Raw genomic sequence first — 144,179 nt, 5'->3', positions numbered from 1 at the left:
ACATCTGTCTTCATGCCTGTCCATCAAAAAGTAGCTTTCAAATCTTTATACATCTTAGTCATACCTGGGTGTATGCTAAGACGACTCTTATGCCCCTCATCTAGGAGCATCTTCCTCAAGAATCTACTACTGGGAACACACACTCTCTCCCTGAACCGTAGGATACCGTCTCTGCCCATCCGAAAATCCTTCCTCTTCTCAGTGCCCAACTCACCAATGATCTATTGCAGCTCCTGATCCTTACCTTGTTCTACTCGAACTTCATCTAGGAACTCATTTGTGATCCTTAACATGCTGCATCGTATCTGTCCTGCCCCCATGTCCAGCCCCAGATTCATGTCCCACAATTGTTCTATCAGCTCCAACTCTCTAATCATCATAGTTGACACATGAATTCTCTTCCTACTCAAGGCATTGACAACGACATTAGCCTTACCAGGATGGTACAAAAGCTCAAAGTCATAATCTTTCAAATATTCCATCCAGCGCCTCTACCTCATATTTAGCTCCTGATCAAATAAGTATTTTAAGCTTTTATGGTCGCTGAATACCTGAAACTGCGCCCCATACAAATAATGCCTCCATGTCTTGAGGGCAAACATAACTGCCGCTAACTCCAAGTCGTGTGTCGAGTAATTTTTCTCATGCACCTTCAACTATCTCGATGCATAGGCCACAGTTCGTTTATCTTGCATCAGCACACAACCCAACCCCTGATACGAGGCATCACAGTATACCTCAAATATTTTAGTCGTGTCAGGGATTGCTAGTACTGGTGCGGTAGTCAATCTCCTCTTCATATCTTCAAAGCAAGCTTCACACTCATCTATCCATGAGAAGGGCTGGTCCTTTCTAGTGAGCTGTGTTAGGGGACTCACCATCTTGGAGAAACCCTCCATAAATCGTCGATAATACCGTGCCAAACCCAGGAAACTCCGCACCTCTGTAACTGTTTGTGGCCTCTCCCAGTTCATCATTGTCTCGATCTTAGCCGGATCAACTGCTATTCCTTGGGCTGAGATCACATGGCCTAGGAATTGTACTTCCTCTTACCAGAATTCACATTTCGATAACTTCCCATACAATTGATGTTCTCTGAGAATCCCAACACCACCCTCAGATGCTCTGCGTGTTCTTCTCTGCTCTCAGAATATATCGGAATATCATCGATAAACACTACCACAAACTGATCCAGATATGGCCGGAAAATCCTATTCATATAGTCCATGAATATGGCCAGCGCATTGGTCACCCCGAATGGCATCACCACATACTCGTAGTGACCATAACGTGACCTAAAAGCAGTCTTTTGTACGTCCTCCGACCTGACTAGGATTTGATGGTATCCAGACCTCAAGTCTATTTTTGAGAACACCGCAGCTCCCCTCAGCTGATCCAACAGGTCATCAATCCTTGGCAGTGGGTACTTATTCTTTATCGTTAACTTGTTCAGCTGCCGGTAATCAACACATAACCTGGAGCTACTATCCTTCTTTTTCACTAACAAAACCGGCGCCACCCACGGTGATGCACTCGGTCAGATGAACTTCTTCTCAAATAGATCCTCAATCTATTTCTTTAATTCGGCTAACTCAGCTGGTGCCATCCTGTACGGTGCCATAGAAACTGGCCCACTGCCAGGGATGAGATCAATGGAGAAATTCACATCCCTGTTAGACAACAACTCTGGAATCTCATCCGGAAAGACATCTGCGTATTCATCCACTACTGGAATCTTGCTGATATTCTCGACCGTACTCATCTTCTCCGCATGAGCCACTATCATATAACATGTAGCCCCACCCTCAATCTCCTTCACAGCCTGATTAGACGAGATATGCTCCAACCCGACTGTATATGAAAACACTATCTTGCATTGTCCGCAATCAATGACAACATGGTTGCTCGACAACCAGTCCATGCCCAGAATCACGTCCAAACCCTCCATCGGCAGGCAAATAAGATTCAGCTTGAACCTACGGCCTGCCACCTCCATAGGGCACCCAACACACAGAAGTGGTGGATACCTCACCAGATGCTAGCGTCGTAACTATCAGTTCGCACCCCAGCTCTCGCATCGCAAGCCTGAGCCTCCTCACACATTCATTAGACACGAATGAATGGGTGGCTCCTGAGTCAAAAACACTACAACCTCATGGTTACACAACGAACACAAAAACTGCAATAGGTTACTTGACTGTGTTGCCTCTGTGGTCTTCAAGGCGAACACACGCCCCGATGCTCTGGGCCGGTCTCCGACAGGTTTCTTGGCTGGTGTACCCCTAGTTGGTTTTCTATTAAGACACTGACGTGCAAAGTGTCCAGTCTGCTCACACACGTAGCACTTACCAGTGCTACTGCCTCCACCTGTATTGCTAGCGGGTCTAGTACAATCACTCCTCAAATGCTTCCCGCCACAGTTATAGCACTGTAGCATCCTGAAGGTAGTCGGTGGCCTACTATAAGGCTTCTTCTATTGACGGGTGTCTGTCGTAGTCTTCTATGATCGTGCTGCTCGACTGGGCCCCATCTCCAGCTGCTCAACTGTCTTGGCCTGCTCGACCAAAACTGGGAATTCTCTGATCCTGAGGGGCACCAAAAATCTGCGCAACTCATGTTTGAGTCCACCCTCAAACTTCCTGCACTTCCACTCCTCTATGACCTCTAGAGAGTAAAAACGTGCAAGGTACTCAAACCTCTCGATGTAAGCATCCACGGTCATGGTTCCATGCTGTAGTATCAGGAACTCCGCCTCCCACTCATGCCTCGCATTGTCCGGAAAATATTTCCCCAGGAATTTCGTCCTAAAGGTAGTACAGGTCACCTCCTCACCACGAGTCTGCATCAGTCATTGCATCCCTTGCCACCAATACTCTGCATCTGCCACCAACAGAAAAGTGACAAATAATAGCCTATGGGCATCTATGCACTCCAGCACCCCGCAAATCTTCTCGCACTCCCGCATCCAGGCGTCTGCCTCATCAGGAGTAGCCTTGCCAGAGAACTTGGTAGGCCTATGTTTCATGAAATCCTCCATAGTTACCAGCCTGGTAGGTGCAACTACGGCTCTGAGTGGCGCTGCTATGGGCTGCATCATGTTCACCATGCGATGAATCGCCTGAGCTATGTCATCAACTCTAGTAGTGTTCCTTCTCCTCCTATTAGCCATAGTTTGCGCACGCCACATATTATAGCTGTTCACACACACAGCTCAAATTAGGATTCCACATCCAAAATTAGTACAACAATACAAGCAATTAGTCACGCAAGCGTAACACGATAAGCTCACTCCCCATAGATCCCAAAAATCATTTTGAAAACCATTGCTCTGATACCAATTGTAACATCTCGTTAGGATATTACAATTTTATAAATAAATAAAAGCAACAATTTAAATATACGCGGCAATTAGTAATACCTCGTTTTCCCAAAACGCGGGAAAATTCAAAATTTATTAAATATGTAAATAATGTTCATAACCATCAGTCAACAAAATCGAAAATCAAATGTTATAATATCACCCATCAGGGTTTACAACTGATCCCAAAACCAGAGAAAATAAAACATAAGATTTACCCGAGTCTATCCCATCTCCGCGACTAAGCTTCACCTGAGCCACCTCCATCAACAACATTTGCTCCCGTGTACCGTGTACACGATCATTGCCAAACACACGCAGATAGGGTGAGCTTAACAAATAAAACATATATAATGTTGCAGATATATATATATATATATATATATATATATATATATATATATATATATATATATATATATATATATATATATATATATATATATATATATATACACATGTCACTATACATAACTTAAACATCCCACATTGTTCCTTCTTTTAGTTCCTACCATCTGATTTCCAATCAGATTATTCGTGTTCTACATCGTCTAATGATTACTTCAAGGTGACATGCTGCCATACCTATCGGCCACAACCGATAGAGCACGTGCGAGAAACAATGCTACGGATCATACACCGTAACGCCAGGTAGAGTTCTCATATACGAACATAGTTCGTATCGTCCCAAGACTACCAAACTCGTCAGCCAACAACTGAGGAGGGCAATCTATCTGGACCCATTCATACTGGCCACAACCAGCACACTCACACCGGCAACACTCGCCAACCCGAGCCACAACTCAAGAGATGTTATTCTGAGCCACAACTCAAGGAATACCACGTGCTTAACCCCTATCCCGAGCCACAACTCAAGGGATACGTTCCGAGCCACAACTCAAGGAACACCAGCAATCCCACATTTAAAGCTTCACTAGACGCCTTGTAGATCACAAACACGAAATCACAATTCCAAGCTACAGCAGTACAATTCGCTTGGCGGGGGACACGTGCCGCCAAGCGTTGCCAGCTCCCAGACCGTGTGGCGGGTGTCGTGTACCGCCAGGCGCATAGCGCCTAAAAAATTCATCTCGCCGCAGGTACCTCCTAGCGGAAAGTCCCTCACCGCCAGGCGCCCGCGAATCAGGTGCCCCTCTGTTTGGTCGCTCTCGCCTAACGATCTCCAGCTCACCGCCGGGCGACATATCAGTAATCTCACTTAACTGATTTTCCCCCTTTCTGGTTTGACTCTGTGACAGTTTGCACTCTAAGTTAGTATAACTAATAGTGAACCTTCCCAACTAATCAACTTCACTTACAAGCAAGTTATCTAATACCACAAGTCTCAATACCATATAAGATCTCCAAACCGAAATTTCAACTAAATATAATGTCTTAAGTACAATATTACTAATCCAATAAACCATTGATAGTCTCACACACCTGTTCTAATTTCATCATCCCGTCATATAGGTAAGCTTATATCAGATTTTCCTTTGTTTACCAATCTTTGTTTAGTACTAATATATTACAATCTATCCGCTTTGGCTCATCTCAATTAACCATACTATTATGCGTTTTCTCCTATCACCATAATTGTCTCCACACGAGTTGTACATCACCCCACTGTCGCTCTAGCTGCAACCCTTACTGTACCTGACACGTATGTCCTCTCTACTTCAACTCCTCAAAGTTCATACTCCAACTACCACATATCATCACCAAATTCTCATATCCCATTACCGCACCCAACTTTGTCCTCCTCACGAATCTAATCCTCCCCAAAATCACGACCCTGCAAAACCCCTCCAGTACACCTCACAACCACACAATTTCCCTTCTCTACGCTTGCGCCTGGCGGCTAGACCATTACCACCAGGCGGTGCTTAGGATTCTAGGAAAACTCCAGAACTTCCAGCGCTGTACAACCCACCTTGGACACTCCTCCATACTGTTATATGCCCATGTTCATCTTTCCGATCGTATACATGCTAGCAAGGGTACTAATTCTTAGCTTTGACCATATCTAATACAATTCCAGTGCAAATCAACACCCATTACCCAAAATTTGTTCAAAAAGATCACTTTGCCAACCCTACGGTTCATATTCACTGTTCCATCTAAAAATGCTCCATGATGGCCCAAGTGAAAAGGAGTTTAGCTTCACCTTGAGTAGATGTTGCTAACTCTTCTTGAATTTGCTTGGCCATGCCTCCTTTGATTAGACCCTTGGCTAAGGTTGTGTAATCACTTTTGGATTTTGAGGTAAGGGAGTCTAATTCTTTCCCATTTTCATTGGACTTAACTTTGCACTTCTTATAAGTTGCTAGAGAAATCCCTAAGACAGGATTATAGGGGAAACGAAGATTAGGGGCTCTGGTGAAGAAACCTGTCACCAAGATCAAAAGAGGACATAGAGGAAACCTATCCTTTCAACGGCCAATGTGATGATGACACATTAACAAAAAAGTCAGATGCATTTAATGTGACAGAACACTTCACACACCTAGAGCAATAATCATTCAAAAACCCTCATTTATATAGAACAAAAATGCCATTCATAAACTAAAATCCTAAAAGGTAAGACGACCATCCAAAACATGCTCAAGGGCTCATCTACCTGTATATCGAATTCGAATTCAACTCGACCATTGATGAAATGGTTATTCACCATAATTTCTAAGATGTTCAAGCACAATGACTATATCCCCCTAACTTTATATAAGGAGCTTGACCAGGGAGTACAACACAATGAATCATTTTTCATACTTACATTATAAATAGGTCCATAAACTCTTACTTACTTAAGCATCAAAGATTCTTTTGCAAGTGGATCTTCTTTTGTCAGGATAGACCTACCTTGCAAAGGCTTTCCCAAGATTTCGTCACGTGTCTTGCAAATTCATAATCCAAACCCCGATAAGAACAAAACGTAAGTATTTTTATTTGAACTATGAAGCTCAGACACGTCTCACAAATTGTGTGTCTAATGGCTAATATGTATCGGAGATATCAAAAAAATGTTCTCTAATATAATTTTAACACGGCTCCAATATATGTTAATAAAGATAAATACAATTATTTTTTAAAAAATTATATAGTTGTAAATTTATTACATAAGTTTATTTTATGATTATAAAAAAGAAACAAATATTATATAATCACTATTTTTCGTCTTTTAGATATTAGATATATTTAGACTTTTTGTATTAGATGACAATATATTTAGATTGTTTTATTTGACTAACTTTGTTTATAGATAATTTTGAATATATAAATATTAGTTGTTAAACAAAATAATTTATAATGATATAATATATAGATTCTTTATCTCATCCTACATTTTGGAGATTACTCATATTAAAGTTTTAGTATCCATGTCATGTTAAAGTATTTGTGTTAGTATTCGTGCTATATAGTTTGAAAGAAACCAAAAGGAGAAAATATTACAAAAGTACTTTTATCACTTCTCTCTTCAAATATATGCATACTAATCTTTGAAGCTCTGACATGACGACTAGCCGCACTTCCCCGCTACACCGCTCCAAAAGCCTTTCTGACACAGACACACATTCGACACATTCACGATACAGTGTCCAGCGAATGGGGTTGGACACGATTCTGATCTTAAACATGACAACAATGACACGATCCACTCCTCGAACACACATGTCACACCCAATGTGGTAGGAAAGAAAAGTCATGGATATTCTATAAAGAGCATATCTGATTCTCAAAAGAATCTTACATAAAGAGGATCTAATTTAGGATAAACCAAAAAGACACAAATGAACAAGATTCAAAATTTTGGACCCATGAAAGAAAAAAAAATGGAAGAGAAAGAAGAGGAAAGAAGAAAAGATATAAAAAGAGGAAAAATGCACAAAATCTAAAATATATGAAAACAATCACCTCTGAAAATTATCCAAATACCCCAACTTTATTTGTTGACACCTATCCATTTCACAGGTTTTCTGTAAAAGCACATTTGGATATTACTAAAATAACCCAACTTTATTCGTTGACACATTCCATTTTAGAGGTTTTTTGGTCAATTACTGTGTACAGAAGAAGCTTTTTGTGTACCCTTCATTAATTACTTGTCTATTTGACTATTTGACCCTTCCTGTTCAGCTTCCTTTTCATTTTCCTGCCCAACTTCATTGACACTTTTCTTAAATAAAGGGCTTTTGGTCTTTATGCTATTCTTTGAAGTTTCCCGCTACAAGGCTGATAAAATTTGAATGTGATTGTGCATTTAATGCGTGATTGACGTTGGTCAAGAGAAGATTACCAGTCTTCTTCTACAGGAAGCCAAGCTATTTCCATTCTTCATTCTTCCACCAAAGGGCATTTTAAAGAGCATAAGAAAAGCCTTCCTGTTGAAGGTTAGTTATGCTTCTTCTTCATGAAAGTTTGTATTTTTTGTACTTCTAATGTGTTGAATAGGGTATCGTCATGGGTTAGTAGTATTTGAAAGTTAGAAGGTTAAGTTTTTTTAAGTTTTGTTTGTTCTTCTTGGTGGTGTTCTTTATTTATTTTTTATTTGTGTGTTTGGATTTTTGTCCTCTTGGGTGCTTAAGTTTCATTTTTTTTCTTTATTTTTTGTGCTTATTTTTCCATTATCCTGTTTCAGAAATCGTTTCATCGGTCGCGACACGGGTTTGCTGCGTTTGCATGTTTCAACGAAAAGGAAAACGACGACAATGAGCAGTGGTGGTTCCTTTCGTGAGCGATGATGGTGGAGAGATCGTGGTTCTGTGGCAGCAGTGGTCTGAAGGGGAAGAGAAGAAAACTCTTTCTGATTAAAATAAGGTTTGGGTTGGTTGTTATGAAAACCCTTTATGAAAAACCCTTTATATTTCGTATTTGTGTTTTCTTAGTTTTGGACGTTGGTGTTTGGTGCTTAGTGTTATGTTTTTAACATTTGTATGTGTTCTTTAGTTAAAGGTTTGTGTTGGTCAAAGGTTTGTGCTTTATATATATTTCGCAAGGGATATGGTGTTTAGGTGTTAAAATAGCATGTAAAGATACATTTTACAATTTATTGTTTGATTTGATGAATGTTTTTTTTTCTGTGTTAAAGTTCTTAACTTTTTAGTTGTTTCTTGGTTCTTTTTCTTTTTATTTTTCTTCCTGTTTGATGGCTTTCATGTACTTGAAGAGTAAAACTTTTTGGGAGATAGTTTTTGAATGTTTCTATTATGTGTTTAGATTATTAAATTTTAAAGTTCTTAACTTTTTTTTTGTTGTTTCTTTGTTATTCTTCTTCTTGTTTGATAGCTTTCATGCACTCGAAGTTTTAGGAAGACAATGGATGTCGTTATCGATTTGATGCCATTGTTATGGACGAGAGTTACGGAGTTCTTGATTCTTGATAAGAATCTGAAAATGGAGGTTTATATATATATATATATATATATATATATATATAGGCTTAAAGATACATTTGGTCCCTATTTTTGTTGATTTTATTCAATTTGGTCCTTATTTTCGTTTTATGTTCAATTAGGTCCTCATTTTCGTCAAATTGTGGTCAATTTGGTCCTTTTCACTAACGGTGTTTAAATAGTTAACGTTTTTGAACAGTACATGCTACGTGTCAGCTTTTGGTTTTTATTATTATTTTTTTTTTTTTAATTTTTTTTAATTTCAAAAAAAAGTGGCCACGTGTCAAGTCATAATTGTGCCACGTGTGAATGCTAGTGCCACGTGTCAGTTTGTAGTTGTATTATTTATTTTTGTTCAATTTAGTCCCGATATTCGTTATTTTTGTTCAATTCAGTCTCTATATTCGTTATTTTTGTTTAATTTAGTCTCAAAATTTGTTAAAATAAAACCATTTAATTTTTTAAATTGACATTATTATAAGTTATTTTTTAAATTTAATTATAAATTATAATATTTAATTATTAATTGAATATAATTCTTAGAATCAATTGTTAAATAGAATATAATTATTTAAATATTATTAAAATATAATTATTAAAATTTTAAAAATATATATTAACATCTGTAAAATTTACATTTAAATTTAAAATATTTAATATTTTTATTGCATTTTAGATATTAAAATCTAAAATATTTTATATGTAAATGTTATTTTTACAAATATTAGTTTATTTTTCTAAAATATTTTGAATATTTAAAATATTTGTATATATCAATTTTAAAAATATTTTAGAATACAAATATTAGAAAAAAAAATAATTATATTCTTATAATATTTTAAATAATTATATTCTATTTAGCAGTTAAATATAAGAATTTATATAATTTATAATTAAATTTAAAAAATAATAAATTCAAATGTCAATTTTAGAAAAGATATTAATATAATTTGTATAAAAGATATTAAATTTAGTGTCAATTTTAAAGGGACAAAAATGATTTATTTGAACAAAAATTGGAAATAAATTGAACAAAAATAACGAATATAGGGACTAAATTGAACAAAAAAAATAATACTACCACAAGCTGACACGTGGCACTAGCATTGACACGTGGCACAATTGTGACTTGACACGTGGACCATTTTTTTGAAATTAAAAAAATTTTAAAAATTTTAAAAATTTAAAAAAAAATTTAAAAAAAATCAAAAAAACCAAGAGCTGACACGTGGCATGTACTGTTCAAAAACGTTAACTATTTAAACACCGTTAGTGAAAATGACCAAATTGACCACAATATGACGAAAATGAGGACCTAATTGAACATAAAACGAAAATAAGGACCAAATTGAATAAAATCAACAAAAATAGGGACCAAATGTATATTTAAGCCATATATATATCATTGTTGTATGCTGATGTTGGATTAGTCTAGAGTTATTTACTGATATCATTGTTGTTTTCAAGGTGGAAGGGAATCTTATGTGGCTAAAACTAATGAATTGTACAAGTTTGTCATAGTTATTGGTTTCAATTTGCTTATATGTGTTTGAATGTACATATTAATTTGGAAGTGTTGCAAGTTGGGTGTGTAATCTGTCATTTCTTATGAAGTTAAAGAAATATGGCTAAATAGTGAGGATACTGGAGCATATGGTAATTTTAATTGTTGGCTAGAATCCTTAAATATCTTTCAATAATTTAAGATATTTGTAGCTTTGATCTTAACGAAGTTTCATATTAATTTCAAATATATTAATTTTAAAATATATTAATTTCAAATATATTAATTTAAGATATATTAATTTAAGATAATATATAAATTGTTCTAGATTTGATAGGTTTCTTTGTCATGATTAGCCACCTCACGAGTTCCATATCGTGCCATTTATATTGTTGTTCGAGGTATTTCTCATAATAGGTTTGCTTCCATTAGAGGGAATAATAAAGGCTAAGTTATTTACGCGTGTGTTCTTACATTGAAGGTTTTCTAATAATCTCATTTAGTATGATAAAATTTATTGTATGAATTTCAATTGATCTGAGTTCTCATTTCCTTTTCAAAACACGATGTGGAGTTGGGTGTATATACAGAGAGAGTGAGGGGTTGGGAAAGGCGAGAAAAGAAGAAAGGGGAGGATTGTGGTTTGGCTATCTCATCATGCCAATTCCAGCGCATGAAAAATTTTAATGTTTAACAATTCTATTTTACTTTTGTTAGTTGGTATATTGGGATTCTACTTCCTTAAAGGTGTTGACCATGGAATATGTACCAATTTTTCATCTTCACTGATGCATGTTTATTAGGTCTCCTTTTTATGACACTGATATTACTAGTACATTTAAGAGTTTTTACCTCGCAGTATATGCCTCAGTTCCTGCACACCCGCTACATATAAACACACGGTGGCATTTTTGTAATTAAAGTCACATTTTATGCCTCGGTTCTTTTATAACCGAGGCAGTAGGGACCTTATGCTTCGGTCCTCTTGCCAACCGAGGCATATAAGAAGCATATGCCTCGGTTTCAAATTAACCGAGGCAATATCGCATTGTAGGGTTAACAAAAACCCCAAATCTTTTCACTGCAGCAGCAACACTTGCGATTTTCTTCTTCTTCGAGCAACCCACACGCAACTTCCACTCTTCCATTGCACGCCAGCCGTTCGTTTCGACTTCACCACCGCTGCAGCGCCGCTACACTGCCGCTACACCGCCACGGGAGGTTGTTTCGGGGCCGCCGTTGCATCTTCTTCTTCGAGCAACCATCACCACTCTTCAAGTGCGCCGTTCGTTCCGCCTGCACCGCCGCTGCACTGCCACTTCACCATTGACGAGATTGTTCCGGCGCCGCTGCATCTTCGTCTTCTCCGAGCATGAAGTTCATCGTCATCAGATCTGGTGTTTTATGGGCTGCTTTACAAGAATCAACTACTGGTTGGGTCTTTTAATTGCTTTTATTTATTGATGGAAGTAAATGAAATTGCCATTATTATGGTTTGTGATATTGATTGATGTTGATAATTTGAGGTCAGATTTAAGAATGAATGTTTATGCCATTTTGTCATTGTTGATGCCATTCCATGTTCTGGGCTTATGTTTGTGTTAAAAATTATGTTATTGGCAGTGATTGAATCACAAAGATGCCATTTTTTCTTTTCATTCCAGCAATAGAATTATTGTTTTACCTCCATAAAAATCCGTGGTATTTTCTCTAAGTTTAATCTTTCAATGCTTCGCAACTGTTTCTTTTTTTCTCAGTGTGATTGAAGCACCCACAGGTAATGAGGAAAGTGAAGACCCGAGTTTTTTTTTTTAATTTCTGGTACACAATTAGGCCTCGGTTGGTGGAAACCGAGGCAATAACTATACAATATGCCTTAGGTTGATAACCGAGGCATAAAGAAGTATCTTTTTACCTCGGCAGTATATGCCTCGGGTGCGAACCCGAAGTTAAAAATTAAAAATAACCGCTGTCGTTTTTCTTCCTTGCACAAGTGTATATGAGAGTTATGTCTGAGAAATTTTTTACAACTGCTCCTAACTCTTATTTTACTCCTGGCACAAGTATTATTACAACTGCTCCTAACTCTTACCCCACAATTTATTATTCAATGCTCCTAACTCTACCTTGGCCTTTATTCTCAGGGCTTTTTAAACATTTGAAGGTGTGCATCTTCCCAATTGGCAAATTATCCAACCATCCCTCTCTCTTCTCTAGGGGTAATTCCTAAAAAAAAAAATATGAACTTTATAGTTATGTTTAAATTGAGGATTGAGATGTTGTAACTAATTTTTGAGTAAAACTATACTTAAGATTATAGTTATGTTTAAAATTCACTCTTTTATATTTCTCTCATGTAATATAAATAATATAACGATATAAATAAACTTCTACCGATTCTTTGTTCGTTGCTTCTATTTTTTTTTTTAAGATTCAATTATCCAATTCATCAAAATTAAGTAGATTAATTTTATTATTAGAATTTGCAAATAGGACTCTAAAATAATTTGATAAACATGTTTCCCTACGCAAATAGCCTTCCAAAATTCCTTTTCAGAAATGCAAAATCATAATAAGAACCATTTACAGTTTTGCAAGATTTATATCTGGACATTATGCTCTTTACGTTTTTTCTTTTCTTTTCGTACCCTTAGTATTAATGGATTTATTTCACGTATTTTTACATGGTCCATTCATGGTTATTTTATATTTTGTACGTTCTATCATTTTGTATTTTTTTAGAGAGCTTACTTTTTAAATTTTGTAAATATATATTAATTTTTTAAATTTATAAATTATTTTAAAGTTAATTCTATTTGAAATTTAACTACAAGTTAGGGATGACAAATAAACATGTCCCGTGAGTAGGGATGGCAAATAAACCCGTCCCTGTGGGTATTTTCTGAATCCGTCCCCGTTTTGACGGGAAATTTCCGCATTGACTGGGTATGGGTATGGGGAATCCCCGAATTTTTCAGTTGAGTATGGGGATGGGGATGGAGATGTAGATATCCCCACCATAATACTCGTCCCGCCATATCTTCATCCTCGTTTAAATTATTAAAATATTCACAATTAATTAAGTAAATATATATATATACTTTCTATTTTTTATTTCTTTTAATTATTTGGTTTGTCATGAAACTCATTCGCATCTCTAATATATTTTTTTATCTTATCATAACCTTTATGTAATTATGTTAAAATGATGTATGTCAATTAAAAAAATTTTATGTCTAACATTTGAATATTTCTATTATTTTTTAATATTTTTATTTATTGTATATTTTCCTTTCACATGAGAATGTTTAATACTCTCAATTTAAGTGTTTAATAGCATAAACCTTTTATTTACTAGGTAATATAAAAAACAACAATTCTTTACTTATTATTATTAATTTTTGTTTAATTTGAAGAACTTTTTTGTTTTGCTAAAACAATTTTTGTTATTTCTCAACCATTGAGTACATATGTTGATATTTGAAAAGTTTTCTTAGATCTCTAAGATATTTTTCATCTTATCATACCCTTAATCATACATTTGTTTTTCTTTGTACGATTCTTTTTAATAGTCTCCAAATTATTTTTTATTTCTTCTAATTATTTGGTTTGTCATGAAACACATTCGCATCTTTAATATATTTTTTTATATTATCATAACATTTATGTAATTATGTTAAAATGATGTATGTTAATTAAAAAAAATTATGTCTAACATTTGAATATTTCTACTATTTTTTAATATTTTTATTTATTGTATATTTTCCTTTCACATGAGAATGTTTAATACTCTCAATTTAAGTGTTTAATAGCATAAACATTTCATTTACTAGGTAATATAAAAAAATTACTTATTATTATTAATTTTTGCTTACTTTGAAGAACTTTTTTGTTTCGCTAAAACAATTGAAGTAAACAAACATTTAAAATATTTTTTAATTTGAATATTTTTTTCTTTTATATTTTTTTAAAAATATTTTTAAATTTTATCAACTAGGTTTCACCAATGTTTGCAAATTTAATAAATGTTTTGGTTCTCATTAAATTTTATTTGGTATTCTAATCTATAATGTAAACAATTACAATTTATTTTTTATTTTAAAGTATTTGATATCGAAGAAATAATCATCCTCATAATATTAAATATTTGATAATTTTATGTTTCTTTTACCGTAATTTTTTATTATTTTATAAAAATTAATTAAAATTAATATAAAGTAGTAAGAAAATGGGTACGGGTATGGGTACGAGATTATACTCGTTACCCGATGGGGATGGGGATGAGATAAAAGTTTGATACCCATTGGGTTTGGGTATGGGGATGTGGATGAATTTTTTTGATGGGGATGGGTATGGGATAGCAAAACTCATCCCTTATCCGTGGGTATTGCTTGAACCTGTCTCCATTTTGACGGAGAATTCCGCATTGACTGGGTATGAGTATGGAGAATCTCCGACATTTTCAATTAGTTATGGCAATGGTGATGAGGATGTACATATATGTCCCGTCCTAACCAAAACCAACTAAAATTATAAAAATATATCATTTATACAAACCAATTAAAATCAATCAAGCTCTATATACACGTTAACATTATTATTATTATTATTATTATTATTATTATTATTATTATTATTATTATTATTATTATTATTATTATTATTATTAGTTTAAGTTAAGTATTTTTATAAGTCGCTACTCTGAATTGAGATGAGAATTAAACTTTTAAGTTAAACTTTGTATTTGACAGCTACTTTCTTAATGTCAATTTGTTGATGTACTTATTATGTAGGGACTATATTACACAATATACATACATTCTAATTTAACAACAATGCATACACATTTAATTTTAATATAATATACATCTATTTATTTCTACATGTATTTTTATTTTAAAATTTTAACAAATATCATGTTGTACTTATTTTTTACAGGACCATATTACATAATCTACCTACATTTTATTTTAACAACAACTTTGCATGTACATTTTATTTTAATATAATATATAACTCAAAACTACAATTATCAATTTTAACAATGTAACAATATTATTTTATTATACATTACTAATCAATTAGTGATTTTTATGATTTAAAACAAATAAATTCATATTTGATTATTATTTTTTAATCTTATCATTATTATTAATATTATTATTAGCATAATCTATTATTAATATTAATATAACAATAATTATATTAATTATATAATAATAAATTATAATTATATAAACAAATAATTTATTTAAATATATCAATAATTATTAAAAGAAATTAATCCAAATAAAAAAAACAAAGGCACGGGTCTCATATTAGTTAAACATATAAAAACAACATTTTTCTTATTATATTATTGGCTTAATTAGACTTTTGGTCCCCTACTTTTTCTCCGAGATTCATTTTGGTCCTCTCTTTTTTTCTGGGTTCAATTTAGTCCCCCAATTTGTTAAAACAGTTTAAAATGGTCTCTCCCGTTAGTTTTAGTTAAACGACGTCAGAATAGTGTCATTGTGTCTGTTTGGAACAGGGACGTGGTAAGTCCTGAGTACCTTGTCATCAATGTGGTGTAATGAGGTGGCAATGAAGGTTATTTATGGAGATAGAAGTGTTCATTTGCCCTAATTTCAGTCGTCTTCTTCGTCCTGCTGGAGTTCATCTTCATTTGGCAAGCTTTCTTAATTTTGAGTGATGTCTAGGGGCCATTCTTCTTCATCTTGCTCCTGTAACTCGTGGGGTACGCAAAATCCAAGGTTATCTAATCATGGTGGTGGTGTTTTGTCTCACGGTGGAGCGCCCATTTGCAACTGTGGAGAAGTTGCTGTGTTAATAACAGCTCGAACTACTAAAAATGGTGGGAAGCAATTTTGGGGTTGTCCTAATTACAGGGTTAGATCCATCACCCTTTTTCTGTGATTCGTTGATCAATAATTGTTTGCAACTAACATGAAGGTTGTTTTGTGTTGTGGATGTTGTCAATAACAGAGGGGAAGTGAAGCTTTCATTGGTTGTAATTACTTTAAATGGTGTTCGGAAGATGCTGCTGATGAAAGGGATAACACTATTATAAGGCAAAGAAGGAAGATATTTATTCTGGAGAAAGAACTTAAGGGATCCAGAATGTTTGTTAATGTTTTACTAGGGATAATGGGTTTATTAGTTGTAATGAACATCATTGTGTTGTCACGATTGATGAAAAGTGTGTGATTAAATCTGTATTCGGTGGTGTTGAAATTTGTATTGGGTGTATCAGTTTGTGTATTGGGGGTATCAGTTTGTGTTTTTCGTTTTATTGTCTTGAAATATGTAATTGGAAAGCTCAATTGTTATATGACTTAGTTAATTAATGAAAAATTGGTGTTAAAGAAATTTGTGTTTGGTATCCTACTTACAAGCATTACAAACATTCAATAACGACAATTTTTCAATCATAAGCCAATATTATAGAAACACATCATTGTACTTGTTGTTACAGCACAAAAGACATCAAATAGTGTTTTGGATTTTTGAACTTACAATGTAAAACATGCAAATTAAAAGTGGACAAAACATTCTTGACTTAGAAATCTAAAAGCTGCATAATACATCAAAGCTCCAAAATAAATTGTGCAGCATCAAAAAAAGCATAAGTCATCCTCATGGCTTCCACACACGTCCTCTCCTATGCTGTAGTTTCTGCCTTCTATTGGGTATGGTTGGACGAGGAATTGGAAGGTGGCATGGGTGTGGCTGCTGTGATGACTAAGGTGGCTGTTGTGATGACTGAGTTGGTTGAGTCATAGGTGTTGGTGGTGGCTGCTGTGATGACTGAGTTGGTTGAGTCATAGGTGTTGGTGGTGGTGGCTGAGTTGGTGGTGCTGGTTCAGTTGGTGGTGTTGGCTGACTTCCTGCTGCTGTTGCAGTTGGTGGTGCTGTTTCAGTTGATGGTGTTGGCTGAGTTGATGGTGTTGGCTGAGTTGGTGGTGTTGGTTCAGGTTGTTGGGGACAACTTTTTTGATTATGACCAACTTCTTTGCATATGCTACATTTTTTAGTCATGCCATGTTTTGTAATCTGCTTCCCATTCTTGTTCATCTCCCAAACTTCAAGTCTTCTTTTCTTTTTGGGTCTTCCAGGTAGAATTCGTTTAGGAGGGGGCAATACATCTGGAAATTCTGTTTCAATCCACATTTGCTGCCCGTTACAAGGGTATATGATGGAATTGGGTTGTCTCTTAATGTGTTTTCCAACCTACTACTTAACCACTTAGCATTAAGCATTTTCACATTGAATTCTCTGCTGCACTTGTGCTTGTCATTAATTCTCCTTAACTGCCATATGTGTGTTTCAGCCATATAAGCACAATATGCAAACCAAGAACACTTCCCTTTCCCACCCAAACATATCACTCTACATCTACGTTTATCATTTTTTTGAAGTTTAAGCCTTCTTCCAGATTGCACTCCATATGTCCTTATTGCCTCTATAAATGCCTCTTTATCTGGAAAATATGTTCCAACTTCCCACTGGTATTGGGCCATACTTTTGGGCATTTTAAAGGTCCCAAAGTTTGCCTTACATTGGTTGCGACTGGCCAATGAGTCATCACTGTACATGTCATCTGATTCCCACCCATCATCAGATAACCCCCTATCTCGCATATCAACATGGTCACTGCCATCAAATTCTAAATCGTCATCCTCACTATCTTCTTCCCCATTTCCTTCCCATAAATTGTCCTCATAATGGACACTTACATCAACTAGATCAAAATCAGTTTCATCTTCATTTCTCTCCTCCCGACCTACTGCCTCATGTGCCTCAGCTCCAGTTTCATCACCTTCACCTACTGCATCAGCTCCAGTTTCCTTATCTATAGCTACTCCATCAGCTCCAGCTTCATCACCTTCTGCACGAACTCCAGTTTCCTTATCTACAACTACTCCATCAGCTCCAACTTCATCACCTTCTGCACGAACTCCAGTTTCCTTATCTACAGCTACTCCATCAGCTCCAACTTCATCACCTTCAACTTCTGCATGAATTCCAGTTTCCTTACCTACACCTACTCCATCAGCTCCAGTTTCATCACCTTCAACTACTGCATCAGCTCTAGTTTCCTTACCTACACCTACTACATCACCTCCAGTTTCCTCAAATTCAGTTTGTGGCTCCACCCTAATGTTATGGTGACTATCTGCGTCATCTTCCAATTCATATTCCATATCAAAAACGTTTTTATCCTGTTGCATTTCAGCTTCATGAACAACATTATTATCCTGCACAGGATTAATGTGATCTCCATCGCCACAACCACTGTGACCATCCATCTCAGCCTGGACCTCAACATTTGTAGTTCCTATTTCTGCAACCACCTCTTCCGGGAAGTATTCCAAAACATTGTCCACAACCTCAGCTTCACAAATTGAGTGATTAACATACATATGAACCTGCCCATTCCTTCTAGCAATTCTAACCATTTGCATTACACCCATGTCATCAGTCAAATTTTTCAAGTTGTTCTCCAATACCTCTGACCTACTAACATTATACCACAAATCTTTAATGTTTACATAACCTATTTCCCTAAGTATTCCCATTATTTCAAAATAGCTCCACCTATCTGGGTCACACGCCAACGTGGGCGTTAACCCATTACTATAACTCCACCTAGCTTCATTCCTTTCAAAGTATCCTCCATGGTGGACCACCACCTCAAATCTATCATCACACATCCCAACCTATAAAAATACATATTCCAAGTTACTCGACGCACAACCAATGCCCACATATACAATACATATTACATCCCATGCCCCAAAAAAGTCAAAACGTGACCACAACCCACTAACCACAAACAAACGGGACCACCACAAAGCAACGGGACCACAACCCACACACCATTACAAACACACACAGACAGAATAACACATAGAAAATAATACCAACACCGACAAAGACAATACTATATAAGTAAAACGCGACATTCAATCCATAGAAAAACCAGAAAACTTACCTTCGATTTCGTCCCACTATGAACATAGCGATGAACCTTTGCCGCACCGAAGGAGACCGCGAACCCTAATATATTGATTGATTGATTTTCGCTTCTTCCTCGAACCCTAATTTGTTCAATCGTTATCCCCAAATTCTTCCTCGCACCCAAATTTCTTTCTTCCACGAACCCTAATTTCTTTCTTCCAAGAACCCTAATTTCGCTTCTTCCAATTACCGCTGCTTTTAATTTCTCGTTTTGTATTGTCCACATAATCTGATGTCCCTACTTGACACGTCATGTAAAATTGCCACAGTATCACATCAAATCACTCTGCCGTTAATTTTTTTAACGTTGTTAACACACAGGACTGAATTGAACCTCCTACATAAACTAGGGGACTAAATTGAACCCCGAAAAAATAAGAGGACCAAAATGAACCTCGCATATAAAGTAGAGGACCAAAAGTCTAATTAAGCCTATATTATTTTATTCAACAATTCTGTTATTTTATTCCTATACTATTGTTTTATTTAAATATTTTATTCTTCTCACTTAAGAAGTGCTATTCATATTCTGCTTGTAATTTTTTAGACATGTTTTATTTCTCATCCTAACTCTTAGCCTCCTTATAAAAGGAAGAATGCATAAAACTATTTACTTTTTTGAAAATAAATTTCTTTTTAGACATTGGTATTTATTTCTTTTTATAGAAATTAAAATGAATCAAATTATGAAATCCAAAACAAAAATCTTTTTGGAGATAAAAATTAAGACTTTTAAGAGTGAAAAATATGATCAAATACATAAATGTGTGTGTATATGTATATTTTTTTTATTTAGCATACCAATTAAACAGGATAAGAGCAGAGCTGTTTACAAACACTTTTTTCTTGGGGGTGTACTCATACTGAACATAGGTTACAGAACACAGTAACATTTAACTGTCCTGATAAATGACTCAAATGATGGGGACAAAGAAATTAAATATACATTTTATATCACAAATAAGAATCAATAGTAACAGAGAGATACTGGGGAGGCTCTGAAAGTCATTCTGACAGCTGAATGATCTCTTGTCCATAGTACTTTCATGAACCACCTATGATCCCCTCAGCAGCACAAATTGTGAGTACATACATACATGAGTGGAATACGACAAATACACAAATGTAGTAGGTAAAACAGTTTTCACCCCCAAATCAATACAAAAATGATAAGATGAAGATACACATGATAAATAAACAAATAAATAAATAAAGGGACAATTGAAATGAACTTTTGTCTTATTCTTGCCATCATATTTCAACTGATTGTTTTTGCATCCTTTTTCCTGTGGCTATGTAATCAACCAGACACACCATTTCCCACAGTGATTTCAGCATTGAAGCTGCTTTCAACCTTTGGTGGACCTGAATGCCTTCTTGGTCTAGCAGGTGAAGCAGGGAAACTGAGACGCTTCTTTGCAGTCCCAGCAGGGGACCCTGACCCTTTATCTGGGGTCACATTTTCTGCAGCTAGTGGACTTTGCATTCTGGACTTGGCTTTGGCAGATTTAGTTGGCACCATGTAACTTGGGATTGCTGGGGAGCTTGCAAGGCTTTCATCATCTCCTACAGTTGATCCACCAATGGAGTGCCTCCTTGGCCGCTCTGACTGCACACTCAACACACTTTTAGTGTCATCATCTATGGCCAACATGTCCTTTGGACTCACTTTCTTCACCTTCTTAGCAGCTGCTGGAGGAGCTGACTTGGGAGGATTTGAATGCGATTGCTGGGATTGTGACTCAAAGTTAGGTGAGCCTGGATTTTGGCTCGCTGTTGGAGAATGCTTCTCAGAATTCAGCTGAAATTTAGCAAATGATTTGCTGATTTCAGCACTGGTAATGCCACGCCCAGAACTTCTAATAGATTTATTGTCATTCTTTTCTTTCTCCCCCAAGCTATGGCTCTCCCCGGGCCGGGCTGCCGTCCATCGTTCCAACCAACTCCAACCCCAGGTTGGATTGGTTGGATCCATGAACATTGGGTTTATGGATCTTGATGAACTCTTCCAGTTTTGCTGTAAAGAATGAAGTAGCATTTGTTTAAGAGTAGTATTATTTTGACACCCAACAAACTTTTACACACTTTTCATCCACTATTTTATTTTTCAATCTCTAGAAGTTAACTTTTTCAATGACCAAAATACTCCTAAAAGTGGGTTGTGGAGTGGCGCATCCAGTTTCAAAAAAACATTTTCCTTTGTTAAAAGTCAAACCCGGGAGTTAAATGTATTCAAAACCTCATGGAAATCACACCAGTAGCCATATTCTTATTATAGTCCATTATATATTATGTATTATTTTCTGACATAACAAAATAGTTTGGACAAATTTCCCAGTATGCATAAGCTAAATTTTAATTTTATGGAAGAAGTTTAAAGCATTTTACCTTTCTTATTTTCTTCTCTTTTGAGTGTTAATTGAAAAATTTATCCAAACAAGAGTAAAGTCAATTGTTCTCTGAATTCACCAAAAAATTTGCTTCATATATCCTTTCTCATTTCAGTTTCACTATCCTAACAAATGTAAATTCACAGGAGAAATAGAAAACCTGGTGAGAGAATGAATAAGCCATTGCTCTTTCTCTTCTCATAGCAGCTTCATACTTGCTCAGTAACTTGGCTTCAACCTGTTCTTTCGATTGTACACTGTCATCCCATTCCTCACCAAGCTATTATAGGAATTTGAAAAAAGTTAAAATCATTCAAAATCCATCTAAAAGTCAAGTAAATATTATCTTTATGTCAACAGGATCAAAAACAGAAAATAAGTCAAGGGAAATGAAACACAGACCTTCATGCTCTCTAGCTCTTTTGCATGTTTCTGTAAGAGCTGTTTCTGCAGAGCTTGATTCTCCTCCAACATCCTGAGCCTCCTAGAACGAATCTGAGTTTGCAAATGTGCAAAAGTCTGCATGGAACGGAGGGTACTAATGGCTTGTCGTTTCACCACTGGCCCTTCCATGAGGGATCTCAACCTCACCAGTCCCCTCAGAGCCCGCAGTGCCCTTCGTGCCTAAATGATTATAGAGAAATAACTCAGCTTGCAGGCCGTTTATCATGAATCAAGAAGCTTTCTTTTGCAGCAATTATTGATTACTTATGACCTCTTAACTTAGTGTTTGGTACTTAAAAACACATAGTTAACCCATTTGGTCCTTAAACGATATAGCAATTTTGATTTTTATCTTTATTTCAAACTTTGATCCTGTTAGGTCCTATACTTAAGAAATGCAATTGTCATTTGTTAACACCATTGGACGAAGAGAACTACATCCATGTATTTCTTAAGTATGGAAACCTAATAGGATCAAAGTTGAAGATAGGGACAAAAACCAAAATTGCGTGACCAAAAACAAGGTTAACCCTTTAATAAATATATACGTTTTGGCACTGATTCGTATTTTAAGAGTTCGAACTGACCAACTGTTAGTATACAGTGAACAAGAAAGTGTTATATCATTATTGTAACTGAGGTTTTCTCACTAGTAGTTGTAAGCAAAAGTACAAACATTCAACAGATAATGGAAAGAGGGAAGCTGAATGGAATAAGTTACATCGGTTTAAATGAAAAATAGCAAAATATACCAAGTATCCCCGAAAAGCTTTCTGAATCCTTATTGCTGCCACTCCCTCTGTTGGTTTACTGTGTAACTGAACAATTGTAGTGGCTTGGACCTCCACAGGTTCTGTCTGAACAGCAGGAACAGGTTCTGTATGAACAGCAGGAACCGGTTCCTCCACAACCACTGCAGTTGCAACTTTGACGCGATCATGACTTGTTTCAATCTCAGAGTGAGGTAAAATAACCTCAGGTGGAGGAAGAGGAGGTGCTGCTTTATCCGTTTCAGATTGAGATGCTGAAGTCTGCAACTTTTGTTTTCCAAACCATTTCTTCTTTGGTCTGCTTGTTTTCTGCAAAAGCAGTTGCTAACACTATAAGGAAAATGTTGGATACCTGAGAAATGTTAACTATAAATTTCATCTGAACCTGATCGTTCCTCTCCTTTGATTCAGGGCTTAGAGCTTTCTTCACAGTAGAAAACCAACTTCCCTTCCTCCCCATTCTCTTCGCATTCCTCGCTTAGACCCTTAACACAGGAAATATGTAAATTTCATGATATCATCTCTCACAAGCCAAAATAATTCAAGAATTCAGCTTGCCTTTGAATAGGAAATCCAATATCACCAACTTATATCAGTAAATGCTGCTAGAGCTATGAAATTTGATGCTGAAAAATTAATTACGTAAGCCTTTTAGCTTTTGAAAACAAGAAGAAAAGGTATGAAAAGGAAACCAGAAACCAGCTTCTGGCTTCTGGTAGAGAAATTCATCATCAAGACTGAACTATTGAGCAATTCAAATACTTATCCCTAAAGGAATCCAAATGGCATGTGAAAAATACAGAGAGTTATTTGAAATCCTCATTCGCTGAATCATACTGAATCCAACAGTATGAAGAACCGGATTATCTTCCTTTTTGCATTTCACTGCAAAGAACCACATAGAATGCAGATTTATCTAATAAAATCAGCATTTCCAGTGAAATTATGCAACACCCTTGTGCTGAAACTACCAGAATTTTCACCAATTCAAAACAAGGAAAGAAATCGAAGAACTTTAAACATTAAACGGGTCCAAAAACATGTCGAGGAAATGGGAAAGTGCAAAAATAGCAATTTTAAATGAATTTGAAAAAAAGGGGGTCAAAATTTAGATGGAAAATGATGGTACCTGAAGTGAAACCAAAGAGACAGATCTGAATGAAAGAGCTTGCAAGTTGTTCTGGGCCTATGTGTCTCTGAACAAAAAGTAACAAAAAGATGAAAGAACTTGGAGATTACGCTTGCACTATCTCCCCTGTAAAGCAGGGAAATGCAATCAGATCTTGGGAAGGGACAAAGGGTTTCAATGATACGAGAGCATGAGAGAGAGAACAGCTGGTTCAGCAAATACTGTGACCCCACTACTTGTTTTAGGGAAAGTGGGACCCACTTAGTTATCATGGTTCAGGAAAAACCTTGTGTCCAAGGTCCCGTTTTTGCTGGTTTAGTTACCTTGTTAACCGTGTGTCCCATGATGAATGATGACCCTTTCCATGGATGCTGATGTTGGTCCCACTCATGGCAGTGATTGCCCATTACCACTGCCACTGGCATTCATGTTCTACATTTTTTTTCATCTCTCTCTCTCCTTGCTGTTTTTTTTTTTTGTCTTCAACACTTCCTCAATAAATTATCATTTAACTGCTTTCCTTGTCTTAACTGTTGCCTGCATAGATTTTTCATTACTCTGTAAGTTATTAATGTCAATAGTTATTCATACAATAATGAACCATTAATATTAGATAAAAATCCTCAATTGGATCGACCGTATTTATAAAAAAAAAAAAGTGTTTGGATAAATTACTATGAGAAGTTACTTACTTTACCGTACTAAGTTTTTATATTTGTGTATATATGTAAAAAAAAAGGAAAATTTAAGAAATTAATTTGCATTGAATTATTTTTTTGAAGGCTAATGGTATAGAAGACAAAGATAGATTTTGTGAATTATTATCATTATATGGCACCTTGATATTTATATTGTTTTTTTCGAAAATAATACCTTATGTACTAGATAAAAGCTAGATTCTTTTCTTCCGTTCTTTCTTTCCTTGTATACTTTTGCATTTTCGTGTTTTTTCTCTTGCTGACGTGAGAAAGTAATTTTGAGGAACTTTGCTTTTGCTTATCAATATAGAAAGTACCTATTAGTGGTAAGTTGCCAACACCCTATTATGCAAACGTGTAACTCATAAACTACTCAATAAGATACATTAGCAACGATTAATGAACCACGTTTGGGATCGGATAATTACATCTTCACACGTTAACACCTTGATATAGCACAAACAATTTAAGGTATGAATTATCATAATGGTATCCATGTAGCGTTTTGTTGTTTGGAAGAAAATAATTTAAGCTTGTTAGAAGAAAATGACTCAACAATTTTGTCGGTGATCATAATATTCTATTCTTGATTCGTTTATTTTGTTGGTGATGTTTAAGAAGCCAAATTACCAAATACTACACAGAAGTGGACAAGAAAAGGACGAAATTACCCTATGATTATTTATGAAAACCGTCGGCGAAGGGGTATCGTTGACCTGGTGTTTTAAAGCATTAATCGAACGTTGTTGCCTTCAACATTTGACACTTGTCATCTGATTAAATTCTTTTGTCAATTTAGTTTCACAAATGTGTCATTTTAGATATTATAAAATTTTAATTATAGAATTAGTCTTTTAGTGTTTTAAAATTAAGTAACTTTCATCCGTTAATAATATGTCATCAAATTGCTGGCAAGAAATACTACATGTGTGTATGTAACTTATTACTCATTTATGCTATTACTAGTTTGTGTGGCAACTAATGGGAGGAAGAAAATAATGTAAATAAATTCAGGAGGCATCGTAACAATTTAAGAAAAGTTTCAAAAACATGTTTTAAGAAAATGGTGTTGGTACATATTCGATCCAAATCTCAAGATCCAAAATCAATTTATACGAAGTCCTCAATTCTTCCAAAAAAAAGCATATCCTAAGATATTAGGCAGATTTTTAAGTTTATACTCACTTACAACTGCCTTTTATATGTTAATATTTTATTGACATGTTGGGTTCAATAACCTATTTCCTATATGTATCACACGACAATAATAAGTATTCACTCCTTAGCCTCATTTGTTATTATATGGGTTAAATATGCTTTTGTCCTTTAAGTTTGTGTGAAATTTGGAATTAGTCCCTTTTCGAAATTTTAGACCAATTTAGTTATTCATCTTTAGAAATGTGTGGATTTACTCATTTTAACCAAATTTTGTTAAGTTTATATGATGTTTCAAGTGCATTCCATGTTAGTATTTGAAATGTTTACACCTTTTGACACATTTTCTCTTTAATATTAGCTCAAATATTATTGTAAATCGCGTTTGAAATGTCACATAAACTTGATAAATTTTGGTTAAAAGAACTAAATTCACGTATTTTTAAAAATGAAGAACTAAATTGGTTTAGAGTTTCGAAGATGAACTAATTACAAATTTCACTGAAATTTGAGAGACCAAAAACATATTTAACTGTTATTATATTAATATATACTTTCTTACTAACTTAAGTATTAATTTTATATAGTCAGATCATCTCTCTAGTCTCTCTAGGAGTTTGATATAGAACAATGTCGTCCTGAAGATTCCTTGACGATTTCAGATAAAAACAATTGGCAACTATGAGGCTTTGGTAAAACATTCACCATACCACTAAACATATGATATTAATAAAAAGTCAAGCTCAATCATCCACATCCTCCACACTAGAGATGGATCCCAATGTCATCAATATCATCAAGAGTCGTATGGAGACTATTGTCCAATAGAATGAACAACTTTGAACTCAACACCACGAGGACGTGGAGTTGTTTCGGGGTGTCAAACCAGAAGCTCAACAATCTCGAGGAAGAATAAACTTTTCAAAGAACATTCTCAAGAAGACACTCCTCGAATCCAATGAGTAATAAAGCCTCATAATAACGATACTTGACAGACTCAACCTTTAAACAGGAAAAATGCCTACCATACAACTCAAGAGAAATGGGAGTCTCCCTCTCCCAAACATTAGTAAAGCACATGGAATCTAGATGACAGCCCAACATCAAGAAACCTCACCCAGAAGGCAAGAAAGAAGGACAACGAAAGTTTACCCTAACATCAAATTTAAATACCCACTAAGTCTTGCAAATGAAGCACGAGATTAGATTAAGAACAATCTAGTCATAGGCAATACAATCAATGAGAACTCCAGGGATCACACCCAGATTAGGCCTTTGGCACCTTAAGAGTCTCGAGTATATGATCAATCGTATCATTTTGAGCTATATCCCAACCACAATTAGACAAAGCCATGCAAGCATACTTTGAGGGCCTAAAAAAACATGAAGGGATGACGAATGTCAAAGCTTATATGAAAGCATATTTGACACAGGCCAAGATTCATACCCACGAATTAAGGTCCATTTTTGGCTCTTTCCTACCACACTCAATGGATAGGTCGTGGAGTGGTACTACGCCCTCTGACTTAACTCTATCAATTCGTTCAACACTCTCTATGTCATATTTACAAAACGGTTCGCCAACCACAAACTAGTGGTAGCATCATCAGTCTTCCTTAAACACATTGATTTATCTAAACATAGCCAAAATGTTAAACAAAAAAATCAAGGATGTCGAACCAAACAAAGGAAACAAAATGAGGAGGATTGCGGAAATCTTGCAAGGAGCATTTTGATGAGGCAGTCAGCAGTCAATGTACAATTTGTGTCATAATTGAAGAGGCAAGACATGCATTACGAGGAGAGAGATAAAAATACCAATTTAGAAACATGGGGAGACAGAGCTCTGATTTCTTCAATGTAAGCAAGTTAGTGTGTCTATGAAAAGAACATTGGCCCTAACATCAACAAATGCGCTACACATGATGAGTGTTTCATCAAAGGACACAACTTGTTGAGAATTGTTGCATGCTACAATCACAATATTGGAGTCGCTCTCTGGTCAAGCATCCACGACAACTCCAATTGTCATCACTGCCTCTTCCCTGGGCCACACATTCTTGTTGTGCATGTGCTCACACACTTTTGGCACAACCTCTCCAATTCGATTTGGGAAATGAGCTTTGCCCCAAAATCAATACAAAAACACATATCAGTGATTTAAATTAGGGTTTATTAGAAGTTAACACTTCAAAATAAAACCAAATTTGAAGAGGAAAATAAATGGAAGAGAAAATGAACTCACAAAAAAGGAAAAAAAAATACTTAGGAAAAGGGAGAAGATGGCTTACAAGAATGGCTTCCATGAGGAGAGAAAATGGCTTCCAAGAAAAAGAGAAGATATGTACTTTGTAGTGGAAGTGAAGATGGCTTAAAGAAAAAAATGGAATCAACACTAAATAAAAAACATGAGCGAAGGAGTTGAGCTACGTGAAAAATACCACTTCCTATAAAAATGACAATAGTCTAAAATATATGCTCCAATATCCCATCGATTTAAAATCGACTACAAATATTATAGAACTTTTTAATTTTTTTAATATAGTATCATCTTAGTAAAACCGTCATCACACTAAATATTATTTCTCTTATAGTGATTAAGCTAAATTTTTCTTGTATATTGAAGAAATTATTGTTTCACAATACATCAAGAAAGAAAGATGTGATTTATTCACTTTAATTGAGAAAGATGTCGAAGAAGATACAAAAAGTTTAAACTGTTTAGTAAATATATTATTTTCTTATTTACTACAAATAAGTTTTCAACAAACATAATATGAACACCTTGTTTTATTTAAAGTACTGAATAGTCCTTTCATGTAATATATCGTGCAGTAATCACACAATTTAGCAAATTATACATAATCCTTTACAAACCCTAACTATAGTGGTCGTATGATCTTGTGGAACCAAACACCACCATTTAGATTTTCATCTTGGTAACCAAATGGTTGGATTGGCCCAAACCAAGATTACCTAATTAAGTAAGCAAATTATATTAATTAAGACAATAAACATGATTAGGAGAGGTTGAGTCGTTATTAGGATGGCCCTAATCAAAGCCATTAAAGATATTATAAATAGAGGTCAAATGTATGATTGTTGGTACATTTAATACGCATTTAAGACTTCCTTAACTCACTTCATCATTTGATACTAAATTAACTTGAGCTCGGAGTATCTTTAGTAGGTACCATCGACCGGTTTGGACGAACATGATGCCTTAGCTAGGAGAAGAATATTATGAGGTGAAGGCAAACAAATTGTGTAGGAGAACATTCGTCCCTATTACCTGAAACAACTACATTATAAATTTATATTTTTGTATAGATAATTTTGTTCCTAATCACTTTCTTCCATTGCATAATTTTCTTAAAGTTTCAAGGAGTTCTCTTTATTTTATGATTTTTTTATGCCCTTTTTAGATGATATCAAAATTTGTTGTTGAAATATACTCAAAAGTACTTTATATGAAAGATGCTCAAATGGGTTTGAGGAGCCCTCTTTATATAGCAATTGTTAGCGCCTCTTGACATGCCATCGCTTTGATCCCAACCATTAGATCTCCCTATAACAGTCAAAGGTCACAACTCTTACACTTCCCCATGTCACATCGACCTCTAACACCTTAATGATTATCCATTAAGCTTTTTGCATCGCTTCACTTCTCGAGGCTGGGGGCTACTGTACATGTAGAATGACATGACCAAAAAAATATAAATTTTCTTTCAATTTATATCATATTGGCAACATTGGCACTGACATCATTTCAACATCCTAAAGACTCTCATTGGTATTATCTCAAGTTTGGTGGCTAGTGTATTATGCAAGCCCGAGATCATCTCGGCTACCTGGCCTAATATGATCTAGGCTACCTAACCTGAGGTTAATCAAGGTAATCATTCATGTGGGTCAGGTCCAACTAGGTAAAAATCCATAAACACAATATAAATAAAATAATTCACTAGGCAAATTTATTACATTCATTATTATAACATTTATTGTTCATTGATACACACCGCTTAACTTTAACGTGAGTGTTATAATGTCTTTTGCAGATACACCTCCTCAGTTTGGAGCAGACACCTGAATCTTGGATATTTCAACGTTTGCAAAATACAAAATATTATATATATATATATATATATATATATATATATATATATATATATATTCATTAATAAAATATATGAGTATTACATTAATAATTATTTTAAAGATCAAGCAAGATCTATAAAGTATTCATAAAAATATTTAACACCAAAGTTGATCATAAAATTTGGATTTTTTTAATACTTTAATACATTTAGATTGATATATTTTTTACAGATTGTTTGCATAAATAAATAAAAAAATCCGTAAAAAATGTATTAATTTTAGTTGAAGTGACATTTTTACTATCCAAATTTACTTAAAAAAGTATTATTATATTGAAAACATTTATCATGTTAACTACTGTTTACTTTTGATAATTAAAATTAACAATAATCGTTAAGACGAAATATAAATTTTAAATATAGATCGATTACAATAGTATATCTGAGTTATGTCAAAAGAGAGAGAAACAATTATTTGACAATTTAAATAATAAAAAAATAAGCCATGCATCATAAAGAAGTGCTGGAAAGAGTAAAAAACAACCGCATACAATAAATTTAATGGTCGGGGAATATGCTTCCATATTTTATTTGTTGGTTTTACTTAGGACAATTCTTGGTTGTTAGCAAGCCAAAAAAAAACTTAAGTCTTTGATAATGGGTGCCAGATCAGATCAGGGGAAACAAGATAAAAGAAAATTGTTTATTTTTGTTAGGTCAACAACTTAAATTATGAAATGTTTACATGTATTGAAAAAACCCATATACATCCATAACATTTGGATTTTTCTCCCTAATTAATCGGACTATTACACCGATTATAACATTTAAACTACTCAAATAAGGATATAAATATGACTAAGACCCTATCTTAATGAATTCCAACCATTCTCAAAGACCATAAATATGATTAACACCTTATCTTAATCAAATCCAATAAATTTAAATATATATATATATATATATATATATATATATATACGGTCTCTTACTTTTTTTTGTTTTATTATTTTTAAAATCAGGTAGTATGTATTTCTTTAAGATAATAACTAACTTTATGCAGAATATATAGTTAATTGATAACATAAGTATTCTATTTTTAGATATATCACTATGAAAAAAACTATGAATAGTAACAAACAAATACAAATCACTAAATGATTTAAATGATTAAAATTGGTCTTAGTAACGGATTTGTTGAGACTTTAGAGGGTTTGGTACGTGTTAAGCGATATACTATGAGCAATTTAGTAAATTAGACCTCATGATATAGTATGATAAGACTATATGTGAGTTATGAATTTTGATGATAACAAACACTCTTAATGATTTATAATTTTAAATTTTTAAAAGCAAAAATAGTGTCTAAACTTTCTAATGAGTATTTTTTTGCGGTCGCATATAAACAAAATTTCAATAGTAAGTAATGTATTTGACAATTTGACAAGAAAGTCTATAATAAGTACTAACAAGACGATCTATTGAATAGATTGACGACTCTTAAGATCTACTTATGTTTTGATGATTCAAATTCAGTTTAAATAAGTTGTAACAATAAAATAGTTTCTTGATATACTTAAAATGAATTCACAAATGTATAGTGGACCTATGAATTGAATATCTTTAATGATCAATAGTTTATTATTTTTGAAAAAAGGAAGCATGTGTTATTCATATATGGAAAGAATGTGCTTAAGTTTATTTGTGATTTTTAATTGAATCTACAATATCATTTGAATTGTTTTCTTTAGTAGTAACAAAGGCGAAAACATTTTGATAAACACTTTGGAGATCTAATCAGAACTTTTTTTATCGAGCATCTAAGGATAATTCTTTTCAGTTGTTATACCTCCTTTATTAAGGATGTACTCAACAAAAAATAAAGGTAGCCCACTTCTACATCCTTGGTTAATTCTTCTATCACAATCCAGCAGTTGTTGTACGGACAATTGATATTGTTCATTTTTTGAATAAAATATTAAATAAATTACAATATAATATTTTATACAAAATTATAATTTTAATTTAAAATTATAGATTTTTACACAAAATTATAATTTTATTTTGTAAGAAAAATTATACCTTCAAATTGGTTAAAATTAGGTTGTAGAGAAAGACAAAATTGCTTAGGTACATTTCTTTTCCATTTACAAATAACCATTTCCTCTCATTCTTCTCCAAAAGAATTCTTACATGTCCAGTACTCAATTCCTTCTCATCATCTATTGAAAACAATGATAGTTCCATCTATTTCTTTTCCGTTTCTCCTTTCTCATCATCTGTTGCATTCCATGTAAGCAAGGTTAAATATACAAGTTAGAACTTAATACATATCATTTCCTTGGATTTGATACCCAAGTAAGCGTTCCAAGTGCACTCAATTACACTTTTGTTTCTTCTTGTCATTTGAGAAAGATGTTTCGTGTTGCAATAAGTGTCCTCTACCGCACAAAGCCTCCTTCAAAGTGGTGTCCCGCCAGCACGCGTGTATTGCAAAAATGTGGTAAGCTACTCCTTATGCATCCAAACTGATTTGACATGTGTGAACTTGTTTGAAACTCTATAAAGTGTTTTTGGCATATTTGAGAAATCTCAGTTACAACATTGTAGTGAATTTGCATGGTTCATTTTAGTTTTATCAGTTTTCTCTTTCCTGTCTTTGAATTCTTACCCTAGAGGGCAAGTGTTCTATGGTGGGGATGTGTTAGCACTCCAATTTTTCGTCCATATTTTCTTCAATTCATTGTTTGATTGATTTAGTATCAATTTTTGTTCTGATTTTAGGATTAGTCTAGTATTTTCTTCAATTCATTGTTTGATTAATTTAATGCCATTTTTTTTCTGAATTAGGATTAGTCTAGTCTAGTTGTTTAGGTTTCTAGTAGTGTATTTTTGAATTCTAGAATATGTTTCTACACTCTTGCATCTACTTTACTTTTTCATACAATAAATAGAATTGCAGATAATTTTCATTTTCATTCATGTTGTAAATTTCTACTTTTGCATATGCATTAAATTCACAATGGTAAATTCCTACTATTGCATCACTCTAAGTTCAATTTCATGCATAACCATTGATACCTAATTAGGGATTTAAATTCCTTGCATCATTGCATGCAAAGTGTCTTCTTTTACTAATCAGATTTAAGTGTAGCATATCATGTTCATATAGATTGTATATACATGAATTATAGGTCTAAGTGCATATTGCAATATCCTTTGGCATTATCTAGTCTTTATCATCATTCACAATTAGTGAAAAACATTTCAAGTTGTATTCACGTCTCATTGATCCAAGTATTGTTACAGTTTTGTTATTAAATAGGTTTCAACTAGGACTTTTAGTCTACACTAGTTTTCTTCAACTAACCATTATATTTCATGCATCATAATTATTATGAACTTGCCTAGGCAGTAACAAAGGTAATTCTGCATCAACATTTCAGAAGTTGCATTAAGCTACATTATTACTATAAGTAAAATTTGTTCATGTAGGTTCTCATGCATGTTTTGCATCCCTTGCATTAGCTACTGCTTATTAGTGTATTTTACAACATCCAATCTTACATTTAATGCATTTAGATAGTTTCTTTAATTCTATATTTTGATTTCCCATTGCATTCCATTTAAGTAAACTTAAAATATAAGCTACAACTTGATACACACCATTCCATCTGCATAAATTGCATTCTCGATTAATAAAGTACACAAGCATTCTCATATTTGCATCAGAATTAGAAAATTTGTCGAGCCAACGATGATTTTTAAGTCATGCATCCATTTCTCTTGATTATGTAGTATATCCATCCATAATTCTAACTTGGCTTAAATCATTACTAAAGTAGGTTTTGCATTAGCATGGTAGGAAAATCAGAAATTGCATTAAGCACTTTTTCTGGTGTAGTGAAATCTGCTTGATTTATTTTTTACACATGATTTTAATGTCTTGGATCAAATTTAAATGTGAATTTCCAACTATAGCAAAAGCAAAAAACTTTAACTTTCATGAGAAGGATTTGGCATCCAATGAAAACTTGTGGGACTTGTACAATCGGGTTGGCGAAGCGACATGCAAACAATATATAAGCTTAGAGAATAATCATGACGTTAAGTCACATGAGAAACAAACCTTCATGTATGATAAGGTGTCACATGGAAAACTGCCATTATAATTTTAGAATTTTGCCATTACATTCAGTTAACATTCCTAACTTTTCTGCATGTAGAGTGATTTGTATGTTCTTTTTTATAGTTTGTTGTTGGGCATTTGCAACTATTGCAATTGTTGATGGCATCAACAAAATTCAGACAAGTAGATTGGTTGAGTTGTTCATACAACAATTGTCAAACTGTGAGAGAAGAATTAACCAAGGATGCAAAGGTGGACTACTTTTATTTGCTTTTGAGTAGATATCAATAATGGAGGCATAACAAATGAAAAGAATTATCCTTACATATGAATAAAAAAAACATGTAAAAAATGCAAGGTGCACAACCAAACATTTTAATAAACTTTTCTTCAAATGAACCATTATAATTAGAGATGTCAAAATGGGTTTCAACTCGTGAGTCAACCCGGCTCACCACGGGTTCGAGTCGGGTTGGGTTGAAAAAAATTCAATTTTTTTAAAAGTGGGTTGAACTCAACCCAGCTCACTTAACCCACGGGTTAAACGGGTTCGAGCCAGGTTGAATGTGGGTTGGCCAACTTAACCCACCAACATTTTTGTTACATTTTTTTTTATTTTCTTTAATTTTTTTAAATTCTTTTAATAATTATTTACTAATCCTATTATATATGTTCATAATTTTATATTTTTAAATGCTAGAATGTTGCTTAATAATATTTCAATAGTTTGAATGTTTAATTAATTTGATTGTGAAGTTATATATATTGATACTTTAATCTTTAACTATAATCTTTATAGTAAATTACTCAAGTAACCGTCTTATAAACAATTTTTTCTAAATTAGCATGACAAAAATGTATAGTTTTTTTATTTATATTTTGTTGAATAGCATGACAGAAAATTTGTAATATTAGCCATGCTTTCTTAGACTATATGGATACTTTCTTGGAAACAATTCTTCATATATTGGTGGTGAGCATGATCAAGATATTGGTTCTTGATTTTACTATGATTGTCATCTCATGGGTTACTTAAAAATTTATTTAAATATTTGAATACTAAAATATTTTAATATGATTGTCAGCTCACTTAACCCACCAACTCGTGGTGGGTTGAGCCGGGTCACAAAATTTCTAGCTCACCATAAAGTGAGTCGGGTTGAGTTCAATCATTTTCAACCCGACTCACACGGGTTGGCTCACTTTGACATGTCTAATTATAATAACTTCAGAAACGTAAAATAAAATAAAATAAAATAAAATTGTGTAGGCGAAAGAAATAGTCGTGTCTATTAATGGCTTTGAGACCATCCCTCCCTTTAATGAGAATGTTAAGGTTGTCGCCAACAAACATAATGAAAATGCATTACTTAAGATTGTCGCCAACCAGCCTAATTGTGCATCACTGATTCATATGAGTTCATGAATTACAATGAGATAAATATCTAACTTGATTTTTTTTTCACAATTTGTTAACATTGAATTCAAATATCATAATTTTATTTAAAACAATTTCACTTCAGGTGTCATAAGTACAAATTATTTCAAGTATCTAAATCATTCAATAACAATTGTCGGTTATGTACAGAACAATGACATATGGAATTGACTATTGGACATGTAAGAGATATTTTGGAGAAGAATGGGGAGAAAATGATTATTGTAGAGTGAAAAGAGACGTATCTAAGCAATTTTATCTTTCTTTGTGTACAAATATATAATTTTAAATTAAAGTTATAATTTTGTACAAAATATTATATAGTGAATTCTATAATATTTTTTTCAAAAAATAAACAACAATATCAATCGTCCATACAATAGTTGTTAGACTCTAACAGAAGAATAAACCGAGGATGCAAAGGTGGACTACCTTTATTTACTTTTGAGTACATGCTCACTAATGGAGGCATAAAAAATGAAAAGAATTATCCTTACACAAGAATAAAAAGAACATGTAATAATTGCAAGTACATATTTGACCAAACGTTTTTCAAACTTTTTCCTAATGGAGGTTATATGGGGAAAAACCAAAATTTAATAAAACAATGTGTAGGCCAAAGAAACATTCATGTCTATTGATGGCTTTGAGACATTCCTGCCTCTAATAAAAAGTCATTTCTTATGGTTGTCACTAACCTGATTATTTATACATCCATAAATGTTGATTCATATGAGTTCATGAATTATGATGGATTAAATATCTAATTTGATTTTTTTAAAATTGCTAATATTGATTCCAAATATCCTAATTTTATTTCATAAAAGAAAAATTAGGGGTGATTAGTACAAATTCTTTCAAATATCTAAATCATTCAATAATAATTATCGATTACGGACAAAACAATGATAAATGGAATTGACTACTGGACATGTACGAAATATTTTGGAGAAAATGGTTATTGTAGATTGAAAAGAGATGTTCTAAGCAATTTTATCTTTCTTTACTGTAATTTTAAGGAATAATTTTGTGTACAAAACAAAATTATAATTTTGTGTACAAATATATAATTTTAAATAAAAATTATAATTTTGTACAAAATATTGTATAGTAATTTCTTTAATATTTTATTAAAATAAGTAAACAACAATATCAATTGTTCCTACAATAGCTACTGGGCTATAACAGAAGAATTAATTGAGGATGTAATGGTGGGAATAAAAAGAACCTGTAATAAATGCAAGTACATATTTGGCCAAACTTTTTTTCAAACTTTTCTTCTACTGAACCATTATAATAACTTAAGAAACGTAAATTTTAATAAAAAAAAATTGTAGGCAAAAGAAATAGTCGTGTCTATTGATGGCTTTGAGACAATCCCTCCCTTTAATGAAAATGCATTGCTAAAGGTTGTCGCCAACTAGCAGATTGTTTATGCATCCATAAATGTTTATTCATATGAGTTCATGACGGGGTAAATATCTAATTTGATTTTTTTTTTCAAAATTTGTTAACACCAACTCCAAATATCCTAATTTTATTTAAAAACAAATCAGGGGGTGAAAGTATGAATTCCTTTAAATATCTAAAGGTTAAATCATTCCAGAGGTTCCCATTTTTGTAGCAAAATCTCAAGTAGGTCCCCCCATTTTTATTTGACTCAATTGAGTCTCTATTTTGGAAAATTCATTGCAATTAGTTCCTTTCCATTAGTTGTACAGTAACGGTGTTAATTATGTGCCACATGTGAGCACATGTTTTTTTTTTTTGTTTTTTTTAATTTTTTTTTTAATTTTTAACTTTTTTATAATTTAAAAAAAAAGTAAAATTGACACGTGTCAATCTTCCATTGTGCCACGTGGTAGAGATAATGTGACATGGCAATGGCAGTGTCACATGTCACTATTGGATGTGAAAAATCTCAATGTAGTCCTTGTATTTGTTATTTTGTCTCAATTTGGTCTCAATTTTTTTAAAACTGAATCAATTTCATCCCTGTATAAAATTTAATTTTTATATAACTTTTGCAATGGTATTTTTATTATAGTTGATATTTTTAACAAAATTAAGTTTATTTAAATGTATATTTTGCTCTGATATTTATTTAAATTTTGTTTTAAATATTTATATATTTATATTTATAAATGTTAGAATTGTTAGTAAATTGTGAAGGGAAGGTGTTAGGATGCCTAGTGATCAAGGAAGGATTTCCAACACTCTGCATTTGTCTGAGCAAGGGAAAATTCCAATTTAGGGGAGCTGAACCTGTAAATTGTATGTTTGGTTAATTTTGCATGATTGTGATGATGTTATGCCATGAATTTTCGTGCTCCCTATGAGGTGAATTAGGGGTTTGGGTATTTGGGTACTGTTTTATTGGCAATTTTACCTAATTGCATGATTATGATGGATTTATGCACTAAATATGCAACTATTGTGCCAATTTGGGTGTTGGGATGTTGTGTGATGCCTAAATGGTGATCGTATGTCTGATCCAATTGATGCAAACTACTTTGGTATGAGTGGAGTGTGAATTGGTCATGGTTACTGGTGTTTGTGTGCGTGAAACAGTGCCAGAGTCTACATGTCTCGCTCAAGCGAGCCAGGCTCACCTAGGCGAGATATGCAGGGACTCGTACCCATTATCTGCTCGAGGCTATCGCTTAGGCGGATGATTTTTGGTTTGGGCGAAAGGCCATCTCGCTTAGGCGAGTGACTCTCGCCTAAGCAAGAATTTGAGAGGGTGGGGTGTTATGGCTTTTCATCCCGCTCAGGCGGGGATCCCATTTTGAGTGAAGGAGTGTCTCGCTCAGGCGAGAGTCTCTCGCCTCAGCGCAAATTCGAAGAATGTTCTGGTGTTGGCTTTACTCGCAGCCCAGGCAAGAGATGTGATTCTTGGGCGATACGTGGTCTCGCCTAGGCGAGTGTAACTCGCCTAAGTGAGTGTTCAAGGCTGGTTTTGTGCGTGGTGCTCGCTCAGGCGAGGTAACCTAGCCTAAGCGAGATGAACGGAAGTGCTTTGGCGAGAACTGGAAGTTTAAACCAAGGATGGATGGATGATGAGTTTACAGGCAATAAATGTTGCGGTGTTGGATTGATTGAAGTTGCATGGTGAAGCGTGGTCTATAAGGCTTCTAAGATATCTCGATGGTGGGCTTGCTGGTGTTCCATGGGTTGTGGCCTGGAACGTATCCTTGAGTTGTGGCTCGGGATAGCTGATGAACACGAGGAACCTTTGAGTTGTGGCTCGGGTTGGCGAGTGTTGCCGATGTGAGTGTGCTGGTTGTGGCCAGTACGGATAGGTCCAAATAGATTGCCCTCCTCAGTGATTCACTGACGAGTTAGGTAGTCCTGAGACGTTACGGACTATGTTTGTATTTGGGAACTCCACCTGGCGTTACGGTGTGTGATCCGTAGCATGGTCCCTGCACGTGCTCTATCGATTGTGGCCGATAGGTGTGGCAGCAAGGCGCCTTGAGATACTTAATAGAAGATGTAGAACACTGCTAGCATGGTTGTGGCCATGTGGAAGAGCGGGAATGAGTCTCCTTGATGTACACCAATATAAATGGTTGTGGCCATGTGTAAGGAAGGTAACGAGTCTTCCGCGAGGTGCATTGCTATACATGGTTGTGGCCATGTGATAGAAAATGAGGAGGTTCTTTGGAAATGAAATGATATCATATATGGTTGGGAGCCATGGGGGATAAAAGAAGAGTTTGTGTTATTGATGTATTTTGTTATTTATACATATACATATGTGTTTGGTGTACATTTATGCTTTATCTTTTAGCTTACACTATCTGCTTGTGTTTGGCGATGATCGTGTACGTGGTACACGTGAGCAGATGATGTTGCAGGTGGAGCTGGTAAGGCTTAGCCGTAGAGTGGGGAAAAAGCCTGGGAGTTTTATATTACTTTGTTTTGAAATATCTTGTAAACTCCTTTGAGACATTGTTGGATTATTCCACTTTTGTATTTATAGATTTTGGTTTGATCTTTTGCATTTATAAAAGTTTAAATTTCCCACGTTTTGGGAAATGAGGTATTATTAAATGCGGTGTAATTATTTACTTTTCTTCATTTTATTAAAATTCGTAATATCCTGACAGGATGTTACACATCTTCATTCAATATAAAAAATGTGCTTCTAGTTAAAGGATTGAAGCATAACTTGATAAGTATAAGCTAACTTTGTGATAAGGGATTTAAAATTATTTTTGAACCTAGTCATTGTCTCATCTTTGATGCATGTGGTAGTATAGTGTTAGTAGGGAAAAGAGTTAATAACATTTACTTGCTTAATTTGCCTCATGCATCAAATAGCATACAATGTCTTCTTAAAAAAGATGACGATAAATGATTGTGGCATAAAGGGATTTGTCACATTCATATGCATCATTTCAATCGATTGAATAGAAAACAACAGGTTGAAGGTTTATCAAAACTCAAGTTTGAGAAAGATAAAGTATATGAAGCATCCTAAAAGGGAAAACAAACTAAGGTTTCTTTCAAACCTAAAAACTATGTTTCAACTGAAAGGTCTTTGGAATTACTTCACATGGATCTATTTGGACTTTCAAGAACCATAAGTCTTGGTGGAAACTTCACATGGACATTATTTTTAGCTGCCAAGAATGATACATTTCTTTCTTTTGAGAGGCTTGCCAAGGTTTTGGGAAATGAAATGTTTTCTAAAAAAATTTCCTTAAGAAGTGATCATGGTGAAAGAGTTTCAAAATGAAAAGTTTGAACATTTTTGTGAACAACAGGACATTAAACACAACTTTTCAGCTCCTAGAACTCCACAACAAAATGTAGTTGAAAAAAAAAATAGATCACTTGAGGAACTTGCTAGGACCATTTTAAATGAAACTTCATTGCCAAAATACGTTTGGGCTAATGCAGTCAACACAGCTAGCTATGTTTTAAATTTTGTGTTGATTAAGCCTATTTTAAAGAAATCCCCTTATGAGCTTTTCAAAGATAGAAGGTCTGTTTTGACTCACCTAAAAGTTTTTGGTTGTAAATTCATTTTAAATAATGGCAAAGAAAAACTTGGCAAGTTTGACGCTAAAGCAAATGAAGGTATGCAACAAATAGTCATGCTTATAGGGTATATAATAAAAGGTTAATGAATGTTGAAGAGTCTATGCATGTGGTATTTGATGAAACTAACCCTAAACTGCAAGATCAAATGTTAAAGAATGCAGATGATGAAGATATACCCTTTGACGCGTTCAAATTAATACTACTTATCTATAACAACTTCAGTATTGTTAAGAAAGTAGTCAACAAAATAGTAAGGGTAAAGTAACCCAAAGTCGTCTCCCAACGAACACGGACTTGATTTTTAACAAATTAGTTCTTATAAAACTATACAAGAGTTAGTCAAATAAAATTATAAAAAAATATAGGGGATTAAGATAAACAAAGATAGAAATAAAATTTAAAAGATAAAAAAAAAATAAAAATAATAGTAAAGAAAATAGATTGATTCCATTGCTTTTTCAAAATAGATTCATCATCGGTTATCTAAAGATTATTGCTCAATTAATTATTGTTGTAGATTTACAAATTAATCAATGTAAAGTCTCAATTAATTTGTTGGCGTTCTCACTTTTAACCAAAGTACAGTCTCAATTAAAAGTGAGAACTTTTAGATTATCCATAGTAAATTCAATCAAAGTACAGTCTCAATCAAATTTTACTATGCCTAATCATGTCTATTCTTTTATCTCCTCACCAAATAAAAAGCTTAATTAATCAAAGTAAAGTCTCAATTAATTTTCGTTAGAGTAAATACCTTTAATCAAAGTAAAGTCTCAATTATTGGTAAAAACTCATTTAATCATATGAAAGTTTCTAAATAAAATCAAAGTAAAGTCTCAATTAAATTTAAAAACCCTTGACTCATATGATCAATATGCATATAGATTTAAAATCATTACTTTTTATGTGATTCAAAGATAAAAGACATAGATAAATTAAAACCTCAACAATAATAAAAGGAACAAAGAAATTAATTCATTCTAACCTCAAAATCCATAATGAAATTACAATGGAATCAACCCAAGAAGTTTAGCAATCCATGAAATACAAAAGAAGAATAGAGAGAAGAAAAGAGAGAGAAAGAAATTAGGCCCCCCTAAGGGTTCCTAAATTCCGAAGTCCCGAGCTTGTCTTTTTTTCTGCTTCTCCCTTGGTCTCTTTATATAGGAATTGGACTGGGCTTTTCTGTTGCTAAAATCTCTCAAATATCTTTTGAAATAAAGATAAATATAAATATTTAAAAATACTTGGAGAGATATAGACTATTTGACAAATATAATTGGTTGATAATATCAAAATCTAATATAATTAAATTAATTAATTACTTAAAGATATATGATAAATTATCACCAATTAATATTTGTATTAATTTTCCAAATCAACCCTTTGCAATCTCCTTAAATTATCTTCTAAATAATCCAATATCTTCAAGATATATTTGTTTGTTGTGGAACTAAAAAGATTCAAGAAGATCTTGTCATATTTAAAAAGATTTGGTAGTTATTATCTTTTAATATTTTATGATATAATTAAATAATATAATTATTTAAAAATATCAAATAAAATATCTAAAGATATATTTTCCCAAATTATCTTCTATCATAAAGATAAAGAAAACCGCAAGGTCCAATTTTTCTTTCCTCTCTTCTTGGTTTAGCCAAACTTCTTCACTTTTTCAAGCTTTTCTTGCCGTCTTCATGTAATGCTTGGCCTGAATTTTTGTGCTTTTGATAATTTCTTATTCTTTGATTTATCTTTAAGGTGTCATGAAGCTTTAATCAATTTATTTCCACACCTCTAAATGAGCTTAAAACTTAACTTCAGCTGCATCAACAAACGTTAAAATATCCAAAAATAATTTATGCAGCTAAAAATCACTTTTTAAGACATTTTTATCACATAAGCTCAAACAACCTAATTATCAAAATTATCAATTAAATCACTCTTTAGGCACTCAAATTCAATTAAATACCCAGAATTAAACATTAAATGAGGGCAAAAATACGTACTCATCACCCTTACAAGAGCAATCTGGTGTAGTAAATGAATCAACTGAAAAGGAAAAATAGTCGACTGAAAAAGTAGTTCATAACAACTTACCCAAGGAATGGATTGAACCTAAAGTGCTATCAAAGGACAACATCACTAGTAATATTAATCAGGGAGTATCCACTAGATGTAAACTTACTTACTGTGAACATGTTGCATTTGTTTTACAAATTGAACCTAAGAACGTGAATGATGCTTTAAATGATAGTAATTGGGTTACTGTTATGTAAGATGAATTAAATCAATTCACTTGAAATGAAGTATGGTCTCTAGTTCCTAGAAATGATGAAGTGAATGTACTTCGTACAAATGGGTGTTCAAAAATAAAATGGATGAAGACAAAATATAGTTAGAAATAAAGCTAGGCTAGTAGCTAAAGGGTATAATCAAGAGGAAGGCATTGATTTTGATGAAACATATGCACTTGTTGCTAGGCTAGAAGTTGTGAGATTACTATTAGCATATGCTTGCATGTGTAATATTAAAATTTCTCAAATGGATGTGAAGAAGTATATGTATCACAAGCTCTTGGCTTTGAAGATCACCTTTATCCTAATCATGTTTCAAATTGAAAAAGGCCTTCTATGGTTTGAAATAAGCACCATGACAGTGGTATAAAGGGCTAAACAATTTTCTTTTTGTCAAAAGGATATGCTAGAGGTTCTGTTGATAAAACACTCTTCATTAGAAAACATGAAAGACATGTCATACTTGTTCAGGTATATGTTGATGATATTATCTTTGGTTCAAATAATGACTCCATGTGTAACGAATTTGTTGCAGCTATGCAGGGTGAATTTAAAATGTCTATGATGGGTGAGATAACCTACTTTCTAGGGTTGCAAGTCAAACAACTTAAGCAAGGAACATTTATAAGCCAATCAAAATACTATTTTAATCTACTGAAAAAGTTTGAATTGGAGAATTGCAAAGAAGTTGTCACTCCAACTACCACAAACTATCTTATGGATTTAGATGAGGTTGGGCAACAAGTTGATTCAACCAAGCATAAAGGGTTGACTGGTTCTTTGCTCGATCTAATAACAAGTAGGCCAACCATTCAATTTAGTGTTTGCTTGTATGCAAGATTTCAATCCAATCTAAAGGAGTCACATTATAAAGATGCAAAAGGGATTCTTAAGTATTTGAAAGGGACAATTAATGTTGGATTATGGTATCCAAGTAACTCTAAGATAACTCTTAGTGGATTTTCAAATTTTGACTATGCAAGCTGCAAATTGGATCGGAAAATCATAAGTGGAACATGTCACCTACTTGGCTCAAGCTTGATATCATGGAATAGAAAAAAAGCAAGCTTGTATGGCACTCTCCACAGCTGAGGCAGAATATATAGCAGATGGTCATGGTTGTGCTAAAATCATATGGCTAAAACATTAACTCTTAGACTATTGTGTGAAGTTGGGAAAGGTACCCTTGTATTGTGATAACACTAGTGCAATTAGTCTAACTAAGAATCCAATACAACACTCTAAAACCAAACATATTGAGATAAGACATCATTTCATTAGAGATCATGTACGAAAAGGTGATTGTGAAATAAAATTTGTCAAAACAAAAAACCAACTAGCTGATTTGTTTACTAAACCACTTGTTCGTGACAGGTTTAACAAGCTTAGAAAAAAATTAAATATTCTCGATCTGAAGAATGTGATTTGATACTTTTCTGGTTTGTTAATTTTGTTGAATCATGTGCTAGTTTCATTTAAAGAGTTAAAATCTACATAAAATGTGATATGTCAATATTTTAATCTGTTAAATCTACAAAAAAAAACACACAGATTTCATTTAAACTGTCAAATTTTGCATAAAGTGATATGTGTCATTGTTTTAATTTGTTAATTTTACAAAATAACACATAGAATTCACTTAAACTGACACTGCATGAATCACATGCGATATGGGAAACTTTTAATCTGTTGATTCTACAAAACAACACATAGATTTCAGTTAAAATTGTCATTGCACTTATTTTGTGTGACTTGGAATGGTTTTAATTTGTTGATCCTATATTTTTATGTGTTGATTTCATTTACACTTATCTGTAACTGCATGAGTTAAATTCAATTGATTGACCCAGTCAAATAACTCATCATGTGATAGTGTATGCATTATGGTAATAGTAGATAACAATTATTGCATCAACTAAAATTGCATTTTTAGATCATATTGACCATAAAGCACTTTTATTACATGATTCCAAATATGCATGTATTTGTTGTCATCTGAATTAAGTAGATAGCATATAAAATGCATAGGAAACATTGTGCTTTATGATCATACATAAATTACAATACATTTAATTAGCTTTGATTGCTTATGCTGCACCGAATACAAAATTATTATGCAAATCGATTGATTAATTATAATATTCAACACGTTTATTATGTAAATACTTGCTTTGGCATCATGTATGTACATTCATATCTGCTAGTAAGAGCCAAACCACAATAAAAAATGCCTCGTAGATAGAGAAATATCCAATATGACAAGGAGATTTCAACTCCTCCTACACTATCCTCTCCCACTACTAAATATCATGGAAGGCTTGAAGCATGGTTTGAGGGTCATGAAGATAGAATTCAAGTGTTTCTCATTAAGATCACTCGCAAACAGATAGTCATCCCTAAAGTGTTGTGTTTCTCATAGCTAAAGGTTGAGAACTTTGAAGCATTGCATCAACATCTTTGAATTCAAAAGCTTAAGTCATTCCCTGAACTTTCAGGCAAAATTTATCTAGATTTGGTGAAGGTGTTTTATGCCAACCTTAAGTTCCATGGTGGTGTGCTGAAATCTAGTGTGAAAGGTGTCAAAATGGAGATCATTAGGCAAACTTAGAAGGATGTGGCTAGTCTTAGACAAAGAGGTGCGAAAGTTAGAGAGGGAGAAACTACAGTTGTTGAGGAATTCAACAAGGTTCAATTCTTTAACCAATGTGTGAGAAATCTAGGGGAGGAAATTTGAAATTTCTATGTTGGTAGACTTCGTGTTGATTAGAGGTTGTTGGCCATGAATGTGACAAAGATTAATATGGCTAAGGGGAGCAATCATTCAACTTTAAATAAAGGTGACTTAGTGGTGATGTACTGCATCAAAAGTGATGTGGTTATTGATTGGACCTACACAATCCATGATCACATGATGAAGGCAAAGAGGCTCACAAATTTCAAGTTTCCCTATGTTCTACAAAAGGCTGAAGTGGATTATGGTGAAGTGTGTAAGACTTTGGGAAAATTAAATAAATAAATATTTATTTATTTAATATAAATGTGAGTAATTGGATCTTTAAATTAATTAATGCAGGGAGTTATGATAAGGAACAATACTAGCTTAAGTAGTTGAGAGTACCTTATGTGTGAGAGGACTTGTGTTCAAGTCTTGTGTATGTCATTAGTGTGATGTTTTAATTATTTAATTTACTTTGGTGTGTATGGTCACGTGGCATGTGTTGACACAAGCAAGCTTTAAGTAGAGAATTGATAAAGCCATGTTCATGAAGATCATATGTGTTTTATGAAGATTGATGAAGATCCACTTGAAAATTGTGTTTTTAGTGTATTAAATATGAAAATAATATGTTAAATGTAATGTTTTGGTGTTATATCATATTGGTAGGCTATATGACATAGGTTAGATGTCTTGTTAAGCCTTAATGTATCTCTTTTAATCTATTAAATGGGGTTTTAACAGGTTAAAAGACTTGCAGTATATAGTTTCTGGTATGAATGTATTCAGTCAGTTGAATTATTTTTCAATCGACTGATTTCACTTAAGTCAAGTGAAATCAACTGATTGTATAGAAAATTCAATTAACTGATTTCACTTAAACCAGACTATATATGCTTGTTTTCGAGATCAAAGCTAAGTTTATGAGTTTTTGAGCATGAAACCTTGTCATTCTTCTATGGAAAACTCTCTCTCTCTCTCTCTATAATACACAGCTACAATGTGAAGTTTGAAGATCTTGGTTGATCTTGGAGACATTTTGGCTTGTGAGTAGCTTGAAGAACACATGTATGGTTGTCTAGGGAGAGCCACCATTAGGTTTGGATGTTCTTATGCCTCTGATTGATTTGCCTGATGTGATTTCAGGTCTGTAAGTGTGATTCTTGCAGTGTAGTTGTCTAGATTTTTGTGTGAGTCAAAAATATTGTAAGGTTCTTTGTTGAAAAGTCTAATCTATGCGTTTGATTTGCAAAACTTTTGAATATAGTAGAAACCAAGCTCAGGTTGTCCTGGTAAACTGGATGTAGCTCTATGATTTAATGAACCATTATAAAAACAATTGTGCAATTCTCTTTCCCTCATCCCACTCATTTTGAATCACTTTATAAAAACCATTATGAATCATTATAAAAACCACTCTTTGTTGTGTTTTAATGCGTTTTTGTATAATTTGAGGTTGTATAACAATTAGAAATATTGACTGGAACAAGTCTTATATGTAAAAGATTGTTGTTTGAGTTAAATATGTGAATTCTGCATTGAGCATAAATTCCCAGTATTTCAGCCGACTAATTTATCATTTTAATCGATTCTTTCATAGCTTAAGAACAAATTAGTCTGCTGTTTTATTTTTTGTCCGATTGAAAGTGTAATGGTTTGTAGCTTTTACATTCTAACTTTCTAGTCTATTTGATTCATGTAAGACATGAAAAATTTAATTAATTAATAAATGCGTGTAGTGAGAGCATTTATGACATTAAATTTTAATTGATATGACGTGGAAAAGTACTAGTTTAAATGATTGAGAGTATTTGGTTGTGTTGAGAGGACTTGGTTTTGAGTCCTACGTATGCCAATTGTGTGTTATTGAATTGATTATTATTTTAATAATGTGCTTGAGCATGATGAGTGATAAAATAATACTAGATTTATAGGAATTATCACGAAACATGAATTTGTTGAATTGGTTGTGCACTTGCTTTGGAACTGGGAGGTTATGTCTAGAGATGGCAAATAAACTCGTCCCCGTTTTGACGGGGAATCCCCGCATTGACTAGGTATGAGTATGGGTATGGGGAATCTCCGATTTTTTCAATTGGGTATGGGGATGGGGATGGGGATATACATATCCCCGCCATAATACCCGTCCCCGCCATATCTCTATTCTCGTTTAAATTATTAAAATATTCATAATTAATTAAGTAACCATATATATATATATATATATATATACTTTCCATTTTTTATTTCTTTTAATTATTTCGTTTGTTATAAAACTTATTCGCATCTCCAATATATGTTTTATCTTATCATAACCTTTATGTAATTATGTTAAAATGATGTATGTCAATAAAAAAAATTGTATTTCTAACATTTGAATATTTCTATTATTTTTTAATATTTTTATTTATTGTATATTTTTCTTTCACATGAGAATGTTTAATACTCTCAATTTAAGTGTTTAATATCATAAACATTTCATTTACTAGGTAATATAAAAAAAATTACTTATTATTATTATTATTATTATTATTAATTTTTGTTTCATTTGAAGAACTTTTTTGTTTCGCTAAAACAATTTTTGTTATTTCTCAACCATTGAGTATATATGTTGATATTTGAAAATTTTTCTTAGATCTCTAAGATATTTTTCATCATATCATACCCTTAATTATACATTTGTTTTTCTTTGTGCAATTCCTTTCAATAGTCTCCAAATTGTTTATAAGACACACATTTGTTAATTTTTTAATATTTTTATTTTTTGTTTATTTTCATCATGTAGAATACTATTTTGATTTATTTTATCTAATTATTTTTTAGGTTTAATTATACCTTTGGTCCCCGCTTTCGTAGCAAAATCTCAATTTGGTCCCTTTATTTGTTTTTGTCTCAATTTGGTCCCTTCCATTAGTGGTACAGTAACACCGTTCAAGGGGGTGCCACGTGTCAGTTTCTGGATTTTTGAAATTTTTTTTGAAATTTTTTTATTCTTTATTTCTTTTTTTGATTTTTTTAAAAAATAAAAAATTTGCCACGTGTCAAGCTGTCGTGTAGTCGTGTCACGTGGTAGTGACAAAGTGATGTGACAGTGACAATGACACATGTCACTTATATGACAGGTGTCATTTCCACTTTCTCAATTTGGTCTCTTTATTTTAATTTTTGTCTCAATTTAGTTTCATTTTTGTAAAATTTGAGCAACTTTGTCCGTCTCCAAATTGAAATCAAATTTAATTTCTATATAAATGTACACAAATATTTCTATCAAAATTGATATTTCAAGTAAATATTTTTAACAAAATTAAGATTATTTAATTAATATTTTACATTGAACTTTACTTAAAATTGTTTTAAAGTTGTTAATATATAATAATGTTAATAAAAAATTCATAAATTATATTGATATTTTATTACATCATACTTTAATAATGTTTTTTCATTTGAAATTATATTTCAAATAATTGTATATTTTTAAAATGTGTAAAGTTCAATAATTTGTACACAAATGTTTGAATTGATGTAAAAATAACAATTATAAAAATTTTAAAAATAATTTTAACTAATTCATGTAACAATAAAAAAACATATAAATTTAAAATTTGAAAACAATTTTAAGTAAAGTTGAATGTGAAACACAAATTTAAATAAACTTAGTTATGTTAAAAATATATAATAAAAATATCAAATTTAATAAAATTATTTGTATAAAATTTATATAAAAATTAATTTTTGTTTCAATGTGGAGAGAGAAAAAATTGGACTATTTTTACAAAAATAAGACTAAATTCAGACAAAAATTAGAATACAAAAACCAAATTGAGAATGGGGAAATGACACCTAGCATAATATTGCCATGTGGCATTACCACTATCACATCACTTTGTCACTGCCACATGGCACGACGACCATTTGACACGTGGCAATTTTTTTTTAAATTCAAAAAATAAATAAATTCAAAAAAATTCAAAAAATAAAAATAAAAAAAAATTCAAAAAATCCAAGAACTGACACGTGCACCTCAATTAACGCTGTTACTATACCAGTAACGGAAAGGACTAAATTGAGATCAAATTTCCTAAAACAGGAACCAAAATGAGATAAAAAAAATAGAGGGACCAAAGGGAGATTTTGTTATAAAAATGGGGACCAAAGGCATAATTAAACCTATTTTTTATTTTCTAACTCATTACAATTATACTTTAAGTCTTTCACTATAATTGTATAAATAATTTTTATTTACTACAATATAAAAATTTAATGTAATTGCTATGAATATTTTTTTTATCACCATCTAACATATATTGGAGTTCAAAAGATACAAGATTTATGTTAAAATTTTATTATGTTTATTAATGTTTATTATTTATTCTTTGCGTCATTTTGATCAAGTGATGTATTATAACTTTTATTAGTGTATAAAAAAGAGATTCATTATAATTTAAGAAATTGAAGTAAACAAACATTTAAAATAAAATATATTTTAATTTGAATATTTTTTTTCTTTTTATATATTTTTTTAAAAACTATTTTTAAATTTTATCAACTAGGTTTCATTAATGTTTGCAAATTTAATCAATGTTTTGGTTCTCATGAAAATTTTATTTGGTATTCTAATATAAAATATAAACAATTATAATTTATTTCAAAGTATTTGATATCGAAGAAACAACTATCCTCCTAATATTGAATATTTGATAATATTATGTTTCTTTTACCGTAATTTTTTATTATTTTATAAAAATTATTCAAAATTAATATTAAAGTAGTAAGAAAACAGGTACGGGTATGGGTACAAGATTACACCCGTTACCCGGTGGGGATGGGGATGGGACAAAAGTTTGATACCCGTTGGATTTGGGTATGGGGATGGGGATGAATTTTTTTTACGGGGATGGGTATGGAATAGCGAAACTCGTCCCCGCCCCGCCCCGTTGCCATCCCTAGTTATGTGTTCAATTGCTAAACATAAATTAAAAAAAAAGTTTGCCAAAATTTCTTTTGGCATGAATGGGAAAGGACAGAAACCCTAGCTGTCAGAGGGCAGCTAGGAGGACTGGGAAAATGACCATGAAACAACCATTGAATGACCATTAAGTTAAGTTTAATGCCAATTTTCGTTTTTAGTCATTAAGCTTGATTAAGGTAGAGTTAAGAGAACCATTGAAGAGGAAAAAAGAGGGTTTTTGAGACTACCAATAGTGAGCGTTGTGAGGAAAGGTTTCTGAACATGTAAAACTTGAATTGGGGAGAAGTTGCAGCAAGTGGTGAGAGTGATAACATAGGAGACCATAGTTGATCAAAAGGAGACTTCAAATTACCAAGGTTGAGCAAGGAATCCAGGTTATTGGAGCTGGACTCCATGGTTTTATTCGTGTTATTATTTTTTGAATGATGATTGATTTATTTGAAGCCTAAACTGTGATAAAATTGTGTGATTTCATGTTTTTAGAAATTTTCCAGAAACTGTCTGGCGGGTCTTCAAAGTTGTCAGGTGACTCATAACATTTTCTCAGTAAATCTGGGTTCCTATGAGGAACCGCTTGGCGGTGAGCGATGTGCCATCAGGCGATGCAAGCTGATTAACCCATTTTTCTAGGTTTTTGATGAATGGTCTGGCGGTGATGAACACCCGCCAAGCGACGCGAGCAACAATGGCTCAATTCAGGTGTCTTGGGATTTTTGGGATGTTTCTGATCAATGAAGAATGTGGCTTTAATAATGGATTGATTGAGGAAGGGGAATTATTGTGAAATTGTAGTGTGGCGAAGGAATTGAATGGAAGTCGGCAAATGTGAATTTTTGGGTGTGGGGATTTGGATGTTAGATTCTGGATTAAATTAATGGGGGAATTTAATAGGATTTCGTGTGTTAGAAGTTTAATGAATGAACTATGAACTTAACCATGGGAATGTAACCTATTAAGTTGAAAAATTGAGAGAAGCAGGAATTCGAAACTAGTTAGGGTTCGTAGAGGCAGCGAAAATTCTGGGTTTTACATAACTACATGAACCGCCTGGCGACAGCATAACTATCGCCAGGCGCCAGACCAGAACAGAGGGGCAATGTGTGCTTGGACATGCAGTGCGGGTTGGGGAGTTTAATCTGGGTTTATTGGAATATTATAAAGAGATTGAAAAATGCTAAATATTGTGTTAAAAAGGATAAGTAATTCATAAGATGGGTCTATGAGAGGATGTTAGGCTATGACTTGGTGTTAACAGATTTGGATATTATAATAATGTCTCACAAGTTAATTACACCAGGATTTTGGATGATGATGGGGCAAAAGATAATTTTTAGGAGTTGGTGATATTATTGGGATTCGCTTAAGTTGAAAGTGCGGGGTAAATATTGGTTAAGGTATAATGGTTATGTTATTTGAAATGGAGTGGAGAATGAGGTAGTATTGCGGGTATAAGAGGTATGAAGTTAACAATGGCTTACTATACTTTAGCAATGTTGAACTTAAGCAAGTCTAATTATTGGTAAACTTAGGTTGGTGAACCGCTAGGCGATAACTTATATTGCAATGGCTCTGAAAGCGCGTGGCGCCTGGGAGTGAGGGTTGTCTCGCCAGGTGACACTTGCAGACAATGGCATCAGAGACGCTTGGCACTTGGCGGCATGTGTCCCCCGCCAGGCGAAACTTGCTTCCAGACCGCCGCCTGGCGGGGGACACATGCCGCCAACTGCCAAGCGTCTTTGATGCCATTGTCTGCAAGTGTCACCTGGCGGGACAACCCTCACTGCCAGGTGCCACGCGCTTTCAGAGCCATTGCAATAGCGAGTTTCGCCTGACGGCTCTAGAGTCGTGTCAGGCGATAACACAGTGGCAGAACATTGGTTATTTTGGATGTGTGTGGTCTACAGTGCTTTGGTGATACCTTAAAGGTCGATTTGCTGGATGTTCCTTGAGTTGTGGCTCGGAACGTATCCCTTGAGTTGTGGCTCAGAACGTATCCCTTGAGTTGTGGCTCGGGATAGGGATTAAACATGTGGCATTCCTTGAGTTGTGGCTTAGAATGGCATCTCTTGAGTTGTGGCTCGGGATGGCGGATGAACATGAGGAACTCTTGAGTTGTGGCTCGAGTTGGCGAGTGTTGCCGGTGTGAGTGTGTGAGTCTTTGCTCGTACGGATGGGTCCAGATAGATTACCCTTCTTAATATTTGGCTGACGAGTTTGGTAGTCTTGGGACGTTACGAACTAGGTTCGTATTGGGAACTCCACCTGGCGTTACAGAGTGTGGTCTGTAGATGGTTCTTGCACGTGTTCTACCAGTTGTGGCTTGTAGATATGGCAGAAAGACATCTTAAGGTATTCATCTAAAGACGTAAAACATGGATAACATGGTGCGGGCCATGTGGTTTGGAATCAAAGGATGGAGTTCCTTTGATGTTTGTGTGTTTATATATCTGAATTGTATATGTTTTATATGTTGTTAGCTCACTGTATCTATTTGTGTTTAGCGATGATCGTGTACGCGGTACACAGGAGCATATGATATTGCAGGTGCATCTGGTGATGCATAGAGCTGGAGCATGGGCTATCATGAGGATTTCTACATAGTTTTATTAATTTATGGTTTTTAAAGACTTTGTAATCACTGATGTTATCAGATTTGACTTTTACATACAATTTGATATTTTGGCGAATTTTTGAATAATTGTCGATGTAATAAAGTTTTAAACTTTCCTGCGTTTTAGGAAAGGCAATATAATAAATGATATTGATATATTATTTCTATTTTATTTTATTGAAAATTCGCAATATCCGGACGGGATGTTACAATTCAATTGAAAAAAGTTTTAAGCTTTTGAAAAAGTTTTAAATAGCCAATTCAACGCCCCTTCTTGGCTTAAATAACCATTTAAAACCTACAATTGGTATCTAGAGCAAGGTTCTTGAAAGATATTCAAGTTTGATAAAAAATCTTTTGCAATGGTTGAAAATAAACTCCTTTTTATTGAAGGTGCCTCTATTTATAAACCACCTATGTTGTGTGGCCTAAACTATCAGTTTTGGAAAATAAGGATGCAAATTTTCATTGAATCTATAGACAAAGGGATTTGGGATGCAATAGTTAATGGACCATATACTCCTAAATGTCTTATTAAAATAAGCAAGTGGACAAGCCTTAGGCTGAATGGACGGATGAAGAAAGGAGAAGAGCTTAATATGATTGCAATGCCAAGAATATCATCAATTCATCTTTGAGTATGGAAGAATTGTTAGAGTCTCCCAATGTACGAGTGCAAAGGAAATGTGGGATGTCCTAGAAGTTACACATGAGGGGACGAATAAAGTGAAAAGAGCAAGGAAGTATGCCTTGATTCAAGAGTATGAGCTTTTCAAGATGCAAAAAGGAGAGTCCATAGCTGAAGTTCAAAAGAGGTTCACTCACATAGTCAACCATCTCACACTTGAGGTTGTTATGAGTGGGGAGGTTCATAGTAGGTGTTTATGCGTGTTGGACTACAAGCAAGGAGGTTTGAAGAGTTAGACCTCAAATGAGTCATTATTTTCCCTTATCCCATTGCCCTTTTGTGTCATTCTTGATGCTTGTTTAGTGTTTAATTATCTTTTGTTAGTGCATTTTCCTCAATTGGGCTTCATTGGGTCATTATTCCAAATTTTGAGTAATTTGGCATTAATTGGTCTCATTATTATCTCTAAAAATTTTTAGGTACTTTGTGAAGCAAATATTGGAGCTTGGATGTTAATCATAAGGTTAAGAGAGAGTTGTCACATGATTTCCACATCATTGCCACGTCTGCCCCATGTCAATCAGCCTATCCACGTCATTGGGCCAACATTTTTAGCCCATAGTGGCATTTTTGTAATTCTGAGTGGCAGAATGACAGTTTTGTATATACTTTGATCTGTACTGATGTGACCACGTTTTTAGGTCATTTTTCTCAAGGGCAACTCTTTTTCTTCTTCCCCAATCTGTTTTCACATTCTTAGGAGAGCACCCACTTAGGGTTTTTCGATTTTGGTGATTTGAGACCATTGGAGCACCCCCACAACTTAGGGTTTTCCTCCCATTCAATAAAATTTGTGTTTGTTCACTCTTTCCCTACTCTTCTAATGCAATTTCGTTTTTGTTTGAATTATTTTTAGAATTCCATGTCTAGCAAAGTTTTTGGTATTGATTCCTTGAAGAAATTGAAATGAAACCATGACGTTGGTGTTCGTTTTGAATTTATGTTCTAGTTTGCCCTTCTTCAAGTTGCGTTTTCATGGTAAAACATGAAATCGATGGATGCTAAATCTTAATTTCGTGTTTCTGCACCTAAAGCGACTTATAATCATGCTTAATGAGTGTAGGTCGTTCATAGTATGCTTAATCTATGGGTGTCAATTGCTTGAAGTATGCCTGGCTTAATGACATATTTAACTCGCGTTAATTATCGCTTAGTTGATTAATTTCAAGTTTCATGGAAGCAAATTGGATAGAACAATTAATTGTGTAATCTATGATTGGGGAAATTTCAGTTGAATTAAGGAATCAATATGTTTTGAAATCTGTATAATTAAGTTTTGCAATAACATTTTTGTTAATTTTGTGTTTAAAACTAAATCTGCCAAATTAACCCCCCATCCTTATTGAATCTGGAACCTTTGAGTGAAAACAATGGTCATTGTAAGACAACCTTAGGTTAATTATTGAGTACTCCATTTACATGTTTTATTTGGTCGTGTACGACCTCGATCAAGCGGGCAGGCTCGTGGAAGCATATGAAATCCCTAAGGCCAAGGTGAGGTTGTGCTAATCTCATATGGGTTATGAAACTAGTGTTTTTTGGTACTGAGATATGTAATAATGGGAAATTGGCTAAGTGAAGTTGGGTAAGGGTATTTATCATTTATTATGCATGTTTGCTTCTTTATAAGCTCACCCTTTCTGGTTGTGTTTGGCAATGATCGTATGACTTGTCACACGAGAGTAGATGATTTTGCAGGTGATGTTGTTAACGCATAGGATCAGAGTGAGGGCTAGCTAGGGGGATTGATTTAATGAAAAGTACTTCTTTTATTATATAATTGTTTAAATTATGAATTTTGGATTTAAACACGTTTAATAAATTTTTTAATTTCCCACACTATTGGGAACTTTATCATCAATTGAACTGATTTTAAATTGTAAATTATTTAATTAAGTAGTATCCGCCTAGGATGTTACAAGGTGTATGCACCCATGGCTATGATGGAAACCGTGAGACTTGTAGTAGCTTTAGCAACTTAGTTTGGTTGGACTTTACATCAATTAGATGTGAAGTCCACATTCCTCAATGAAAGGCTAAAAGAAGAGGTTTATGTGGTGCAACCCCCATATTTTGAAGTTAGAATGTAGTAGGGTATGATGTATAGGCTGAGGAAAGCTCTATATGGGATAAAACAAGACCCGAGAGCCTGGAACCAGAGAATTGATCAATTCATGAGTAACATTGGCTTTGAGAAATGTGCTTCAAAACATGGTGTGTATGTTTAGTGCAGTCAAAGAGAAGGAAGAACTGAAAAGTTTATAATATGTTTGTATGTAGATGACTTGTTGGTTACTGGAAGTAGTGAAGCATTGCTTCATGAGTTCAAGGAGCACATGTTGAATGAGCTTGAGATGAATGACATAGGCAAGCTGATTTACTTTTTTGGCATAAAGTTTACTGAAACTAAGGAAGGTATATTAATGCATCCGTCACGATATGCAAAAGAGATGTTGAGAAGACATAAATGAACAAGTGCAATGTAGCAAATACTCTAGCAAAGGTGGGTCTAAGATTGGAGACAGATCTAGAGGAAGAAGTAGTTGATGCTACAACCTATCGTAGTATGGTAGGAAGTTTGAGGTATTTGTGTAACACACAACCAGATGTTAGTTATAGTGTTTGCATTGTTAGTAGGTATATGCAGAATCCAAGAGTTTCCCATATGAATGTTGCAAAAGCATTCTTAGGTATGTGTAAGGAACATACGACTATTGTATTCTATTTCAACGAAGAAAGGGAGGAATGGAGTTGAGAATCATTACATACTCTACTGTAGATTGGTCTGGAGACAAGTGTGACAAAAGAGTACAATAAGGTATCTGTTTTTCTTTGCAGATTCACCAATCTCATGGAGCTCAATAGAAGAATTAGTTGTTGCTCTGAGTTCCTATGAAGTTGAGTATGTAGCAGCGTATGAAGCAACCTGTTAGGTTGCATGGTTGAATTCTATCATGGAAGGCTTAAAGGTTGTGTTGGCAGGGAAGATACAACTTCTTGTTGACAACAAGTCTACGATTGACCTTGCTAAACATCTTGTTTCTCATGGGAGGAATAAGCACATTGAGACAAAGTTTCACTACATTCGTGCCCAACTAAATAACGAAAAGTTGGAGATTGTCACTACAATTAGAACTGTAGCTTAGGTGATGAAGTTTGAAAAATTTAAAAACCTGAGAAAGCTTATTGTAGTTACTGATGTAAAAGAAATTTTAACTTAAGGAGGTGTGTTATTGTTTTGTTGTTAAGATAATAGTAGAAATTGCCTATATGACAGTTATAGGTTTTGTTTCTTTCCGTTTTATGGTTTAGGTTTTCTGACCCTTATATAAAGGGATGTGTTGCTATCATAAGTAATAAGAGGAATCATCATTTTATTGGCTCTGCTTTATCTCTCTCAAAACCCTTTACCAGCTTGTTTATGCATCCATAGATGCATATTCATGAGTTCACGAATTACGAATAGGGTAAATATCTAATTTGATTTTTTTTTCAAAATTTTTTAACACGAAATCCAAATACTCAAATATTGTACTTTTATTTTAAAAAAATTTCTTGAGGTTATAAGTACAAATTCTTTCAAATTATCTAAATCATCCAAGAACAATTATTGGTTACAGAACACTAAACGATGGAATTGACTACTAAACATGTAAGAACTCCTTTGGGGAAGACTAAGGAGGAAATGATTATTGTAGATTGAAAAGAAATGTACTTAAGCAATTTTTTCTTTCTTTGCAACCTAATGTCAAGGAATAATTTTTCATACAAAATAAAATTATAATTTTGCGTACAAATATATAATTTTAAATTATAATTATAATTTTGTACAAAATATTATATAGTAATTTTTTTAATATTTTATTTAAGAAATAAACAACTAGACCAGACTAATCCTAATGCAGAACAAAATTTGGTACTAAATCAATCAAACAATGAATTGAAAAAAGTACAAAAAGTTGGAGTGTTAACACATCCCCTACATAGATCATTCTCTCAAGGTTAGGGACAAACTAAAACTCAAAAGAAAAAAAAGAGAAGACTCATTTATAAAACTAAAATGAACTACACAATTTCACTAGATCGATGTAATCATAGATTACCCAAATCAACCAGAAACTCTTTTTACAGTTTTAAACGTCTAAACATGTCAAATCTGTTTGGATGGATAAGGAGTAGCTTACCACATTTTGTGATGGTAGACGTGCTTACGAGATACCGCTTCGGAGGAGGCTTTGTATGGTGGAGGATACTTATTGCGACACAAAGTATCTTTTTCAAGCAGCAAGAAGAAACGAAAGTGTAATTGAGTGCCCTTGAAATGTTTACTTGAGTATCAAATCCAAAGAAATGGTACGTATTAAGTTCTAACTTGTATATTTAACCTTGCTTACATGGATGCAATAGATGATGAGGCTAGAACAAATGATGAGGAGGAAGAAATGAAACATAAATAAATGGAATTGTTATTGTTTTCAACAGGAGGATTGACTTAGACTAATACTATGAAACTGCAAGACTGGGTGAATAGGAAGAGAGTTCTTATATTGATCAACATTGGGGCTAGCCATAACTTTGTGTCAATAGATTTGGATGTTGAATTGGGATTAAAAGTGGATGCAACACCACCTTATAATGTTTGCTTGGGAGATGGCCATAAGAAGATTACTAGTGGATGTTGTCGCACTATAATGGTCCAGTTGGAAGAGCATGTGGTAGAGAAAATGTTTTATCTGTTTGAAGTAGGAGGAGTCGGCTTAATTTTAGGAGTTACATGGTTGGCCTCTTTAAGAGATGTTAAGGTGAATTGGAATACCTTAACTATGAGTTTCAATGTAAATGGCCAGTTGGTGCAGATTAAGGGAGATTGGTGAGTACAAATTTTTTCCTTCATTTAATGTATAATTTTGGTTATTCATTGAAACTTTTGTACTTAAGATTAATTGAAATAAAATTTGTGATAATTGAACTTATTGAATTCCTGATAGACTAATGGTTTAAAAAGTGTTTTTTAGTTGTATAAATTATTATTGGATATTCTAAATGTTTGTTCATGCAACTCAAGTTAAAATTAAGCTCATTTAAGGTATGAAAATAAATTGATAAAAGTTACAAAATACCTTCAAAAAAGGAAAGTTCTGGAAATTATGTTTTACACCCCTTATATTACTTATACACTCCCCTTTTTTAGATAGGTCACCCAAAAATCTATTTTGCACCCCTAATACATCTATTTTCACCCCTATTTCCACTTATAGAATCAGATCCATTCAGATACTGCCATGTGGCAATCCTCACTCTCATAATCTCTCAAATTAGAGACTACCACGTGTCACTATCCTTGCACTTATAAGCTAACCAATAAGAACATGCCATGTCATCATCTTCTTCAACCTTTCATCTCAACTAGAAACCCTAAAAATCCTAGGCAATCGTCCGCTTGAAAATGTTCTTCTTTTGACTCTTCTTTTTTCTCTTCTTGTTCTTGCTTTGGAGAAAGATTTCAAGAAATAAATAAGTTAAGATGTTGTTGGGTTCACTCCTAGGAAAAAGAGGTGTGTCATAATGGACAACTTAAATACCAAGTCTTTCCTAGCAATAGTTTTCCTAACTAGTGTAAAAAACAATTTCTCAAAAGAAATTATTAATCAAAACAAAAGTTACTTGTGGATTTTTAGTGCTAACCTCATTCAATTAGAATTAGAATTGAATCTTAGAAATTATTACAATAGAAGTTTGCATAATATATCAACATACATTAACAGAATGAAACTTCAGTTTTGATTGACCTAAGAAACTTTCAACATAGATCATAGGTATAAAATTCAGAGAAGAAAATAAGAGAAAACTAAAGACAAACGGTGTGAACATAAATAAAAATAGAAAAAGAAACAAAAATATCTGCAAAAGTAAATGCATATGTGAAATTAAAGTAGTGTGGCATTGGGAGTGATGTGCTACCACTGGTGGAGTTCACTTATAATAACAACTACCATTCCAGCATTGGGATGGCACCTTACGAGGCCTTGTATGGCAGGAGGTGTCGAACACCTTTGTGTTGGCAGCAGGATGGGGAGGCTGTGGTACTTGGTCCAGAGTTCTTACAACAGACCACTGAGAAGGTAAGGGTAATACAGGAACGGATGCGTGCAACTCAGAGTCGACAGAAATCCTACGCAGATAAGAGGAGGAGGCCACTCGAGTTTGAGGCTGGTGACCACGTATTCCTTAGAGTTACACCTACAGTAGGTATTGGGAGAGCATTGAAGTCGAGGAAGTTGACCCCTCGATTCATCGGTCCATATCAGATTACGAGGCGAATTGGACCGGTGGCGTACGAGATTGCATTGCCACCCCACTTGAGAAACCTGCACAATGTTTTTCACGTATCTCGGTTGAGGAAGTACGTGGCGGATCCTACTCATGTGCTAGAGCAGGATGATGTTCAGGTGCGTGAGAACCTAACTCTTGGAGTTGGACCGGTAAGGATTCTAGATTCTCAAGTTAAACAACTCAGAGGGAAGGAGATTCAGACTGTGAAGGTTCTCTGGGACGAGGCACCCAGGAGATGACGTGGGAGTTGGAGGACCTCATGACGAAGTCCTATCCTCACCTTCTTGCTGGTAAGTCTTATTTTCGTGGACGAAAACTTTAAAAGTGAGGGTAATGTAAGACCCGGAAAAATTATTAATTAATTAATTAATTAATTAATAAATGTGAGTAGAAAGAGCCTTTATGACATTAATTGTTGGTTGATGTGACGTGGAAAAGTACTAGCTCAAGTGGTTGAGAGTACTTGATTTGTGTGAGAGGACTTGGGTTTGAGTCCTAAGTATACCAGTTATGTGTTGTTGTTTTATTATTAATTTTAATAATATGTATGAATATAGAATTGAGGATGTGAACTATTTTTGATTGGAGGGTATAACCAAATGTGAATTGGCAGAGTGGTTGTGCTTTGACCTTATGTGTGGGAGGTCACGGGTTTAAACCTTGGTGGGCAAAGAATAAGCTTTATTTTTGCTAACTATTAGTTGTGGTATGAATGTGAAGGGGTAAAGAAAACCTAGCAGAATGATAACCATTAGGTGCTGAAAAATCTTTCCACTAACTAACTTGAATAGCTATTAAGCCCACACTTAAGTCCAATTCGTTCTTTTTTTGCATTAACCTACCTTGAGCCACTTATAAAAGGCGAAATTGAAGAGAGAATAGGGTTTCTACAATTTGGTTATTTTGTCTATAGAGAGGAGAACGAAATTTTAGAGAGTGAGAGGGGAAATTGGGTGTTTGAGAGGCTGATTTGGGAGAGGTCTGAAGCAAAACTGTGGTGAGCAAAGGAACATCAAGTTTCTTCCCAACTTTAATCCAATAATCCAGGTTAGGGGTGCTGAGTTTGTTGTACGAATATTGTATGTGTATTTGCGTTTTCTGCCAATTGATTGAAGTGTTGAATGAATTTTGGTAAAAGGTGCAATGTGTGAGATAATTGGTTGGTTTTGATAATGCGCATGAATTCTTTTAGTGTTTTGTGTAATTTATGAGGGTTTTGGTACTGTATATGGTTGTGTATGGTCAAACCCTCTCGTTTTGATGAATCAATGGGGAGATATACCATGTTCATATTATGTGCTATTGATTATTGGGTCCTGTTGTTGTTGTGAATGGGCGTATTTTGGCTGTTTTCGCGTGTGATCAGAGGAGAGTTTTCTGCAATTTTTGCCCAAGCGAGCCTATCTCGCCTAGGCGAGAGATGCAGGGTCTCATGTCTGGGTATTGGTTCGCCTTTCTCGCCTAGGCGACCTAGTATCGGTGTTGAGCGAATTGTCTCTCGCTCAGGCGAGAGGCGCTCGCCTAAGCGAGATCGCGACGTGAATTGAGGGTTCTGAGCACGACTTCTCGTCTAGGAGAGGGTTTGTGGGTTTTGAGCGAACCAGGATCTCGCCCAAGCGAGATGGCCTCGCCTAAGCGAGACATCGCGATCATGTGTGAGGCTTTGTTTGCATTTGTAGCTCAAGCGAGTTGGAGATGGGTGTTTGGGCAAGAGATGATCTCGCATAGGCGAGATAACATGGTGTGGTCACTGTTTTAAGCTCGCTCAAGCGAGTTGGATTAGCCTAGGCGAGGCTGAGAGCTTAGTTTGGGCGAGAGGTCCCTAGCTTAAGCAAGTTTATGCGAGTTATTATGTTCTATGTGCTTGTGTGTGATGGTTTGGCTGTTTTATCTTAAGGATAGGTTGTATATGCATGTGGTGTGGTGTTTGGGCTTGAAGGACTAAGTCCAATAGGGGTCCGGGATGTGCTTGGTGGATGGACACATGATGGGCATGGAACTGGTGACGTTCCCGTCGGCTACTAATGGGCGAGGAGTCCTTAGTATGGTGATTGCATGCGTGCCAGGGTCCAAGTATGAGACTTGGATGTTTTACTACAGACGAGGAGTCTGTAGGGCAGGACTATGAGCGGGATAGACTCGTAGGGTTGGACCACGAATGAGTTAGTTTCGTGGGAGCATAGGGAAGTCCCAAGACCTAGTTCATGCATATGACTCATGAAGGACTATGAGGTCATGGTTGGGTGATTTGGAAATTATGAATTTATTTATTTTATTTTGGGTTGGGAAACATATTTATATTCATATTTTGTTTATATATGTTGTGCATAGCTCACCCTTTCTGTGTGTGTGTGGCGATGATCGGATAACTTGTTATCCGGGAGCAGATGATGTGACTGGTGGGCCAGGAGATGCTTAGACTCGGAGCGAGGGCTAGCATGGGATATTTTGTAGATACATATGTTATATGTTTATTATTTTATCTTTGAGAATATTATGTAAACCTGGCAGGAGCCATTGACTTTTATTTCAGTTTTATGAATTATGGACTCCTGGTTTTATGGCTTTATATATGAAAGTTTTAAATTTCCCGTGTTTTGGGAAATAGCTCATATTAAATGTGACACTTATTGTATTTCGAATTTTATTTATTAAATATCAGTAATATTCCTTAGGGATGTTACATATTGCTCACATAGTTCAAGGGGTACAAGATGTGAAGGACTTGAAGAATAATCTATTGTCTATTGGGCAATTAGATGACCTCGAGTGTAAGAACCACATTGAAGGTGGAATCTTAAAGTTGCTGAGAGAGAATCTAGTACTGATGAAAGCAGATAAAATCATAATGAATTTGTATGTGCTTATGGGAGATATGTTGCAAAAAGTTAATGTAACAGTTGCATTAACATGTCAAGAAGAAGTAGTGATGACGTGGCATCATAGACTTAGTCATATGTCAGAGTAAGGTTTGCAAATCCTTGTAGAATGTAATCTCTTAACCGAGCTCAAAGAGGTTGATTTACCTTTTTATGAGCACTATGTAATAAGCAAGCGACATAGATTGAAGTTTGCTAGAGTGGTTGTTATAACACAAATTTAACTTGGTTCATTTTGATGTGTGGGAATCACCAGAGTTATCCCTAAGAGGGGCCAAGTATTTTTATTTTGATTGATGATCATTTTGTGCCAAATGCATGTCACGTGCATGTGAGCGAAGGTCAATGGTTGCATGATGAATGCTATTTGATCATTGTTAAAACAACGTTGGCATTGTTTGAGATATTTTTGGCCATACATGAGGTGACAACGTTTGGGATGTGATTGGAATGGAGAAGAAAACTCCACACATCTTGGAATAAGAGGAAAGTAAGAATATTTGAAACACTAACAAAGTGAAGCACAAAGAATGAAAGTCGAACTCGTGCAAGAGAAAAGAGATGAAGGAAACTCGTTCAACGAATTAAAATTTCCAAAATTAATTATTTTATCTATTATTATTAACAAATGTGCGTCCTTATAACCACTTTATAATAATTTGTAGTGCACTTTTACTTGTATCAATATGATTAATTTTTTATTTTCATTTTTAAATTTTATAATTATTTTTTAAATTTAATTAAGTATTTATAATAAAAAATACTACTTATAATTTAATAAGAAAAATTATTTATATATATATATATATATATTCATAATAATAATATTTTTATTCTAATAATTATAACTAGTGAAAATATAAGATCTATCACGTTTATATGTACACATCTTTTAAATATCTATGATATATTATATTGTGAATTAATAATTTTAGTAATTTTATGAAAATATGAAATTTAAAGAAATTTAAGTAATTTTTTAAATATGAAAGGTACACACTACAAATAAAAGCAAAAAAAATCATATAATGAATGAAGAATAAAGGAAAAAATAACTACCGATCAATGAAAAAAAATAACTGTCGAAACAGTTTTATAAAACAATACATCAAAATAACTATTAATATTTAAAAATAATAACTATGTTATAAAATATAAAATAAAAATAATGATTGTTTAAAGAAAATCTGATTACATATGTGTTTAAGGTTAACTATGTTTTTTTTTTTAACTATAATAAGATTTTGATTTTAGTTCCTATTTCAAAGTTTCATTTCATTAAGTTCATATCCTTATAATATTGAACGACCATAACGATTTTTATGACATGACAAATAATGTGTACATCCACCATTTATTTTTTGACGCGTGCTCTCTTTAAAATTATACTTGTAAATTAATTTTCTTTTACCATCTTATTTTCTTTATTTTTGTTTTTTTTTTCCTTTTCCCTCTTCTCCAATCATCTTCTTCTCCCTTCTAACCTCCAATCTTCATCTTCATTTCTCTCTCCACCATCTCCATCTTTTTCCTCCCTCACCTTCACCTAGTCATCATCTTCTTCCTTCCTTTATATTCAATCAATAGAGTTAATCTATGATTCATTGTTTTCCATTTTCATCTTCTCCATCGAGTCTTCTCTTTTTCCCCTTCTTTATCACACTGATCCTCTCATACCCATCCAACTTTTTTTTCCAATAACTCATTCAACTCTCTCTCTAGAATGCAAATCCTTCAAAATACATAACAAAATTCTGGGACTAATTTTATTTTTTGGAAGGATGACAATGTTTCTACTGTATGTACAAAAGAATATATAAAATAGATAAACAACCAATAATATAGATATTAATTATGTTTTATTTTTAATACAATAAAAAAACTTAATATCTGTATGTTTAATAAAAAATAATATTAATATATAATTAATTTTTAAAGAGTTATAGAGAATATTAAATTTATAAACAAAAGGTAAAAGGTAATTTTTTTTCTAAATTAATTATATATTAACATTATTGCTTTTAACAAATAAATATGACAACAATTATTAAATATCAAACGCATATTCAATTCTTCAAAATTAATCAAACTAAAATTTTGTATTAAAATTATATTTTTTTTAATATATATAAATAATGAACCTACTGTTTACCTAAAAAATTACTTCAACAAGCTTATTAAAAAACTAATGAAAATAGAGCATGAAGATATTAAGAAAAAGTTAAAACACACTTATTCATTTTCAATTTTAATAATTATGAATTTATTTTTAAAAAAATTATTTAGTTTAAGATCTCCAAAAGAACATATTTAATAATTTAAAGTTTCTAAAACTGTTGTTTTGTTTTCTCTGTAGAAATAAAAGAAAGAGTTATTATTTCAATGTGAATGAGTCAAAATTTAAACAACACATTGATAAGATAGGTGACGCACCATTGAATAGGTGTTTGTGCAGGTTAATACCTAGAGTTGACATTTTCAATATTTTTACATGCGTATTCTGACTTTTTTTTGAAATTGGAGAAAAGAAGAAAATTGATGATGGAGATGGTGGAGCGGGAAAGAGGATGAAGGTGAGAATGGAAAAGAAGGTGCTTGGAGGAGAGAAGAAAATTTATGCACGTGTATATGTGATGTGTTGAAATTGATGAAGGGAAGGAGAAGAGAAGATTGAGTGGGTGAAGGTAGAAGAACGGAAGAATGTAGATGGTGGAAAGAGAAAAAAAAAGATGAAGATGAAAGGTTATAAGGGAGAAGGTTGCCAGAGAAGAGAAAAAAGAAAAAAAATAAAAGAAAAAAACAATAGGTTTAATTAATCGTAAGGTATCCAGTTTAGTACTAGAGTGTCAAATTGGTACTCGCTTTTAAAAAAATGTCAATTGCATCCCAACTTTAGAAAATTGCTTCAATTAGGTCCCTTTCAGACAAAGTTGACTAACGCCGTTAGTCAACGTGCCACGTGTCAATTTGTGGTTTTTTTGATTTTTAAAAAAAAAATTTAATTTTTTTTTAATTTTTTAATTTTTTTTTTAAATTTTTTTTAAAAAAAATTAAAAATGCCACGTGTCAAGTCCCTGTGTGTGACACGTGGCATTGTCAGTGCCACGTGGCATTGTAATGCCACGTGTCAGTGTCACTATCAGATGCCATTGTGATGATTTCGATTTAGTCCCCATTTATGTTTTTTCGTTTCAATTTAGTACCTACTTATGTGTATTTGATTCAATTTTGACCTAATAATTTTTAATAATTAAAATATTTTTTAATAAAATTAAAAGTAATTAAGTATAAAAGTTTAAAAAAAATTAAGTATTTGATATTTATATTAAAATTTAGTGGTAAAAGTCATTTTAGTACTTATAAATAGCATAACATTCATACAAATAATAAATTTGATCTGAAATTGAGAGAAACATTATAAATATTAGTACTTAATTTTGTAAAAATATTTATACTTAATTATTTTTAATCTTATAAAAAATGGATTACAAAAATATTTTAATTATTAAAAAAAAAATTGGGACAAAATTGAATCAGATACACATACTTAGGTACTAAATTGAAACAAAAAGACATATGTGGGGACCAAATCGAAATCAACACAATGACATCTAATAGTGACACTGACACGTGGCATTACAATGCCACGTGGCACTGACAATGCCACGTGTCACACACAGGGACTTGACACGTGGCATTTTTATTTTTTTTTAAAAAAAATTTAAAAAAAAATTTAAAATTAAAAAAAAATTAAATTTTTTTTTTAAAAAAAATCAAAAAAACCACAGATTGACACGTGGCACGTTGACTAACGACGTTAGTCAACTCTGTCTGAAAGGGACCTAATTGAAGCAATTTTCAAAAGTTGGGATGCAATTGACACTTTTTTAAAAGCGGGTACCAATTTGATACTCTAGTACCAAACTGGGTACCTTACGATTAATTAAACCAAAACAATAGTAAAAAAATCTAAAAAAAATGTAATTTAAAAAAAAAAATAGGTGTCAAAAATGAATGGTGGACGTGACGCAGTATTTACCATGTCATAGCAATTGTTAACACCGTTTAATATTGAGGACCAAACCAAATCCACATTTTACTATTAAGGACCAAACCAAATTCATATATTTTATAAAGACATGAATGTAATAAGATCAAACTTTGAAAGATAAACTAAATTCAAAATTGTGTTATATAGTTTAAGAAAAAAAAAATTAACCCATGTACTTATATATTGTATATAGGTTAAAATATTTTCTTGTTCCATGTTTTTGTTGAAATATCTTAAACAAGTCTTAAAATTTTTTTTAGTTTCAATTAGTCCATATTTTTTAAAATGTGTAACAAGGCCCATTCCATTAATATAGTGTTAACGGTGGTAAGGATGTTCCACGTGTTAGCTCCACATTTTTTTGAATTTTTTTTATTTTTTTTAAATTTTTTATTTTTTTTTAATTTTAATTTTTTTTGAAAATTATTTATGCCACGTGTCACGTCAGTATTGTACCACATGTCAAGTCAGTAAAGTGACACATGTCAAATTATTGTCTGAATCTCAATTTGTTTTATATATTTGTTATTTTTATTACATTTCAGTCCATTTTTTTAAATTTTTTAAATATATTTATTTTAACTTTTTACAAAATTGTTTTAATATTTTATATTTAAATTTATAAATTTTTTATTTTTAAACCAACTCTAACATTTGTATATAAATTATTTAAAATAATTTTGTAACAAGTTAAAATAAATATTTTAAAATTTTAAAACAAAATATAAAAAACTTAATATTATTAAAATGTTTAATAAAAATATCATTATAAAATTTATATAAGTTAAATTTGATCATAATTTGGAAAGGATGAAATTAAAAATTAAAAAAAAAATAGACTGAAATATAATTAAAATAACAAATATATGGACCAAATTGAAATTTCAAACAATGACTTGACATGTGTCACCTTACTGACTTGACACGTGGCACAATATTAATGTGACATGTGACATGAATAATTTTCAAAAAGAAATTAAAAAAATTAAAAAATTTTTAAAAAAATTTAAAAAATTCAAAAAAATGTTAAGCAGACACGTGACATATCGTTAACACCGTACTAACGGAATGAGCCTAATTATTACATATTTTTAAAAATATAAACTTAATTGAGATTAAAAAAAATCTTAGAACTTATTTGAGATTTTTTAACAAATACATGAATCAAAGGAATATTTTAACGTTGTATATATAACAAACCTTTTTTTATATTCGTAATTATAAGAGAAAAATAGTCGAACACTGATGTCTTTACACTTGTACTATTAAAAGAAACCAAAAACTGCAAAGATGCCTTGTATCAGTGATTGACTAGAAATTACGAGAGGAATCCAACGTGCGGAGCAAGGCAATTAAATTAAAAACAGAAAAACAAAATATAAATATAAAATTAAAAAGCCAAGTTTCGTAGTGTTCTTTAGCTCAGCCCTCTTTCCGTTTGCCGGCAAAAACAAAACCCTATTCGAATTCTGCATTAATTTATCGAAGATTTTATCATAATGGTAACTTCTTCATCGTTTTTCTTCAAATTTCGTTCTTTTTATTTCAATTTCCCACAGGGAACCATCCTCAACCTCTAAAAAAATTTCGCTTATTCAATTTTGGATTCAGAAGAGCTTATTTTTCTACAGATATGATCATGCTTTTTCTTTTTATGTTCTCCTTGTTACTTGATTTGAAGCCCCTCTTTCCCCTTTATCTCTTTGCCCACCTTTTTATATCTTAGCTATCGGTTTGCCCAATTTCTTACACAACGTTGATAAGTTGTTTATTTTATTGGATATTTTTGTGGTCTTCAAATTTTGTTTGGGGCTTTGGAATTGGATGGGGTTGGGGGATAGGATCTTATTGTTGATGTTCTTAAAACAGACCCTGGATTATTATCCTTGTTTTGTGTACAGGTTTGTATCCTTGTTGTGTAGATTAGCATAGTTTGGACATTTTATTTTCTGGCTATACTGTGATCAGCAGAGATTAGGGCATAGAGGGTTATTTTTTTATTTTTTTTTCTTTTTTGAAGTTTGTTGAGTTTTGTATTGCTTTTGGGTTGTGAATCTGAAAATGAATTTTTTGAACAGACTACACCATTGGTGGCTGGGCTTGCTGTGGCAGCTGCGGCTTATGCAGGTAGATATGGTATCGTGGCTTGGCAGGCATTCAAGGCTAGACCACCTAGGATGCGTAGATTTTATGAAGGTGGTTTTCAGGCCACCATGAGTAGGAGGGAAGCAGCTCTTATACTGGGTGTTAGGTAACTTCCGTTTCTGTTTGAAGATTCTAATGTGTTGATTGACAATGGTTTTAACGGTGTATGACCTTTTCCTTTTGGGGCTTGTTTGCTCGGTTGAGAAACTGTTTATGGTATTACTTGACTTGGGATAATGATATTTCTTGGGATGTCTTTACAATCCTGTACTTATGTATACCCAACATGTAATAAAGGTTAAGTCTCTTCATGGTAAAATCATGTGACACAGGTCCTGTCCTAATCAGTGTTCGAGTTTTGGTTGATATCTCAAAGTATGTTATAAACATCAATAGAAGATCCCAGACAACAGTCCCACCATCTTATTATGTCAAATATTGGCTATGCTTGCATCTTCAAGCATGTGCGTAGAGTGTAGTTTTTGATTAATTTGTTATGGACTCTAGGCAATTCATATAACTTATTATGTGATTAGTTAGAATATTAGAAATATATATAAAGTGTTGAAGATCCTAGGTGGACTAGAGATAAAATAATTTATAGTATATATGTGGGACAAACCACACCAAACAAAGTTAGATTTAAACTCACTTCTTAATATTGCATCAAAGTCTATTATGGTGATTTTTGTTGAATCTATTGTGTTCGTGCTATTGGACCGTTGTTGAGTCACCCATGCATCTGTAGTGCCACACACGAGATGTCCATGGCTATGGGTGAGGAGGGTGTTGGGGATTCTATGTTGGCTAAAGATAAGTATAATTTCCATATAGAAGTGCAAGCACACGTAACTTTACAAGTTGGTTTTAGAATGATGAGTTAGGCTTAAACTCACTTTTTAATGGGCTTTGATACCAACATGATCTCTATTTGTAATAACTGAAATCTTTACAAAATTGAAATAAACATATTCTGAAATAAATAGGAAGACTCCGGTTATATAATTTCCTAATATGGAGAATATTTTTTATGCTAATAATGTGCTATTTACCACATAAAGCAACTAACCAACAACTGCTCATAAGTCTAGTATTCAGGCTGTATTTCTGTTCACTATGGACACGAGATTGCAGGATAAATCCTCCTTTTTCTTATGTGCAATTTGAGTATTGTAGATGGCTGAGAGATAAGGCACAGTATTGTGTAGATTGATATATGCATTGTAATGTAGTTATTTGGGTTAAAAAGATCTTCAAAATTGCATGTCCATTGTCTGATTTGAAGGTGGTCAGGAGTGCAGTATTGTGTCATTGTAATCACAAACACATCCACCAGATTGCTTTTCTGCACATCCTATTGAAGTAAAATGCAGTCATTCTGGTTTTTGTTCATATATGAAGTTATTGAAACCACTAATTTAGAAATCTTAACGATTTTTGCCACTTTTCACATTTGAAATATTTATGGCCTTTGACCTTCTGTACAATACCAAGGTTACCTCTGTTTAGATAGTAAAACATAAATTGTGACCTCTATTTTCTTTCAGCCACTAACCCCACTGCTTAGTGGTATTATTAGTGGTCATCTGCCATATTTTTATATAACCATTGCTTTCCTGCAAGGGTACAACTCGGTTTTTCCCTTTCATCGTAATGTTATTCATGTTTGCATTTCTCTTTTCCCTTTTCAAATCTAAATTGTGTTCCTCCTTCACACGTCTTCTTACTCCTTTAATTTGCCTCTATTGTTTTCCAAGTTTCAACAAGGTCTTCTATTCATGTTTCTGATATGATATGCTCTGTTTTTTATTTTCTATTAATTCTACTATTTTTCTCTTTACGTCATTCCTATGTTCCCATTACTCTTGAGAGCCATGGGATCATCCATCATAGTTAGAACAGTATTGCTCCTCTTTCTATTGACTTGTTAATGAAGTCTCAGATTGACAATCACTGTGTTTAGATTACAACTATCTGTTGTTAATTGTGAATATATCTTCTTATTTTGGTGCAATAATGTGTATGTTATAATCATTGATTTTAAGAAACAAGGCATATCAAGTTCTGTATCCAATTGAAAAGAAAGAAAAAGGAATATATTTCTCCAGTTGAAAGTTTAGAGTTGGCTTCCTTTTTGTTTTCCTCTTTGCCCTGATGTTAAATATGTGTAGACTGTATGAATTGTGTCTGACTTTAATTATCTTTGTGTATTTTATAGAATTTCATTAGTTAATATCGAATTTGTGTTCGTAGTCTTGACGACTTTTTTGGCAGACATAGTTCTTCTTTTGCTGATTTTCAATCGTCATATTTATGTTTCAGAGAGCACACTCCAACAGATAAGATTAAAGAAGCGCATAGGAGGGTGATGGTTGCAAACCATCCAGATGCAGGTGGCAGTCATTATCTTGCATCCAAAATTAATGAAGCAAAAGATATGTTACTTGGAAAGACCAAGGGTGGTGGCTCAGCATTTTGAACCCCTATGAAGCCTTTCTTTCCATTATTTTAACACTCTACGCCATTCTCACTTGATTTCAGTTACAATTTTTTTGGCCATCGTCCAATTACTTAGTGCATCACCAATTCTATAGGGAGAAAACTGAAAACTAAACATGGTTTACGCATATATCTAACATGATTTGTGCTGTTGAAGTGAAGATTGCTGTCATTAAAAGTGATTTTTAGTTCCTCATTCTGCTACCAGTTATCTTTCTTTACCATTTCATGCGTGATGTTTGGCACAATATAATCGATTCTGTTAATTACAGAATGTTTGGGGATCAGATGTTTCAGACTTGTGTTTTAAGTTTGCAGATTTTTGAACATCATAGTAAATGAATGTTGTATTCAGGATAACAAATTTTAGTTTCATAGTTCAGCTTTTCTAATACATTATGGTCTTTCAAGTGAAAAGAAATATATTAGAATTACAATTAAAATTATGACAAAGTCTAAATATAAATTTTATGAGGCATATCGGGAGATGTGTTATTGAAAAACTAAAACGTATTATTGAGAGTTAATGGTTAAATACTGCTTAAAATAGTAATGATCATATTTGCATTTATTGTCATTATTTTTCACGGTAACAATTTTTTATTTTAGCATTCATGCACGGCAATAGGAAACCTATCAAATGTAAGGGTAGGTCTAGCGATGAGTGTTGAATTAGTTCACATAAACGTAAAATTTAGGTACAAAATACATCGTTGTCATAGTACTAACTGCACAGAAAATATACCAAATGAGAATACACCTCACAATTCTTGTTTTTATAAATTTTTAATTTATATATTTAATTCAATATTATATTAGCGTTAGAAATTTTCAATTTAAGGACTACACAAATAGAACAAAAGTCACATAAAAATGGAAGAGATACCCAGATTACAATTATTGGTTATAATATTGTAATTGTATTGAAAACAACCTCGAATAGTTTTATCACAAGGAAAGTTGATATTAAAAAAAAAATGTCAATTGCTAAAGTTTGAAACGATATTCAAATTTTAATTAAAGAATGAACGAAAAATCTGAAAAGAAGTCACACATTTAACTGTTGTCATTAATAATGAGTTCACAACGCATGCTAGCACTACCCGCATATAATTAGTTGACAACGACATGTTTAACTAAAACAGGAACTTTTAAGACGAATGGTTCTCCCTTAAGGACCCAAGTCCCGATAGAAGTCCTCCATTTCTTGGCCAACTAAAAGGAAGTAAGAAATAGATGAAGATGAATTTGCTAGAAAAGGTGGGAATATAGATCATTAATTTAGTGGCTTCACCTTCTTTGAAAATATAAATAAAAACTTGGAATAATTATGTAAGTTTTTCAAAAATGATTACAAGTGGAACCGTCCAGAACCAATTAGACAAATTCTACGATTCAATTTGCTTAAAGGAAGGAGAAACATTGTGTGACATTCTAAGGTGTCCTATGTCTCCAAAAGCTCTCATGGTTCAAAATTCCGAGCATTTATAACGAACATTTTGTTCTTTCTAGCTCCACAGAGAAGTGGAGCTGCCTGTGGTATTTACATACAACCTAAGACATGCATATCAGCAGTTACTGGAAAAAGTTAAGAAGGTATTTGTAAAACCGCTTCTTCCTTAGCTTCCTCGAATGCAGTTTCCTGTTGTCGTTGAACTGGACCCTGAGGAGTTCCAAAGAGAGTGGAGAAAATCTGCCTGTGGCACTGATCACAGAAATAGAAATAGGAGAAGTGAGCTTCGTTTGGAAGTTTATGGATAACAGCTTCTGGCAAAACCCGTTCTATGTATTCCATCATCGATGGTGGGACCAACCTATCATCCAGTCCCTGTTCAGTATTCAAAAGGGAAACCAAAGTTATAAGTGATTACAATATCAAACTGATAAACACAAAAAATAAAATTAACTTCTTTAAAAACTAAAATTTTGAGTGTGCATTACAAAAATTCTGATTACTTTCTTTAAAGAACAATGTGTTAGAAGTTCAAACCTGCCATATGTGTGTAAGGCCAAGAAATCCTGCTAATTCACAGTCCACCTGACTGTACATGGATTTCAACCAAAGAAGTAAGCCTCTTGCTTGACACTTTTTTTGCACATGAAGTTCTTTAAGGTCAAAACCCCAATTTGATACCTGCAGAACAACTTCTTCTATAAATGGGCGTATATTTCCCTGACGAACCGACTCCTCCACATCTCTCTGCCAAAATTCCTCAAATTCTGGTTCTTCAATCACAAGTTTATCCTGCACATGTGAGATCGATTATATTCCCAATCAATTTATTGGTCGTTGAACAATTAACTAAGCCAGTTCATACTGATGAACAATGAAACGTTTGAGTAATTATGCTTGCTTGTTACATAGTTAAAATTATGATAATTACTTATGACTCACTCACCTTCTTTCCCTTTGAGAAAGATAGCAACTTATCAATCTCGTCATGCTCTTCAGGCAAGAAGCTTTTTCTATAGAAAAAAGGGAGAAGTTTTGGAAATCTACGAGCCAAAGAATACATCATTTTCCTCCTTGGCAGCCACTTCTCCCAAGTTCTTTTTGTTTCCTCCTTAGTCATGTGTGGGTCGAATGGATTAACCATAGGAGCCAACATTGCTGCACCTGCAATTCGGACACTATAACAAGTTAGATCAGGTTCTGCAACAAGCCCCTTTCCTTTGTTTGAACTTTTTACGAGCAACTTATAGGTATCTAGAAGATAAAAAGCTTAAAAAGATGTAAAACCTGCAATTCTTTCAGGAACATATCTGAGGAAAGCCCAAGCATGAATGCATCCAGTGGAGTGGCACAGTAACCAGAACTTATCAGTAACATTGACGGCATTGACCAGATGCAGAACATCCATGGCTGATGAGTTGAGATTTCTGTTGGGATGAGGATCACTCTCCCCAAAACCAGGAAGATCATATGTGATGAAGCGGATGCCATACTCTTCAAGCAACGATGATTTCACTCCAGGTAAACCTTCCATTGCCAAAAAGTAGAATAAGATTAGTTGCTCCACACCCAAAAAACTTTTCTGATACCTAAAATTTCAACTCATTTTACCTGCTAGTCTTGACGAAAGAAACGAATGCGGGGCAACAATTGAAAATCTAGCTGTTTCAGAGGAAACACCTTGCTCATCATAAGCCATGAATCTACCATCAGGAAGTTGCACACGACTAGCACTACGAGGATGTTTCCGCACCTTCATCATAGGTGCTACTGCCTCGCGACTGGGATCTACACTTATAGCTGCAAAACTAGAAAAATTCAGTAAATCTTCAACAACCTAATACCAACAGGAATAACTCATTTGTAAGCAATACCCAAATTTGCTCCAAAATCTCAGACATACATCACTTACCTCAATCAACAGGTATGGAATGAAGGTCAAAGAAATAGATAAAAAAAAATAAAATCAATGCATCACAAAGAAATATGTGGTAACAATAACGAATACATTTAAACCTTGGTGGATAAACCTTAGTTATAGAAAAGAAAACAAAAGGATAAAGTAAGACCCATAAATTTCTCCATTAACACTATAACTAAAGACAAATATCCAACTATAATAAACACTTAACCTATGAGTCTCTCATAGGCTTTTTCTTTTAAGATTGAGATAAATATAAATTGGTTTGAACTAATGAAAAAACTTTTACCAAAAACCAAAAAAAAAAACAACTATAAATTAAGATTAACTTATAATAGACAGTTAAAATATTAAAAATTTTACAGAAAATTTCACGTAAGTTAATTTTAATTTATGAAAAACTGAGTTTATCCTACTTTGTTATTACCTTAATCTAACAGAGTCCAGTATGGCACATACCACGATTGGGCGAAAGAAAAAGCAAAAGAGATTGTGCGAGAGAGGAAGAGTGGTAGCGTACCCGCCAGAGCGAGAATGAAAACGAAGAACACGACGGACCAAGCGTGAACGGGATCGCGATCTTCGGGGAGAAACTCGTTGAGAAACCTCAACCGCTTCGAAACCTTGGAAAAAGGACCACCGAACTTCCTCACGACATAGGAATCCTCGTTCATCAGGTTCTGCCGCAGAATGTCCCTAAACCCTCTCCCGAGCTCCAAAAGTATCTCGCACCACGCCATCACGAACCCCAAGGCCTGCTCCTTCAAGCTCTCCCCGGACTCCACCCACTCGCTCTGAGGCGCGTAGACGGACTTCCTCACCTCAAACGACGGGGCAGAGGCGGCGTTCGGATCTCCGCCGTAGTGCACGCCGGAATCCTCTATGAGACTGGCGAGCTCCTCCGTCCACGTGTCCCTGCCTCTCATTTCCGCCATTTCGCTAACCGCTTCCTCACTCTCTCCAAATTCTCGAATCACTAAAGCGAGTACTCACTTACTCGCGTGACGGTGGGTGATGATGCACACCCACGACACACCCACACTCTCCCAACTGCACAAAGCGTGATCCAGAAGCAAAACTAAACCTTTTCATTAACCATTATTGATTAAATAATAAATTAAACAACCACTGTTAAGAATAAACCGACCAGTATTCAAAACGGGTTAAAAAATTCAAAAGGGGTTAGACGAATATTAGCGAAAAAAAAAGGTAAAAAGAGGAATATTAGAATTTCTCACTTTCTCCACCTTTGAAAGGTTGTTGAGGCTCGCATTTAGCAGATGAGTCGTATTCGTTAAGTTACTGTTCCACTATTTGAGCAACGATTATTCAAAGATCATATAAAGTTCGACTTTACTAAATTATTTTAGTTCTTATGCCTAGAAAATTCTTCATATTATTAAATTGTTCAATTAGATTGAAGTTGACGACGAAGATGTGGCCACGTCAGACACGACAGCTAGCACGTGAAACCAACGGCTCACGCATTATTGTTAGGTCGAGTGTGTGTCTGCTCTGGCGGTTGGGTGGAAATCACTTGTATTTTACGAACATGCGCCGTTTTGCTCCATTACTCTATTATTGGGGTTGTGTACAATAAATTTACAGCAATAATGATCATTTGTTTTTTGCTTAATACCCTTTTCAATATCATGATATACTTTTAATTTTGTCCAAAATTTTAGATGTTTTAATTTGATCTTTTTAATAGGTAAATGTATTCTCTTTAGATAAATTAATGTCCGCGATTTACCGCATGTTTCTTTTATGAATAGTAAAATAGGAAATAACCGGTGAACAAATATAGATAGATATGAAATAAACAATGTTTCAATAAATTATAAACTTCAATTTTTTTTTTCATAAACATATTAACCTTAGGTCAAGAGGCAATTAGACGGTAAGTCAAAAATTTTGTTTGTAATTTGACTTATTACATGTTATTAAGTAAATTAATTGAGTTAATTCAAACTTTCAACTTATTTATATATTTATGGTATACAATGCTTAACTCGATTTATCAATTTATAGTAATATAATTAAAGTATTTACTTATTTTATTATACATTATTATAAAAATAGTTAATGAAAGTAAAAGCATTAACTTGCATAAATAGACAAACAAATAAATTAAGTATTCAACTTATTATATATTATCGAACAACATTTCATTCTTTAAAAAATCAATAAAATAATCTCTTAACTTCAAGAACAATAAGAAATGGTAAAGAATTATTAAAATGTTGGTAAATATGTTGCTCAAATTTTTTTGTGTCCTATGCTTTCCAAGAACATTATTCTTGTTCATTTAACTAATTAAAAGTGTTTTAACCTCGTATTCATTAAAAGGTGTTTACCTCTATTTAGTGAGCAAACTAATGTGATTTTTTAGGTTACTCCCTTCTTGTAAAACTTATAACACCACTAAGGTGTCATACTAACTACAATTAATCACATAACTAAACCTCTATCGATGTAATATGTATATCGTCTAACCAACGTAAAAGAGCTAATTGTCTAATGAACAACTTAAGTACAATGTCTAGTGTGTTATCTACCCACTACCATAATTTCATGAACAATTATTCATACTTATCATTGTATTTACATTCCTCACATATATAGTTTTTCTTTTTTATATCTTTTTTTTTCTTCTTCTTCTTGCTCTTTCTTTACTTTACTTTTCATAATTCATTTTTCTTAAAAAAAATAATTTCTAACTTTTTAATTATCTTTATTTAAAGAATAATTTAGATTTTAGATTTTTAAAATAAAAAAAATTATTTCACTCCTTTATATTTATCATTTTTAGGATTAATTAAACTCCTATTTCTTTTTATTTTTTGAAACAAATTTTTGTTTTTCCAGACACAATTAGGTGTTGACAATAGATTACTCATTGAGCGAAATTAAGTAAAAAATTACCCTAATATATAGATTGAGATTCATTCGGTGAATTTATCTAGTTCATTAAATTCGTTGTAACTTGGAAATGTTGACATTTTTGCTAGTCAAGGGATTTGATTAGTTGAACTTCTTAAGTAGGTTGCTTAAGAGATTAGATGTAGCCTCAAGGAGTGAGGTGAACTAGTATAAATCCTTATGTTCATTCTTCTCTGCCTTACTCTTTAATTTGCATATATTATGTCAACGCAAGACAAATTTAAAATGTCTACAGGCTCTATTCACTCCCCCTGCTCTAGAGCCACCTTATAACAACTAGTGGTATTAGAACCACCCTCTATGAGATTTCTTAACAAAACAAGAGGAGTGATCCACGTAGACAGAACCAAGGAGGCATAATCTGATGTAGAATGTCCTCTAATGTACGACAAAGAGAAGATTAATATTTGGAGCATCAAAATGATGACCTATTGATGAGTCCATGACTCACCATGAAGCCATGAAGAAACATCCAAGGAGAGTGACTAGAAGCATCACTAGAAGGGAGGCTACTAACCCTACTTCTTTGCCTTTATTTTCCATTTCTTATCTTGACTTTCCCTAAATTGACTTTTGTTGGCTTGACTTTAGTTAACTTGTTGAGCATGTTGACTTGAATTAAAGGAGTGAAAAAGGTAATGCTTACCCAAAAAGAGTTATTAATAGCTTATCCTAGTGGGTCTTCTCCATCTTTCCAAAGTCCACCCTCTAGATACCCTCAAGACTTGTCTTTAGTCTTAGAAGAGTACAAAGATGTTTTCTAAAAACCTCCCAAAGGAATACCTCTAAGAGGAAGAGAACACCAAATTGATTTTTTTTACAAGGCTCGTCTTTGCTTAATAAGCCAACCTATAGGACCAATCTAGAGGAGTGGTGGCTATAAAGGAGTGGCCAACACCCAAAAATGTGAGTGAGCTTAGATCTTTCCATAGGTTTGCTAGCTTCTATAGGAGTTTTGTACCAAAATTTAGCATAATAGTCACCCCCTTAAATGAGTTGGTCAAGAAAGGTGTGCACTTCAAGTGGGGTAATGATCAAGCAAAGGCCTTTGCAAATCTTAAAGAAAAATTGATTAATGCACCACTTCTAGCCCTTGTTAACTTCTCTAGAACATTTAAGGTTAAGTGTGATTCATCCAATTTAGGCATTGAGGTTGTGCTCCTTCAAGAGGGACACCCCATAACCTACTTTAGTGAGAAACTAAAGGGTAGTTACATCAACTACTCCACCTATGACAACCTTTATGCTAGTGTGAGAACACTAACATAAAAAAGCCCATTAACGTCACCTTTTTAACGTCAGCCCAAAAGAACACCAACGTAAAAAATGACTGATGATGTTTTTGTAAATAAATGGACAATTTCGACGTCTGCCCTTAGTATCCCTGATGTCACTTAACGTCAATCCAAGCACACCACGATGTCATTCAAAAAAGCACATCGGCTCTCCTCCCCATCGACGTCCATTCACGTCGGCACCCCGCTCCCCTGACATCCATTAACGACAACGTCCCTCTCTCCCAACGTCAATTTATGTTCTAAAGCTAGCGCAAAAACACAAGCCTCTTCGCTATTGCTTCGTGCCTTCTACCCTCAACGCTAGTGATGACGAGGACGTCCTCTGCAGGTGAGTTGGTTTCGTTTACACCACTAAAAGTTGTTGGGTTTTGAATTATGGATTGATTTAGGAGTTTTGAACCAAATATTTTTCGTTTTCGTCCCCATTTTGTAGCGTTTTACACTTCGTCCCCATTTGGTGTTGTTCTTCTTCCCTATTTGGCCAGCAGCACTTCGGTGCCCCTAGGATTCATTAGTTTTTGTAATTAATGCTTGTTGATTGCACTGGAGATGTTGTTGCATGAATAAGTGAGAGATCACATGTTTTACCATTTTATGCTTGAGTGGATCCCGTTTTCTAATACATTTTAGTTGGTCCCACTTTTTCTTTATCTGCCATGATTTCGTTTTTTCCTTAAGTATATATTAACACATTTGGTGGGTCCATTATGTGGTTATAAGTTATAATATATAAATGTATTGCAAATGAAATCATAGGGACCGATCACAGGCCATGTTTTTTTATATTATATTATTTTTAATTTGTTATTTAACTTTTTTACAAATAATAAAATAATATGTTTAATCCTAAACATTATATCCTAATCTTTTATTTATTTATTTATTTTCTTATGATGTTTTATAAATTATGGATAAATAATAGTCACACATTTTTTGGTATCCTATCTTATTTTGAAAGAATTTTTTTTAAATAATAAATAAATAATTTAAGTACATTTTTACCTTTTAAAAGGTATAAGTGCTCGTGTGGCTGCTCTCGTCGTCTTAGTACTTAACACATTTGCTTGTCTATAAAATTACTAAAACAAAATACAAAATTTTCAAAATAAAAAAAATGATATCAACATTTTCAATCAAATTGTTTTCAAAAAATTTTTTTCATAAAAAACTAATGACCCAACTTTTCCATTATGAATGGAGATATGTAGGAGTAATAATTAATCCTTGTCGGACCCAAAAAATAAAATAAAAATTGTTTCTTTTGAATTTTCTTTTTTCTTTTTATAATTTGTTTTTGGGAAAATAATCATTGTCAAAAGAGCCACATCCATTTGTATATTTAATTAAAGGTACTGTCTTAGGACTGACATTGTAGGGTGTTCACACTTCCCTATGTGTAACCGACTCCCTGGTACAAAATCTATTTTCGTAGACCTTGTTCTTATCTTTATGGTTTTCCATAGTTTCCTATAATAACTATGGTGGCTACTCCAAAATTATATATATATATATATATATATATATATATATATATATATGTGTGTGTGTGTGTGTGTGTGTGTGTGAGTGTGCATGTGTGTGTGTGTTATTTTTGGTTCGCCGTCCCGTCACGATTTTGGTTGCGACACTTAGAAACACTACATTCTTTCAACAGAGTTTGGGATCAATAAGGATAATGAGTCTTTACATTTTTTGAAAAGCCAATACAAGTTGAACAAGAGGCATGCTAGGTTGGTATAATTCATAAAACAATTCCCATATGTGACCTTGACTCTTGAGTGATGTGGGACTATTGGGTATATTTAAACCACAAAAACAATTTAATTCAATTCAAATGAAATATATTTGAAGTTTTGAGCAAATGTTATAGTTAGGTTCAATCCAAAAATTACTTTTTCCAATCCCACTTTTCATATATGTAATGTGAAGTACAAAAAGAAAATTGAAGTTCAATCCAAACATCTTTTATCAATTTAAACCGGTAAGTAACCACAATATGGATAAATAAATTAAAATAATTTAAACTTCAAGTGAAATTTTTTTATTCAAAAGGAAAAGCCTCAAAATAGTAAGAGAACAAACAAAAACATTTACAATTTGGCAATTTCAATTGACTTTTGAAGAGCTTGAAGAAGGCTCCTCATAATTCTAGGCTCACCGGGTGGTACCTTATCTTTCAAGGGACCATTTCTAATGGCACGAAACATTGGAGCAGAGTTTTGATTCGGTGGAGAAACCACACAATCAATATACACAAGAACTTCAGTTTTCCCATCCTCAATAGTGATAAAACCCAACCTAGCTCCACCGACTATTTTGTCCACCTGTACATTAAAAATGAGGACTATTAAATACTAGCGATTGAACCACTTACCATAATCACTCAACCACTTAAAACACACAAAAATATATGAATTTAGCTAGTAGTGTTTACAAGCCGAGGCAACCAAATCATAAAAATATTCCTAAAATATATCTAGCTACCAATGTCATTCCATAAACGCTAAGTGTGGATAAAAATGGTAGACACTCTATGTTGTTAAACTAGTACCTCTAGTAGACATTGTTAGATAGTTAAAGGTGGAGACATTGTGAGGATATACGATGCATGGGTAGAAGAAGCATGTATAAACACATTGCTAGACATTGTGTTAAATGTACCAAATGCTAAGTTGTTAGAGATGAGTAGATATACATGTATAAGAGAGGTATAGTATGTGAGTCAGGGTAGACGAGAGATGTATGGATATGGGATAATGGATAATTATGACATGAAACTTGATTAGCTTAATATTATTTTATTATTTTAAAGGGCATAAGTCATGATAGAAAAACTAAGTAATCAATTTTCATTTTCATAAACCCTAATGTCTCTCTAAAGTACATTCCTCTCTTCTCTCTCTTGCTTCTCTATAGAAATCAGGTGGAGTGGTTATTCTAGTTAAAGATCCTAGAGCATCATAAGGGTTGTGATGACAAAGGCCATCTTTTGAACTAATTAGAAATTGAAATAAAGTAAGTTCAACTTTAACCTTCCTTTTTGAGTCAGTTTGGTGATGTTCTTGTCTAAGAGAGAATCATGCTTGCATGCGACTCTTTTTGGGTTCAAAATGAGTCTTTGATCTGGTAGTTATGTTCAAATCATTGATTTGACATTTCGTTCGTGTAGAGCTAAGTAGCTGAGAAAGTGCTAACAGTAGAGTTTGAAAAATAAAGAAGCTTTGAGAACGGGTAAGGGAAGCTAACTAGTTACATTTAGTTATAAGTTATCATTGATGTCATGATATGAGTCATAATTTGAAAGTTGACAATGAAGTTATTGCTTGTTTTCTAGTTTGACTGGTTTGAGTATTTTGATGATGTGTTTATTAGATGTATGATTCATTCATTGAAATACTATGTTTATGGTTCATGAAAGATTATTATATGGTTTTAGTATTTTGATGATGTTGTATGTTGATTGTGTGGCTGGTTCATTACAATACTATATTATGCGATTGTTGAGAAGTGATGAACTAGATGTTGATTGAATCTTGTCAAAATTCTTTATTGCATCAGATTATGAGTGAAATGAAAGAATACTTATATAGACTAAGGGAGTTAGTTGATGTACTTTAGAGTGATTGAATATTGCATAGAAGACAATGGAATGAATGTGAGAGTTTATTTGGCTAAGGTAAACCTTTTAAAATTAGAAGATGCGATTTAACAAATTTAAGTTATGTATAAGTCAATAATACAAAATTAATACATTCATTAGTTGTTAAAGGTTGAACGGACAAATACTCTTTTATAAGACTACCCTTTGGATGAAGTGCTTTTATGAAGTAAAAATCAGACAATGTACTCGATAGATGATGTATTCATAAACAATGCACTTGCTACACAAATCATCCACTCGTTGGGTAAAAAGTAGTATTTTAAAGTATTTGCAATGAGTTCAAGACGATACCTGCACTAGTTGAATGAATTCGTTGGATGAGCATAGTTGAGGTGTTTTCCAAAAGTGTGTGACTCATCTAGTGAATGGTATTATTAATGAGAGAATTTTTATTTTTCAAAAGTATTTAAAGGCTCAAGGGTGGTTGCGTTTTTGAGTGAGAAATGAATGGACTAGAGGATACACTCATCAAATGATACTTTCTCTTGATGAATGTATTTGACTTGCTACGTGAATTTGGAGGAATTTCTTTAAAATGATCAAAGGTCTTTAAAACAATGAGACGAAAGAAATGAGTGGCTATGTAGAGCAAGGACAGGATGTTGAAATCTAGTGTGTGTGTGTGTGTGTGTGTGTGTGTATATATATATATATATATATATATATATATATATATATATATATATATATATATATATATATATATATATATATATATATATATATATATATATATATATATATATATATAAGGATAGAGAGATGGAAAGAGTGAAGGAGAGACAAGTTGGGTAAAGGTTGGATAGTGGTCTAAATCTATTGTTTTGATTGAATGTTTAATGCATAGGACCTACTAGATAGTATTTCCAATGGGAAAATAACTATGTAGTGTGATATTAGAAAGAGTATTGAATAAGGATTGAGGAGATTATCCTAACTTTATTAGTTATTGAGTTCATGTAGAGAAAGATAACTAAGATGTGAAAGTTAGAGGAGATTCCTATGAATCTGGAGAGGAGGCATATATGAAATAAGGACCACGTCTTCTGTAAGACCCGAGAAATTTAAATAATTAAATAAATAATTATTTAATAAATGCGGATAGTAAGAGCCTTTAAGAAATTTAATGCGAATTATTATGATGTGGAAAAGTACTAGCTTAAATGGTTGAGAGTACTTGATTGTGTGAAAGGACCTAGATTCGAGTCCTATGTATGCAAATTGTATGTATTTTAATTTGTGCATTATTTTAATGATATGTTTGAATGTGGTTAGTGGTTATGCATTGACTTTACAATTGAGTGGTTGTGTGTTTAAACCTTGTTGGAAACTAAACTTTCTTTTTTGCCTAATTTTATTTTGGCTTGGAATTGAAGAGACAGAGTAACCCTAGCTGCCAAGGGAGGCAGCATAGGGGGCTGGGTGACACCAAGTAATGATTAATGAATAACCATTAAGCCATTTTTTTTAATTAAAATTCGTTTTAGTAGATTAAAGGGTAATTAAGGGAGCATTAACCTTGAGAGAGAAGAGAGGAGGAGAGGAAATTAATCTGGAAAAGTGCAGAGAGTTTTGGGTGTGAGAGTGGAGAGGTTATGGTTTGTGGAGAAAGCAAAGAGGAGAAGAATTGTGGTGGTTTTTAGAAGAAGGTGTGAAAGAAGAGTGAGGATCTCAATTGGAGCAAGGATTCCAGGTAAGAGGAGTTGTTTATTATTGTTTTGATTCATGTATGATGAATTGCGTGTTGCCATGATCAAATACATGATATTTTCGCTCATTTTACGCAGTTTTCGTGAGTTTCTACGTTTCTGCCCAGAAATTGCCTAGCAGACACGAGTATGCCGCCAGGCGACACACCTCTATTGTCCATAGTTCTGGCGGCGATGAATATCTGCCAGGCGGTGCGGCACTATCCGTGGGTCTGTTTGTGCATTGTTTGGTGCATAAGTCATTGTGACTTTTGAATGAGTGTTTGGTGAATAATATTGTGCGTTAACTGTTATAACATTTAAATAATTGGGGTATGAGGGTGCTTGGAGGAAACCACATATGATTACCATGAGCATAATTTGGATTCTTGGAAGGGGAAAAAGCAATGAATTGATCTCCATGGATCAATAGGTTTATGACGCGTAAGGAACAATACTGGGTGTGTGGCTTTATAAATTTTATGCGAATTGGAGTGGTTTGGTGTAACTGGGTCGTGTGTCAAATTAGGGGAAGTGATGGATTCCTCGCAAGTGTAGAAATCTGGTTTAGTGTCCAGTTACTGACGCACCACCTAGCGGCACTCTGCTTGCTGCCAGGCGACGACTGGCCCAGGGGCAGATGCGTGCCATTAGTTGGTTAGGTGCGAGGGAGGTGCTTGGAGTGAATGTGACTAGAGAAATTGGTTCGTGGTGTAAAGTTGGATGAATGAAAAGGAGGTCCTTGAATTATTGCATGTTTACAATAAGTAAACGAGAGTACATGGGGGTATGATTTGTTGGATGTGTAGTTTAAGGTTGATGTGGAAGGTAAATTAAAAAGGGAGAAAGAGTATTCTAATGGGAGTCCAGGTTCTAGAAACTTAGTTTCTTAAATATGAATAGTTGGATTATAAGTGTTTATGCAATATTGGGTTGGACATCACTCATGACTAGGATAATGTGAGTTAATATTGAGGGCATGTTTTTGATATTATTAAAGGTCGGTAGAATTATGGTGTATGAATTGTAAAATACTGGATTGGTAGGCATTGCCATAAGATGGACTGAATTCTTATATGATAATAGATTAATTGGGGGAAACTAGAGAGCTTGAATAAAGGAATTGGGAATGTTGAGGTAGGCCTTCTTAAATCATAAGAGGGTAGCAAACTGCTGTGAACTTCACCTAGATCAAAGGAGATATATGTAGATGCTTGGGTATACATTATATTGTAAGTTAAATCACTTTGGGTACTAAAACTAGTAGAATTTTCGCTACTGGTATAACGCCTGGCGGCACAGGTAGGTGTGCCAAGCGATAGGAGCAACAGGAAGGAGGTCTGCCTGGAGCTTGGCGCCTGGCGGTGAAGAGGTCCCACTAGGCAGTCTGTGCCGGTTTCGCCTGGCGGCGCTTAGGCTGTCCCAGGCGATAATGATGCAGTCTGTGACTTGTGTGTGTTACGTTTATGCAATGATGTTATACTTGGATCAGGAGATGTTGTGCCATGAGCGGGTAGGTTCATGGATGGTGGTGAACACATGATGGTATGAGCGGGGAGGTTCATATCCTATTACTCTCGTGTGGGGATACGAGCAAGGTAGGTTCGTATGTTCCGTGCTCACACTTGAGAGATGTTGTGTGCGGGGAGGTACGTAGCTGGTGAATCACGTGTGTCGGACTACGGGCGGGCAGGTCCGTAGAGCAGGACTACGAGCGGGGAGGTTCGTAGATGCAGGACCACGAGCAGGCAGGTTCATGTGAGCATCATAAACCCTGAATTCGAGACTAACTATTTGTGTGTTGTGAAGGTTGAAAAGTCTTGGGGATTAAGGTCTTGGCCAAGAAGGTTGAATCAGACGGGTGTATTAATTTCATTATGTTAATTTATATGTTATTTTCTTTATTTTATAAGCTCACCCTTTTTTTGTGTGTTTGGCGATGATCGTGTAATTCTGTACATGAGAGCAGATGATGCTACAGGTGATGCTGTTGACGCTTGAGACGGAGATAGAGGCTAGCTTGGGATGTCGAGCTAGGGATTTTGTTATACTTTTACTATTTTGTCTAATGTTGGAAATTGTAATAGGATTTATGACCTTGTCTATTTACGATTTCAGTTTTCCCTTCAGTTATTTTGGAACTTGAATAAATTCCATGTTTTTATGGATTTTGGATTTTGGAATTTTAAGCGTATTATGTAAATTTTAAATTATCCTGTGTTTGGGATTAATAAAATCATGACGATAGAATTTCAATTCTTTATTGATTTATTTAATTAAGTAATGGGATGTTACATCTTCTAATCGTTGATGGGAACTTACCCTCTCATATGAGTAGTTAGTACCATGGGTGGGTATAACTCGTACCCAAGGTGTAGCCCATAAATCTATTAGCGTGAGGACTAGTCTAATGGGTGGGTAGAACTTGTGTGCAAAGCACAACATACAAATCTACTATGAGAGTCATATGACAGATGAAAAATCTCTGAATCAAATTCAATAACCTTAACCTTTAGGAAATATATCATGTTATCATATAGAAATGCATGATTGTAATTGGTATGCATGCATGATGAACTGTGTGGTTATCTGGTTAAACGTATGCTTGTTTTGATATTATATGTTCATTCCTTTTAGTTAGCCTACCTTGTGTGTACTGTTTGTGTGATTTCTGCTATGGTCATGTGTGTGACACATAAGCAAACAATAGCATAGGTCATGGTGCACACAATAAAGGGATGAAGATGTTGCTTTAGTCTCAGGGAATTTTGTACAAATATATTCTTCTTTTTTTGAACTTTATACTCCTCTAGACGAAATTTTGTATAATTTTAAATTTGTTTTCAAAAACCCATTTCTTCTCTAAGAATGTAAATATTCTTATATACATATAAAGTTTTATATGCTTGTGTGATAGCATGGTAGACGATAGGTGATTAGATGATACACTGTATTTCATGTAATTAGATTATTTACTAAATACAATTCATGGATGATTAACTAGAGACATAATATAGGTAATGTGACACTGAAAGTGGGGTTTTATACCTGATATCACCTTGAACATAAAATCTTAAGGTTCAATGTTTTCAAGTCTCTTTTTCTTATATGTCACTCAATTTTTTCATTTGTATCTGATGTGCGACTTTTAACTTACTTTGCCAAGGGAGATAAACATTTAGTTGTGGGATTATAAAAAACTCATAAACATGATATATATATATATATATATATATATATATGTGTGTGTGTGTGTGTGTGTGTGTGTGTGTGTATTCAAAAGAATTATTGTTGTAATTTTTATGTTTAGTAAGTGTGTGGAAAATTATTTAGAACGAGAATTTATCTTTGACAATAGTTCTTTGAAAAATTATGATTTTAAAATAAGCTAATAATGAAATGCATTAAGAAAAAGCATAATACCTTGAGAGGCACAGGAAGAGGTAGATTGGCTCCCTGACAAAGGCTGTTTGCCCACTGTTAGAACACAACCACAAGCTGAGGTAATGAAAAAAACAATAAAACATACCGTACCCAACTTTTGTAACAAATTAAACAAAAAAATAAGTTTCAATAATAACTCAATTAAATGACTAATGTGATTGTTCACTAATATTCACTTGAATTAATTAAAATTTTAAATTATTTCTCCTTAAAAATAAGATTAATTCATTATGCACAAAATTGTATTAGACTAATTTATATCCTTCTCTTTTGTAAATAACTTTAAATTCATATATGTTACATCTAATACGTATCAATGTAAATCTATTTATCTATCTATATATATATATATATATATATATATATATATATATATATATATATTAAAAAATGTTTAAGAAAATTTCAATTTTAAAATTTTCTACTGATATATTCACTTTTATATACAAAGGTATGAAAGTTTGTATAACAATGTCAGACTAAACCAAATTAAATTGACAATCTAATATGATTATATATTTTAAATATTATCGTGAATATTTGATCGATAATGTTTTGAAAATTTAAGCAATTATACAATGACATTTGATTATAAATTGTTGTTAAAACCAACATACATCAATTATTCAAATTTAACCATTGTCGTGCATCTACTTTATAACACATTTAAGGCATGTTCTTCTTCTTCTTGTCTATGCCAATGTTTGTTCTCCTTCTTTGTTCATTTTAATGTTTCTCTCTAAGTCATTGCTAGTCTTCAACGACATTGTCGTTTTGTTTGGCTCTTGCTAATGTTGATGTATTCACATTTTTGCCGCTAAGTTTTTGTTTAGGCATATGTTGCTTTCTATAGTCGATGTTATTGAACCCATGGTCCACTCCCTTGGTTGTATTCATCGTTGCGCCACACTCCTTAAGATTACCACTATGGCTCCTCACCACACACTTGGTTCATTTCTTCCTTTTACTTTTTAATTCTTTTAAATATTGGTATGCATTTAGTGATTATTTTTAATTCTATGGTCAAATTTGAATTTGTCTATATTATGATTTTATATTAGTTAATTCTTCAAACACATTGGTATTTGGTCCAAAGGTGTCAAACCTTCAATAAATTAATTATTTTATTTTTGCAAAGTTCAGTTTTTAGGTGTTATGTTATGGAAAGTTCGAAAAAAAAATATAAAAAACTTGAAATTTTGAATATCAAAATAGTTTTGTAGTTTCATAAACTCAAATGAGTATACTTAGTTTAAATAAAGATTGTGTGTAATATGATCACTTGTAGATTGGGTTTTGAATGCATATATTTAGTTTGTTTTGTTAATTGACTACATTTCATTTCATGTAACCTGAAGACCAATGTAAAATGCCCTGAAGACCAATGTGCAATGCTGCCAAAATTCTATGAATGAGAGTAAAATTTATAAAATTTGTGTAACGTAATGTTGGTAATGGAGTTTTTGAAGTAAAATTTAGGCATTCTTACGTTAATTATTTGAATGGGAGAAGACAACATGCTAACAAAATAAGGGGGCACCTTTTTGTGCAATGGGTTTTTGCAAAATTATAGCACTTGGACATAACATAATGAATGTCAAGTGTATGTTAAACTCACGAATAGGTTGATTCCATTATGGATCATAGGGTGAAAGAATACTAATTAGAGGAAATGATTCATGATGTTAAAGCCAAATCGTAAGACTCAGGAAAAATAATAATTATTTCAAAGGTGACAATTGGACATGAGGTATTATTTAAATTAATAAATAAATAATTCTATAGAAGTGAAGTGTAACACAATTGGTTTTTTTTGAAGTGATTGTGTGTGTGTGTCTTTGGTGTGGCTTCCATTTATTAATTGTTGATAATTTATTTTGGCTTGTTTATAATTTATTTTCTTGAATGTCTTCATTGTGTGGATATTATTGTAATGGTTGTTGTGCATATGGTTGACAATAAAAATTGGATATTTGATATGGTTTGGAGTAAAAGGCATGAATATTTGTTTTGTTTTTGGTTTTTTTGTGGTGCTTTTAGGAAGGTAAAAAGTTGAGGGCAAATTCATTGTTTTCGGTCACACTCTTATGTTAAGTCTAGGAATCTCATCGTTGTGCATAATATTTTTTGGAAGGAAGAACTTGTGATTAGGAATTTCAAGATGAGGGGAGTTGAACTTGTACTCATTATGGTGGAAATTGTGAGTCGCTCTTTTGAGATTAGTTTTGTTTTTTTTTTTTTGTGATGTCTCGTGAAGTTTATTTATTTTTAGTTGGAATATAGAATTGCAAAGGGGAATGATTATAATATGTTGGTGGTGTGTTGCTTAGGTTAAGGGTGTATGGTAATTTTTTTAATTGTTGTTTCATGATAAATTTTGAGAAAATATTGATGCAAGAGAATATTTGGAAGTTTATGGCTCGGTGGAGTTGTTTGGTTCGTAGGAAAAAAATTGGGTTTTGGAAAAATTACTATCTTTGAGTATATTCATATTGGTAGGTTGAATCTTGTTTTGGTGGTTGAGTATAAATGATTTCTTCTTCTTTTTCTTCATGTTGAGATGAGATGAGATGATGTTCATGGTTTTGGTGCAATTTATATTAAGGATAAATTTTCAGTGTAGCTATGAAATATTATTGGTGGTGTTGGAAAATGTTATATTTTTGGACAACAAAGATTGTGTTGAGAAATTGGATGGATGGATTTTTTTTGGCTTGTAAAGAGGTAAGTGATTTAATTATAGCCAATGTTCATGTGCAAATGAGTTTGTGGTATTGATTCTATGTATGTGACTATTGTAGTTGTTGGATGTTTTAAGCTTGAAATTTTTATGTTGTAAACATGATGTTATAGTTGAATGTTGTGAATTTATGTGCCAAATTGGTATGTGCAGAATGTTATGGTGCAATGTAGTTTAGGTTGTGAAGAATTTTTGGTAAACTTACTCATAGGAGAAGTAAGTGGGTATATATATATATATATATATATATATATATATGGTTCTTGTGTTTTGTTAAGAATTGATGTAGGATGGGTATAGTTGTGTATGAGGATATAGGTATAACAAGCCTTTTGATGCATGTATAAGTATATGGTAATGGAAATTTTAGAATATTTTTATGTATGGGTTTGGTTGTTGGAATGTGTGAAACAGGTACCTTGTGCATCAAATCGTTGTTTCAAATATTTCTGTGCAGCATTGGGCGTTGAGTGTTGGCTTCCTAGCACTAAGCGTTCTGTTTTACAAGGGATTGGGTGCTAAGCACTAGTTTTAGGTACTGAGCGGTGGATTTACGAGGCGTTAGTTGTTGATAGGGATGTCAAAATGGGTCAGGCGCGCCAAGCCAGCCCGCCAAGAAAAGGACAAGCCGAGTTGAAATTTTTTTATGTTTAAAATTAAAAATAATTAAAAAATAATACTTATTTATATTATATAAATTTTTATATATAATAGATTTATAAACAAAAATTTAAAAAAAGTTAAAAAAAGTTAAAAAAAAATTAAAAAGATTAAAAAAAAAAAAGAGGCGTGCTAGTCCGCCCTAAGATGGGACGGGTTATAATATCTAGCCCATTTATTGGTGGCGGGCCAGCCCAACCTAACTCGTTTTTGGCGGGCCACAAGCAGATCGGGTCAAAACGGGCTCGGCTGACCAATTTTGCCACCCCTAGTTGTTGAGGGGTTGGTTTTTCGAGGCAAATGACATTGAATGTGGGGTTGTCTATTTTTACTATTTTGCTTGGTTTGAATGATATTGCAGGTGCTAAGGTGATAGTACATGTATATTATGGATGTCGTGATATTTTGTGATGAATGTATGACATGATATATTAATGATGTGTGGTTACTCATATGGTGATGTGATAATATACATATATGTGTATGGGCCCATTATTACATTGAATGACGGGTCACATGGGATGGATCCTACTAATGCAATGTTTCCTCCAAATCTATCCAATATTTCTTCTTGAGCAAAGCCTTGAATAAGACGATAGGAATAATGGCCTACCTTAGGCACGTTGTTTGGAACAAGATCATAGTTTGATCATATATTAGAGTTATATGCTTAAGACATATGGCCCCTGCCAAATTTCTGCCGAGTCGGCCCCTCTTGTCGACCCCGGTTAAAATTCAAATGAAATTTAGCCGAAATTCAGCCAAATCTGTTATGGCTGAAATTTGGCTAAGTCTATGCTCTGGCCAAAATTCGGCCAAATTCGCCTAAGTTGGCCCTAATTGAACTTCGACCAAGTTGGCCTCGACCAAAATTTGGTTGAATTCAACTGAGTCTATCTCGGTTGAAATTCAACCAAATTTGGCCAAGTCGGCCCCGATCGAAATTCAGCTGAGTCGGCCCCAACCCAAATTTGGCCACACACTTCTCTGAAGATCAAGACGGGTTTGTCCAGGTTGAATGTCGAGATGAACCGAATTAGGTCAATGGTTAGGACGGGTTGACCAAATTGAAGGTCAAACTGGTTGACCCAATTTAGGTCGAAGGTTGACTCAAGCGGTCCCGAGCTAAAGTTCGAGACGGGTTGACCTAGGCCGAAGGTCAACATGAGCCGATCCAGGCTAAAGGTTGACAGTAGCCAATTTGGTTGGAGGTCGAGACAGGGTGCGACCTAAACCAAAAGTTTAATAATATATTTAACAAAGTAATACTTTTTTCATGTAAAAGGAAAGTCCATTATTTGAGTTGGTCTACAAGGCTTTTGTAGGATTTTTAGCCTACGGACTATTTTAATGGGGAACTTTTTGGTCATGTGGACTTTTTTTTACCCCAATCAATGTGGGTCAAGGCCAAGTTGAACCTCTTGAAATTGGGTTTGAACTCGGCCAAGTTTTGGTTGGACCCATCTTGAACTTTGTTTTGGGCCAACTTGTCTCAATTATTAGCTTTAGTTGTTGCCTTGACCTTCACCGAATATGTTTGTCTCGACCTTGAGCTCAATTTGATTGTCTCAACATTTGATCTAGTTGGCCCATCTTAACTTTTGATTCGAATCTATCCCTTTCGATTTTTGACCTAGTCTTATCTTTCGATCTAACCAACCTATCTCGATATTTGATCCGAGATGGATCTCGATCTTCTATAATAGCTAGCCGTCCCGACCTTCATATTCTCTCGATATGAATGAACAAATGGACGAGTACAACGTGTTTTTGATGCAAAAGATTCACAAACAAAATCAAAACACTAGAAAATACCTTCTTCCAACAATTACCACTCTCGAATTTCCACATCTAATTTTATTTTTCTTTTTCCAGTTTTAACAGAAGTGGATATAAAGTCAACAAACTTCGTATTAGGAATGATAAAAAAAATGTGTTTGGATATTTCTAAGCGTAAAATCCGTACTTGATTTATAGCGCATATATATATATATATATATATATATATATATATATATATATATATAATTGACATATGTATTTTAATTTATCCACTTCATAATAGATAAATTAAGGTATCACATTATCAATACCTGCAGCGTGTACTTAATTATTTTTATTTATTTTATTAGTTAAGTGATCAAAGTAAATTTATTCTAGAGGAAAACATTATAAGTTAAATATTTGTTTAAAGTTTGATTTTATAAATTTATAAATTTTTAATTTAGATTCATTGAATTAAACCTTTTTTAAGGATATTAATTTTATTTAAATTTATACCGGTGCAATTACCTAAATTCATCTTTTAGAAAGAATGGTTTTATTCTTACCAATATTTTGTGACATAAATTTTATTTAAATAATATTTTAAAAAGAAATTGTAATTGGAGTTCTTATTTGAAATAATAATTTTTAAATAATCTTATTTAAAAAAATTAAAAAATATATTTACCGATGTATATAATTCGAAAGGTCCCTTATCCAAGATATTAGCGGACTAATGGTGAAATGAAATTAATGAAAATATTGCTTAATTATTACTGTTTTAACGAAAAAAAAGTTAATTTACATATGTTATATTACAATAGATGCAATTAACAGTTAGTCATTAATTAAAACCAGAATTTCTAAGAAAATTCATAAAATAATATGTAAGTATTTAAATGTATTATATTTTATAGATTGAATATGTTGTTTGGTTACCTGAAAGAGCAAGGAATCGAATCTCTGAAGGTCGGTGTCCACCGGCAGCTTCACAGTGCCTAGAGTGACTCCGTCGTCGTAGTCGGTTGGGCCGTCAATCCTGGGCGAGGCTTTGGGTAACAACGACGGCGCCGCCGCGAGACGAATGAGATTGCGAAGCTTAGAAAAGGAATCGCTGTTGTGGTGAATAGGTAGGAGAGAAGCGGAAGAGAGCGGAACGTGGAAATGAAATCCACTCACCCTTGGGTGCACGCTCATCCTTATACTACCACATGCCATCATCGTGAGGCCTCTTCCTCACTGTTCACGCTAGAATGAAATGAGTAGATAGATAGTTTGTGTGGTGGTGGAGGATAATGCTCCGCAGTATTCATTTTCACCTCTAAGTTTCAGTCACACAAAAAAAAAAAAAAGAATATTTTAGTTTTTTAAAATTATAAATATCGGTTAGATTCAAAAGAGAAATAAAAGTTATATATTAATTTTGTGTGGAATGATGGGAATAAAATATATATAAGATATAATAATATAATATATTCAAAATATATTCAAGTATGAGTGAAAAGATTGTGTATCTGGAATTAAGGATCCATGGAAGCACGTAGCATGAGATGATACTGTTATCTTTCTGATAGGTATTCTACAAAAAAGTAAGAGTGTTTTATGTTGTTACTATATTTAAAACTGACTAATGGGTATCAGCTTTGTAACCTCTCAGCAGAGACCAGGGACCTCTCAAAATGTATCTGATTATTCAAGCTCATCACAAACCGTTTACTAAATAATTCAACCCATGACGGATCGTTCATAAGAAACCCAAAAATTATGTGCAATATAATTAACATTAACAAATAACTTAATTTATTGATTAATGTTAATACATAATAATAACATAGACAATAATAATTTTATATAATAAAATTATATAAAATATAACATTCTCCCACTTGGATAACATTAATAAATAAATTAATTATATCAATTGCAACATAAGTACAAATACCAATTAAGAAATATAAACATGAATCACTAAGATAATATCCGATAGGGATACTTACCATATGCTTAGATTTCTTAAATAATGGATAATATATAGAATAAAAACAAACATAATAAATATGTAATCCCAAAATGGTTCATAAATTCTCTATGTAAAAAGAGAAAGAGATGTAATGAAACTGACGTCATTGACAAATTTACATCTCATGAAAACCATAATAATATAAAGTGTAAATCTCAGACTCTCACTAACCAAATACATCAAAAGACTTAACCACAGTTACATGATTTTGAAAAACTCCAACAGATAAGCCTTTAATTAGTGGGTATGCTAACCTATTTTCTATAGTAGTATGCTCAATCCAAGTTTGATAATCCAAAACTTTCTCTCTAACAAACAGAAATTTTATATCAAAATGCTTTGAGCAAGTAGAACTTCTGTTGTTTTGAGATAAATGGATGGCAGTAGTGTTGTCACAATATATCAGAAGTGGCCTAGAAATACTTTCAACAATTTGAAAGCCAGAAATCAAATTTTTAAGCCACACAGCTTGACAAGTAGCTTCATAACAAGCAACATACTTTGCCTCCATAATGGAAGTAGCTGTAAGAGTTTGTTTAACACTCTTCCAAGAAATGGCTCCTCCTGCCATCATAAAAATAAAGCCAGAAGTAGATTTTCGGTCGTCAAGGCAACCAACAAAATCAGAATCAGAATAACCAATGACCTGGAGTTGATCACACTTCTTAAAGGTCAACATATGATCCTTAGTTCCCTGCAAATATCTAAAGACCTTTTTAACAGCTTTCCAATGATCCAAACCTGGATCACTCAAGTATCTCCCTAAAGCATTAACAGCAAAAGCAATATCTGGACGAGTACAAACTTGAGCATACATTAAACTACCAACAACAGAAGCATATGGGACTTTTTTCATTTCAACTCTGTCATTATCATTTTGAGGACACAGATTTGGAGAGTTTGTCACCTTTTTGAACAGGTGCTACACATGAGGAGCAAGAATGCATGTTAAACCTCTTGAAGACTTTATCAATGTATCCTCTTTAAGACAATCCAAGAATGCCACGTGACTTGTCATGAAAGATCTGAATGCCCAAAACAACAGAAGCATCACCAAGGTCCTTCATATTAAAGTGGTTATTTAGTATAAATTTTGTCTCAATCAAAAGTTCAACATTGCTACTAGCAAGAAGAATATCATTAATAGATAAGAAAAGAATGATGAAATGGCTCCCATTTTTCTTCAAGTAAATGCATTAATCTGAGGCATTTTCCTTGAAGCCAAAAGAAGTGACCACCTGATCAAATTTCAAATACCATTGCCTAGAAGCTTGTCTTAGTCCATAAATAGACTTCTTCAACCTGCAAACTAAATGCTCCTTACCTTTTTTAGAAAAGCCATCAGGTTGAACCATATACACTTCTTCAAATAAATCTCCATTAAGAAAAGTTGTTTTGACATCCATTTGATGAAGCTCCAAATCAAAATGAGCTACTAAAGCCATAACAACACGAAAAGCATCCTTAGTAGAGACCAGTGGGAAAGTCTCCTTATAATCAATGTCATCCCTTTGACTATAGTCTTTTGCTACAAGTCTGGCTTTATACCTTTCAACTTTTCCATTTGGACTACGCTTAGTCTTGAAGACCCATTTACACCCAACTGGTTTACAACCTTGTGGCAAATCCACAAGATCCCAAACACCATTATGGGCCATAGAAGGTAACTCATCATGCATAGCGTTTAACCAATCATCACCATGAGAACTAGAGATAGTCTCTTCAAAAGTAGTAGGATCATCAACATTATTTAGATCATATTCATGCTCTTGAAGATACATAAGATAATCATCAGGTATAGAGACCTGCGTACTCTTTGAGATCTCCTCAAAGAAATTTCTTCAACAACATCATCATGAACTTGTTCATCTACTACAGGTGATGTAGCATCCACAAGATCTGAAACAAATTCATTTTCATCACGGACAACTGGAATCACATTATCTGCAGGAAGATAAATGGATGGCACGGGAATAACAACACGGTCTTCTCTAAGAGTGACTGGTCGTGGTGCATTGCTCCCATTGTCCAAATCATCCTCAAAGAATACCACACGGTCAAACTCAATAACCCGCATAGAGTGAGAAGGACAATAAAACCAACACAATAACCAATGAAGAACCCACTAACAGTCTTAAGATCAAGTTTTTTTAACTGAGGATTATAAGGCCTCACCTCCGCCTTACAGCCCCACACATGGAAATGTTTCAAGCTTGGCTTCTTCCCAGACATGAGTTCATAAGGAGTCTTTGAAACAGACTTGCTAGATACTTGATTAAGAATATACACGGCAGTTCTTAAAGCATCTCCCCAAAGGAAATCCGGTAAAGAGGAATGACTCAACATACATCTCACAATCTATAAAAGAGTGTGATTCCTCCTTTCTGCAACTCCATTTTGCTGAGGAGTACCAGGCATAGTATATTGAGCTTCAATACCATATTCATCAAGATATCTAGTAAAAGGTTCAGGATTTCTTCCAGTCTCATCATATCTGCCATAATACTCTCCACATTTGTCATACCTTACACATTTTATCTTCTTTCCTATTTTCAACTCAATAGCAGCTTTAAAAGACTTAAAAGCATCCAAGGAACTTGATTTTTCCTGTAGGAGATTTATCCATCCAAATCGGGAATAATCTTCTATAAACATGATAAAATACCTATATCCCCCATGGAAGTGGGTGTGATAGGTCCACATATATTAGTATGAATAAGCTCCAACACATTGTCACTCCTGTTTGCTCCTGTATTTCTCATTTTTGCGGTAAGCTTGCCCTTAACACAATCAACACAAGTATCAAAATTAGAAAAATCCAGATCATGCAGAATACCCTCTTTAATCAACCTCTCAATCCGAGGTCTAGAAATATGTCCCAGACGTTTATGCCATAACATAGAGGAATTTTCATCAACTCTACTACGCTTATGTCCAATAACATAATTAACAGACATGTCATTCAGATTCAGCATGCAAATCCCATCATATAAAACTCCCGAGCCAACAATAATTGAATTGAAATAAACAACAAGTTTACCATTGCCAAATTCAAAAGTGTAGCCACATTTATCCAAAATTGAAACTGAAATCAAATTCCTTCTCATAGAAAGTACATAAACAACATCTTTCAAACAAAACATGTCCATAAGGTAAATTTAAAGAAACTACTCCAATGTCTTCAACTGGTGCTCTAGCTCCATCTCCCATGATAATTTTGGACTCGACATCACTTGGTTTCCTCAGGCTTATGAACCCCTGTAAAGAATTCACAACATGAATAGTGGCACCTGAGTCTAACCACCAAGAATTGAGAGGAACATCAATAATATTAGATTCAAAACAAGCTAGAGCATATAGGAGTATACCTTCCTTATCAACATTCTTTTTCTTAAGAATATAACAGTTAGCTAGCTTGTACCCAAATTTCTTACAATAGGCACAATTCCCTTTGAAGTACTTCTTCTTAGGCTCCAAAACCACTGATGCATTCCTTGTGTTCCCCTTTTCAGGACGAGAATTGCCTTTGAATCACTTTTTCACAGGTTTAGTGATGGAAGTAGTAGTTGTGAACTTCTCACTATGAGACTTGGTCTTTTTAATCGATGCTTCCTCTTGAGAAATAATAGCTATCATTTCATCTATTGTCCATTCCTCCTTCTGAGTGTTGTAAGAAGTCTTTAACACATCAAACTGAGAAGGAAGAGATTTCATAACCTGCCAAATCAAGTAACTATCACCAAGCTATACCTTTAGAGATTTGAGTTTGTTACAATAGTGCATAAGCTTCATCATATGCTCACGAACACCACTGATACCATCATATTTGGTCTTCTCAAGAAGTGACAGATATTGACCCTTTTGAGCTTTGTCAAAAGTCTTAAACTTCTCACCAACTGATCTCATAAAATCCTTAGCATTGTCATTATTCGGAATGCTCTGTCGAATAGACTTCTCCATGATGTATCTCATCACCATCAGGCACACCCTGTTCGAGTGTTCCCATTTTTCATAAAAAGCTCTTTGAACACTAGTGGACTCAGGAGTAAGAGCTGAAGGTTCTGCTTCTCTCAAGGAAAAGTCCATGTTGGTAATTGCCAGATACAAATCTAAAGATTCTTTTCAGTCCTCAAAATTTGTCCCATTCAAAGTTTTGACCGAAGTCAACGGCATAGGTAGAGAAGCTGATATCAAAATAACAAAGAAATATTTAACACACACTTATTGTGTAAATAAACAAAATAAATGTTTCTGAATACACAGCAAGATATGCCTATAAAATCAAATTATTTCTCATTTATTATGATTCTGCCTAAGGGTCTCGAATCACAATAAATAAGAAATATAATTAGAATAAAAAATACAATGCATATCTCATGTCAAAAGAAATTTAATACCGATATGGTACAAGACAAATAATTGACATAATAAAATTCAAAAAATACATTGTATCAAGAAAAATAAAATACATTAATAATAAAATATCGATAGGATATGATTAATATTAATGTAATATATAATTAATTAATAAAATAATTAAATTATACCATTACCACAAATTTTCATACAACTGTACTCACGATAGGTGAGCTAACAATTATATAAAATTGTATCATGCTTAACAAAAATATACTAAATTATATAACGCATGAAATAATAATAATAATAATAATAATAATTGTTATTATTATTAATTTAATTTTTATTTATTTATTTATTTATTTATTTTATTATTATTAAATATGATTATTTTATTAATTGTTATTATTATTATTAATTAATTTGGTGCACGAACTGATGCACGATAGTTATTGTTTTAAAAGATTCAAAAACTGATGCACGTAAATCTGGTGCACACGTGGGCCATTAGGGTGCGAAACTCATGCCACCAAAAAGTGACCATCATCCACCAACACTATTGTTGCGCGAACCACCACACAGATCCAACACCAAAACCCACCATTGTTGCGCATACCAGAAACTGTTCGACGTCGCTGGCAACAATTGTGACTCATAACCATGAATGAAATCGTGTCTCATCATAAGAGAACAAAAAAGCAAGCAGTTGCAGATCCTCCACTGTTATTGCAGATCCTCACGAAATCGTCGTTCACCGCTGTTGCACATAACACAGACCAGCACCACGCTGATCGAGCACCGTGAGCACCTCTGATGCAACATCGTGACCCTTGCAGACGTGACCAACATCGCAGCTTTGCGAGCCATCATAGTGAACGTGTCACCGCACCGCAACGATAGCTTTTGCCCTACAAACCTTTGTCTCCACAGCGCAAACCCCGTGAACCAAACACCACCATAAGAAAGCTTACAGCTTGCAGATCAAACGCGCATTACCTTTGCATTTGCAATAGGTGCATTAAAAGCTAGAAAACCATTGCTCCACAAGTTGTAAGATTTTCCATGGAAAACAAAAGAACACCACTAGGTCGTGAGCTCCATAAAACCCACAAAATTGGGTTTGCCGAGAGAGAGAGAAGATTGTCATTATTGGGGTTTCCTTAATTAGGGTTTTAAAGATAATTAGGGTTCTTGACAATAATTAATCCCCTCTATCAAATTTCCGGAATTGAAACCAGAAAGTTCATATCTCCATACAATATTTCATGCCTCAGTTAACAGTTATGGAAATTATGATACACTTTCCAAAAGAGTAATTATATTTTGTATCTTAATAGCTCTGGTACCAATTGATGGGAATAAAATATATATAAGATACAATAATAAAATATATTCAAAATATATTCAAGTATGAGTGAAAAGATTGTGTACCTGGAATCAATGAAGGATCCATGGAAGCACGTAGTATGAGATGCTACTATTCTCTTTCTGATAGGTATTCTAAAATCGTAAGAGTGTTTTACGTTGTTACTATATTTAAAACTAACTAATGGGTATCAGCTTTATAACATCTCAACAGAGACTAGGGACCTCTCAAAATGTATCTGATTATTCAAGCTCGTCATAGACCGTTTACTAAACAATCCAACCCATCACGGATCGTTCATCAAAAACCCAAAACTATATATATCACTCATACAACAATTAATTATGTGCAATATAATTAACATTAACAAATAACTTAATTTATTTATTAATGCTAATCCATAATAATAACAACATAGAGAATAATAATTTTATATAATAAAATTATATAAAATATAACACAGAAATGTTATGTTGATAATGCAGCAAGAACAAATTATAAAGAAAGGAAAATGTCTCAAAAATATCCATCCACATTTAGAGAAGAAAATTAAAAGAAAAAGAATTATAGATTTATATGAAATATGATGTGATAAGAGATAAATTAAAAGAGAGGTGACAAAAAGGACCACACCAATTAAAGTTTAAGCCACGCCTGAACAATTATTTGTTAATCAGTAGGAAACACGATTTAGATCCAATGTACTAATAAACATAAACCACATTTTCAATAGGATTAATTCCCATAAGGTTGCTTCATGATTTTAAAATTATAAATTATAGTTTATATTATTATTAAGAAAAATATTTTTAATTTTTATTTAAGCAAAAAATGTATGTGTTCCTACGGAAACAATAATAGAATATCAGGGAACACAAATCATATTTTACCTCAATCAGTGACTTGTTGGGATGGCTACTCGTCAGTTTAGATGTGTCTCCTTTTAGTGTTGGCAAATCAAGTCAGCAAACGTTCTCCAAAGTCAAATCACATAGTGAATTAATGAAAGCGTACCTTTAATTATTGGGGTCCACATGCATTTATAGAGCCATTAACTATGTTTTACCCTTTTTATGGGTTGGGCCCCTCTTTATTGTGTTGGGATAATGTTCAGGCTTTGAATGGGCCTAGGCCATGCCCAAGTTCCAAGCTTGCAATTTGATATCAAAAGCCCCTATGTTATTTTCTAAGTATAAAGTGAGCGGCTTTTTACTCATGCGTTATTCTAAAGTAGGTGGCGTTAGCCCTTATGTATGTGTCATCATTTTGCGTATTTAACCAATTGTTACTTTTTTATTCTAAGACTATACGTTGACGGTTTGGGCCGGGTAGTTAGTTATATTGGTCCTAGTCGCCTAGGTATAGTACATCAGTCCCCCAACCTTTGGTAGGATAGATCATGTTGAAGGTTATAAGTTGGCGGTTTGAACCGGATAGTTAGCCATATTGGTCTTACCCGCTTGGGTATAGTACATCAATTCCCTAGCCTTTGATAGAATAGGTAATGTTAAAGATGTTTGTTTTGTCCTTGTGGTATCTTTTGCAAGAAAAAAATTACTCCTTTCTTGGTATTCTCCTTGGGGTATGGTAGTCCCCTAGTCTTGAGGAGTGGAAACGTCGCTAAGACTCTATCAGAAGTGATGGGAGTAGTTGAAGGGACATATGTTGTTAGAAGTCTCATCAAAAAGGGTTTGCGCAGCCATCATTAATTGTGATGCTTTGTATTCGTAACATTTAGGCAGGAAAGATTTATTGGGAGCGTAGCTTTTCTTATAAATAGTGGTTGAGAATAAGATTTGTTCATTCTGCTTCATTTGCTTATATCTGAGAAAATAGCCTTATTTGTGTTTGTGTCTATCCGATATATTCCCTATTTCTATCACCATCTTTATTTTACACAAGGTATGTCTAGCGATAGTGATAGCATGTCTTCATCTGGTTCGGGTAGTGAGAGTGGAAGGTTTGGGGATGAGGGTAGTGGCCATCTGGCCAGTGAGAGGGGAATTCCGATGGAGGTTACTCTTGAAACTAGAGTAGATCGGACGAAGGAGGTAGCCGAGAACGACTTACCAGAAATAGTCGGATATGAATGGGTGGCCGCTAACGTGCGAACTCAGTATTCTCTCTTCAGGTGGTCACGAATACTAAATGCCTGGTTGAATTGCGTACCTGTCCTCGAGAGGGGTACTCGACCAAACATAGTATCATTGGAGCGAGTAAGCGTCGTTGAGTGCGTTTGTCATGACTAGGAGGGGGCCAAGGATGGATTTTTTTTATATGTACATGTGTCATTTTTCGCAGTTGCATATGCAGGTTCCTTCCGATGACTTCACGATGGGGTACTTCGCCTACTGAACGTCACCCCTACCCAACTACATCCTAATAAACGGGTTATCTTCAAGCCTTATGTATGTTATATCGGTCTCTATATCTTAAAGTAAATACAAAAAATAATTGTTACATCAATATCTTAAATACTAAAAAAATATATAAAATAAAAAATAAACTTTAAATATAATAATGTGAAAGAATTATTTAGATAAAACAATACACTACACATGTATAGAAAATAAACAAATAAATTACTAAATCAATATTTATATAACTTAAAATAATATATACTAGATAAAAAATCAAAGGTCAACAATAATTTAAATGAAAAATTAATATATAATAATAATAATAATAATAATAATAATAATAATAATAATAATAATAATAATAATAATTATTATTATTATTATTATTATTATTATTATTATTATTATTATTATTATTATTATCTTAATAACTAAAAAAATATTACATAGGTTTGTGAAATCACAATATTAGAAAAAAAAATCAATAAATAGTTAAAAAAATAAAAAACAAACATACTATAGATGTCCACATCCGTTTCTAGTACACACCGGATGTCTACATCCAATTTCAACAAAACCTATATGTCTAGGGATGTCAACGGGGTGGGGCGTGTACGGGTAGTAGTTCTCCCGTATCCTACCCGCTGGATAAATATCTGCCCCGTACCCGTACCCATATTCTTCGGGTATCCGCCTATTTTTTTCATATCCGCGGGTATCCACGGGTACCCGCAGGTATTTACAAAATTATTTAAAAAGCAAATATTTAATCATAAATTCAAATAAAATAAAATAAAATACATAATTATCATAAATTTTAAATAAAGTTCAAATAAACTCAAGTTCATACAAGTCCAATTAATTATACAAGTAAATATAAAATGACGTTCAACACAATGAAAATTTTTTAATTAGTGTTTTGATCAAAAAGTTCACTTTTTCCAATTAATTCCTAAAAAATAAACAAAATAAACAAATAATAAACCTCAATTGCCATGTGCCAATTATTCTTATTTTGATTCCATCATTTGACAACAAACATACCATAAACGTCATTGTTTATATAGGATTTGATGTATATGCCCAATTTCAAATAAAGAAAAGAGAAGAATGTCAAGGGGTGTAACATATCAATACTTAAAGTTTGAAAAATGAAGACAGAAGACTAGATGTGCAACTTAGAAAAAATTAGGACAAAATGTTTTTTACTAATATATATATATATATATATATATATATATATATATATGAGAGTACTTTTGTGAATTAAAGTTTAGCGGGTACGGGTATCCACGGGTACGGATACTATGATATCCGTACCCGTCCCGTTAACATGCGGATATCAAAAATACTCGTACCCACGGGTAGCGGGTATCCATTTTTAATATCCATTTTCTACCCGTTGCGGGTTTTATCCGCAGATACCCGCAGGTACGGATTTTTTTGACATCCCTACATATGTCTACAGGTTTTTAAAATTGGTTTTTTATTTTTTTAATACATTTATTAAATAATTAGAGTAAATAAAGAAAATAATTACTAAATCATTATCTTAAAAGCATACAAAAATTAGAAAAAATTATAAACAAAAATGTTAAATAAAAAATGCACTTTCACAAAATCAAAACTAATAAATATTTGTTAAAAATAAAAAAACAAACTAGAAGTGCACATCCGTAAAGACATCTAACATATGTTTGTAATATGCACCAGATTTCTACATCCGATTTCAACACATACCGGATGTCAACCTCCAAGTTTTAATAGCGAACACTTGATGTCCACAACCGGTGTTCATAAAATTCATGACTAAATTCAGTATTGGATGTCCACAACCAGTACTCAATAGGAACAAATGTCCACGTCCGGTTTATATTAATCTGTGTTGTTTTCAACGGATGTCAACATTTGGTTATACAATTTAGATACTGAATGTCGACAATCGGTACTTCAATGATTATTTCGTAAACAAGCAATGCCATTTATGTTAGCTCAGCAACAAATAGTCAACCAACAAGAACAATTATCCAAGCATTCAAAATAAGGTGCAATGAAATAGATGCAATGAAATGTAAATGCTAACACTAACATGTTTGTGTCAAACCATAAGAGAAAGAAGGTAGGGGACCACGAGGTTGGAACAGTGACCACCTAGCTGAGAGGTTCGAATAATAGGATCACGATCAACAAAATGTTTCAGAAAAATAGCGTTTTGGTGGAGAGCACATAACAGAAGAAATTTGGAGGTGTAAGAGGTTTGTATACAGACCAAATGAGCTATTCATAAGAAGTTTGGAGGTGTAATGTTTCCGTTAAAAACATGTCTTAGTAAATTTTTTTTAATTACCCATACAGACTAGGCAGGCCCGTCAACCTTGATGGCCCTAGTGGGCCCAACGATCCAGACAGGCTGAGTCAACCCGATGACCCGGACAAGCTGAGTCAATCCGACGACTCAGACAGGCTGAGTCAACCCGATGACTCGGACGGGTCGTGCTCGATGACCCGTACGAATTAGGCAGGCTCGACGACCATAATGGGCTGAGAGAGTCCGACAACCTAGACAGGTTGAGTCGTGTTGACCTTAAGGACACAAGTTTTAAAAAATTCAATTTAAATTTCTTTTATAAAAAATGGATTCTGGATTTTAAATTGGATCCAAATATTTAAACTGGATTTAAATCTTAATCCAAATATTTGAATCTAAATTTTAAAAATATACAAACTAATTTTACTAACAAAATAGATTTTGATTGATCGAAAATCTATATTTGGATCTAAATTGGATATGGATTGAATCATTAAAAATCCTATCCTTAATTATCCTACCCATAACTAGTATGTTACGTAAGATCATAATGATAATAAAAACTGACATTTAGGGATACTGAAAAAGTCATTTGGGGTGTGAAGGGAGAAACCCCCAATGCACCGTACTCGTCTCATCTCACTTATGTCAACCCTTTTGATAGAAGTAGTAATAAAGGTCCTTTTTTTTTCCATTGCACCTCCATAATTTCTTCCTACAACTCGTACATTTAAAATTTCCATTTTACCTCTTTCCATTTTGAACTTTGAAATGCATAATCTAAAAATATTTTGGAAATGACGATCAAAAATATAAAATATTATATTATGAAGTGTACAATCCAACATATAATTTTTATTTTTTATATTTTGAATCGTATAATTGAAATATATATTTTTATTTGCGATTCAAATTATATAATTAAAATATAAAATTTATATTTCAAATTTTATAATTTAGAATAAAAAAAAGAAAAAAGAAAAAGTGCATTCTGAATTATAGGAGGTGCTCGATAGAGGTTTGGAAGAAGATGGGAGCGTCCATGGAGGTGAAGGAACGAACGGTGGCGGCGGTGGAAAAAGAAGAAGCGGTGCCAATGGAGATGGAGGAGAGGGGCGCTGATGGTAGTGGAGAAAGAAGAAGCAACGCCGATGGAGGTGGAGGATTGGACGTTGGTGGTGTTAAGGAAAGAAGAAATGACGCATTAGAGGTGGAGAAAGAAGAAGGACGAGATAGGTGCGGCAATGGAAGGGAAGAAGATGGAGTAAAGAAGATAAGGGCCAAATTGTCTTTTTATTTTGTCTGTGGAAGTGCAAGAAGAAAGTATGGAGAGGCAGAAAGAAATATCCTTAATGAAAGCTAATGCCATTGACTTTGGCCCATCCCGTATTTCAACCTAAACACAGATGTTTTCTTCCTACAGACATAAAATGTGAAATTCCTTGATTATTCTTCTCCAAATTTGTTTTCTCCTTGGACCTTCACCTCCAAATGGTCATAGACGCAAAGGGCGGTGGCATTGGTGTTTATGAAATCAACATTGACATCGTTGCAAGCGACGTAAAGAGAAGCAGGAAAATATGGGAAGTTCTGAGACGAAGAATTCGAGGTTTCCCATAGAGAGTAAGATAGGTTATGCAAACTACAATTGCTCTTGCACGGTCGTGTAAAACATAAAAACGAATGTTAAATTAGAGTTTTTAATATTTTTTAATAGAAGGTAAAATGAGAATATTCTAATTTCTGGGTGCAGGAAGTAGCAGCCCCTAAACGCATTCATTGCATGGAACAACATTCTTATTAATAATATAGTTTTATGAAGCAATAATGCCTAAAAATGTTTTGAAATTATGTTATTTTCATATATCTTTTAAATTTATAATATGTCATTATTGGTATTAGAAATTTAAAAATCAGTAAAATATATAAAAGAAAATGAAGAAATGATAAAATAGGTCGAAAGTAAAATATTGTATACAAATAATCATCTCTATTACCTTTTAGTGTATATTATTTTGTGTAAAATATTCATAAATTAGGTGTTGGAGTATTAACATTCATTTTCATCTTATTTGTGTGGATGTAGTCCATTGTTTGTTTGCTCAATGGCTTGCACTTCAATTCAAATCACAATTTCCGAGAATATTCTCTTGTTGCTTCCATTATAAACAAACCAAGCCTTATGCTTTAAAACACATGAGTGCTGCATCATTTCTTTTAAGCTTTCATTTTTGGACATATAGATATATAATACTTATTTATAACTTTTTCCAATCTGTATGCTTTTCATATAGCACTATTTTCTATGTCATTCATTGTGAAGTTATAATTTATGATAATTTTTATATAAATTAAGCATCATTTTAATATTTATTATTATAGTTAACCTACGAATTGTTAATAAAACTTAAAGAGAGTGAATTATTAATTGAGTTTAAACTCAATGTATTTTTTATTTGTATTTATTTATTTATAGCTTAATATATTAATTTGTTCTATTATTGAGCTTTTCTCAATTTTGTTTCACTCATTTTAAACTTTTTAAGAAGGTTAATTTTTTATAAATGATTTAATTTTCTTTTTTTAAGTTAATCTTTATTGTCCTTGACTAAACTATTTTGCCTAGATTTTACTTTTATTTGTAATGAGGAATAAATGAGTTTTTCTTTTAATCATTATCTTGCATATAAAGTGTTTCATCAAATGTGACGAACTTTGGGAATGATTTTTTTATGACTCTGAATAAGATCATGCATCATTATGAATTTTGACATCTAAGTCATACTGACACCTTAAAGTTCATCAATAATTTGTTATCGCACAAAAATTTATTAGAAAAAAAAAATAAAAGAATACAAAACATGGTGGACCACACCAAACCTATGAGAAAAATTACATAGACAAACTATATGTATTATGAAAAAAAATTAAATAAATACATAGAGGTAAAATATGAAACCACTTATATTGTTCTTTATGAATCAAAGCTAAATTAGCTAACTTTTCATACTAACAATTTTTAAATACTAACAATTTTAAATACTAACAATTTTTAGTCAAAAAATTGTGTTTAATTTAGTCAATATAATAATTATTTTATATCTTTAAATTTGATTATTATTTAATAATTTTTTTGGATGCGTTTGAAATAGTCATGACAAAAAAAAATCAATACTAACTTACGTACTCATATACTAAATGTTCTTTTTTTTAAAATGTGAAAAATTCAATCTTAACCAAAAGATTAATACAAACTTACGTACTCATATACTAAATGTTCTTTTTTTTTTAAGAATGTGAAAATTTCAACCTTAACCAAAAAAAATTAATACTAACTTACGTACTCATATATTAAAACGTGAAAATTTCAATCTTAACCTTATAATAATAATGTATAGTGGATATCTAATGTTGAAGGACTGCTATAATTTGGAAAGGGGTGTTAGAAACAACATTAGATTTGATGTGATATTTCATTTGTATGACAGATACTTATAATAAATCGTGTACAACCAAATTCATTCGGATAGAACTAAACTATTGATAGTTACTTTTGGGGAAATGCTACCAGATAATTATTGGAGGAAATAGACATTACTTTTATATTAAATTGGTAGAAGTGCAACAGAGATGAGGAATTTCTTTACCATAACTTTTATAGCTTTCATTCACTTTCTACAGAAAATGAAACAAAATCATTTAGATAAAGATATAAGTTCAATAGTGTGTGTTTAAAACAAAACTTTTCATCATTAGTATTCGTTTGAAGAACATATTATAGATTAATAATTTTACAATATTGGATAATATATTTTTCTTCCTGATTAACTTTTTTTTTGTATATTAATAAAACTACTATCATGACAAAAATTATATATATATATATATATATATATATATATATTATATGATGTACAAAAAATTATAATCATAAACATCACATTAAATTACATATAGTCATTTAAAAAATACAATTTTTTAATTAAACAGTTAAAAATACGTTTAACAAAATTTGTATTCTGCAATTGTTAAAAGGCATATATATCTTGAATACCGTGTAAAATGTGATAGTACGACCATAGTCACTTAGTCATCAAGGAAATTTAATACTTTGAACATTTTAAAATCACGTTACTGCCATGGAAAAGTTAATATAGAAGATAAATAATTTAAAATTGTCTAAGAGTGTGTTTGGATATAGTATTTTAATGGGATAATTCATTTTTTTTTGAAGAATTTAGATTTTTTTGTAATGCAATGTTTTGTTTGGATAGAGAAATTAAAAAGCATTTCAAATACAAGCATTTTTTTTAAGGATTTCAATTAGTTAAATTAGTAGAAATTCAAATACCCTCAAAATAGGTGAAATTTGAAATTCTTCTCACTCAACCTCACATTTAGGGATGACAAAAATACTTGTGCTTGCGGATATCTACGGATAAAATCCGCGATGGATAGTTAATATCCGCGGGTATTTATTACCCGCGGGTAGCGGGTATTTTAATACCCGCTTATAAACGGGTCGGGTACGGGTATCATACTATCCGTACCTGCAGGTACCCGTTACCCGCAAAAAAATTAAAATTAAAATTTAATTTATATTTTATTAAGTTAAATTTAATTAAAATTAAAATTAGCAGTATATTTTATTATGTCAAATTTAATTATAATTAAATTATAATTAAATTTTATATTTTGTTTTTATAATTTTATATTAAACAATTTATAAAATATAAAATTTTTACATATTTGCGGGTTTCGGGTATCCACTGGTACCCGTGGGTTTTAAAAATATCCGCAGGTATTTTTTAAGCAGATACCCGACGGGTAAACAGGCGGGTAGCGGGCGGATTTTTTTATGGCAGGTCGAGTTGCGGGTAGGCACTATCCGTGTCCGACTCGACCCATTGCCATCCCTACTCACATTGCCATCCCTACTCACATTCTAGACGATTCGGACGGGCATGACGACCCGGACGTGCTCGACGACCTAGACAGACCCGACGACCTGTACGTGCCTGACGACCCAGAAGGCCCGACGACCGGGACGTGCCCGACGACCCGGATGGGCTCGACGAACAGAACGAGCCTGACGACCAACACAGGCCCAATGACCCAAACAGGTATGATGTCCAAAACGGGCCCGACGATCCAGACGAGCCCGATGATCCAGACGGGCCCGACAACCGGGACGGGCCATTCCAAATCATTGGGCCCATACACCCATATGGGCCCGAAGACCCGGACAGGTCCGACGACTAGGATGGCCCAAGGACCCAGACGGGCCCGATGACCCCGACGAGAACGATGACCCGGACGGGTCCGATGACGCAGACGGTCTCGATGATCCAGACTATTCGGACGAACCTGACGGTTTGAAAGGGCTTGTACGAGTTGTCAGGCTCGTTTGAGTCTCGGGCCCGTCTAGGTCATCGGGTTTGTCCGGGTCGTCGGACGTGTCCAAGTCGTCAAGCCCATCCGAGTTGTCGGGCTCGTCCGGGTCCTCGGGCCCATCGTAGTCGTCGGACCCGTCTGGGTCTTTAGGCCCGTCTGGGTGTACGGGCCCGTCCGGGTATTTGGACCGGTCTGGGTATTCGACCTCGTCCGGGTATTCGGCCCCGTTCGGGTATTCAGCCCCGTCCGGATTGTCGGGCCCGTCCAGGTCGTCAGACCCATCTGGAGCATTGGGCCAATGACCTAGACGGGTTTGACCGGGCCATATTGACGAACTTGACGGCAAAATTGTGCAGTATGGGCCATCAGGCCTCTAGATCATCGGGCCACCCAGCCTGTCTGGGCTTCCCAGTTGGTCCAGCTCGGGTGGGTCGTCGGGTCTGACCAATTCGGTTGCATAGTTGGGTCTGCCCGACCCATCTGGGTTGTCGAGCATGTTTCCAAATTTATCATGAATTCAAAACATAATTAAGCGTAAAATAAATATTGTTAAAATTAAATTTTATCTCACAATAAATTCAAATTTTTTTTCCAAACAAGAAATTGAAATGTAAGGTATTTTAATTTCCTTATCGAAACAAGTTATTTAAAAAATGAATGGAATTTAATTACAAACAATTCAAATACAAAGCATTTCAATTTCTAAGCATTGTTGAAATGCTCTATCCAAACACAAGGTAAGGGTGTGTTTAGATGTGACAATTTAAGGGTGTAATTCATTTATTTTGAGAATTTGAATTTCTTCTAAGTAAAATGACTTGTTTGGATGAAGAAATTAGAAGGGAATTAAAATTGAGTAATTTTAAGAAGGTATCTCAAATCACTAAAATAGTAGAATTTGAAATTCACTCAAAAAGGAAGGAATTTGAAATTCCACAATTTGTAAAATTCCTCATTGTTTAAGATTAGAGGTGTCAATTTGGCTTAAACGACCCAAATGACCGAGACAAATCGGGCCAACCTGATGACATACACGGACCGGGCCGGCCTGACGATCAAAACAGGCCTAACGATAAAGACGAGTCAGGCAGGCTGACGATTAAGGCGGGCTGGGCAAGATTGACTATCAAAACGGGCCGAACGACCCAAGCAGACTAGATAAACTAAACAGGCTCAATGATTAAGATGAGACGGGTGAGCTTGAAGACCCACACTGGCTGGATGGGCTCGACAACTCAAACGGTCGGGCAGGCCCGACGACCCAAACGGGTCGGGCGAGCCAGACAACCAAGACAGATCAGCGGGCTCAACAACTAAGACGGGCTAGGAGGCCCAACAACACATGCAGGTCGAACTAGGTTGATGACCTTAACGGGCCTGATTGGTCCAACAACCCAAATGGGCTTGACCGACCCTACGACCCAAACGGGTCTGACCAGCCCTACGATCCAGACGAGTCTGACCGACCCTACGATTCAAACAGGCCTGATCTGCCCAACGATTCAAACAGGCCTTATATACCCGAAGATCCTAACGGGCTCGACCAGCCCGACGATCCTAACAAGCCTGACTGGCCCGACGACCTTAACGGGTCAGACCAGACCAGCTTGACGAACTAGGTCGGATCAGGTCAAGTCGAAGACCTTAATTTGACCGAATTTAAATATTTTAACTTGAAAATTATATTTGTTAAATTTAATTTCAAAATTTATATATTAAAATAAATATTATTAAAATGAAATTTTATCCCATAAGAGAAATTAAATTATTTTATCCAAACAAGAAATTGAAATGTAAAATATCTCAATTACTCTATCCAAACAAATTATTTAAAAAATGAAGGAAATTTAATTGTACGAATTTCAAATGCAATGCATTTCAATTTCTTAGTATTGTTGAAATGCTTCATCCAAACACAAGGTAAAGGGAATTAGAATATTCTAATATTGAAATTTATACTAATTAAATTGTTGGAGAAAATTAACACACAAGATTTTGTTTATTTACTTAGGTCACTCGGTAATGTTGTCTACAGTTAATAAGACAACGTGTACTATTAAGTAACTACTACTTATGCTAAATAAAAATAGGATTAAAATATTTTTGTCCCAAAACTTTTACGCAAAAATAAATTATTTTATTTGAAATTTTTATATATTTTGATTTTCAAATTTAAAAATCAATGAATATAGTCCATTTAACTAAATTACATTAATTTTTTGACGTGTCAAATGTATTTTTTTGTTGACATTGAAGCGGGAATGTGCAAACGGTATAAACAACCCAAATGCTAGCATGAAACATGTTCGACACATGAAAAAAAGTTAACATAATCGGGTTAAAATGACTGTAGTCATTTATTTTTAAAGTTTGAGGACCAAAAATGTATCAAAGTTTACAGGACGAGTTCCAAATTCACGTTAAAGTTGAGAGACTAAAAACATATTTAACCTATAAAAATATAATAATATTTTTAAATGGTATATTATTCCTACATGTCAAAGTTGAGGACTAAAAATATATTTAACCACAAAACTTATTGTGATGATTAGACTGGATGGTTTTTGACCATATTGTGTGTGTGTGGTGAATTCCAATTATTATAGTGGGTGACAACTGGGATAATTGAGAATCGTGATGATAACATTGGATAAAGTCAAAACTATGAAGAGGAATGTAGTGATGTTGGAATTATTTGCATAAGTTATAAGTTTGTGAATAATTTCAAAACCAAAGTGTTCAGATGTGTTAAACGATTAGACGTTAGAAACCATAGCATTAGATGAATCATGGCATTAGGCGACTGGTGTGTTAGATGACCACTTGGGTGAGATGAGATAGTCGCCTACTGTGCTATGGGAATGACCACTGTTAGACGTATTGATGAAGGTGTTTACTACATTCATTTTATTGATAATGAGGCATTAGACGACCCCAAGTGAGAGTAGTTATGAATTTGGGCTAATAGAGGAGGGATAAGTAGAGCCCTGGCAGGAAGCCAAAATCTACCGCAAATATATAGTTACTTATATATGTATGTTTTGGGAGGCTAGGTGCTTGGCATGGTACAATCTATTGATGGAAATTTCAGGAAAGGAAAATGAGAAATATTTGATGGATACCATCCTAAGATAAGAGATGGAAAAGGCCGGGAGAAAAGCTAGGAGAGAAGGTCTCATTTACCACATAGCTCCTAAAGAAAATGAAGCTGCATATAAGGAGAAGAAATTTTAGGCGCAATACATCACCATTGAAGCAACCTCCAAAGATCCCTACAATTGAGGTGTATATCTAGAGTGGGAAGCAAAGGTTGAACAAATATTCAATGTAAACTCACTAAGAGATATAGAGCAAGTGGACTTGGTGGTAGTTAAGTTTGAAGGTTATGTCGTGATTTAGCGACGTCAAATTTGTAAGAATAATTACCAAAGGGCCACCTACGGCTTGTTAGAGGGACATTAAATTTTAATACGTACTAGATTTGTTCCTTCCTACTATAGAAAGGAACTCCTTTTGAAGATTAAAATGCTTCAACATGACCACATGTGTGTGAATGATTACTTTAAAGAGCTGGAGTCCTTAATGTTTAGGGTTGGATTAGATGAATCAAATGAAGAAAAAGTACTTAGGTTTGTGAGTGGTCTAAGGAGGGACACACAAGACCTAATAGAATTGTATGAGTACTCCATTCTTGAAAATGTTTTGCACCTTACCCTAAAAATTTGAACCTAAATAAAATGAAAAGATGGGGCAAGGAGGAGTAACTAACACAATGACAACTATAGTCACTAATGGAAATAAAAAGATAAGAGAAACATGATAAGTTCCCTTCCAAGTCTCACTAAGATCCACCACTTAGGAATAGGTCACCAAGTGGTCACCACTTTTCAAAGGTCAAGTTCTCTAAAGTGTTTTAAGTGTTTAGGGTACAAGCACATTACTTTGAATTGCCCAACCAAAAGAACCATGACCTTAAATTCAAGTGATGAGGTAAAGAGTGAACACTCATTTCCCCCTTCTCATTCAAGAGAAGACTCATGCCAAGCCCTACAAGCTTACTCGGATAAGAAAGGAGGGACAAATTGATGTTCATAAATACGTTCTAATTAACTTCCAAGCGAAACCATATGGATGAAATACTTTGTGGTGTTGTCCCATGGAAGCCACACATTTAATATTTGGTAGGCCATGACAATTTGATAAACACACCACCAACAAGTTTTCTTTCCACTTTCATGGGAAGAAGATCACTTTTGCACCTCTATCACCTCAAGAGGTTAATAACTAAAATAACATGAAAAAAAGAGAGAAAAGAAGATAAAAGAGGGGGAGATGGAGTTGGGGGGAGTCTCCATGAGAGTGTTACTTTCCCACAAAAAGAGGGTCCTAGAGAAAGTTAGTCACTCTCCTCTAAATTCTCCTTCCCCTCTCCACTTACACCCCAAGAAATAAAGGCAGTGTCACACTCACAAAGAGAGAAAGGATAACATCTTCAAAGATAAGGGTTGGACGAGATTTCATGGGAGGAAAGAGAAATTACTTCCTCAAATGAGGTCCATCAAGAGGGGCGTTAAGAATTTATGGTCAAATTCTCTCAAAAAGGGGGAGAATGATGAGCGCTTAGCCCCTGCCAAAGATAGAGGAACATGCTTAGGAAAAATAAACATATTTAGAAGGAAAATTTCTTCACCTTCTTTTACTTAGTTTAGTTTTAAATAAAATATAGGACTCGTGTTTGTGTTTTTTATTTTGTAAGTTTGTTAGTGGTATCTCCCTTTTTGAGGTTATCACTATTCTAGAAGAATTAAGGGCCAATAAGGAGTCTAGCCCAAGGGAGTATTTTTACCACACCCATATTTTGCTAAGAAAGCCCCTTGGAAGTGGAAAAGAAGAGCATCTTGAAAGATCTTGGTGTGGGGACCACTAAACATACTTGGAGTAGAGAATATTCTCCATCTCCCTCATCATAGGATTTTCTAAAAGACACTTTTGGTATTTGCTATGTTTTTGGACATGTGCTTGTGTGTTGTTGAGTTAGGGAAAATAATGATAGCTTTGTATGGTTGTTGTGAAAATCTACTAATGGTGAGGTTTCAGCAGGAATAACAAATGGTGAATTCTAATTACTGTAGTGAGTGATGATTGGGGGAATTGAGAATCGTGACGAGAACATTAGAAAAATTGAAAACTATAAAGTGGAATGTGGTGGGTTGGAATTATTTGGCTAAGTTGTGGCTTAGTGAATAATTTCAAAACTAAAGTGTTGAGATGTATTAGACAACTAGATGTTAGACAACCAAAGTGTTAGACGACTCATGGCTTAGACAACTAATGTGTTAGATGGTTAGGTGTGTTAGATGACCACTTGGAGGCAATCTCTTGATGTGCTATGGGAGTGACCACCATTAGGTGTATTGCTAAGGGCGTCTACTAAGTTCATTTTTATGATTAATGAGCATTAGACGACCCCAAGTGAGAGTAGTTATTCGGGCTAATAAAGAAGGGTTGTGTGTAGAGCCTTGGCAAGAAGCCAAAATCTACCACGAATATATAGTTACTTACATGTGTATGTTATGGGATACTATGTAGTGTTTGGCGTGGCCAAAACTATTGATGTGCTGGGGTAGATGACTCAAGGAGGCTAGGTAATGCCTGATGCAACAAAAAGCTATTGATGTGCTTGAGATGATAAGTTAAGGGAACCATGGTGATGGTTTGAGGGAATGTACACATGTATGTAGCACCTATAAATGTGAGAGGCCTAGTAGAGCTTGACTGATGGTCACAACTCTACTTGTGTGTGCATGCATGGTTGTGGTTGCATGAAGTAGTGTCCCATATGGGGATGACTATAAGTGTAGTGGAGTAATTGTAAAAGGATTATCTTGACTCCAATAGTTGCTTAGTACAATACAATGTCGAGAAAGGTAGTTATGTGGTAAGAGTCGATAGAAGTTCCTATGACGTAGTCATTGGTATGAAAAAGAATTATCTTAACTTGTCATAAGGAAATTACCTTGTTAGGAGGAATTGGATTGTGGCTCTCCCAATTCTAGTCTAAGAGAACCATGGGTAAAGTTGCTACTCCCTAAATCTTGTTAAAAGATGCGCTTCTAACAGGTGTAGGATCTAAGTTGTCTAGTCTTATGCTCTTAGTCTTCCAGAAGTGAGTCTCGTATGGTTATTTTGTGGGTGTAGTATGAGTAGATGTTGTGATGCATGATGAATAAATGGATGTAATGTTTAGAGTGGTAGAGTATTCTGCATGATAGATGTATCATGATGATGTTGTTCATTATATGTGTTGTTGTTTTGATACATGTTGTTTCAAAGATTAGCTTACCCTTATGTTTGTGGTTTATGATTTCCACTTGCAATGACCATGTTGTTGCACACAAGTAGAAGGAACAACAGGTGTTGATGATGCTTCGTAGTAGAGGCAATAACAAAAGACTCTTTTAGCGTAATTATAAATTTAGTGTACATGCTTATGTTTATTCCTCTTAATCATTTGGTATGTAAAGTCCAAGTTTGTTTTGTAAAACACTTTTGTATTAGGAGGAATTAATGTAAATTTGTAAGTTAAATTCCATTATGTCACGATACTTTAATTTATAATGGTTAGACAATGCATCTAGCTTAGCTTGACTAGACACGTCTAATAGACTATAAGTCAATCAAATGATTATACTAAACTACTTGTGTTAGATGTTGGACTAGAAGTTGGTTACGAGTAACTAATACTTGGTTATGAGTTTAGTAAAATCAGATGATTCTACTAAACTACACGTCTAATATATATATATATATATATATATATATATATATATTCACATCATTAAGCAATAACATCTTTCAAAATTTTCATTTACTTAAATATAAATATTCATAATGGTACAAAATAGGAAACTACATAAGATAAGGTTTAATTGTGTTTTAAAAAATTTCTCCACGATATAATAGTAGGTAACTTGTTTAATAAAGATATTTTCGCAAGTTCAATAGTTATTTTATCTTTTTCTCTTTAGTTATTTAAGCAACTATAACATGTAATAGAAAATATTAAAGGAAAGAAAGGATACTCAAAATTTTATACTAGTTTGATTAATCACATAGACACATCTAGTTATTGACCGGCTCGTGAAGATGTACTAAGTAGACAAGACTCACACTCTGAAGTTTTCACAAATATTCATTCTCAAGCCACTTTTGTCTCAAACAAGTATTAATGCCACACCACTTATGGCTCAATACAAATATTCTTTCAACTCCTAGTAACTTTTGGCTAACCTTATTTAAGTATTCTCTCAATAAGATAGATCTAAAAGGGGGGATGAATAGAGTTTATAGATCTTAAAAATTTTGTGCATATATCAATTAATAAATAATAATGTAAAGGATAGATAGTACACACAAAATTTATAATGGTTCACCTTCAACGGAAGGGTTACATCTAGTCTCCTAAGCAACACACTTAAGAAGTTCATTCTCCCAATGTAATTACAACATGATTATAGTCTCTCTAGACACCACGAGTATCAACCTCTCTAGGTATCATGAGTATCAACCTCTCCAGGCTATATGTATAAACCTCTCTAGGTATCCTTCTTAATCTCATAATAAGATCAACAACTTTCAATTGGAATAATAAAAAATCAATCTCAAAGTGAGAAAGTACAAATCAAAGCTGACAAGGGTAAACTTCACAATATGAAGAATATTACAATGGTTATTCTCACACCCAATGTCACTCACAACTAATAGAATTTGACCCTATAGGCTTAATGTTTTTTGTTTGAATCTTCCTGATCACTTGTATATTGTAATTTTGTTTATGTCTGTGTTTTCTTTACCAAATCTATTCCTCTTCAAGGTGAGGCAAGTCAGGTCTGGATCAACTAAGTTGAGTCGAGTCTGATCCAAGTTTGACTAAGTTGTGATAGGCCCATATTGGGTTATGTAGACACGGGGCCACCTTGAGTCGAGTTAATTTAGGCCCACCTCGGGCCGATTTAGACTAGACCCACCTTTGGTTGAGTTAGTTAGGGCCACCTTAGGTTGAGTGGGGTCTGGCCCACCTTATGGAAAATCAGTTTGGACCCACCTTAATTGGTTCCTAATTTGAATTATAAAATTAGAAACATAAATCAATATCATAAAGAACAAAAACAAATTAGAGAAGAGAAAGACAAACTAGAAGTGAAGAACAATTGGTGCAAAACCTCATTTTGTGTTGTTTGATCTTGATTTTGTGAATTGATCCTCAAAGATTTAACACTCCATTATTCAACATAAAAAAAAGAAGAAAGACAAAAAGACAAATACATATAAAATGAAGAAAACCAAAGCCCTAAAAATTGTGTAATTGATTTTTCTTTTTGTTTAGGGAAAAATTCAATCTTTAATAGGCTCTCACCTAAGCCATAATTTGATAAAAGTATGAAGCATTTATGACCTACTTTGGAATCTAATAAGGTTTATAAGATGTAGTAAAAAAAGTCAAACCCATAGGGTTTTGTTTACAAATATAAAACATATCTATCTCAACTTTAGCAACCCTTACGTCTATTTTAAAATCTTATAAATGTAAAATCCAATGCAACTATAATTCGTAAATAATGATATCTACAAAAAAAAAATGATTGAAATAGTGAGCAAAGGTCAAATGAGTTAAAAATACAAAATTAAAGCAATTATTACTAATGAGTTCAATTTATTACTAATGAAATAGAATAAACTAAAAACAAAAAATAAAGCAAATGGAAAGTGCAATAATTGTGTTATGAAGCCCATGTTAAAACAACTTGATTTAACCTTTGTTGAGTTTAGTGGAACCCACCTTTGGCCGAGTAACCTTGGGACCATATTTGGCAAAGTTAAGTCATGTCGACACTAGGTCGAGTTGAGCCAGAGCCATGTCGGGCCAAGTTCAAACTATGCCATGCCAAGATAGGATATCAACCAAGCTCGAATCCACGTCAAACAATGTATAGTCTAGTTGAACTCAAGTTTGGTTGGTTTGGCATAGATAGGCAAGTTGGTTGGTAACTTTCTTGTTAAGTTCCAAATGGTGAAAAATAAGGAAGAACTAGTTTATAACTAATGTAAAATATTTGGAGATCAGTTTAAAATTTAAAATATTTTAAATACTCATGTTATTATGAAACATATTTACGAGTTAATTAAAAGTAGTAGAATCAAACCCACTTTGGCCTTTACCGTAACCTACTTCAAGTAAGGACTTTGGAGATTGGGGTGTTTTTAGCCAACTCATTTGATGGGCCAATAAAAAGGAGGCTTATTTAAGAGTGATTTGGGACTCGCCTATAGGCCATGGGTCAAATGGACATTTCTAGTTATGTGATAAAGAATTCTAGTGTGAAAATGATTCTTGAAAATAATAAGAATGATATGAATTGGGATCATAAATCTAGAATGAGATGTGAATCATTGTTTGATTTGTTTATTAAGTAAAGAAACCTATATTGTAACAAAGTTTCATAGACTAAGAAGTCAACTGGAGATAGGTTGAGGAGGTAGTACTTACACATCGTGGCACATGTAGAGTATGACATGGGTTGTAATGAATTTACCATAATCCATTACTCTTAAATTCATCGATTAATTTAAGTATTGGGTTGAGTTATGTGTTAATCTCTAGTGGAACATACTTAATACGAGTATTCCAAAACGCATTAGTTGATATTGTATTTGTTGAATATACTTTTATTTGTATATTTGTGTGTGTTCTATATCATTTATATATATTGATATTTGATTGCGATTGATTGAATTGTTATAGATTGTTAATTAAAATGTTTCTTTTATGATATTGAAAATGTATTTAAATAGTTTACACTTACATATGTAATTGCTATATTATATATATATATATATATATATATATATATATATATATATATATATATATATATAAATAATATAAGTAGGGGTAGAGAAACATCATCTAAGTTATGTTTGTTATAAAATAAAGCTAATAATAGAGAGAAGGAGTAAAGGAAGAACAAAGAATGAGAGAATGAGGAACAACTTTTTTGTGTTTTATTATTGATAGGAAGAGTCATATTTATAGATACAACATGTAATCCATAAAGGAAACAAATAAACTAGTTAATACAAATATTTACATAAAGAGTAATGAATCATATGAGTATCAATCATATCAATCATATGAGTAACTGTATCAAATCAATGGACGACCATTAATTCATAACACTCCCCCTTGGGTGTCCATCGATAAAAGAAAGTGTCTCGTTAAAACCTTACTAGGAAAAATCCGTTGGGATAAAAACCTAGTGAAGGAAAAAGATTACACCCCTCTATATAATATTGTTCTTTATATCTTCTATTTCTCCCTCTCATGTAAATTTACATCATTAAGATGACGGAGTCAAATCTTGTGAACCAATTGCTCAAAAGTTCTCCTTAGCAAAGAATTTATAAATAAATTTCCTAGATTTTCACATGAACGAATCTTTTTGATCTCTACATCATCCTTTCAATTGAAGAATGCATTATTGTCTCATATATGGTTATTAACTTCATTCTTCTCGAGGATAGACCATAAGTTTGTCGCACATGTTAAATTATAGACCTTAACTAAACATATTCATGACTTACCTCATGTAATGCTAAGATTTATGCATGATTTTGATGATGTTGTTGTTATGGTCTCTTTCACATATCATCATGAAACCATTGTGCTACCACGTGTGAATAAATATCTTGTTTGTAACCAACCATTGTGACATTGTGAGAATATAATAAATAACATGCATCTGCATAACCCATTAGATCCGATTTTGAATCATTTGGATAAAATAATTCCATATTTGTAGTACCCTTAAGGTAAATGAGTATATGTTTTACTCCAATCCATTTTCTTCTTGTAGTTGAAGAACTATATCTTGCTTAAAAAATTTACAGCAAATACAAAATTAGGTCGGGTATAATTTGCAAGATATATTAGTGTTTTTGTGACACTAAGATATGGTACTTTTGGACCAAGAAGATCTTCATCATTTTCTTTAGATCTAATAAGAGCCTTTTATCAACATCTAATGACTTCACAACTATTGGAATGTACAATGGACATGACTTGTCCATTTAGAACATTTTAAGCACCTTAATTATATAAGCCTCTTGATGTATAAAAACACATTTATTTAAATACTCAATTTCTAATTTCAAACAAGACTGTGCCCTTCAAAGATCCTTCATCCAACAACTTCATCATTCTTAATTTGGTTTTGTGAAAAAAATCCATATGTACCAAACGGGTTTCACACCCTTGCATATTTTTATTTTGGCCAATTATTTCTTTGTCGACAATCTCCAATGATCATTAGTTATTGATCCTCATTGCCATTCATAACATTCGTCGTTATATTATATGTAAAAGTTTCGTTAATGTTTACTTCATTTTGGTCTCATATTATATGATTCATGACATAATTTATTGATATCTTATCATTTTCAACAATTTCAGGTACCTGAGGTTCTTCTGGAACCAAATCATTAATTATGTCAAATGAATCTTTTGGGATTTCACCTTTTCAATTATGTTATCTTGCATTTTAGCTCATTTTCTCATTCAAGAGTTTCTATCTTTGGAACCAATAGGCCTACCATGCTTCAAGTGTGTCTTTGAAACTAACAGGCTTACCACGCTTTAGGCGTGTTATGAACTAATATAAATTATCTTTGGAGCATTAGCAGCTAGTATTAGTTACCTTTTTTCTGTCAGAAAATATAAGGTAATTGGTTGACTAATTTTGTAAATGAATTATCCTTTGAACTTCTAGTTCACAATCTTTTGTACAAGGATCAAGACGAGATAATGATAATTTATTTCAACCAATATTTTTTTCCAATTGTTGATGCATCAATCAAAACCATGAAATAATCCACATGGTGGGTGTATTAGACCACAAATATCACCCTACATTCGTTTTAAAAATGAGATTGACTCATTTCTAATTTTTCTTGTGATGGTATTATTATCAACTTTCCTTTATGAACGTACAATACATGAGAACTCATTGGTTCTGAAGAAGTCTTTTGACTATTAAGTGTGTATCCACATGAGTTTTTCAACCTTCGTTTTTCACATCATAATAACTGATCATGCCAACCAAGGAATTCATTTTGGTTTGTAAACTTCTGGTTTACCATGAGATGCATTTTAATTGTATTTATATATTGAGTACAAACTATCCAACTGATCATGCCAAACAAGACATTCATTTTGATCTGTAAACTTCTGGTTTACCATGACATGCATCTCAATTGTACTAATATATGTGTAAACCATAAGAGAAGTTTGATAATTTCTCCAATACACATTTTTTTCAACTTAATCGTAGAGATATAAAGATATTTCATATCTTTTTCATTGTTTGTCTCAATATAATATCTATTTAGACAAATATCCTTGAAACTTAATAAGTTTTTATTCAACTTCTTGGTAGAAGTATAATAGCTCTTTCGGAGCCTTCACATATATTTTTAGTACTATAAATAATACTAATATTGATGTCTCGCATTACCAAACAAGAGGAAAATTTATTACTTTTGATAATTGTATAAGTTATTGCAATATCAATAAGACACATATCATCATCATTGGTGCACTTCCAACGTTCATTCTTCATATAAACATAAATGTCAATATGAGAAAATCTCTTTTTTTAACACTCTCATAACCGATGAGGTGATCAATGCTTCCATTTGGTTTAACAAAGAAAATAATAATATCAAGATGAGTAGTATCCATATGGCCATAATTAGAATCACCATCTTCATAAGAAAAGTGTGTTTTTATGTTCTTGTCATTATTTGTAAGATGCTTTGGTGTACGACAAGTACAATTCAAATGACCTTTACCATTGCCAATATTTTCACATTTTTATTTTCCCTTTTTCACATTATTGTGCCACTTCTAGTGACAAATGTGTCTTTGAAAATTCCTTTATAACCATGTCCATAATCAATATCACGATCATGAAAATATAAATCAAATATTGTTGCATTCACTTATGGGAATGGAGTAGAACCAATTGGACAAGTTTCATGATTTTCTGTCAAAAGCTCATTGCTTTGTTCAACCATACAAAGGCATGAAATAAATTCATAATATTTATTGTTTCATTTACGTCTAGGAATGGAGCAGAGGAAATTGGGCAAATCTCATGATTTTTCATTAAAAGCTTCATTGTTTTGTTCAGCCATACAAAGACATGAAGTAAATTCATAATATTTATGAAATCTCTTTTCACAATATTGTTATAGTAGGAGCAAATTAGTTGTTCAAATGCTTTATTTCTTTCTTTAATGGTATCCCAAGACCCATTGCATCTAAATGTATTTCAACATTTTAATCCAATATGAGTAATTCTCCCTTGTAATATCAAGGGTGACAAATTCAAAATTTGCAAGATTTGACATGTTTAGAATTAGTACATAAAATAATAGTAATAATAATCATCATAATAAAATAATAATAATAATAATTTGAGATGAAGATTGATAAAGTCAAACTATTCTTATGACAAAAGTACTAATATAAGATACAATTGTAAATGAAGAAAGGACTAGAAAGAGCTTGGATTAAGACACACATAACATTGTCTTTAGAGAGAAAATGCTTCCACTAGCGCTCAATTGGTTGGAGCATCATGCTGATAACGTGTTATAAAAAAATCTGATAATAGAGAGAAGAAATAAAGGAAGAATAGAGAATGAGAGAATGAAGAGCAACTTTTTGTGTTTGATTACTGATAGGAAGAGTCATATTTATATATACAACATGTAATCCATAAAGAAAACAAATCAACTAGTTAGTACAAATATTTACATAAAGAGTAATGAATCATATGAGTATCAATAATATCAATCATATGAGTAACTGTATTAAATCAATGGACGACCATTAATTCATAACAATGTTATAGTTTTTATTGTCTTAATAGTCCTTTTTTTGGCATTTAATTTGGAAATAAATTGTTGATTAGACTAAGAAAATTATTATGAATTCAAAATTTATTTTCAATCTTATTCTGATTTACTAGAAGTAGAGTTGTTAAAATGGGTTGGAACCCGCGAGCCAATCCAGCCCAGCACGGGTTCATACCAGGTTAGGTTGAAATTTTTTTACAAATTTTAATACGGGTTAATTTTTTACCTGACCCACCTAGAACCCGGCTCACCCGGGTTGAATTCGTGGTGAGCTGGGTTGACTCACCAACTCGCAAATAAAAAGTCACACAAGTATTTTTTATTATGTTGAACTTTGCATTTGGGTCAGGTTAGTTTGTTTTTTTAGCCAACATATTGGTACTTTTATGATTTTGGTTTGTAGTCGGAGTTTAACCTCCTTTTGGATTACATTTAGATTCTATTGAGGTTTATTTAGATTTTAATCATAATTATAATTTAGTTTGTTTTAGATTGAAGAAAAAATTGTATTCTTTTTTGATGAAGTGAGCTACTGAGCCAACCTGCTTAACTCACCAACCTGTGATGGGTCGGGCCGTGTTCGAATTTTTATGAGTATTTTTTTTAATTAAGTGAGCTAGTGAACCAACCTGTTTAACTCACAAACCTGTGATAGGTCGAACCGTGTTCGAATTTTTATGACTTGCTAATAAGTGAATCTAATTCGATTGATCACTAATTGACCAACCCGTGGTAGGTCGAGCCGGGTCAGACTACCCATTTCGACAGCTCTAATAGTAAGTCTCCATGTTTTTATGTTTAGAAACTAATTTATAAATTAAATAAATCTGATTTTCTAAAAAAATTTAAAAAAATTTACAAATTTAATTTTTATTTATTATAAAATTTCATCGTTCTAAAATTTTATATCTCTATATTTACTTTAAATTGCTGGACTGACAATCTATTATTTTCATAATTAGATCCAGCTTTTAAAAAAATAAAATAAAATAAAGATAGTCTTGTTAAAATCTTAATATAATTAAGGCCATTGTTCCATTAAAGTGGGTTCATTTATTTTTCTTTTGAATGAATTTTATACTATCTCTATTTAAATAAATTACGGAAAAATTTCTAATTATCTAAACTTTTTTAACTTAGCAATAATAAACTAAACAACTTTCTTTCCTGTTAGACTACACCAAAAATTTAATTTATTAATGTGAAAGAATTATTACAATTTAAATTAATAATTAAAATTTATTCCTTTAATATTTCATACAGACCATTAAAATTGTTATTAATATTTAATAATAGTCAAACAAATATTTTAATTAATTTTTTACTAACATACATTTAAATCATTAATATCAATTATTAATCTTAGAAATCTTTTGAAACAACATTTTCAACTTTGTAATTCAAAAAGTATGATTTAAATTAAAAATAATCTATACTTTATATGTCACTATGTTATAGTTTAAATAAAAAATTTGACACTTTTATTAACCTTTTATCTTTTAAAAATTCATCATGCTACAATAATTATTAATTATCATTATTATTAATAAATATAATTTATAAAAATTTTAATAATACTAAAATTTTTAAATTAAATATTAATAATTATTAATTATAACATTAATACTTTATATGTTTTTATGAATTTTGTGTAAACATAATTTTAAAATAATTAATTATTATTGTTTTACATAATTACAATTAATATATTTTTTATAGTACTCATAAATTCAAATTTAATATTAACAATCATTTATCAAAGCCACTTCATTCTTATTAAAAGTAATTTTTAATATTTTTAAAAGTTTATATATGATTTTTTAAATTATGAAAACAAATTAAATATCATTTTTAATAAAATAAAAATTTATTATTTCAAATTTATTAAATATAAAACAGGGAAACGAAAAAAAATATGACATTGGTCATAAATCAACTCTCTAAAGTCTGGTTTATGTGAATGACCACTAATTAATTATAGTTGAGTAGAAAATAAAATTGGAGATGATTTATTTATTTGTGCATTTTTACTTTTTTGTTTACTAAAATAAAATTTTCAATATGATTTCCTTTATTATTTTTTTAATGAAAAATGGATGAATGTTTTTTATATTTCTATTGTGAAATATTTCCTTTCACGTCTTTTCTTTTTCACTTTCTCAATAAGTTTTCTCTTTCTTTTATCTTTAATTTTCTTTCTACACACCTCATTTTTTAGTATTAATCACACATCCTCGTAAATGAGGATCCAAAAATTTATTGTAACTGATCGAATTTTCAATCAAGTTATTATATACTTTAAAGATATTTTTTTCTTCTTTAGATTGTATAATCAATTTTGATGTAGTTAGCTGAGAAAAAAAAATTAATTCAACTTAATTAAGTTCATATTAAATTTTAACTCAGATACTTAATTCTTTCCACAAATTTTGAATAAATTCAGCAGCAACTTTCTTTGGAAAAAGGGAATACAAGTAAGGAAAATAATTTGGGTTTCCTTTATAGAACTTTAGGATAGATGAAAGTGAATTGATAACAAGATTTTGATTGTGAGGATGATGTTTTGTTTGAATGTTTAAAATTAGATCTTATTTGAGTTTTAGTTAATATATTATTGATCGTAGAATACGAATAAATTTATGTTTTTAATAATTTTTCATATATTAATTTATAAGTTTAATGTGTAAATACATATATTAGATATAAATGACTAAGGTTGAATCCAAATAAGTTAATGATAATATTTGACTAAGGTCAAATTGTTTGAAATTTTTTTATTACAAAGTGACTCTGAATAAAACATTTGAAAACAAATTTATTATGTTGTAATTAATTGATTTAGTGATATTATTTTTTCAAATAAAGAATTTTTGTTTTTTAGTCGACCACATTTTTCACTCACTCTAAAAAATTATTTCTTTTTCTCTTGTTGTCTCTTTAATGTAATGTATGTAAATGTTTATTACTAACAAACTCCTTAGAACACGTGATTAGTTAAGTAGCATACCCAATTTTAGATCTCCCTATATATATGATTAGTTAAGCCACAAAGTAGATACTATACTCTTATATCACAAAAATATTTTTTATTAAACGATAATGATAAGAAAATGAAACTATATATATTAATTAGAAAACCTAGTTAAAGAATTTTAGCAGTGAAGTGTGAGAGTGACCTTTTTACCCCTGACTCCGATGGCAAGGTGAAGAAGAAAGAAGAAGTGAAGGGAAGAGAATGATGTTATTTAATAGTAGTATTTATGGTGATGCGTAACAAGACAATCATAGATTCGAGATGGAAACTTTGGAATTTCCTATCTCCACACACTAACACCTTCCGACACTTCCCAACTCGCCACTCCCATCACAATGCACTTCCCACCCATGTGGGACCCATCCAACACACGAGCGTGAGCCTCGCGTGTACACTTCGGAGCGTCTCACATAACCTCATTGGCGCCTCGGTTTCAAACGTAGTTTTCTGTTCCCTGCTACTCCCTCCACTTCTTAACACCAAAAAAGAGGATAACAAAACAAAGAAGAAGGAGAATCAGTTGAAAGAACCGAGTTTTTTCTAGTTACACGCACCATTTGGTAACGCCACTTTCATTACTATCTTTCTCTCTCTGCGCTCTGTGGAGTGTGTTCTTCTTCAACCCTTCTCTCCCATCACAAATTTGTATTTTTTTTTTCTGGGGGTGTTGTTTGTGATGGTAGTAACAGTGTTGTGACTCTAGTTTCTGTGTGGGGGAGGGTTTTAGTACATTTTGGCTATCTGAGTTTTGGATTCTTTAGCTTTTGTTTTCTTTCTCATCTCGTAATGTTTCTTCCCATTTTTCTCAAAAAGGACGAGCTATCGTTTTCTGCCTAGTGTTAGTGTGTGTTTTGAAGAAGGAAAATGGGTACTGGTGCACATGCTTCTCTTGGAAAACCATGATACTGCTCTCTGCTTTTCCTGTATTTGTTCAAACCAAGAGTTTTGTGTTTTTCTATATTGTCTTCTGGTGATTTGTTCTCTGTTCAACAACGTCGGTAAGCTGTTAGCTGTTAGAGATTTCTCTCTGCAATAACACATTTTGATTTTAAAACGATTTGTGTTTCTGTTTTATTTCACGTGGGATAATTTGTTTTTCTGTTCTTTCGGATCAGCGATTCGGTCTCAAGCTTCATGTAGATCTGGGTCTTACCCCTCTTTTCTGCAGGGAGTGCCGAAAGTTTGTATCTTTCCTCCATTTTTCATTCTGGGATTTATCTTGCTAAACAGTTTGAAAAATGGGGGAATAAAATCTGCTTCTATTTTCATGAGACCTGTGTTTAATTTTCGAAGTCAAGCCCAGTTTTACAAAACAAAAAATATTTTTTACCATGACACATGAAAGAGGTTCGAGGTTATAGTTGTCTGCTAGCCCACCCAATCATTGCTAGCTATTATTGTTCTGTTTTCGACATGATGGGTTTGGAAAAATCGGTTGCATTTTAGTTTTAGTGCGGCATTTTAAAGGATGCTTAAAGGGGTTAACATGGTAGTTTGTTGGCGGTCAATGGTGGCTCAAGTGTAACGTGGCACTGTGGAGTAAAAGGGAGGAAAGGTCTAAAACAAATTTGAAAAAGTTGGGAGATGGGCTTCTTAGTTATATTTTTCTAATTGTTTTGGTGTAATGTTCTATTTGTTTCAGATTTGTTTTGTTTTGAACTTGGTAGGTGGTAGTGGAGTTAGTTTACTTGGAGTTTCTTTGAAGGGATTATGTGCGGTTTGTTTGTTGGGTTTTTTGTTGAATGCTGATCCCAGGTGGTCATCTAATGTAAAGTGCAAAGTGCAAACCATAAACCATTGTCTCTTCTCTCTGTTATAAATCAAATTCCTTATTGTCTTTGTTTCTTTATCAGATTCCTATTGCAGGAAGTGTGGGTCAGGGCTTTCAAGGAGAGGTTCTTTAACTCACACCTGATCTTAGAGTATGCAGACACCAAAAGCAAGGTAAGATTCTCCTATTCTGACCCTTTTGCAGGATTTCATCTTTTTTTATCTCTGTTTCCGACTTCTGGGTCTTAGTGAGGGGGTGAAGTTTTGCTTTTATTTTGTTCATTAGGGTTGGATATATGATTTAAGTCTCCTTTTTTTAAACGGGTATCTGAAGATCTAATTGTAACCATTTATTCAAACAAATTACAGGCATAGAGGGATCTAAATGAGAGAAAAATACCACCTGTTAATTTTCAAATCTGAATATACTCTTTAGAGCTTGTTGCTTTCCAAAGAACAGTGATAGCTAGTAAGTAATAGGAATTTTTGCATTATTTTGTGTCCTCTACAAATTATGGAAACAATATGCCCTATGTAAACATAACACACTTCATGTTTAGATTCCATTGTATTCCAAAAGTTTGAAAGGGCACTGTTGGAAATGAATTTCTTGATCAACTTTCACTGTGTTTTGTCAAGATGCTTTTTCATCTGCATTCTGCATGCATGCTTATTGGCCTGTGACTGTTTGTCAGCAGAGCTGGTTCTTCAGAAGTGCCAAGAAAATGTCCAGCATCTCCTCAGACTGCAAGAAAAATGAAGACGCCAGGCTCTGACACTGACTCAGTCTCATCATCTCCAAAACCAGCTAGTAAGACACCTAAAAACAAAAGTCCAAAGGTCACAGAGCGCAAGTCACCACGAAGTCCAGTATCCGAGGTATTATAAATTAGTTCATGGCTACAAGCCTAGAAAACTGAAAAACAAAAGCTCATCCTCCCCTATAGTTACCATTCTAGGTATTTTTCAAAGGACAAAATTTTGATAAAGTTCCACATGTACTTTTGATACCAATCTGCAATCAGAATTGAAGTTTTTCCTTAATGATTTATATTTGTTTTTAATGCAATCCTTTATTACTGAGATTATCAAAAGTGAAATTCTAGTTTTGATTGGAAAATGGTGTAAAAACAAATGCTCAAGGACTTTACAAAAGTCCTTCCATAATCTCTTATTCATATATCTATCTGTGTAAAATCCAAAAGACTGAGATTATTGGTAATGTTTTAAATTTTATTATTTGTTGACCACCTTGTCATTTATCATCTGGCTTTAGAAGAAGAAACCAAGTAGGGTTCAAGAATTGGAGTCTCAGCTTGCTCAACTTGAAGAAGATCTGAAGAGAACCAAGGACCAACTTAACTCCTCTGAGTCATGGAAGAAGAGAGCTCAGCAGGAGGCTGAAGAAGCAAAGAAGCAGCTTCTGGTCATGTCAAAAGAGCTTGAAGAATCCCAGCAACAGCTTCTGGAACTATCTGCTTCTGAAGAGGAACGGCTTCAAGAACTCCGCAAGATTTCTCAAGATCGAGATCGGGAATGGCAATCTGAGCTGGAGGCTGTCCAGAAGCAGCACTCAATGGATTCAACTGCGCTGGTGTCTGCCATGAGTGAAATCCAGAAACTGAAAATTCAACTTGAAAGAGTGCGTGAATCTGAAGCTGTTCATATTAGCAATGCTGAGTCAGATAATGCTGAGATTGAGGATTTGAAGATGGAGCTTGATGAAGCCCTCACTCTAGTGGAAAAGCTGAAAAGTGAGTTGAGTGATTGCAAGGAATCTGAATCCCGGGCTTTGGAAGTAGTTGGAAAAACTCAAATGCAATTAGAATCAGCAAACAAAACCGTGGAAACAGTCCAGTTAGAAGGTGTTAAAACATTAGAAGCTTATAAAGCCTTAGCTTTAGAGTTGGAACAATCAAGAGAGCAAGTGAAATCATTGGAGGAACTTGTCAGCAAACTTCAGACTGATTTGGTTGCTCCTGCAAACAAAAATACGTCTGATCCAGTCAATGAAGTAGAACACGAACTAGCACAAAAAAATGCAGAAAGTGAGGATATAAGCCAGCTCAAAGCTGAGCTTGTTTCTGCCAAATCTGAAGCAGCACAGTTAAAGTCTGCACTTGATGTTTCTGAGATACGGTACCAAGAAGAGTATATTCGAAGCACGTTGCAGATTAGAAGTGCTTTTGAACAACTGGAGCATGTAAAATCAGAATCTTCTCAGAGACAGATTGTGCTAAATGAGGAATTGAAGAAGGCTAAAGCTGATATTGAAGAGTTAAGGGAAAGGCTGATGGACAAGGAATCTCAGTTGCAGGGTTTATCTGTGGATAATGAGATGCTCCTGTCAAGGATTAAGCAAAGCCAGCCTAGTGAAACGGAATCTGAAGCTGTGGTGGAGCTCAAAAAATTGGATGCTGATGTAATTGAGTTGAAGGAAAGATTATTGGAGAGAGAGACAGAACTACAAAATGTAACTGAGGAAAACAATGCATTGAAGATGGAAATAAAGAGGGTGGAATTAGAGAAGAGTAAAATCCCTGGAGAGGCTGTTGCTTCTGCTGAAGCAGCAAGGGCTGAGGCATTGATGAAACTTGACCACATAACCGAAGAAGCTGATAAGAGTAACAAAAGAGTAACACAGGTAACTGAGCAGTTAGATGCAGCACAGGCTGCAAATTCTGAGTTAGAGGCTGAACTGAGAAGGTTGAAAGTGCAGTCAGATCAGTGGAGAAAAGCTGCTGAAGCAGCTGCTGCTATGATTTCTGCTGGGAACAATGGAAAGTTTGTGGAGAGAACTGGCTCACTTGACAGTAGCTACAATACTATTAGTGCTAAGATGAGTTCTCCTTATTCAGAAGACACAGATGATGATTCACCCAAGAAGAAAAATACCAACATGCTGAAGAAGATTGGAGTATTGTGGAAGAAGAATCATTAATGTATATGCTGGTATGTTGCAATTTCTTTTTTTTTATCTTGAAGTCATTCCATTCCAAACTTGTTAGATTGTTGATGAAATGGTTTAACTTTTGTTGTTTGTTGTGTTTGTTTACTTTTGGTTATTGTCAGGTATTCTGTGGTATGTTCACCATTAAGCAATCCTTGGGGGACATTTTCCGTAAGAAGATATCGTAACACTATTTTGAGGTTAAGGATTTGGAGTAATATTTTGAAGTTGCTGAGATTTAGAAGTTCCAATTACTTGCTGCTTGCTATGGCTTTGTAATTGTGCAGTGAGTGTTCATAATATAGACCAGTCTTACGTGTACTTGTTCTTTCTACAAATTTTCATGTTATCACATTCCTAGACCTAGTAAGTATTAGTGTAACAAACCCAACTCTAGGGTGAAAGTTGTTTCAATCTTGTTACCTGAGACTTGTTATTTCAATATTGTTGGTGGCATCTAGCAACAACGTATTCATTCATCATATATATATATATATATATATATATATATATATATGTTTTGTTATGGGGAGAATCATTTCAATCAATTATCTTGTAGAAATGTAAGTTTTATAGGTAAAAAATAATACTTAAACAGGAATAAATAAGAAAAAGAAAAAGACTTTAAACATAAAATTTGTTATTTTGTGGTTTCAATTCAAACATAAACATTGGTACGTACAACTCACAATATCTCACTTTATCATATCGTTTCAGCAACAAACTGGAAGTGTGACCAAAAGTTGGTATCCGCATCATAACTGCAATATTAAATATTGAATATTTTAAGCGGTATACATTTTATAGAAAAAAAAATAGTATAAGTAGATTGCACAGCATTGATCTATTTGAAAATGAATATAGTATTAAAATTAAATGATAAAGAAAGAGAATTTATTTTACAGAAGTTATAGTCCAAATTCACACGTTTTTTAAAGAATTACAAAATATTTATATCAAATTTATATAATAGGAAACGAAAAGATTATAGAAGAAAAATCCAAATCAAAACTTTGTTATTTTGCATAAATAAAATATATTTAAATTAAATGAAATAATCTGACAAGAAAGAAAATACTTAAAAAAAAAAACACCAACAGAAAACATAATCTCAAAGGGGAATTTATAGAATAAGAATATCTTAATCACTACAAATAAATATTTAATATTAATTTTGAAATTATAAATTCAATATTATTGCACAATTAACGGAAGATGTAAAAAATAGTTAGGAGTAACCATGAATTTATTCTTGATTATTTCATTATTAAATTGTAAATATAAATTTTTATTAATCGAGTTTTATTTTATAAGAATTATTAGTTTTTTTAGAATTTTTTCTAAATTTTTTCTGTCTTTTCTTTAGATTTCTAACTCCACCATGTGCCGTTTAAGGGTTCAAGATAAATTTTTGTTTGGTTAGGATTGTTAGAGTATGTCATGATCGTTCATCAAAATTTTTTATGTTCAGGTAGAACAACCTATATGAGATAGAAATTTTGGACCATGCGAGAATTGAGCCTGTGTAGAGCATGTTTTTGGAGTTTAGGAGTGCCTATATAGGTAAGGGAAGCTATGTAATTATAATAAAATCAACTGAGTCTAACTAATTATGATGAAACATGATGAGATGATTGTAAATTGATGATTGAACTATTATATTGAGATGGTTTAAAACTATTAATAAAGATTGATTATTTTAAAGTTGTTCTATGTTGCTTGTTCTGGTTTAAAATATGTGATTATTGTTTGGATGAGAATAGAATAATTGCACTGTTTGACTTAGGAGGTTCACCTTTTTGAATTGTTGGATTAAAGTGTTTGATTTTAAACTGATGTGTTGATGAATTCGCATATTTAACTCAAACATCAAACTTTTACACACAAGACTTGTTCCAATCAATATTTCTAACAGGTATGCAACATCAGATTACACAACAACACATTAAAGCACAACAGAGAATGAATTACTTGGCACAATTGTTTTTATGATGGTTCACTCAATCACAAAGCTACATCCAGTTTACTAGGACAACTTGAGCATGGTTTCCACTATATTCAAAAGTTTTACAAATCACACACCAAGATTACACTTTTGAACAAAGAACCACATAAGATTTTTGACTCACAAAAATATAGACTAACACCCTGCAAGAATCACACTCATAGACCCGAAATCACATCAGGTAAATAATGAGAGGCACAAGAACTACAAAACCTAATGGTGGCTCTCCTTAGCCAATCATACAAGAGTTCTTCAAGCTATCACAAGCCAAAATGTCTCCAAGATCAACCAAGATCTTCAATCCTCACCTTGCAGCTGTGTAATGCAGAGAGATTTTTTCAGTGATGAATGACAAGTTTTTGCGCTCAAAAACTCAGAATTGTACTTCTGCTCTCGAAAACAATTTATATAGTCTGGTCAAAGTGAAATCAATCAGTTAAATTTTCCGTACAATCTATTGATGTCACTTGACTTAAGTGAAATCAGTCGATTGAAAAATAATTCAGCTAATTGAATACATTCATACCATAAACTATATACAACAGACATTTTAACTTGTTGAAAACCATTTTAACATATTAAAACAGACAGACTAAGACTAACAAGACGTCTAACTTATGTCATACAGCCTATCAACATGATATAACATGTAATCATTACATCTAACACATCAATTAAAGATTTAATACAATTGAAACATGATCTTCAAGCGGATCTTCATCAATCTTCATCAACCACATATGATCTTCATGCACTTGGCTTTATCAAATCTTTCCTTTAAGCTTGCTTCTGTCAACAGACACCACTCTGTCATATTTTCCCTCAAGCGAAAGATTTTCCGGACAAATGAAAATAACACTGCAACTTAACCAAATTTCTGCCACATTTTCACTCAAGCTAAAACATTCTTGCTCAAGATAAAAAAAACGACTTAGTTGTTAGGAACAAGGCAATAAAGGAAAGAATAAAGGAGAGAAAAATAGACACAGAGAATTTAACGTGGTTCGGCTACAATGTGTATGCCTACGTCCACGACTACACTAGGAAGTATTTGTATTTTTGGTGTTTCTTAAAGCTTTACACAGAGTCTCTTATATAGTAAAATAGAGAACCACATCTCACTATTCTAAGCGATGTGGGACTAAATCAAGCACCATAATTCTAACAATTCTCCCACTTGGGGTTTGATTTACATTACCACCTAGTGTAGTGCCTTCATCATCAATTTTCTCGAAGGCCAGTCGAGGCAATGCAAAGCCTCAACTTAGTTGTTGTGACAGTCTTGGTTAACATATCAGCTGGATTCTCTGCACCTGGAATCTTCAACAAAATCAAATCTCCATCATTTATCAAGTTTCTGATAAAATGATACTTCAATTCAATGTGTTTGCATCTGGAGTGAAGAATTGGATTTTTAGCAAGACAAATGGCACTTTGACTGTCACTGAACAATGAAGGTTCATCTTGCCCTTTTCCTAATTCTTTTAGAAGATTCTTCAACCATATCATCTCTTTTGCTGTTTCTGAGATAGCTATATATTCAGCTTCAGTGGTTGAAAGGGAGACTCTTCCTTGAAGTTTGGACTTCCAACTGATAGCTGTGCCACCCAACGTAAAAATATAACCTGTTGTGCTCTTTCTACCATCCAAATCACCTCCCAAATCTGCATCAGAAAACCCCTGTAAAGTGAGATTACTTCTTTTAAAGGACAAATGCATCTTTGAAGTGCCCTTCAAATATCTCAATATCCACTTCACTCCTTCCCAATGCTCCTTTCCGGGATTGGATAGAAACCTGCTCACAACTCCCACTGCATGTGCTATATCAGGTCTGGTGCAAACCATAGCATACATCAAGCTCCCTACTGCAGATGCATATGGCACTTTAGACATGTGATTTTCTTCTTCCTCTGTCTGAGAAGATTGCCTTTTTGAGAACTTTAAGTGAGTTCCCAAAGGTGTATTCCTGGTTTTAGCATTTCCAACATTGAACCTGCTAAGCAATTTTTCAATATATTTTTCCTGAGATAAATTTAGAATACCTTTAGATCTATCCCTGGAAATTCTCATACCAAGAATTTGCTTGGCTGGACCAAAATCCTTCATTTCAAAATTTTCTGACAATTGTTTCTTCAACCTGTCAATTTCTGCCATATTAGCACCAGCAATCAACATGTCATCAACATACAAGGCAAGAATGATATAACTATCAATATATTTCTTCACATAACAACAATGATCTTCTTCACATCTGTGAAATCCTGAGTTTCTCATAAACTCATTAAACTTCTTATACCATTGTCGCGGTGCTTGTTTCAACCCATACAAACTTTTATGAAGCTTGCATACAAGATTCTCTTTGCCTTGTACTTCAAAACCTTTTGGTTGTGCCATAAAGATTTCACATCTAACTGCTCCAGATGAAGATTTTCTGCAGCTACTATACTCAAGATAACTCTGATGGTAGTCATCTTGACAACAGGAGAGAAAATTTCTGTGAAGTCAATTCCTTGTCTCTGTTGGAACCCTTTCACTACGAGTCTGGCCTTATATCGTTTGCTGCCATCTGGTTCTTCTTTTAACCGATAGACCCACCTGTTTTGCAAAACCTTCTTTCCTTCTGGAAGCTTGGTTAAAGACCATGTCTTATTCTTCTGAAGAGACTTTATCTCATCTTCCATTGCTAGCTCCCACTTAATAGATTCACCTCCCTGCATAGCCTCAGCAAAATGCTCTGGCTCACAAGCATCAGTCAACAACAAGTAATGCAATGAAGGGGAGTACCTTTGTGGTGCTACAATGGTTCTGCTAGACCTTCTAGTCGGTAATTCAGGAGTTACTGACTCTACTATCTGTTCAGGTTCTGACCCAAACTCTGACTCGGGCTCTGACTCAGGCTTTACATCTGTATTCTGCCTTCTGTTGGCTACATCACTTTCTGAAACTTCTTCTAATGATACCTGCTATGGCTTTTTATTTGCATTTGCAAATTCTGCAGTCCTGTCCTTATAGAACATGTTTTCATTAAAAGTAACATTTCTACTTCTGATAATTTTCTTGTTTTGGTCATCCCAAAACCTGTAGCCATACATGTCAGATCCATAGCCAATGAAATAGCATCGCTTTGCCTTAGGGTCCAATTTATCTCTACTATTAGAGTTCAACAAAATATATGAAGCACAACCAAAAACTTTCAGATGTGAAAGGTTTACCTCATTTCCAGACCATACTTCTTCAGGTAACTGATAGCCTAAAGGAACTGATGGTCCTCTGTTTATGAGATAGGCTGCTGTGCTTATTGCATCTGCCCAAAATACCTTGGGTAATCCTGACTGGATTCTCATACATCTTGCTCTCTCATTCAAGGTTCTGTTCATTCTTTCTGCCACACCGTTTTGTTCTGGTGTTCCTGGAATCGTCTTGATCATTCTGATCCCATTCTCTGAACAAAACTCCTTGAATTGATTACTGTCATATTCTCCACCATTATCAGACTTCAAACATTTAATCTTTAAACCTGTTTGAGTCTCAACCTCCTGTTTCCACCTTTTAAACACATAAAACACATCAGATTTATTTTTAAGAAAATAAACCCATACCTTTCTTGTAGAGTCATCAATGAAGGTTACGTAATACTGTGAACCTCCAAGAGATTTCACTGGAGCTGGCCCCCAAACATCTGTATGCACTAGTGCTAGTCTTTCAACTTTAGACGACTTACTTGTTTTGGAGAAGCTAACCTTTTTCTGCTTTCCAAAGATACAATGTTCGCAAGGTCCAACGTCAACATGCTTCAAGTTAGGTATTTTACCTTTAGAGACCATGAGCTTCATTCCTTTCTCACTCATATGCCCAAGTCTCTGATGCCACAAAGAGGAACTGTTACCAACTTCTGCAACTGATATCATATCCTCATCTGCAATCATGTAAAGAGATCATTGCTTCTTCCCACGAGCAACAACAAGATTACCTTTCATTACTTTCCAGTGTCCATCTCCAAAGGTGGTGTAATGCCCCTCATCATCCAACTGCCCTATAGATATTAAGTTTCTCTTTAAGGCTGGAATATGTCTGACATTCTTCAAAGTCCACACACTTCCATTAGAGGTTCTGATATTGATATCACCTCTTCCTATAATATCAAGAGATTTCCCATCTGCAAGGTAGACCTTCCCAAACTTTCCTGGAACATAGTTAGATAATAGTTCTAAAGAAGGTGTAGTATGAAATGACGCACCTGAGTCCATAATCCATGAATCAATAGAACAATCTAGACTACATAATAGTGCATCTTCAATTTCATCAGTTGCTGCATTTGCTGATTGATCACTATCTTGCCTCTTGTTGTTGTTGTTCTTCCTTAGAGCCCTACATTGATTTGTAAAGTGACCCCTTTTCTGACAATTCCAACAAGTGATATCATTCCGGAATTTTGGTTTTGATTTCTCTCTAGACTTTGATCTGCCTCGGCCTTGATTACGACCTTTCTGGCTACTTCTTCCTCTAGTTTCAGTACTCAATGCTGAACCGGAACTAGAACTGGAAGATTCCCCTGAACTTTTCCTGCGAACATCTTCGCTTAAGATCAAGTCACGGATGTTATCAAGCTTCAACTTACTATTACTTGCAGAATTACTAACTGCAGTAACAGTTGCACTCCAACTTTCCGGAAGAGATGATAATAAAATTAATGCTTTCACCTCATCATCAAATGTTATCTGCACTGATGTCAACTGCGCAATAATTGTATTGAATTCACTAATATGATTAGTAATCGAGTTACCTTCACCCATTTTTAGGTTGACTAGTCTGCGAATCAAATACACTTTATTGGTTGCAGATGGCTTCTCATACATATTTGACAATGCCTTCATCAAATCTACGGTTGTGTTCTCGTTCATGATGTTGAACGCAACATTCTTGGCTAATGTCAATCGGATCACACCGAGTGTCTGCCGATCTAACAAATCCCATTCCGCCTGCTCCATGTCAGTTGGCTTCTGCCCTGTTAAGGGTAGATACAACTTCTTCTGATACAGGTAGTCCTCTATCTGCATCTTCCAGAACCCGAAGTCACTGCCATCAAACTTCTCAATCCTCACCTTCCTTTCTTCCAATGCCATTGCTCTTGTTGCTTTGACGAAAGCTCCTGTTGCTTTTGACCAAAGCTCCTGCTGCGGCTTTTGACCAAAGCTCCTGCTGCGGCTTTTGACCAAAGCTCCTGCTGCCTTTGACCAAAGCTCCTGCTGCCTTTGACCAAAGCTTCTGCTGCCTTTGACCAAAGCTCCCACTACTTCTCTAAACTGAGATCCCCAAGAAGAAAAAATAGAAACCAAATCTTTTCTGATGTGGAAGATCAGACAATGCTGCAACCACAGAGCATACTAAGAAAAATGGCTCTGATACCAATTGTTAGGAACAAGGCAATAAAGGAAAGAATAAAGGAGAGAAAAATAGACACAGAGAATTTAACGTGGTTCGGCTACAATGTGTATGCCTACGTCCACGACTACACTAGGAAGTATTTGTATTTTTGGTGTTTCTTAAAGCTTTACACAGAGTCTCTTATATAGTAAAATAGAGAACCACATCTCACTATTCTAAGCGATGTGGGACTAAATCAAGCACCATAATTCTAACATTAGTTGCTTCTAGTTTATTAGCTTATTGAACATAATGTAAATACAAATTGATATAAAATACTTACTTTTTGTTTATATTACAGTTTTTTTGAGATGTGATATATGAATTGATGTTGATGAGAAAATTGAAATTATTATTATGTTGTAATATGTATGATTATATGTTGTTGGGATTGTTGAAATGAGTTGACTATAATAAACTGAAATTGGTAAAAGATTATAAAAGTATGTGAAAATGGACTTTAGTACTTTCTTGATATTGGTAATGCATGAATTTCTTGAATCAATACATTTAAAATGCTTTAGATTATATATATATATATATATATATATATATATATATATATATATATATATATATATATAATTGATTGTTTGAGATGAGATATGAGATATGTGATATATGAATTATAAGGATTGGGCATAATGTTAAAATTTTCAGGGAGGGAATACTACATTGATCCTACGTTAGGTGGTGTATTGAGGGGAATTTTAGGGGATCATTTTGACTCTGCTAGAATCCTACTCATATAGAGGAAAATTTCTAGTTGTGAGAGTTGAAGGAGGTTCTATATTGGAGTTTGGTTAGAGGTCGAGACTTGCAAATATTGAACTTAAATTATCATGCTTTATGGAAGGGAGGTTGTCCGACCTTATATTATATAGCTATACCTCCTACGATACAGGAGTGGGAGGTGGGAGATGACAAGTGTAATAATGGACATTTGATTGATGACTGATTTTCAGGAAAAGGATTTGATTATACTATGTTTTAATTAAGTAATTAGAGTTGTTATAATTACACTAGCTTACCTCGTTGTTTATTGTATTGTGGTTTGTCTCCTTATAATGATCATATGTTATATGTGACTAGAGAATATTGCAAATGAGAGAGTTGTAAAGCAATAAGCTTGTTGATGGTTGTCAAGAAAGTGTTGTGATCGCTTAGGTTTATAATTTTTGTATTGTATAGATCTCCCAATTGATGAAGTATTATTTATCTTTCAAAAGTTGAAGTTTTGTTTTCTCATGGAGGATATGTAAATACATTTTATGTATTTATATGTTGATTTATGTTTATATCAACTATGTATTACTTTAAATTAGTAAGGTGAATCCTACTAAATAGGGGTGTTACGGTTAAATTCTTAATTTTTATATAATATAATAAAATGAAATGGTACAAAACATAATATCTATATTGAAATTAAATTGTGTTGTTTAATTTCACTATATAATATATTTAATAAATTTAATGCATAATTATACATATGGGATGAAATGGCTTAAAGCGAATCGATGGATGGAGGGCAACAACATCATACCTTGTACCAATCCAGCAATGTAGATGTTGCATTAGCAAGCTAATTTGCAGGTTAAAACATTAAGCAAGGTTAAAGGGTCATTGGGTTGTAATTAGGCCTCCCAAAAACGTAAAAGCCCATTAAGGACACTATAAATAGAGCATGTAGGTGAAACATTTAATACTTTTGAACTATCCACATTTATTACATCACGCGAGATCGAACACTTACTTCAGCGTCAGGCGATCGATTCGAACGGGACAACTATAAAAGTGTAAGGTTTCAGTATAATCTCAGTCCTACAGGAACAACAATATTTATTGAAAGTCAACCAAAGTTTATGATATTGAGAGTTTTCCTTTTTATTTTGATAAAATTTTATAAATTTTATTATATAATTACAACATTATAAGTTAATAAAAAGTTATTTTTATATTTTTGTTATAAAATTTTAATATTTTTAATTAACTTTGTTATAATAATTAATTGTTTAATTATATATTTATATTTTTATTATTATAAAAAAATAAAACATATGCACATATTCACATTTGTCTATGCCAATCAAATATAATATTTAAGTATAATGAATATGATGTCATAATTAGTTAATTATAATATTTATTAAATATAGTAATTGTGATGTAGTTTTCTTAAATACATAATTATTTCATTTCATACATTAAAGTAGATGACAACGAAAATTAATTTTTAATATTTCATATTAATAATATTAATATTTAAAAATACATGACTTTTATATAGATAACCGACCTTAATTAGCATGACCAAACTTTTAATTATATTGTTACATTCTTTATATTAAACATAAACAAACTCATTAAGTATATCAGATGTGTTTATAGTCTTTCTTGAGAAACATAGTTTTTACATGCAAAATATATAAAAGTCCATCAAGATTGGAGGAACTATACAATACAAAAAATTATATACCTAACAATAATTACTTTCTATACAGATTGTCAACAGTCTCATTACCACACATCTCTCCCACCTCCATTATCCTATGCTCACGTAATACATACGATCATAGCAAGTGACAAACCACAGAAACAAACAACGTGGTATGCTAGTGAAATTTTTAACCATTCATATGCTAAGAAACTTAACAATACAAGTCATAATAAAAGAATAATCATACAAATTCAATCTAAAAAATAACATTAATTATGACACAACTATATTCTAGACTCAATTTTTTGGAATATACTTACATCGGGTCAGATGGTCATGAAGTCTTTCACCTATAATGTAACCTTATAGTGTAATGTAACAACCAACCTTTGTTTCACTCGGTCTAAATCCCCCATGACAAGGTTAGTTCCTTCTATCCTTTAAATCATGACAATATTTCATATCGATCCCGCAGAACAAGAACCTCCTTCAACTCTTACCATCTAAACATTATTTTTTTTGTGAGTTCGTGAATTTAGTAGAGTTATGATGATTTCATTTTCTACATCCATACTCAATGCAAACACTACACTATACTATTTTGTCATGAAAAATGGCTTGATGCCTTTCATTTTTTACTCATAATTACAAAATATTCTATAATCTGAATTTAGGGAGAAAAAAATCAATCTATGAATTGCTTAGCTTATTCTTAGGAAATCATATCAAAATATTTAAGGAGACAAATTAAGTCTTGATTGACACAAATCAATTTGTGGATACCCTAGCTTATTCTTAAGAAATCATATCAAAATATTTAAGAAGACTGATTAATTACCGATTGACATATATGACGACACTTCCCTTTAGAAATAACCATATTCATACAATTCACACAGTAATAATATCGTTCCAATCTCAAAAGATTTTTGACACTAAATTTAAACAACATTCAAAAAATATTAACATCACCACTACAACCTCATTATTCTCTTCCCCTTAATACAACATATCCATACATAATCTAAAATATCTAGTAGATTCACAACATAAAAGACCCTAGTTCTACTCGCCCTTACCCTCAATGCATGATGTATAATCAACCATGTCCTTAATATTGGGAATTCTCACATAGCCACCACACAATTCGACCAATGAGTTTGAGATATGTTACTTCTTCATCTGAGACTCACCCAGCGAATTGTGTTTTCACTTAATGAGACACCTCTAGAGGTATACTTATACACTACAACATTTTTTGCTTTAGGCAACACTAAATTTATCCATGTGTAGAAAAGTGTTGTTTAAACAAAGAAAATGCAACACTTTTTTTTATAGGTGTGGCTTGTGAATACCAAAGACAACAATTTTCAAAATGTTGATAATTTATTCCACATTTATCTAAGTATCACCTCTAAAAGGTGTAGGCTAATCTAT

The 144,179-nt window shown here is 33.3% G+C and overlaps 7 protein-coding genes across 18 annotated transcripts; 3 read left to right on the top strand and 4 right to left on the bottom strand.

Annotated features, from left to right (window-relative positions):
* Positions 1–656: 656 nt before the first annotated feature.
* Positions 657–977, bottom strand: LOC114191160 (uncharacterized mitochondrial protein AtMg00860-like). Its single transcript, XM_028080342.1, has one exon. It carries the CDS (start codon positions 975–977, stop codon positions 657–659), a length of 321 nt encoding a protein of 106 aa, XP_027936143.1.
* Positions 978–20,198: 19,221 nt separating this feature from the next.
* On the bottom strand, positions 20,199–24,305 carry LOC114191598 (protein IQ-DOMAIN 1). Of its 2 annotated transcripts, none has more exons than XM_028080868.1 (6): positions 24,010–24,305; positions 23,266–23,365; positions 22,863–23,189; positions 22,069–22,290; positions 21,827–21,946; positions 20,199–21,293 (listed from the first exon to the last, which is right to left on the bottom strand). In XM_028080868.1, exons 2-6 carry the CDS (start codon positions 23,338–23,340, stop codon positions 20,577–20,579), a joined length of 1,461 nt encoding a protein of 486 aa, XP_027936669.1. In that variant the 5' UTR covers positions 23,341–23,365; positions 24,010–24,305; the 3' UTR covers positions 20,199–20,576. The 2 variants fall into 2 exon arrangements, with proteins under 2 accessions (XP_027936669.1, XP_027936670.1); XM_028080869.1 differs by lacking the exon at positions 24,010–24,305 and adding an exon at positions 23,439–23,743.
* Positions 24,306–52,187: 27,882 nt separating this feature from the next.
* LOC114191159 (uncharacterized mitochondrial protein AtMg00810-like) lies at positions 52,188–57,005 on the top strand. The gene is made up of 5 exons (XM_028080341.1): positions 52,188–52,437; positions 56,140–56,274; positions 56,358–56,549; positions 56,698–56,787; positions 56,842–57,005. Exons 1-5 carry the CDS (start codon positions 52,188–52,190, stop codon positions 57,003–57,005), a joined length of 831 nt encoding a protein of 276 aa, XP_027936142.1.
* Positions 57,006–68,433: 11,428 nt separating this feature from the next.
* LOC114190179 (mitochondrial import inner membrane translocase subunit TIM14-3-like) lies at positions 68,434–72,053 on the top strand. The gene is made up of 3 exons (XM_028078974.1): positions 68,434–68,624; positions 69,201–69,373; positions 71,590–72,053. Exons 1-3 carry the CDS (start codon positions 68,622–68,624, stop codon positions 71,744–71,746), a joined length of 333 nt encoding a protein of 110 aa, XP_027934775.1. The 5' UTR covers positions 68,434–68,621; the 3' UTR covers positions 71,747–72,053.
* Positions 72,054–73,064: 1,011 nt separating this feature from the next.
* On the bottom strand, positions 73,065–76,499 carry LOC114191985. Of its 4 annotated transcripts, none has more exons than XM_028081474.1 (7): positions 76,379–76,499; positions 75,661–76,190; positions 74,831–75,019; positions 74,507–74,746; positions 74,166–74,383; positions 73,757–74,011; positions 73,065–73,594 (listed from the first exon to the last, which is right to left on the bottom strand). In XM_028081474.1, exons 2-7 carry the CDS (start codon positions 76,073–76,075, stop codon positions 73,355–73,357), a joined length of 1,557 nt encoding a protein of 518 aa, XP_027937275.1. In that variant the 5' UTR covers positions 76,076–76,190; positions 76,379–76,499; the 3' UTR covers positions 73,065–73,354. The 4 variants fall into 4 exon arrangements, with proteins under 4 accessions (XP_027937275.1, XP_027937279.1, XP_027937278.1 ...); XM_028081478.1 differs by having other exon boundaries at positions 76,388–76,498; XM_028081477.1 differs by having other exon boundaries at positions 75,661–76,218; positions 76,379–76,464.
* A 4,881-nt stretch (positions 76,500–81,380) lies between these two features.
* Positions 81,381–94,641, bottom strand: LOC114192435. Its single transcript, XM_028082151.1, has 3 exons — positions 94,278–94,641; positions 88,154–88,207; positions 81,381–81,705 (listed from the first exon to the last, which is right to left on the bottom strand). Exons 1-3 carry the CDS (start codon positions 94,557–94,559, stop codon positions 81,472–81,474), a joined length of 570 nt encoding a protein of 189 aa, XP_027937952.1. The 5' UTR covers positions 94,560–94,641; the 3' UTR covers positions 81,381–81,471.
* A 33,793-nt stretch (positions 94,642–128,434) lies between these two features.
* LOC114192231 (interactor of constitutive active ROPs 2, chloroplastic) lies at positions 128,435–133,339 on the top strand. Of its 8 annotated transcripts, none has more exons than XM_028081878.1 (5): positions 128,435–128,716; positions 130,010–130,100; positions 130,622–130,805; positions 131,203–132,878; positions 132,999–133,339. In XM_028081878.1, exons 2-4 carry the CDS (start codon positions 130,081–130,083, stop codon positions 132,865–132,867), a joined length of 1,869 nt encoding a protein of 622 aa, XP_027937679.1. In that variant the 5' UTR covers positions 128,435–128,716; positions 130,010–130,080; the 3' UTR covers positions 132,868–132,878; positions 132,999–133,339. The 8 variants fall into 8 exon arrangements, with proteins under 8 accessions (XP_027937679.1, XP_027937683.1, XP_027937681.1 ...); XM_028081882.1 differs by having other exon boundaries at positions 128,437–128,716; positions 130,625–130,805; XM_028081880.1 differs by lacking the exon at positions 128,435–128,716 and adding an exon at positions 128,734–129,154.
* The last annotated feature ends 10,840 nt before the right edge of the window (positions 133,340–144,179 follow it).

This window comes from Vigna unguiculata, chromosome 7, assembly GCF_004118075.2.
Source record: "Vigna unguiculata cultivar IT97K-499-35 chromosome 7, ASM411807v1, whole genome shotgun sequence".
Lineage (NCBI taxonomy): Eukaryota > Viridiplantae > Streptophyta > Magnoliopsida > Fabales > Fabaceae > Vigna > Vigna unguiculata.
This window is presented reverse-complemented; position numbering and strand designations above follow the sequence as displayed.

Excerpts from the sequence above, each read along its gene's own strand:
- LOC114191160 (XM_028080342.1), bottom strand. The coding sequence starts at position 977 with ATGATGAACTGGGAGAGGCCACAAACAGTTACAGAGGTGCGGAGTTTC.
- LOC114191598 (XM_028080868.1), bottom strand. The coding sequence starts at position 23,340 with ATGGGGAGGAAGGGAAGTTGGTTTTCTACTGTGAAGAAAGCTCTAAGC. Across the intron at positions 23,190-23,265 it reads CAAAGGAGAGGAACGATCAG|AAAACAAGCAGACCAAAGAA; the intron begins GTTCAGATGAAA and ends CTGCTTTTGCAG. Across the intron at positions 22,291-22,862 it reads AAGCTTTTCGGGGATACTTG|GCACGAAGGGCACTGCGGGC; the intron begins GTATATTTTGCT and ends ATAATCATTTAG.
- LOC114191159 (XM_028080341.1), top strand. The coding sequence starts at position 52,188 with ATGGCATCAGAGACGCTTGGCACTTGGCGGCATGTGTCCCCCGCCAGG. Across the intron at positions 52,438-56,139 it reads AACACAGTGGCAGAACATTG|ATGACTTGTTGGTTACTGGA; the intron begins GTTATTTTGGAT and ends GTTTGTATGTAG. Across the intron at positions 56,550-56,697 it reads TGTTGCAAAAGCATTCTTAG|ATTCACCAATCTCATGGAGC; the intron begins GTATGTGTAAGG and ends TTTTCTTTGCAG.
- LOC114190179 (XM_028078974.1), top strand. Across the intron at positions 69,374-71,589 it reads GCTCTTATACTGGGTGTTAG|AGAGCACACTCCAACAGATA; the intron begins GTAACTTCCGTT and ends TTTATGTTTCAG.
- LOC114191985 (XM_028081474.1), bottom strand. The coding sequence starts at position 76,075 with ATGGCGGAAATGAGAGGCAGGGACACGTGGACGGAGGAGCTCGCCAGT. Across the intron at positions 75,020-75,660 it reads TTTCATTCTCGCTCTGGCGG|CTATAAGTGTAGATCCCAGT; the intron begins GTACGCTACCAC and ends CTAGTTTTGCAG. Across the intron at positions 74,384-74,506 it reads TGTTCCTGAAAGAATTGCAG|GTGCAGCAATGTTGGCTCCT; the intron begins GTTTTACATCTT and ends TCCGAATTGCAG.
- LOC114192435 (XM_028082151.1), bottom strand. The coding sequence starts at position 94,559 with ATGATGGCATGTGGTAGTATAAGGATGAGCGTGCACCCAAGGGTGAGT. Across the intron at positions 88,208-94,277 it reads TCGATTCCTTGCTCTTTCAG|TGGGCAAACAGCCTTTGTCA; the intron begins GTAACCAAACAA and ends GTGTTCTAACAG. Across the intron at positions 81,706-88,153 it reads CTCTTCCTGTGCCTCTCAAG|GTGGACAAAATAGTCGGTGG; the intron begins GTATTATGCTTT and ends TTTAATGTACAG.
- LOC114192231 (XM_028081878.1), top strand. The coding sequence starts at position 130,081 with ATGCAGACACCAAAAGCAAG. Across the intron at positions 130,101-130,621 it reads ATGCAGACACCAAAAGCAAG|CAGAGCTGGTTCTTCAGAAG; the intron begins GTAAGATTCTCC and ends ACTGTTTGTCAG. Across the intron at positions 130,806-131,202 it reads CACGAAGTCCAGTATCCGAG|AAGAAGAAACCAAGTAGGGT; the intron begins GTATTATAAATT and ends ATCTGGCTTTAG.